General features: G+C 42.0%; 9 protein-coding genes and 8 non-coding genes across 23 annotated transcripts; 8 read left to right on the top strand and 9 right to left on the bottom strand.

Moving 5' to 3' along the window:
• Nucleotides 1-8,420: 8,420 nt before the first annotated feature.
• Nucleotides 8,421-12,243, top strand: LOC139213953 (glutamine synthetase). The gene is made up of 7 exons (XM_070844675.1): nucleotides 8,421-8,529; nucleotides 9,278-9,465; nucleotides 9,560-9,721; nucleotides 10,476-10,622; nucleotides 10,713-10,840; nucleotides 10,928-11,127; nucleotides 11,237-12,243. The coding sequence occupies exons 2-7, from the start codon at nucleotides 9,300-9,302 to the stop codon at nucleotides 11,547-11,549; spliced, it is 1,116 nt and encodes a 371-aa protein (XP_070700776.1). The 5' UTR covers nucleotides 8,421-8,529; nucleotides 9,278-9,299; the 3' UTR covers nucleotides 11,550-12,243.
• A 29,771-nt stretch (nucleotides 12,244-42,014) lies between these two features.
• On the bottom strand, nucleotides 42,015-42,635 carry tmem275a (transmembrane protein 275a). Its single transcript, XM_070845809.1, has one exon. It carries the CDS (start codon nucleotides 42,633-42,635, stop codon nucleotides 42,015-42,017), a length of 621 nt encoding a protein of 206 aa, XP_070701910.1.
• A 4,427-nt stretch (nucleotides 42,636-47,062) lies between these two features.
• On the bottom strand, nucleotides 47,063-52,975 carry kncn (kinocilin). The gene is made up of 5 exons (XM_070845818.1): nucleotides 52,828-52,975; nucleotides 50,964-51,032; nucleotides 50,730-50,801; nucleotides 49,453-49,546; nucleotides 47,063-47,204 (listed from the first exon to the last, which is right to left on the bottom strand). Exons 1-5 carry the CDS (start codon nucleotides 52,973-52,975, stop codon nucleotides 47,129-47,131), a joined length of 459 nt encoding a protein of 152 aa, XP_070701919.1. The 3' UTR covers nucleotides 47,063-47,128.
• Nucleotides 52,976-54,599: 1,624 nt separating this feature from the next.
• LOC139214912 (5S ribosomal RNA) lies at nucleotides 54,600-54,718 on the bottom strand. The gene has a single exon (XR_011585501.1). It is a non-coding gene; the product is annotated as a 5S ribosomal RNA (ribosomal RNA).
• A 408-nt stretch (nucleotides 54,719-55,126) lies between these two features.
• Nucleotides 55,127-55,245, top strand: LOC139214908 (5S ribosomal RNA). Its single transcript, XR_011585498.1, has one exon. It is a non-coding gene; the product is annotated as a 5S ribosomal RNA (ribosomal RNA).
• Nucleotides 55,246-56,045: 800 nt separating this feature from the next.
• On the bottom strand, nucleotides 56,046-56,164 carry LOC139214897 (5S ribosomal RNA). The gene has a single exon (XR_011585487.1). It is a non-coding gene; the product is annotated as a 5S ribosomal RNA (ribosomal RNA).
• Nucleotides 56,165-56,572: 408 nt separating this feature from the next.
• LOC139214911 (5S ribosomal RNA) lies at nucleotides 56,573-56,691 on the top strand. The gene has a single exon (XR_011585500.1). It is a non-coding gene; the product is annotated as a 5S ribosomal RNA (ribosomal RNA).
• Nucleotides 56,692-57,036: 345 nt separating this feature from the next.
• On the bottom strand, nucleotides 57,037-57,108 carry trnag-ucc (transfer RNA glycine (anticodon UCC)). The gene has a single exon. It is a non-coding gene; the product is annotated as a tRNA-Gly (tRNA).
• Nucleotides 57,109-57,487: 379 nt separating this feature from the next.
• trnai-aau (transfer RNA isoleucine (anticodon AAU)) lies at nucleotides 57,488-57,561 on the bottom strand. Its single transcript has one exon. It is a non-coding gene; the product is annotated as a tRNA-Ile (tRNA).
• A 364-nt stretch (nucleotides 57,562-57,925) lies between these two features.
• Nucleotides 57,926-57,997, top strand: trnaw-cca (transfer RNA tryptophan (anticodon CCA)). Its single transcript has one exon. It is a non-coding gene; the product is annotated as a tRNA-Trp (tRNA).
• Nucleotides 57,998-59,134: 1,137 nt separating this feature from the next.
• On the bottom strand, nucleotides 59,135-59,206 carry trnap-agg (transfer RNA proline (anticodon AGG)). The gene has a single exon. It is a non-coding gene; the product is annotated as a tRNA-Pro (tRNA).
• A 1,182-nt stretch (nucleotides 59,207-60,388) lies between these two features.
• Nucleotides 60,389-75,503, top strand: gigyf2 (GRB10 interacting GYF protein 2). Of its 3 annotated transcripts, none has more exons than XM_070844621.1 (29): nucleotides 60,389-60,472; nucleotides 62,599-62,650; nucleotides 62,833-63,007; nucleotides 63,189-63,284; nucleotides 63,525-63,633; nucleotides 64,644-64,749; nucleotides 64,863-64,903; nucleotides 65,005-65,037; nucleotides 65,223-65,324; nucleotides 65,829-66,025; nucleotides 66,148-66,283; nucleotides 66,683-66,925; nucleotides 67,030-67,202; nucleotides 67,565-67,721; nucleotides 67,828-67,994; nucleotides 68,681-68,775; nucleotides 68,928-69,056; nucleotides 69,175-69,305; nucleotides 69,416-69,516; nucleotides 69,798-69,938; nucleotides 70,054-70,212; nucleotides 70,787-71,035; nucleotides 71,119-71,241; nucleotides 71,846-72,094; nucleotides 72,683-72,885; nucleotides 73,037-73,188; nucleotides 73,295-73,491; nucleotides 74,440-74,581; nucleotides 74,679-75,503. In XM_070844621.1, the coding sequence occupies exons 2-29, from the start codon at nucleotides 62,613-62,615 to the stop codon at nucleotides 74,744-74,746; spliced, it is 3,912 nt and encodes a 1,303-aa protein (XP_070700722.1). In that variant the 5' UTR covers nucleotides 60,389-60,472; nucleotides 62,599-62,612; the 3' UTR covers nucleotides 74,747-75,503. The 3 variants fall into 3 exon arrangements, with proteins under 3 accessions (XP_070700722.1, XP_070700721.1, XP_070700720.1); XM_070844620.1 differs by having other exon boundaries at nucleotides 65,814-66,025; XM_070844619.1 differs by having other exon boundaries at nucleotides 65,223-65,399; nucleotides 65,814-66,025.
• Nucleotides 75,504-77,573: 2,070 nt separating this feature from the next.
• On the top strand, nucleotides 77,574-82,319 carry snorc (secondary ossification center associated regulator of chondrocyte maturation). The gene is made up of 3 exons (XM_070844317.1): nucleotides 77,574-77,649; nucleotides 81,868-82,035; nucleotides 82,210-82,319. The coding sequence occupies exons 1-3, from the start codon at nucleotides 77,574-77,576 to the stop codon at nucleotides 82,317-82,319; spliced, it is 354 nt and encodes a 117-aa protein (XP_070700418.1).
• Nucleotides 82,320-85,869: 3,550 nt separating this feature from the next.
• LOC139214876 (G-protein coupled receptor 55) lies at nucleotides 85,870-87,735 on the top strand. The gene is made up of 2 exons (XM_070845817.1): nucleotides 85,870-86,604; nucleotides 87,529-87,735. The coding sequence occupies exons 1-2, from the start codon at nucleotides 85,876-85,878 to the stop codon at nucleotides 87,733-87,735; spliced, it is 936 nt and encodes a 311-aa protein (XP_070701918.1). The 5' UTR covers nucleotides 85,870-85,875.
• A 2,971-nt stretch (nucleotides 87,736-90,706) lies between these two features.
• itm2cb (integral membrane protein 2Cb) lies at nucleotides 90,707-95,475 on the bottom strand. Of its 2 annotated transcripts, none has more exons than XM_070844821.1 (6): nucleotides 95,234-95,475; nucleotides 92,933-93,070; nucleotides 92,613-92,804; nucleotides 92,399-92,509; nucleotides 92,092-92,242; nucleotides 90,707-91,398 (listed from the first exon to the last, which is right to left on the bottom strand). In XM_070844821.1, the coding sequence occupies exons 1-6, from the start codon at nucleotides 95,318-95,320 to the stop codon at nucleotides 91,307-91,309; spliced, it is 771 nt and encodes a 256-aa protein (XP_070700922.1). In that variant the 5' UTR covers nucleotides 95,321-95,475; the 3' UTR covers nucleotides 90,707-91,306. The 2 variants fall into 2 exon arrangements, with proteins under 2 accessions (XP_070700922.1, XP_070700923.1); XM_070844822.1 differs by having other exon boundaries at nucleotides 92,613-92,801.
• A 1,627-nt stretch (nucleotides 95,476-97,102) lies between these two features.
• hes6 (hes family bHLH transcription factor 6) lies at nucleotides 97,103-99,033 on the top strand. Its single transcript, XM_070845234.1, has 4 exons — nucleotides 97,103-97,384; nucleotides 97,475-97,561; nucleotides 97,717-97,798; nucleotides 98,125-99,033. Exons 1-4 carry the CDS (start codon nucleotides 97,148-97,150, stop codon nucleotides 98,541-98,543), a joined length of 825 nt encoding a protein of 274 aa, XP_070701335.1. The 5' UTR covers nucleotides 97,103-97,147; the 3' UTR covers nucleotides 98,544-99,033.
• Nucleotides 99,034-101,146: 2,113 nt separating this feature from the next.
• per2 (period circadian clock 2) lies at nucleotides 101,147-122,704 on the bottom strand. 4 transcript variants are annotated; one of them, XM_070845708.1, is made up of 23 exons: nucleotides 122,143-122,704; nucleotides 115,494-115,586; nucleotides 115,178-115,332; nucleotides 114,508-114,629; nucleotides 114,155-114,356; nucleotides 113,501-113,552; nucleotides 112,594-112,736; nucleotides 112,070-112,148; nucleotides 111,840-111,946; nucleotides 111,585-111,738; nucleotides 111,022-111,136; nucleotides 110,642-110,791; nucleotides 110,278-110,368; nucleotides 110,009-110,189; nucleotides 109,379-109,503; nucleotides 108,999-109,205; nucleotides 107,959-108,231; nucleotides 106,825-107,729; nucleotides 106,333-106,449; nucleotides 105,319-105,556; nucleotides 104,685-104,895; nucleotides 103,425-103,575; nucleotides 101,147-103,297 (listed from the first exon to the last, which is right to left on the bottom strand). In XM_070845708.1, exons 1-23 carry the CDS (start codon nucleotides 122,589-122,591, stop codon nucleotides 103,097-103,099), a joined length of 4,521 nt encoding a protein of 1,506 aa, XP_070701809.1. In that variant the 5' UTR covers nucleotides 122,592-122,704; the 3' UTR covers nucleotides 101,147-103,096. The 4 variants fall into 4 exon arrangements, with proteins under 4 accessions (XP_070701809.1, XP_070701810.1, XP_070701811.1 ...); XM_070845709.1 differs by having other exon boundaries at nucleotides 110,009-110,186; XM_070845710.1 differs by lacking the exon at nucleotides 106,333-106,449.
• Between the last annotated feature and the right edge of the window lie 1,434 nt (nucleotides 122,705-124,138).

The raw sequence follows: 124,138 nt of genomic DNA, 5'->3' as shown, positions 1-124,138 counted from the left end.
CGGCACACACATCCGTGGGCAAGCTCTCCATATGGAGGCCCCTGTGGGCGTTAGCAGGGCAATTACTGGAGAAGAATAAATACACGACAAAACATTCCTGTCTCTTGATTTCATTGTTGTCCAAAACAGACTAAAGGAAAATTGCGCAATAACATCTGTGAACAAATTCTTTTTTTTTTTTTTTAGTTCAACCAGCTTTTGTTGTTGATGAGTTGCTCTGTGTAACAAACAAACGGCGTCTTTTGATTTTGAATTTCACGACTATGGGAGAACACGGTCGGGTCCACAAAAGAGAAAACAGGTGAACAAAGGATTTCATTGCGAAGCCGATATGTGGCCACAATACAAATAAAACTCACAAAAGTCTTAGTCAACAGCAAGTACACGTACGAGTGCTACTAGTTTAGGTGTTACAAAAACAAACAGGACATTAGCCAACAGCCAACACAATACAACCAACTTCCTAATGTCCATTACGAATGACTCGCCAGCAAAAGAATAGAGGAAAACCACAGAGACAAATGTTAAGGGAACTGACATTTAGGTGCTTTATGTGCTTATTTGCTTTTTTTGCAAAGAATTAGGTGAGAAGACTGACACCATTCTCATATTTCTCTGTTCAATGTGAGGTTGGAGCCAGGTGATGGTTAGCTTAGCTTAGCATAAAGACTGAAAACAACCTGTTAGAAACATCCTGTAAGTTCCTGCTTCCAGCCAGAGGAACAATCCAGCACATAACCCCGATAACAACTGCTACGTGTCATTTTCACACTTTGGTTTTTATACAAACTGTAACATAATGAGCTGTATTGGTGCTGATATGGTGCTAACAGTTACCAGTAATATACAGCGTAATAGCTACCTTTTCACTTCAAATTGTGATTTGAGGGAGCACGAGTTCTGTGTTCACTGTTCTCTGTTTTGATACGAATATTAATTTAAAAAGTAAAAATGAAATAAAGGAAGCAAATTTCATCTGCTGTAGACAAATCCCATATGAATTTAAGAGACCAAGATGACAAACACAAAAATTCATGCAAAGAAAATGGAGCAAAAATCATTTTATATAGTCTGCCACTTACAATATTCACTTATTTTTCACCAGAAACGTTGTTGTCTCTGTCACGATTCAATCTGCAGCACACTCCCCACACGCTGTATAATACCTAGTTAAAGCCAGCAGGGTGTGAAATGGTATTTGGAAGTAAATGAAACTGACTATGAAACAGTGGAGTTGGGAGATATTGCCATGTCAAGATGACAGACAAGTCCTGGAATGGAGCAAAAAAGTTATTATCCCAAAGAAGAGCAAGGCTGGATTAAGTATAACCCATGATGCCTCACGCTGCTCTGCCTTCATCCTCGCTGATACCGGAGAGAGAATATAGACAAAAATCACACAGAGGCAACAATCCCAGCAGCAGCCAGTGCTCCTGCTGATTTTCATTTGAACAATCAATAGTATTTCATGCTGCCGTGCCAATAAGTGTTATTACAAAGTGTTTGGTTATTGATGCTCCATATAAAGTGTTTTGAAGGAGCTTTAGAGGAACACAATCCCTCGAGGCTCCTCCTGGCCTGATTTAAAGCTGAACCGATGAGTCACAAAGGACATGCTGGGCATTGAAATAGCGACAAGTACGTTGTCAGCCTTATTAATTTTTAAGGTGGAGTGTTGTCCTGTGGTTTGTAGAGGACATGGTGATATACAGCAGCTGAGCGGTTAGGGCCTAATTGTTAAAAGGTTGAGTGGGGTGAAAGTGTAAGACATTCGGAGGGCTATTCATCACCTCCGTGCTGAGTGACGGAGCTGCAAACCAGCGAGTTTTAAAGTCGGGAGAGAAAGTTTGTGGTGCGTTTTACTGAAAATCATTTTCTGAGCGTATTCCAATGGAGCAGTTACACAAAACAGCTCCATTGGAACAGTCACATGGTCAAAAACAAGCTTCATTTGCACCTCTGAAATCAAAAATCTCTCCTCAATACATTATATTGATATCATTTCTAAAACTAGCACCACTGTACCCTGCAATGTCACTTCTGTTTACTCTACAGAGTTTTAATACTTCTTTTAAATGCATGTTGTGTCCAATACAAGAAAATGTGTAGGTTTAAGGGGAAAATGCCACTTATGCTGCTCAGTGGCTCAAAATAGAAACCATGGACCCTCATGGTCCCAGACGAAGTCCTGTGCTGGTAGCTGCTGCCCTCTGCTGGAGAATCAGGTGACTCTCCAGAACAAAGAACTCCCTATTTCATCACAATAAGCTGCATTCCTGCTAACAAATATATTTCATCATTTGTCACCTGTATCTCTGATGATGATGAGGTTAAAGCTAAAGAATTTTGAAGCCGTTTCCTGCACTTCTGCTTAACCTGCAGCTGTGGGAAACCCAACGAAGGTGGAAGTTTCAACATCTGCAAAAAACAACAACAACAACAACAACAGCTGCTGCACACATTAAAAGGAACAAACTGGTGTTTTTACTTTAACCATTTAGCCATTTAACTACAAATTTTGCATTCTTTACTGCAGTGGAGGCTCTCAATCCTCCACTGCAGTAACATAGAGGTGCACCTATCCATCTTTTTCTATCTGCTATAGCAAAGGGATTGCTATGGCCGTAAAGATTGAATCAGCAACGTGCTATTAATTAATTAAATATAACTAGTCTAGTAAACACTGAATTTTATGATGACACTGAATAAGAAAGTGTATTATGGTGAACTGATCCATTTCAGAATGTCACCGGCAAAGAGACGTCTTTTAAATGGTGCGCAGGATGTGACTGTAGCCAAAATGGAGAGGGTGATTTTGAGACGGAATCAGACGACACTGATGCGAGTGACAAAGAGGCAGATGTGGACGTCAAGCCCCAACCAAGGAAAAAAGATTTCATAAGTCCCAGCACAGATTTTTTCTGGTTTGGATATCACAGGTGAAGTCATTCCCCTCCACACACCACTGAGGTACTTCCAGATGTTTGTGTCAGAAGACATCTGACAAAAAAACAAGTGAGTACAGCTTTCAAAGTACAGCTTAATGTAAATGTCTGGAGTCCGTATGTACAGACACACAGTAGGCGTACAACTTCTGTTGTGATTCCACACAACAGATTGCAATCTCTGTTAATGTCATTACATTTTGTAAACAACTTGACAGTCTGAGACAGAAAAACAAAGCCAGACTTTGGAAAGTCAGACCGTGTCTTGATTCATTCAGTGAGAAATGCCTGCAGGTGGCACTGTGAGAGACACTGAGATGATGATTCCTCTCCAAATTCAGCAGCATTAAGCCATACATGCGAGGCGAGCCACACCCTCGGTGGTTCAAAGCTTTGTTAAGATCTGGAATCTCTGGCATGACCTTTGACCTCAATGTGCTATAATAAAAAATGTAATATCAATCTAATATTTCTCTGTTTATAGTAATTTCCGACTAATATCTTCATGCTTTTTTGACATATATCTTAATTGATTCTGTTCTGATCCAATTCAGGTGAACACAACTCTCAAGACCATCTTCAGGCAACGGACATGGCCCCCGATTGGATGTACACAAAGACCTAATCACATGTGAGGACGAAGAAAGGACGCTGCAGACAGTGCTGTAAATGAAAACACCAACACACTATGCAGCAAGTGTAATGTTTGTCTTCGCTTTTCAGCAGCAAATTACTGGGATTGGGACCATCTAACACCTAAGATGAAATTCAGTTTTGTAAATACAATTTCTTCCTGTTTCTTTTAACAATAGGTAACTATTCATTAAAAAAAATAGTATTATGTGATTATTGCTCATGATATATACAATTATGGGGCTAAATAATCAACTAACCCTGCAAACAAACCCTTTGTTGCTCTGCATATTTTCTCAGACGATGTGGCAGGCAAATATGGAAATTCTGCTCCCTGTGCCGAAGTTGCAACATTACATCATTCTCTAAAAACTTACTAAAATGTTTGAAAACCCTTTAATTTCTGCATCAGAAGCCTCCTACAACAACATTGTTCCTTATTCTTTTCTGTGTTTGGGCTTTATGGGGGTCTTAAACGGGCCACAGAGGGTGTCACACTAAAAATAAATCCCACCTACAAAGATGCAGCAGGAGTTCCTTCCCTGTCCAGTAGTCCTTTTTAGTGCATCATTCCTGGCATCAAAGTAGAGTCCTTTGTGGGAGAGAAGCTTTTGTGAAGTCACTCGTTTGCTTTGATATGTTTATCAGGATAATCAGTAAGATAAGGTGAGATGGGGACACGTTCATCAGATGTAAAAGCGGGAAAACTCCCTCTATTATGAAATGAGTGTCATCATACTGATAAGACTTGAACCGACAGTCACATCAGATTCCCACAGTATCAGCAAGTCTGCACTCTGATGCAATGACGTATTCTGGTTGAAATGCCGACAGCACAGCACATTTCCCTGAGTTTGACAGGGGTTTCAGCTTTTTTTTTTTTTTAAATATAGTGATAAATATCTCAGCTTTATGATGAACAGCACGGCCACATGATGTAAATAGCCACTCACGCCATTCAAACACCAAATTGTCTCATCATTAAATAAAATCAGTTAAATAAGGCACAAGAAATAATCATACTAAATGATGTGAATCCACAAACCCTCTTTATAATTTTAATAACTACATGTTGGATAAATTCTTCTACCCTATCTGGGTTTTTTTATGCTCACGGGTAGCTCAATTGGACATATTTAATTTTACTGTCGTTCTGCATTCTGTTATGATGCAGATAAAGCGATGATTTAAGCCTAATGAAAAATAATACCACTCAGTAGCGATAACATTTGATCATAAAGATATGTCCGTCTGACAGAACAGTGCACATCAGACGAGCTGGGAATGAGAACGAGCTGAGAGATGAACATTTACTCCTGAAGGAAAATAAAGCCCTGATACAAAGACATTATATTTGGCTTCTATGGCAAAAAACTAAAATGGAAATGTGATTATTTGATACTATAACAAATCTCACAAGAGCAGGGAAAATAATATATACATCTAGGGAAAGTATTAAAAGACCCTTCTGTACTCTTCTAAAATGTTTAACTTCTTAACTTAATTTCAACTTTTCATACATGCTCTTACTTTTTGTTTTCCAGGGACAATGATGGTCTATAAGTCCATAAATGAGTCTTATATCTTGTATTTTAAAATGGCGGACCTATGATCTTGGGCCGGTCATTGATTAGAAATTCAAATGTTGTCATTTTGTTGTCTCCAAAATACTTTTGGAGGAACCAGTCTGGTAGCGCATGACGCGGGAGTCACGTCCCTTTGGTTACTAGCGGTGTCCTCTCTCTATATTGGGCACCGATTCACAGAAAACCATCGACAGACTGTGGGAGCAGCTTGCCTCTTGCTCTCAGGCAAATGTGACAAAGATTGAGCTGTGAAATCTGTGAAACATGTTTTGTTTGAGCACAAGGAGTCACTTGACGCTGGCTTCATCATCCTCTGGGAACAGACAGGAGACTTATTAGAGTAGTTTTAGAGTAGTTTGTATGTATTTGATAGTTTGTGCTTTAGTTTCAAATGGGAATGACACTAAATAATAGTGAATATATTCTATATATACATTCTTAATATACTATTAAGGCTCAGGGGATGTGTTCATTTGTTGACTCGTACGATGATTTTAGTGGTTGATTTTACAATTATATGATGGATGTTTACAGTTGGTCCATCGCCACGACAACTGAGCAAACTCCAACCACTGATGAAGACTCAGAGACGCAGTTAAAAGCTCGGAAAAATACTAAGCAGCCTTTGAGTTAAGATAATTTTGTGAAACTTCTATCTATTTATATTATGATGGAGAATAAAAGTTCATATTCATTACATTTGATAATTTTATATGGGCATTTATTCGCTACATCGTGATGTTTATAGATACTGGAAAATATTCTTGCCACTTTCGTGATATTGATTTCAAACAGCTTTATGAAAACTTACTATTAACATCATTCAACAATATATATATATAATTCCAGCTAAAAATGGTCTTACTTGTCTTAGTAACGAGCAGGTAAAGGGGATCTCGTCTTCTGAGCCCCTCCAGAGGTAATAGGTCTTTCAATGGTTCAGTGTTAGAGCTGCCACGCTAAGGCTGAAACAGAGCCTTCCTCCTCCTCCTCTTCATCTGCTGCTGTGGAGCTCTGAGTCCATCAGGTGGTGCTGTACGTCCACTGAAGCGAAAAAAAAAAAAAAAAAACAGCAGAAAGTTGCTCATGTTTCCAGTGTATCATGGATTCAGGTTTAATTATAGATTACAAGTAAAGGGCACATCAATGGATGCATTCTCCAAGCACACCAAAGTAATGAAATGCAATTCTGCATCAAGGTTTTTTCATACACAGCAGAGTCTGTTGATGTTAATACCAATATTTTGTCACTTAATTCACTGGCCGCACCTCTTGCTCATCAGTTTGAATCCAGGGCTACATGCCATGCCAAGATACACATTGATCATTTCTGTCTGATGATTCACAATAACATCGAGATACACCGCTGCAGCATTACTGGGTAGAACCTGCTGCAGAGCTTTAGTGGAGACATCCTCTGTCTTTAGTAACAGATTCAAAGACGAGTCCAGCTCCAGAAACAGTCCCAGATGGTGCAGCCTGGTATTTTACCCCAGGGCCCAAAGGTCATCATGAGAACACCAGATGATCCTGTATAGATGTGTTCATCATGTACCAGACAAAGTTTGATATGGGAAGAAAATGAACAAGAGACTGACAGTGATGGACAGAGGATGACATAACAGTGTGCATGCAAACAGGAGAGGGGAACCCTGTTGCTTCGCTGAAGCTTGTTGGATATAAAAGCGGGTTGCAGGGTTGCTCAGCCCCCTTTAATGCCTCTGTGAAAGAAGCATTTCATGAATGAGCTGGAATCAATTTTCTTTCTCATCAGTGGTGAATGTCTGTATCTTTCTGGACAAAAGCTGCTCCTGGTGTGCACTTTGTTTCTACACTGCCTCCTCATTCATGTTGACGATACCATATTATTAGACCTTCTCATTCATGCCTCCCTGCAGCACCACCCTCACTTATAATAGCCTCAGAAGGTATCCAACAAGCCTCCTTTCCATCTGATACCATCAAACTCGTGGGAAAAAGTGCATAAAAAATGCATGCATGCATACGAGAGCAGGGGAAACTGAAACCTACTCGAGCCCTACGACCATCTTTAATCTATGATGAAACATTTCTATCCTGGTGGAAGCGGCCTCCTCCAGGACGACACCGTCCCCGTGCACAGGCCACACAGGGTCACTTCAGGATTCAGTATGAAAGCACTGTGAATCATATGCCATGTCCTTCACAATCACTCAGATCTCCATGTGGACCAGTGTGCTAGACAGCACTCTCCAAAACACCACATGAGGGAATAAAAAATTATGTTCAACCCTCTAGTAGAGTGAGAGAATGTTTTCCAAAGAGCACTTGAGCCGTTAAGGGGGTTTGGAGTGTTCCTTTAACATACACACACGCATAGTTATTATTGAGTGGGGCTGGCTTTAGCAGGACAGCTAGCTGCCATTTTAGGCCCTGACCCCCTCCAGGTTTGAGCTCTCCTACATCTTGAGGATTGTGTGGCGGTTAGAGGATCTAATCTTACAATTTATATTCCTGTCACACAATTTGACCAACCACTTTAAGAAATGTGAACCTATCTTGCCTCAAACGCATCCTCTCTTTAGTCCTTACTGCTGATCCTGTGGGTGGAGGCCTACATATGCACACTTCATTTGATATTAGACCAATAAAATGTGGTGATTATGCGATTGCTCGCCAGTAAACATCCTCAGAGAAGATGTCAAACGGTCTGTGCGCTGTTTTGGATTGTTTTAATAATGATTATTATGGATGCATGATACACCTCATTTGCTCAAGTGGCCATCCAATGCTTCTTAATGGGATTACATAACCTCTCCCATTGAAACCAGCACTCCGTGGCAGTGGCCGACCTCGACCACATGGTGACGTCTTGGACCGAGAAGTACCTGGTGGATTTTACGCTGAGGCACAGGATGGTGTACGCCGTGTCCCACGCGGTCGAGTCCAACAAAGAGGCACGTTTCCGAGGAAGTGGTCACAGCCACATCACCTCAGCCTCGTTGGTGCGTTTTTCGATTTGCGGGATTTTGCTTTAGTTTGCAATTTCCTCGTGTCTGCATGTGAGGATATGGCCACGCACACACACACACGCACACATGCACGAGTGGAGGGTAACGCATAGTAACACGCGGCTAAGCTCCTGCTAGAGGGCGTCGCAGCCCGTCCAATGATCGGCCTGCATGTGTCTTCAATCGCCTCGGAGTAAACGCGCTCCGCCTCTCAACCAATCACAGGCCAGACATCCCAGTTCCTGCTCTTATAAATGCGGCCGGATCCAGCGCTTCGGTACCGGAGAATGAGAGAGACACTAGCGAGGCATCCAAAGACAAGACACTGGACCCGTCTGTCCTTTAGTTTTTATTTCAATTTCCTCGTTTCTCCAGGTAATATTTTCTTTTCTTACCCCCCCCCTCCTCCTCCTCCTCTCTTTCTGCTTTTGTTCCGTCTCTAACTTCAGGACAGGAGCGCGCCTTGTGCTCTTGTGACTTTTTTTTTTTTTTTTTTAGACAATGAACTCCGACTTGACTTGAGCATTTATGTCTCTTCAGCACGAGATTCAGTCGGTTTCCCTGTGTGAGTCCTGTGTTTGATGGTGGTTTATAGTCGTGTGCAGTGGGTGTTGGAGCCCAATGAGGAAGACCGTGATGTAATATTGCTTCACTCTGTTCTGACGGGCTGCTGTAACCATGACTACAACAACAGGCAACAGGATGTACAGTGTAGCTGCGTTTTGATGATAAAGTTTATAGTCAGTCACCGTGTGTGTGTGTGTGTTTCTTTGTTAATCTCATTCTGATGTTTTCCATTAACCCTCTGTGTGGAGCTGGAAACGTTGTCTGGATGAATGTAACCACAATAATGACGCACAGGCGGTGCCAAGAGGCTTTTCTTTGTTTCTAAAGTAGAGTAGGGAAGGAAAAAACTCGAAATGTGCCTTATTTTTTTTACGTCCTCAACATGTTTTCACCCCTTCTCCTTTCTGGAAGAAGAGACAATGGTACTGTTTTTGTGTGTGGGGGTGTTTTTTTTTTTTTTTTTCTCCTTTGCGCCCCCAAAGCTCGGTTACGCAACATACGATCCGGAGCGCCTCGTGGTCTCATACCTGCTCTGCTTTGCTCTTCTTATCCTCAGGTGTGTTATAGTAGGAAATACGATGGCAACGTCCGCCAGCGCCACGTTGAGTAAAGCTGTCAAGCAGCAGTACATGGATCTCCCTCAGGGGGATAAAGTCCAGGCCATGTATATCTGGATTGATGGAACCGGAGAGGGACTCCGCTGCAAAACCAGGACGCTGGATTATGAGCCTAAAAGCATCGAAGGTAAGCAGCCCTCCGAATCCTCCTCAAACTGCCTTGTAAGGATGCCCCAAGTCTCGCTGTGTGTAACGCATCTGCCCTCCTCTTCCTCTTGAAGATCTGCCTGAGTGGAACTTCGATGGCTCCAGCACCTACCAGGCTGAGGGCTCCAACAGCGACATGTATCTGATTCCCGCTGCCATGTTCCGGGATCCATTCCGCAAAGACCCCAACAAGCTGGTGCTGTGCGAAGTGCAGAAGTACAACGGCAAACCTTCAGGTAACAGAATGAAGTTTATAGCTGGAATGGATGGGATGATTTGCAGCAATGTAATGCAAATGGTGGCGTTTCAGACTCTGTTGCACTGTACAAAATTCAGTACTGACTGTAAAATATAGTGCTAAAGATGCTGTAACTGGGGGGGGCATCACTTTATAACACAGGATAAAAACACACTTGGATCTAGAAATGTGTCGTGCTTAAGAAACCAACCATGATTATTTTTATTTATTCATTTTATCTTATTCTGTTGGGGGGGGCAAGCATGTAATCTAACCTGGTTCCCCTCAAACTGTTCAGGTCTTGAAAGGTTTGCTCATGGCTGTGTTGCATGCACACATTAACAGACGTGTATACGCCAGTACTCGTTTGCACTCGATGGCTTCATTCATTTTAATGTTCATGCACACTGATGTAGGTATTAGAAGCTCAGGCATGCACATGTAGATGTGTTGGTAAAGTGGCCCTTAATCTGGCAAAGGATCACAATGAAGTGAACTTCAGACTGAAGCTGATTATATTAGTTTCACTGGCTGGTCCTTTTTTTTTTTTTTTTTTTTTTATCAGCTCTAGTACTTTAAAGCAACTCTTAAATTATTCCATAATGAAGATTAAAGCACTTTGAACGTTCTGAGAAGAAGGCTCTGTATAATTTGACTTGCTATTGAGATAACATAAGTGGTTAAACTGGATTTGACTGTGTTGGTGTCAGTCTTCTAATCTGAGGGGTTTTTTTGTTTTTTTTTCTCTGCAGAAACCAACCTTCGCATCACATGTAAGAAGGTGATGGACATGGTGAAGGACCAGCACCCGTGGTTTGGCATGGAGCAGGAGTATACCATCCTGGGAACAGACGGGCACCCTTTTGGCTGGCCATCTAATGGTTTCCCTGGACCACAGGGTAAGCAGCTATTAAAGTTTATGTAACTGAGTTTCCTGCATGATAACCTGACTTGGTGTCTGGATGGTTTAATAATGAATGTATTTACAGGTCCATACTACTGTGGTGTGGGAGCTGACAAAGCCTATGGAAGAGATATTGTGGAAGCTCATTACAGAGCTTGTCTCTATGCTGGAGTCCAGATTTGTGGCACAAATGCAGAAGTGATGCCTGCTCAGGTGATGATGAAGAGATGATGATGATGATGATGATGCATGTTTTAAATGTAACCTTTAAATGTAACATATTATTTACTCTGTGTTCAGTGGGAGTTCCAGGTTGGACCTTGCGAAGGGATCAACATGGGTGACCATCTGTGGGTCGCCCGCTTCCTCCTGCACCGTGTCTGTGAAGATTTTGGCGTTGTCGCCTCATTTGACCCCAAGCCGATTCCTGGAAACTGGAACGGTGCTGGTTGCCATACAAACTTCAGCACAAAGGAGATGAGGGAAGAAGGGGGATTGAAGTGAGTGTCAAAAGCGGCATGGGTTTGACTTGACAGCCCTGTTTTATGTAGTGGTTTCTGTGACTGATTTCACATTTCTGATGGGGAATCTTGTCATTTCTGCTTTCAGAGCCATTGAGGATTCCATTGAGAAGCTTGGGAAGAGGCACAGCTATCACATCCGTGCCTATGATCCCAAAGGGGGGCTCGACAACGCCCGCCGTCTCACCGGCCACCATGAAACCTCAAACATCAACGAATTCTCAGCAGGTGTGGCTAACCGTGGTGCAAGCATCCGCATTCCTCGTAGCGTTGGCCAGGAGAAGAGGGGCTACTTCGAGGACCGCCGCCCATCCGCCAACTGCGACCCGTACGGTGTGACCGAGGCCCTGATCCGCACCTGTTTGCTGAGCGAGGAGGGAGAGGAACCTGCGGATTACTAAATCCACAACTCACGGACTGACTCCTACTGCCCTCCTGACTTATTTTTTCTTTACACTAGTACTGTATCTTGCCCCCCCCCCCCTCCCACTGAGATGATTTTAACATGCATTTTAATGGTTTAAAGTTGGCTGGTCAACTTAAAACTTGACACGGTAATGAGATTCTTGGTAGTTATGAGCTGGTAATGGCAGGGTACGTCCTTCCCCTCTTCTTTAGAAGGGATTGGCTTTTGTAACGATGTTTTATAGCCCATGTCATAGCTTTCCCTTTGTCTGACTAAAACTAAAGCACAGAGACACTGAGGAGTAGAGCTGCTAAGGCTGGGTAGCATGTGTAACTTAATAAATCTGACTAGTTCATGTACTGTTAATATGTTGACCTGCCTTTTCAACTTTCCAGTCTTCAATGTTACTAATTCTTTGATTTTACGAAGTGTCTATTTTTAAATGGCAATGTTTGTCTTCAGATTTTGACACACTGGGTCAACTTGTATGGTACACTTTGTAGATGTCTGTACCCAGACTATGTTGTTCAAATGTGGTTGATCTGTCCATAATGCCATTTGTAGATTTCCTCAAGGAGTTTTATCCTTTTGTTAACTGATATTGTAATGCACCTGATTTGGTAAAACATCACGTTTACTGAACCTGGTGTTTTTTATTGATACATTTAAAACTTTTATTTTTATCACAACATGGCTGTATGACTCTTGACTTCAAGACCTTAAAGGAATAGTTTGACATTTTGGGGAAATGTGTTCACTTCCGTTCCGGCTGAGAGTTGGAGATGATGAATGCCACTCTTTTGGAAATGTAAGGCTGCTTGGCTTGCCATTCAGACGGAGGAGGGGCGGAAGCAGCTATCCTTTCTGTCTGATGGTCACCAAATCTGCTGACCAGCATCTCTAAAGCTTACTGATTAACATGTTGGGAGACACCTTGAGACAGCCAGGCTAGCTGTTTCCAGTTTTAATGCCAAGCTAACAGCTGCTGGCTGCACCTTTAGTTACTGCACATAAGTGTTATTGATGTTGGCTAACTCTGCAAGAACAAACAGGCAGATTTCCCCAAATATCAAACTTTACCATTTAACAAGGTACCGGCATGGGATGTCACTTTACTTTTCCAGCTGCTAAGTAAAAGCACAGCTTGTCATTGGTTTAGCCATGTGTAGACTGAACACTAGTGTGCAACACTCAGGAGTCTGGAGCTCAGTGCTTCTTAAAACCTGAATTAATTGGACAGACATCCCATAAAACCCTGGTGCTAAATGCACATGACTTGGTCTGAAGAAGCGGTCATCTTGCGAATGCCATAATTAATTCATTAACCGAACCTAAAATATAAATTCCTACTTTTCTAAAAGCTGCTCGAACAGCTTCTGAAACAGCAATTTACTTTAGGAGCAGTGAACACTAAACCACAGTAAAGCAAAGTGCACCAAAAGGTACTACTAGTAAAGGCTGTCTGGCTGCGGCGCCTTTTGCCAAATGTTCTGATGTTTCACCCTGGCTGCCATCTTGGCAGAGGCTCAACAGCAGCTTTGTTCTGGCTGGTTTTTGGAACCCGGTGGGAAGTAACTGGAAACTGGTGTACTCACGAGACAGTTATTATACTCCTTCACTGCAACAGCTAGAGGCAAACATTCCCAGAAGTGCTGTGTCACAAACTGCACAGCCACAGCTGAGAACTGTATTTGCCTCGTCTGGCCTGTTAAGAAAAACAAACCAGACAAGTAGGTTGACACATCAGAAAAATCTTTTTGGTGTACAGTTTAGTCTGTAAACATCTGTATGGCACCACTGGATCAAGGGTCAGTTTCTGCAGAAAGTACATCATGACAGATTCTTTTTTTAACAGCGTTTTTGACATTTATCATCCAAATACAGGCAAACCATAAATGTATAGATTTCCTAAATGCCTCAGCATTTAATTATTCATAAAGCCTTGACATGTTCGTGACCAGACTGCAGCTTGTTCAGAACATATGTGCCAGTTCAGCAGTGTTAAAGTCAAATCTGTCTGTAGGAAAGAGTTTGGAGTCAGAACAAAGAGACATTTCAACCACATTTTACATGAAGCACACACATTTTATGCGACGTAAACATTTTACTTCTAGTGAACTCTCTCCACTTGGGGGAAGGGCAACAAAGTTTGCTTTGAGACCTTTCCCCTACATCCCGAGTGCCCCCACAACAGAACGTTAGCTCAGCTCGCTGATTGGCTTTGCCAGGAACAGTTTAACCAATCGTGAAGTTGAAGGCAGGTTCAGTCCTGTTTCAGAGGATGTTGGCTGGCTTAAAGCCAACACATGTACTCTAACTCTGTTTTGGTGTTTTTTTTGTTTTTTTTTGTCAAACTCTTCAACCTCGTTGCCCTTTAAACTTTGCTTAGTGCATACCTTTGTGGGTTTGTTCGAGTTTGTGTTACAGTTACTTGTAAACAAAACTGTGGTGCAGAATGCAGCTTAAGAACAGTTTAAAAAGTATCATGAAACAACTATGGGGCTAATCTGGCCCAAACATATTCCTTATCCACACTTCTATTTCTGCCTACACTCATACAGCAGCTGTGGGGCAACACAGCTAGAAAATAGTGAAGAAAATGTTAAGTTAAACTCCCTCCCACTCACCAAAAACAGCCAAAACGGAGACCCAAACAAAGATGACACAGACCAACATCCAAAATCACCATTCACTGACTGCTGCATACAGTTACAGGGGAATTAGATTGAACACACAAACTCCAGTGCAGAGCATTAGTCCCAGTGAAGCATTCTCAGAAGTAAACAGGGACACCATGTTCTTTTCCCATTCTTTTCCCTAACCACCTGTGTCAGTATGTTTTCGATCTCATTGGACCTGTGCACAATCAAAACATTACCAAAGGCAACATTGTGGAAGTGCTTTTGATAACAGAAAGCTGCATGACTTGATTCTCTTCCTCTTCGTGTTGTAATGCTTTTGCAGTATGTGGAGAGTTTATCACCTCGCTATGATCTGTGAAAAGCACCTAATGACATTCAGTCACCATTTAAAATCCCCTACACTTCCTCGCTTCGAAGCTCAATTAGGGGGTTCGATTTGCATGCAGAATCCAAACCGCCTTCCGCCTGGGAAGCTCAAACGACAGGGAGACACTGGACAAAGGATGGAGAGGGATGCTGCCCTGTTGCTATGACGACCACCGGAATGTACAGGCTGGATCGTGGTGGTTCTTGTGTGAAGTGGGAGAAAAAAAAGCTCATGTTATGTAAGGGGGGGAAAAAAACATGAAATGGGGTCTCATAAATGGAGCTGCACAATAGCCCCCTGGCCAAAACACAATGTTAAGACGGTGGTCAGTTTGCGTGCACATCAGGCAGTGCAAATGCTCTCCAACTTTGCGCAATTTTTGCTTATAATTGAAAATAATGGTGCTAAATTAGCACAGAAGAAAAGCATCACGTGCGCTCAGCATCCATCATTTTTAAAAGTTGTGGCTTTGCTGTCAGTTCGTGTACAGTATGACTCTCCTCAGACGTGCTGTTGTTGTGTAACACATCATACTAGTTCAAACCAGTACTGGCTCTTCTTTCTACATGGCGCAACAGACGAAGGGAACTCTGCATTAAAGCTGCGTCTCAGGAAGGATGAGGGAATGATGACATTTGTACAGCGCCTTAAAAAGGAAAACTGTGGCAGGTTGTTTTGTGCAAAATTCAGTATTAGAAGAGATGGTCAGTGGAGGACAAAATTGTCTCTTGGCTCATTTCTTGCCAAGAAGCATGTATAATCCCATTAAAGAGAAAAGGGGAGGACAGGCTGAGTTTGGCTTTTTCATTTTCATATAACAATAGAGACAAAAATGCGGCTTATCTGAATCTGGTCTAATCAATAACCACAACTTTAACCTTTCTTGCAGATCCCTCTCCCACGCATGCACACTGTTGTCACTCTCACATGTATTTACACACCGGAGGAGGCTTATCACACATGTTCACATTAGCTCTCGGAAACACATGTGCTAGCACAGCTCTGTCGGCAGGGGCTGAGAATAACAAGCTTCTGCATGTTTACATCCACTGCACGGCCACACATTCAGACGGTTTGGTATTTTCACACAGACAGATGCTGTGCTCTAACTAGAAACCTCCTGATTGGCTAAGCACGCTGGTGTGATTGGGTTGCTGCTAGATCCCCTTCAGCCACTCATGCTTACCTGCGCTGTGATTGGTCACGCCATTACATATGACACAGTGACACAGTTTCAACTATACTGCTACAGCAGTGGGTTGTTTTTTACAGACAGCAGATAGATAGTTAAGACAGATTGTGTGTTGTTTTTTGTAGTGCAGTGTGGTGAATAGTGGCAAAATGAACTGAAAAAAGGGAAGGAAAGTTTATAAAAATGACACATCACATTCGCATCTGAAATGTGTTTAAAGCCTGTTTATGCAAGTAACAATGCTGTAAAGGTGGAATCTAGTGCAGACATCGGCTCAGTTATTTGTTAAATAAAGTGATTTCTACATTTAAAGCATTAAGGCAGGAATGTTCTTGTTCTTTCACAATCTTGACCTACTTGGATTTCTGGCCAGAATTTGCATTAAAATTCTTTACACTTGAGTAAAGACTTATTTTGCACAAGCATCCAACAACGCTTTCTTTGATGTAAATTCTTGCTTGAAGGATTGTTTATCTGCTCATGCACGTTACTCCTGGGAGGCAAGCAAGCAAGATTTTACATTGTAATATATAAAATGTAACTCTGACATTTTAGCTTGCAGACTGTTCCAGTCACCAACAGTTCTGCTCAGTTTCACCAAAGTCCCAACAGTCTTCCAGAACTTGAATAGTTGACACAGTGAGTGGCCAGATGCCAGTCAGTCTCCTTCAACTTCAAATTAACAAGAAGTGCTCCCCTCCCCCCAGATGCCTCCTGCTGATGTATCTGCATGTGTCATCCCTGCTTTAACAACACATTACAATGAATGACACACACTTCCACTTTCTGTGTGATTTTCCATTTAAAAAAACACACATGTACTAACAGGAATTTTAGGACGGTGACACTTTGTCCTTCTGTTTGTCCAGTAAGATTGTGTCAAGTCAGATTTAAAAATATGAAATAACTTGAAACTTTATTGCTTTGTGGGAGGACACTGGACCACTGCAGCGGCAGATAGTGTATAAATAACATTTAAATGATCAAAAATACAAATGTATATGTGATTACTGATCAAATCTAGAGAAAGGTGTATATACTTTATGAATCAAGCTGATTAAACTTAAGTAATATATTATAGTATCCATTATGAGCATGAGATGAATTGATGCTGACAGCTGCCTCTCATATGGCAGCCATTATACTGAGCCTGTTTGTGTGAAGGACTGACCAACAAACAGGTCAACAGCTTGGCTCGACTTCAGCAGTGAATGGATACTTTTGCCAAACAGACACTTAATGAACAACGTCACCATAACATGAGTCAGGCATAAATTCCTTGCACCCTCCCTCGCACTCCCTCTCAGCGTTAGTCACAGCTGTACACACCTTTTCTAAATCAAAAATTGAGCGGCATCACATTCACATGCAACGTACCCTGCACTTTGTGAGTAATGTAGAAATTACCCAACCTCATCTAGCAAACAGGACTAACTAAACTAAATTAATGCTCCAGTAACAGGGAGGGGTTATTTTTTATAACTGCTTTGGTAACAGAAGTGAACAATGAACAAATCATTTGATGCATAAACTTTTGTATTTGTCACGGGACAGATTTCTAGACTTTGGGCACATGTGGCTTCTCATCTCAGCTCTTTCAGATGCAGCCTGATGTTAAGTTGACCTGGATCCTGCCTTCATCTGTTTACACACAGCTGTCTGTTACTGCCCTCGGTGGACACACGAGATGTCTCTCGTTTAAATACATTGACTCCATAATGAGACCCTTCAGCAAATGATGGAAATGACTTATGTGACCCTGGCATTTGCTTTCCTTGTTTGGTCCTTGCTTGCTGAGAATCAAGGACAACTGATAACTTGCACAGGGGAATACCTTCCATTTCAAAGACAGTCTGGTGCACTGGATCCTCAGCTGCAACCTCCAACAAGAGAATAGATTTTCGAAGGGGATGAATTTGGTTGATTAATTTGATGTGACAACAGAACAGCATCGCTATTTACACACTCCCTCAGTGGATCTGCCTCCATTTGTTTTTGTCCATCAAAACCAAGAATTTGAAGAGAAGCATGAAGCTTCACGAGCAAAATACAAATAAGAAAAAACATACACACTCAAAACAAAATCATAACTCTAGATTGTGTGATATGAGAGTAAATATTAGAATACTGAGCCCCTTTGCTCTTAAGCTTGGATCGAGGAACAACCAACAAACCCCGATCAGAGGATCTCAGACACCCGCTGGTGACATAGGACAGCGTTACATGGTGGTGTCACATGAGACCTTCAAAAAGCTCAAAAGCTTAGCAGCAGCATTTTGAGCCACTTGTAAACAATCCAGGGATGTTTTGCTGAGGCCAGTGAAAAGAGAGTTACAGCAGTTGACGATATTTGAAATGTGTCTCTACTGGAAAAAACAGGTTTGACTCTTGACATGTTGACATGCTGTTTAACTGCATAACCAACTCACTACTGTAATACTGAACATTTTACTCTGTAGTGATTTGTACATGGTGTACACTGACAGGTATTGCTTTTCTTTAAAACAACTGTAATTGTAAAAGTGCAAAATGCGAAATATTGCATTGTGGGATTGTTCGCAAAAACTAGTTACCATGCTGTAGTAAATAAGGAGCGAGACAGTGTTTGTGGATAGTGGATAGTTGTGGTGTGTTGAAATATGTGTAGACCTAACTAGTCAGAAAATGACTAAGCTGCCTCTACTTCCTGATTTCTGAATGGTCTGTACTTTGTCAATGCTTAATGAGGAAAGAAAAGCAAAAATGAAATTAAAAAAATAAAATTTTAAAAAGTTACTGTTGCAACAAGGACACCAGGGAACCAACAAACACCAACACTCTGGTAGCAGATGTATGTTATTTATAGTTAAAACAAGGTACATGGTTGTTAAAAAATTACTGTTACTATATACAGTTTGAGAAAATCATCCAGGGTTCAGACAATAAATTCAAACGGGTTACTTTCTTATATGCAAATGATCAGCGGCATCATTTCCTTGGTACAGCTTAACTCCAATCCTGCCACCGGCTGGCCTGTCTGTTGCTGCGCCACAAACCACACAAACAACATACTGCATGTCCTGAGGATATTAAGACAGAGCTGAACTCTGCATAAGACAGGCAATCTGGACAAAGTCCATTGGTGGGTATGGTGAACAGGCACTGGGACAGTGAGTAAAAACACAACTGCTTTGTCTTTCTTTGTTCATCCATCCATGTGATTCTAGTCCTGACCAGTTAAGACAGGAGTTACCCGTTGGTCTTTTCTCTATTGAATACCTCTCACTATTGTTTATAGGTCTAACAAAGGGAATGCTTATTCCTCCAGGATTCACGGTGACCTGATTTTCACCTCCCTTTAAGCATACACACATATGCACACAGGGATGCTACAATGCATGCACATGTCTCTGGCAACTTAAAGCCTGGCCTTACTGGGGTGTTTATAAAGTAAGCTCATTTAGAGGTACACAAAACTAAAGGGACGAACCACAATGTCGAAGTGTTTCTTCATTATTAAATAACTTGGTTCTTGATAAGGCACATTGCAGTTAGATTGTATGCCCCATCCAGTTAATCTTGATTCTGTTTGTTTTGGCTCTACGAGGCAGATATGGCAGCTAAATGTTGCATAAGACCACTGGGTTGACTGGGTGAGGCAGAGGCATGACGTGACTTTGTAATGTTAATGGGATTAAATCTTAATCAAAGTCATATGATTAATGTCTGCATTTTGATTCTCTTGTAATTCTTGTCTTGTAATTAAATTCTGTTTTTAAAGATATTTGTTTCAACTGAATTATTTTGTCCCCGTTTTCCTTACCGACACTAACTTATGCTGCATTGTTGTTATGTGTTTTTGATTTGCATGTTATGGAGAATTCTGGTAATTTTTTTAAAATAAAAACAGTCAATTCTTTGCAATTACGTTTTTTATCGAGGTAAATTTATATTAACAGCACAATGTGGCAGCAGGATATTGATGTTGTTGCTGGAGTTTTAGTCACTTTGTATGTTTTCAGTCATGCTAGTTGCAAGGCTCTGCGGATGGCACTGTCAGTCAATCAGTCCACCACTTTGGTCTGGATTAAACTTTTCGATTGGATCGCCATGAAATTAAGTAGATTCATTGTCCCCCAGAGGATGAATGAAATTACTGATGGATTCAATCAATCAATCAATCAATCTTTATTTATATAGCACCAATTCACAACAGCGTTATCTCAAGACGCTTTACATAAAGAGCAGGTCTAGACCAAACTCTTTAATTAGAGAGAGACCCAACAATTCATGAATTCAAAATTAAGGATTCAAGTATTCACAGGAACCTGAGAGATGAGAAAGCACAGAAAGGCTCCGGGGAAGATAGCAAGTCAGAGGCAGACATTTGGCTGACATGAGACATAATGATGGAGAGGAAGAGGAGGAGAGAGAATAGAGGAGCTCAGTGCACCATAGGAGTCCCCCGGCAGTCTGAGCCTATAGCAGCATAACTAGGGGCTGGTCTAAGGCCTGAGCCAGCCCTTAAATATATGCCTTGTCAAAAAGGAAGGTTTTTAGTCTACTCTTAAATGTAGAGAGGGTGTCTGCCCCCCCGAACCCAAACTGGAAGGAGATTCCACAGGAGAGGAGCCTGATAGCTGAAGGCTCTGCCTCCTGCACTACTTTTGGAGACTTTAGGCCTGCATTCTGGGAGCGCAGTGCTCTAGTGGGGTAGTACGGTACTATGAGCTCTTTAAGATATGATGGGGCCTGACCCTTAAGAGCCTTGTAAGTGACTAGAAGGATTTTAAACTCTATTCTAGATTTTACTGGAAGCCAATGAAGAGAAGCCAGTACAGGAAAAATGTGGTCTCTTCTTTTAGTTCTCGTCAGAACACTCGTCTGGACCAGCTGGAGAGTCTTTAAGGACTTATTGGGGCAGCCTGATAATAATGAGTTACAATAGTCCAACCTAGAAGTGACAAATGCGTGTACTAATTTTTCTGCATCATCTGTGGATATGATGGGCCTGATTTTAGCAATATTACGTAGATGGAAAAAGGCAGTTCTAGAAATCTGTTTAATGTGGGAGTTAAAGTACAAATCTTGATCAAATAAGACTCCCAGATTCCTCACAGTGGAGCTGGAGGCCAGAGTAATGTCATCCAGAGCAGTTATGTTGGTGGGAAAGCTGTCTCTGAGGTGTCTGGGGCCAAGCAAAATAACTTCAGTTTTATCTGAATTTAGCAGCAGAAAGTTGCTGCTCATCCAGGATTGGCATTGAATGATCATGATTCACTTCTCTAGCATCATCATTTGTCCAATAATTTGGTTTATGACCAAAAGTAATTCCCATCATCCTCTGCTGTTTTTTTTTGTGTGTGTTTGTGCTCATTAATAGATGTTAACAGGCTAAACTAAGAGATTACAATAATTCCTTGTAAAATGTAGTGAGGTTGAAGTGTAAAGTAGTAATAGTACTTATTTGCAAGTACCTCAAAGTGCAGCGGTAACATGAATGTACTTGTGTTTCACTATCGATAACCAGAGACACACCCTTGAATCAGAGATCAGCTTTGGTCTATGTAACATAAAGTTTCTGTCTTTGATAATCATAGAGTGGAGCAGCTGAGCAGTAGAGAAATGATAGTCATGACACCGGACTTAAAGGGCTACTCCCTGATTCGTCATGGTGTACACCAGCCCAACAAGGTGGACAAGCACAGGCAAAATAAGGGCAGTGTCAACACTTGAAAGACAGAGTGTCTAAACCTCAGATGACCCTGTGGTGTAAACAGGTGATAAAATGAAATCTGTATTGCAGAAATAAACATATGTTGCATCCTGTTGTGCTCTGCACCTGCGTTCACTGAATGTCTTCCGCTGGTGATGCTGACGTACACTTATGTAATCTCCAGTATGTTTGACCTCTGTGCATGTGCATGTGTGTGTGCGTCTGCTGCAGCTCATGAGCAGATTTTACACACATGATTCGGTACGTAAAATACACTAACCCTCTGTGTAAAGCTGCTGGATTTTGTACCCATTCACATCATTGTCATGCCCTCTGCCACTCATGTTTACATAATGCAAACAACTGCTCTATAATTACTCATGTGTGAGACGACATTAAAGATAACGCTCGCATGATGGTTATAATTTGATGATTATATAATGATTGCATTGTGAAGGCAGAATGCTCTGGCAATTAGTTTCTCAATCGCCGTCCGTGTATTTGTCTGAGGTTTTCTAAGCTTAGCTTCTCAAGATGTTCATTTTCACTCCGATTGTACCAGTACACTCATATGAAATTCTTTGGTTGATCTTCCTGATGTGTTGGCGCGTTTCTCTGTGGTAGGTGATCCATTGTTTGTTTCCATTCAAAACTAAGCTGTACAAGGAACAGAACTACTAAACTACTCATGTAGCTTAAGCGCTTGTACTAACTACCAAAAAAAGCACTACTACTACTTCGCAGCGAGTCGGCCTCCTTCTACTGCACCATCTGGCTTGTCTACGTGTGTTAATGTCTAAATTCACTCAAAAATTCAACTTAAAAGGGCACTCCACCAATTTTACATATAAAGCTGAGTGTACTGGTCACAGTCTGAGAATATAGCAACAGTTTAGGCTTAGAGGCCGCAGGCTCTAGCAGTCCATCAGTCATTTTGGACCGCTTTGGTCCAGAGTGTGAAGCAACGTAAATATCATACCTGATTAACATCAGCATTTCAGCATTGTTGTTGTGAGCATGTTTGCTTATAATTTGCATCTGAAATTTACATTTTCTGCGCCAAAGTACAGCCTCAGAGAGCCCCTAGTGTGTCTGTAGGTTCGTTGAAAATCTGTCTGTTGTAAGTGCTCCAGATGTCCTAATCTCATCCAAAGTCCTTGAAGTATCAAACTTAGTGCACATAAAGAATTGCAATATTTTTGTTAAAACAACATCTTTTTCTCCTCAAATTGCAGCGTGCATCCTCTGGTCTGCATATTTGTACACATTGCCACATTTGAGTGTTTGCAGTGTATTTGTCAGTTTCAAACATTGTTACGGTTTAAAAGAATATTTTACACTTGCACAATTTACACTCACTTTTTGATCATTTTTATTTTCTTATTCTTATTCCAGAGGTGACAATTTGTGTTGTTGTGAGAATAAACCAGGCTCAGTCTCTAATCTTTGTTCCCATCAAGTGCAGATTCAAATCTCAGAAACAGACTGGTCGCTGTTGTTACATAATTGCCAACATTGTGCCAGAGTTAGTGAGCCGTCTGACACAGACAAAAGCTGAGTCTGCACACACACACACACACACATTGGTATGCCGATTCACTCATGCAACTTTCTACACCAGAGTCTTGCACTTTGCACTAACAACATGAGTGGAAGAAACACTCGCTGAACACTCTAGGCCTCCCTCTAACCCAGAGATTTAAAAATGATTACACGAAAGCAGTGCCCTTTCCAACCCCCCACACCCACTTGAGCTTCTGTAAGATTAAGGGCTGATCATGTATCTGATGGTGCCAGAGCAAGTTTCCTTCTGCCTTTAGTCTGTTGCAAGGGCCTAATCCCAGCAAATCCTTTATTTTCCTCAGTACAACGCACACGCACACTGCTGCCAGCCTTAACGGCGACACAACAACAAGTAGGGTAAATGAGCGAAGTAGGAGTGAAGAATAAAAACTGCTGTGGCGCTTCTCAAAGGATTGTCATCGTGGTGAATCAATTTTCCTCTAATCCACGGCCAGTAATCAAAACAGAATGATGCACAGCAGACAGGAATGACGCATTTTCCCATAAGGCTGTGTTCTTGATGTCCGTCTGCGACATGTTCAGAGTAATAGGATCACTGCATTGGAGGCAAGAGGTTTTAGGGAGGTCATGAAGCAGCGGGGGTGCAGCGGGCCGCTGAGAGACCAGCGATTGGACAGATGCATGTCTAGTCCTCTTTGAAGCCGAAAAACATGCGTTGAAGCATGTGTGAAGACAGCGGTGTGTGGAAAGGACGCTCTGAAGCCGCATCATGAGTGTGAGTTGCACTAACGAGGGTGTTTGCCATCAAAATTTTCAGAACAGTTTGAATGCTATAAAGTCCCATTAATGTTACAATGTGCAATTCATATTTCATGTAATAATCATGTATACCTTACTTATATTACTTTTTATTCATATGTAACTATTGTTTTTGACAATATGTGTAAAGTGCAGTATGTATGTGACATACAGTATAAAAACAAAACAACCACCAATAAGGTAGGATGCAATAAATTCAATAAATTAACATTTGCAATATGTTTCTTATAAGTTATAAGTTCCAACTATTGATGCAAATAAAAATGTAGTCCACATTTATTACCAAAGCCCTCTTGAACATATTGATATGTTTTCCAACCATCAGTAATATTTTTTTAGCTTAATTCTAATCAGTGATGATAACTAACAATTGTAGAGTGACCCTGAGAGCTCGGTGCACTGTAACATAATGAGAAAATAACAAATTTGACAACACATATGTGGCCTAAACAAGCTGCAAACAGGAAAAACACAGCCAAATACAGAAACACTGCAACTCACATAGAACAATGGAACTAAAGCCCTGTAGATGCTTGTAGATGAAATGTCACATCTGAAGGCAGAACTATAACTGGTCCAAACAACCACACTCATTGGTGGAACTAAAAGCCAGCCATCACAGAGGGGCAAGATACGATAATCCTGCAAATGGGGATAAAACCTCGGCCTCTTTCTGCTGCATTTCTTTGGCTGAATATCCAAGTCAGCCAAGACAAACAAATGCATTCTCATCCATAATGTCCTCTGCAATCATGTTTTGGCATGACATTTTCGCTGCTGGAAACATAGCTACTTTACAACACAGGCAAAGAGAACAAGGAAGTTTTGTTTTTGAGCGGTATCTAGAGCACTATATCCCTAACTTGGACAGATAAAGATGAGGTTGAAAATCAGCTAAATAGTCCTAAAGTTGTAGTGTGTTAAGGTCACTTGTTAATTGAGAAATTGGTTAAAAATCTGTTCATATTTGGATAACAACTGTGGTATGCTTGTGGCAAACAACAATAAAGAATCATCATTGTCACAATCCTCCTCTTCCTCATCATTATCACATATCAGGCAGGCTTCAACCCTTAAAAGAATAAGGACTGTCTTGACACCACTCAGTGTGCATTCGAGTAAAGCACTAACCTTGAACGTGTCTCTGAACGTGCTGTACAGATTCAGAGCTTTTCTTTATAAAGTAAATAAAGAGCATATCACATTGATAATCACTCCTGTGAAAAGCCAGGCAAGAGCAGCTGTCTCCGCAAGACAACCTACGTCAGCAGCAAGGTGAAAAAACTGAGATTACAGGGGCGAGAGGCAGACCATAATCTTTCCCACAGATGTTTGACTTTTACCAGGCAATGCAACTCTACCCTTCAGATAAAAAAACTTATCAGTTTAGCGGTTTTATAATGCAAACATTAGCATGTTTTCATGTCTGATATCATTTATAGTTATAACTCGGTAAAGGTTGATGCACACATGAAAGTGCAGCAGTCCACTGATGCCTTAGTCGCGTTCACTATTAAATTTGTTCATGCTGATTTCATTGGAACAAAAACTTTATTCACTGTGAGAACCCTTCAGATGCTCACGACTGATAAAAAGGAAGAGTGAAGGCTTGTTGAATATTTTATGTTCTACCCCAGAGGCGGTCATGTTTTTGCACCTGTTAGTTTGTTGATCTGTCACCAGGACGTTTCAGAAAGTTTCCATTACAGTTACCCTTTGTACTGAGAAAGAAGGGCTCATAGTGATTTGCATTACTGACGTTCGTTTTTTAATTTTTTTCCACACACTGCCATGAAATATATTCAGGTGGACATACTGAGGCAATATTCAAACTTAAGCTCAAACTTTTGCTTCATGAGTGTCCACCATAAGTACTTATATTAGGTCATGAATGACTTCATTCTCAATGCTCATCTAAGGATCTGTGCCAATAACTTGAATGATATTCTGAATAAGATGATAGATTTGGTCTTTGAGGTGGATATTTCAGTGTTTTTTTGAAACATTCAACACACTCACAAGCTCAGTTTCACATGAGAACTGAAACAGAAGTAGTGTGTTCAGCCATACTTGGGCAAAAACTGACCGCTTGGAACAAAATGGAAACAAATGAGCAATGAAGGAGTACATAATGTATCAAGGTGTTGTTTTTTGGGACATTTTGTCATTTGTCACCGCTGGGATCTACAGCTTCTTCTTTCCATGACACAGAAAACTACAAACCATGAACCACTTGTGTCACTTGTTACAGCTACAGCAAACCACAGGCTCATGACCTCCACCAGTAAATATCTAAATCAAAGGTAGGAATGGATCCACAGTAAATGTTATGGTGAGTTTGTTCATCTTACCAACTGACCCAAACGAGGCTGTGGCATCACTACACAACATAATCGTTTCAATAATAAATCTCTGTGTAGTGTGCATCTATCAGCAGACAGAAGAGGAAATTCCTCCATTTTTGGCACATTTAAACAGCTTAGAGGCACCACTTCTTCTCCTTTTCAGACTTAACCATCCTGCCAATTTCTCCAGAGCTTGGTAGGGTAACACACGTACTCGCGCTGTTGGCTACTGATCAGTTATTGTGCTGTCTGGCTGCATGCTGTAGAGACGACCAGCCAAAATACTCCAAATCTGTCTTGATCCATTTCCGCCACAGACAAGGTATTGATGAGAAATAAGTTAGTTGTGGGGCAGGGAAGAAACCGCGAAGCTTTAGTGAAAATCTAACTTGTGGAACTGATATAAATGACATTACACTTTACTAAATGTCATGTAGTTTACTGAGCAGAGCTGTTTGTCATGATATGTGCACATCCTGGCATGTTTTCCTAATCAAAGTTAGCTGATGGTGCATTGAAAATACAAATTAAATCTGACATTTACAAAAAGTACCAAGAGGTCAGGTAATAGAACAGTTTTTCATTAACCTTAAACTATTCATCTTGCTCAGTTCTTTCCTCTGAAGGGCACCATTTGAAATCTTGAAACCCAGTGTAACTCCTGTGAACTCTGAAGCCAGGGATTGCCCTCCAGTGGCCAACAGAGAAGGGATTTAGCAGAGAGAGGGGACAACCTCAAGGAAACATTTCTCACAAAATAACATAAGCACTACATAATGAGCCCAGCATCCACTACATCATTGTATAAAAGCAAACGATGCAAGAGATAAAACAAGAAAAACTGCAAATATCTGTAATTTTAAAACGAAGAAAGAAAAGAGAGAACATCAACTCAGATGGGAACATTTGATTAAATCTAATGCTAACATAACTTTTGGAGTTCTTGCAAACTCTTGACAAGCTTAAATATGCTCAGGTTTGTTTTAAAAAAGATGTGAAGAAAGAGACCGAAGGAGTTTTCAAATCCACCCTAAATAAAGTTGCTTAAATGTCTAGAAAAACACACAGCTTGAGACAGATGCACTTTTTCTCTCCTTTTCTGTGTCTGGGGTAACTTCCTCTGCAGCATTTTCACATCTTCTTTGTCATTTTGGGTTCACAAAGAAAGTTTTCACAATAGCACGCCAAAAGAATCATTCATGTCTGCTTATAAAAGCTTCATTACTCCATTGAACTCTTGTAGTGGCATTTTTAAAAAGATGTTATTGTCTGCTTTTTTTTTTTCTCCTTAAAGTTCCTCTGCCCTCTTCTCTGACCGTCATTTAATCAGTTCCCTTGCATGCTCGGCTGCTAAACAGACACTCAGGTAAGTACACACTGGTGCTCCCTTACACCATTAACCACACAGAGTGTCCCAGGTTGCCCACTGCACCGTGGGAACCGTATCTGTGGAGAGCAGAGCATTGTGGCACATGAGCTGTCAAAAGGGACAGTGGGATAAAACAGGAATTGTCCTTCAGCATGGACCCAATTCATTTGGCTGGCACGCAGCAGTCTGTTCGTGTAACATCACCCGACTCGACCCAAACCAAGTCAGGCTAGAGGCATCTGATTGTTCCTCTCTGGGGTGCATCACTGATTACAGACTGAAGGCACTATTATTCAGCCTTCCCTGCTACAGTGCAGCACATGCACACACCGACATTTAGCTGAGCCATCTTAATTAAAACTCAAACACAAAGACAACAAGTGGCCTCTTTATGGGTACAAGCGCTGTGGATGAAAACCTCTTGAACAGGAGCCACGACCAGGTTAAAGTTTGCTCTCTGAAACCTGTTTTTTGTGGCAGTGAGTTGAACGTTGGTCACAAATATAGATTAAAAACATTTCTGTACTAGAAATTTAACAGGAGTTTCCACTGAAGAAAACATTTTATTGACTTGACCAGTATTGTTTCAGTTTCCTTTTATTATCACTTTACCATTCTCAGCACATTGTGACGAAGATTAACTTTATGGCAAATGACTTTGAACTGTATGACCAGTTACAAAATGATGGTTTATTGACTCTCTGTATGAGGAGACGTATCTGTACATGTCATACAAATTTTATACCGTGATGACCCAAAGTGATCTCTTTAAACTGGTTGTTTTGTCCGAACACCAGACCTCCAAAAATATTCAGTCTATGATCGCAAAGACTGAAAGACTGAAATCGTCACATTGAAAGAGGTGAAACCAGAGAACAGTCAGCATTTTTGCTTGAAAAATCAATTAAAAGAATTATTTGATTATGAAAATTGCAGATGAATCAACTAGTCTATTAATCGACCAATCATTTTAGCCCTAATCACATATCTTTAACCAAAAAAATTTTTTAACTACTGGGTTAAAACATAAAATATTGTTGCTTTTGTTTGATTCTGGAGCTACAAGTTGACTTGTCAAGAGGTCAGGGAGAGGTGAACATCATGAAAAAGACAACGATAGCTGTACAAGTAACCTAATCAGTCTTGGACTATGATATACAAAGCATTACAAGTGCAGGATGAATAAAGACTTTGTGGTCGCTGTACTGTACAAAGTGTGCAGAGAGGTACGTGTATGTGCCTAAAAATCCCTTGAAATTAGAAATGCTTTGAAATCGGGTCGATACCTTTTAATCCTATTAGTGCTTTTTAACACCAGATGTAAAGTATATGTACTTCCTAGCAGAGAGATTTTATGACTGTATCACGTTGCAGGGAAAGGCAGGGTAATGTCCACTGTCCAAACCCATCATAAGACTAAGTCCAAACCATTCTGACAGCATGAAATTCAACTTGGAAACCCATTGTTTGTGGCTGTATGATAATTAGAGTTGGCCTGCTAGGCGTTTATGTAAGAAGAACTTGTTTATTCATAGTGAGTTCAGTTTGTGCAAAAGCCCCATCAGATCTCAATGGCTCCATTATTGGTCGAGTAGTTAAAGCCTCTTTCAAACTTCAAACGTAAGAAGCCTCCTACTCAGGCACACTGGCCTGGTGATCTGCACACTAAATGTAATCACTCTGCATATGCAGTAATGCACAGCAGAATGAGAAAATCTGAGTACGTGAGGTCTGTGTCCCAAAACGTTATGTTCTCTACCTTTGATGAACAGTCTGGGAAACACCTGAGCACACCGTGTTACAGCAGTCTGTGCAATAAATAACATGCAGCCATGTTTCATCTGTGGCCTTTACACCACAGCAATATACAGACAAACGCCTGAGGACTCATTACATCTCCACTGACCCACTAACAGAGCTTTCCGTATGTTCCACGACACCAAAGAGAGAAGGGCCGCACACAGCTGGGCCATTGTTCTCGACAGGGGGCCCGGAGTGTGCAAAGCCTCATTAGGAGCAGGCAGCTATAAGCCTCTTTGACTGTACTCTCTGCACCGGCAGACACTGAACCAGGTAAAGCACAGCGAGCACAGGGTGCACAGCAAAACCAGAAAAATGCGTGTTCAAATCCTGGTTTAAGGAAGAAATAGGAACGGATACGACTTTAGCACTAAACATTCCAACTGCGGATCAATATATTAGCTTTATTGTTAGGCCGTGTATGGAGAGGGCAATACCTGTCACCCATTCATCGTAGTGGAGGCCGGTGGAGGATTAGCTCATTGAGGAAACTTGAAAACAGAACAAGTGCTGTTCATCTAATAAAACTCCTTGTGCACACTCCTCATCTCTATGAGCCACTTCCATCCTAGTTTGCTGTTTCCTGCTGGTGCATTAACCAACTGTGCCAATTGTAATGTTGAATTAGTTGCCACAGCAGCCACAGATCTGAAGATGAAATGACAGGAGCCATTCATTGCCCGGTTGTGTGAAACCAGTGTCTCTTTAGGGCCTCTTGATTACGCTGATCTCACCATCATGCTGGCTGCTGTCACATGGCTTGCCATATGCCAGCGACACTTACACTGGGTGCAGTTATCCCGGTGTATCGCAAAGCCTTTGAGCTCAATTGATGGGTAAAATTCTCTAAGCTAAAGGACAAATGTATATGAAATAGGCAAATATGTATATATATGCAAATAGCACTATAATTAAATGAATTTGCATAGACTGCCATTCAAGGCATGTCTCTTGGCAGCACAGGTGTTGAAAATTGAAGTGTGAAATAGTCACATTCTGCATTTTCAATCCTGAAATTTGAAAAAAATCTTTGTGCTTGAAAAAGTTGGTGCATCAAGAAAAATAAAGTGCAATGCAAGCAGACTTGGCAAATTAATCCTGATGTATGTGAAGCATGTGACTTGAAGGTCACTCAAGCTCCTGCTCCACTGGAGAGACGAAAATCTGCAGCAGACCAAAACATCAGATTTGTGTGGAGCGATTAACGTTCCCACACAAACATAAATGCCAAATTCATATCACATTTTGCACGCCATCATTTGAGTTTTGACTGGCACTCCTTTGTTTCCTTTTCCTGAAATGGTTTAAAAGCACCTGACTGGTTTAGAAAATCTGCATCTTATTTCTGATTCTATAATGTGAACATTTGTTGAGAGAATTATTGAAAACTATCACCCATCTCTGCAGCTTTTTAGCCTCTTTTTTCCACCACACTGACCGTACAAGTCTTGCTGTTCTCAGGCTCCTCTTTGCTCCTCAGCCAAGAGTAAAAACTTTTTTTTTCATTCGGCACATTTGTCAGTTTGTTATCGAGTTTTTCTGCTAGCTAGATTCGAAACAATTCAGCATATCTTTTCATTAAAGGGTATGCAGCGAGTGTATCACAATAAAACTATAATGCCCAAACTCACATCACTAAAATTGGTAGATGTTGAATACTGAATTTTACTGCCGTGTGAACCCAAATAAACTTTTACTATTGTATGGCACATTTGCTGCCACGTCTTTACACGAAAGAGAGACATTAACAGTGTTGATGAAATGAAAGTTTATTCAAACCCACAATGATGGCATAGAAGTTTTGATCAGCACTTTTCTTTCGCGAAAGTTACATTTTTTAAGGCTTCCCCTTTTTAAGTCTATGCTTGTACAGTAATGACATCTACAAACACGTAAGGGGAAAAACCACCAACTCCCGTGTCTTCACAGTGTCAGACAAAGTAAGCAGTATGTGAGCATGATGCAAGGGAGGTGACTTTGTTCTTCATGAGTCAGCTGTGTCAATGCCATGAGTCTGCAAAAGTCAGGGAAACACCTGCTTCCTTGTGTCGCCTTTTTTTATTTCCACTGTCGACCTGTAACCCTGACGGCCTTTTAAACACGTTGTAAAGCTATATTTGTAACTGCTCAATAGCCCTTCCAATATAGGCCTATAGGATATGGTCAGTGACTCAGATATATTATGCATGATGCTGTGTCTTAGATTAGATGTGATCAAATCTCCGAAAAAGAAAAAAAAAACAGTGAGGAATTAGCTCTGACCTCTGAATGACCAGGTGTTAAAACAATAATCTGTTGGGCTGTCTGTCTGAACCTTGACTTATTTTGTTTTGCCCTCTCAGTTACACATCCTAATGTCAGGTTTCCAGTTTCATGCAGTTCTTTCTTTGCTTCTTTTTCTCACTCCTTCTTCAGCTCAGTCACCAACCCGATGAATACATGTAATCAGATCGGGAAGAGAGGAGGGGTTGAGTTTTGTTCAGTTTCAGGTGGGTGACTACCTGCTGCTAATGCCTATTCAAAACAAATTTGAACATGAACAGCACAGTAACTTGTGATTTCACATCCTGTTCTTTGGAGATAAACTTATGAACTCTCTCAGTCATGTCTTCTGTTCGTCTATGTTATTTGTGTTTCTGGTAATGAGAATTAGATAATTGCTGCTGTCATAGCAAAAATAACTTACCAACCATCCAGGAATTAATGAAATGCTATTCTGTGTGGTTTAAGACATATTTCTTGGCAGTAAAGGGACAAACAGTTGCCCTATTGCTGTTATTCAGTACCCCACGCTATCTTTTTCATTAGTCGACATCAAAAAATACAGCTTTTCAGACGGTGGCAGCCATTGCTGGAGTATGTAACATACATGTAACGTACATTTTTAAGCACACAATGTCAAGTTGTGGTAGTGTGTTATATAGCTAGCTGATGCTATGCTAGCTCATGTTAGCTTCTGTGTATTGCTACCTAATCATGTTTACTAGCTATTAAAAATAACCACAAATAGGTTCATAAGCCAATGACGACAAGCTAGCAAACACTTGCGCAACATTTCGAAGGCGCCTCAAGTCGATGTAGCCGACCGCACTCGTTTTTTAGCTTTGTTGCTCATAATGTGAACACAGGATAAGAGTTTACAACCAACATGCACAGATATGCTGAGGTTTAGCTGGTATAATGTCTGCCATGTTCACCATCTTAGTTTAGCATGTTAGCATGCTAACTTTTACTAATTAGCACTAATTACAAAGAAGGCCGATGGGAATGATAAAGATATTTGGTCACAAACTAAAGTACATTACATTGGCATTTCAACTTGATGATGGCACTAGAGGAAAGGTTAAGGCATTACAAAAGTTATTAGAATTGATCCTGAGGGGAACATAATTCAGAACCAAATTTCATGTTAATCCGTTCAATAGTTGTGGAAACATTTCGCCCAAAGCCATAAATGTGAACCTCATGATGGTTCTACAGGAAAAGTCAGAGATCACCAAAGTCATGTTTCATCGTCTGTGGAGCACAAAGTTTAATATCTGTGCCACAATTGTGGATAAAAATGTTGAAACATACATAACATTGATCAGTTGAATATACAAGCATATTGGTTTTCATTTTATTTTATTCATTATAGTGTACTTAGTAAATTATGCACTGTTATTTCTTTTCCTTCTTATTCTGGGTGAGAGCAGGTCCTGTGGAATTTCCCAGAATGCATTGGGCAGATAACAGGGCCACGTCCAAGACAGGTCACTTGTCCATCACAGGTTTTAAGATAAAAGATTTAAAAGAGCATCAGAAGATTAAATTACCTACTTTCTGAAGTGGCAGAAGTGAGGAGACATTTTATTTGTAAGTTGTTAGCATTACTTTAAATACTGCATATTATATGACACACTTTTAACGATGACAATGCTGACAATGTCTCAAAAGAAAGCTTACATACACAGAATACATATCTAACCACATTATTGGTTATAATATATACAGACACACACTCATCAGGCTCAGTGAGGATTTACAACTGCAATGGAGATTATATTTTATTACACATGTCATCACTGGCTGTAATCCACTTTAACAGGGACTTGTTTGCTGAGATCTTGCAGACAGAGCATGCAGCTTAAAGTCATGGTTAAAATTAGCATTGTAAACTTATGAAACGCAGTCTGTTTGACCCTTGCATCAGTTTTGATGACACATCAATGACAAGAATGTAGATTTTGGTGCTGACTCAACACCTGTGACAACAACTCCCACTTGCATGTGATCTGATGATCACAGGTAGCTTTGGTGGATTTGTTTGCAATTGTTTTCTTATTTTTACTATCTCATACTTTCTTTTCCAACACTGATGAATCAATAACTGATCTTACTGAGAACACACAGAGTCAACATATTCTAACACTTTAACAATACCTATTTATGGCAGCAGCGTGGTAATCTATTTTCATAACATTTCAGGAGATTAAAGTTCTCTGCACAGTACTTCATACATCTCAGTGGTTACGTAACTGTCTTTGAAATCAGCATTTATCTTGAGGAGCTGACATGTGGATAGTGTGTTTAATGTTAAGTTTGGAGCCGTTACTGTTGACATTTCTTTCCTGTCCCATTTAGTAGAAATGTGTACATCAATCAATTTGCAATATTGCACTGGCAGTGTCACACTTTGGTGACCGTTTGTTCTGCTGTCAACAGTCAAATCCAACAAAACAGCACAGATTTTTTGGAAGGAGACAGTGGCCATGTGATCATAGTAAGCCACTTAGATCACCGCTCAGGATATTGACTTTCATAAAGCTGCCAACAGAAGACCTAAACAAGAGCAAGTACCTGGAAAAAGATTGTTATTAAATCAAATGGGAGAGAACATATTGCATCATCTGTTTGCTTTAAACTGGATGTCCACTGGCTGATGGGTCAGGGTTTGCTGGAGGAAGTAGATACACAAACCCTAGTTTGGGTTGTGGAGGTTTTTCAATGTGACTATGTGTTGGATCCAGAGGAACAATCAAACCGGGATAAGGGAGGGGGCCATGGGGACAATACTGAGGCTGTCCCCTGTAGGCCCCATGCCACATAAAGACCTGATTATCCCCCCCCACCTCCCCTGTTGGCTGGCCTTGCAGAGTGGACAGACAGTGGACTCAGTATTTCCCTTCCTCTGTTGAGCAGTGGGGACTCTCCTTCTCCTCTCAGCCAGGGCACAGCAATTTAAGGGGTGCTGTTGTTTTGGAGAGCCACTGTGGGAAAGTCATTAAAGTGTAAAGCATCTCTCTTTTATTTGTTTCTAAAGGACTCCTGGAAGAGGCATCCCTTAAGGCGGTGGATGGTAATGAGTGCTGTCACAGACCGGCCACCCCCACAGTGCCATGTGTGCCGATTGTTGCTGCCATGGCAAACCGATTCTCTGCTATAAAACCGGCCTGACGCACAGCAAGAAGGGCTTCCTCTCTTCCACAGGTGGCCAGTGTCCACCAGCAAACTACTAAATCAGACCTTTTAATCCCAAAGGGAAAGGCACTTGGAGGACTGTGGAGGGTATTTTCTCATGTGCGCCAAAGATCAGCTCAGATGAGACTTAGTGACTACCTGATACGCAACACATGGATCTTAGGGATGCTGAGATGAGGCCTTTAATTTCATCAAAGGTCGTTCCTCAACAGTCACTTAACATTTCATTATTATTCCATGCAATATATATTTAAGTGGTGAACTGGACAGTGCACAGGTAAGTACAAAACTACCTGTCATCCTTTCTCCAGTGAAATGACCCACATGGAAGGCTATTATCACAGCATTACAAAACCACAAAAGGAGACGTAAAAGCATGGTGGGACAAAGGCACAATAAGTAGCTATTTGCACTGCATTGTAATGACAGAAGATTGCCTCCACTGCAAAAACATATGGGAGATCATACGGAGAGGTGATTCACTTGCCAATTAATGAATGTTCTGCAGGTAAACTGTGTCAAGATCACTGTGTTTCAATAAAATACTGGCTCACAAAGAGCTGACAGTTGAGTCCAATGTTGAATTTCAAACCATGCCAACCTTCCTTAAATGTGGAGCACAGGAACCGGTCTGAAGCAGTCTGTTGTGGAAAAGAGTTGTTCCTTCATTGTCCCTGTGCTTCTTGGAAAACTGGGGGCCTCTGCTGGAAACAAGTGGTACCACATGTTGTTTACCAAACCTTTCACACCGCAGGACATCCCGATACACTATTCAGTTGGCTCATTTTGTTCTGTGTCCATGCAACTGTCAAAACACAATTCATATAAATGCATAAACACTGTGCTGTCCACCTGACACCAGGGATGTGCTGTTCACAATGCTTTATGAATCATGTACAACTCCCCTCATTAAGATTTACTGCCCATTCAACACAAAACGTGATTTTGGTTGACTTGGACTGTTGAGTTTTATATTTAACTACCAGCCATCCTTAAATATTGGCACACCACCGTTCTATTTTCAGTCTGTCTATTGATTTGCTTGGTTACACAGTGGGCCACATTGAAAAGCATAACATTTACAGACCAGGTCAAAGACACCCAGTCGAGGTGAGCAGAAACAGGCCTAACTGTTCACGCAGTGTGCATGTTGGCCAGGCATTACTGGCGCAGCATTGATCTGCTTTGTTAATGGCTGGATATAGGAAAGAGTGATTGATCTGATGGCCCCTGCATTAAAGCTATTCACATCAAGTCCTAGTGGCCACACTGTTATTTCTTTTCTTGTGCTTTTAAGTTTTTCCGGATCCTCTCTCTGTAGACTACTGTGTATGTTTCCTTCTCCCAGGGCCCACATATAGACTTGTGAAAAGCGAGGTTATGCAACAGTCTGGCCACTTGAATAAACTGCCATTTACTGTGGGTGAATGGAAGATTTAAGAATGGCGAGGGACCCATTGCCAGCTGTCATTAGTATGCAGAGCACTGCAGCAATACTATAAGGACCCTCGTTGGTTTCCATCAGAAGCTGGTGTATCTTTACCCCCTAATCGGCAGGGAGCTTTCTTCACCATGTCACCATCAAAAAGTGCTGCTGTTATTGAAATCAACAGCTCAGTCACGAGGCCGTCTCACACACTTGCACATGGGGAACCAAAACACTCCTATGTACACACCAAACCAGCCAATCAAGTCAACTTTGTCTGACATGTTTTTCTGGTCAAATCATGTGTTCAAAGGTACTTGAACCAAGAGACCAATCTTGAGTAAGCACTTCACTTCCAGGGTTGCAGGGAGGGCCTGAAAATGTTATTGTACTCACCAGTGCAATGAAGCAATAACCAAAGATGGACACATGTACCCAGTAACAACTAAATCATTAACATTTTCCCCTGCACTAATTAAGGCGATGCTTTTATTCTGACAAAGCATTCTTGACCTGTTTGAATAAGAATTCGACACCCATTGTCACCTGAACTGACAGTGCATGCCCATCACCAATAACTGCATTCATTTTAGTCTCAATGTAAGGATTCACCCCAGTTCAGTAAATCCTCCTCGTCCTCCCCCCCAGTCGCTCTGTGGAAGCGGAGTGAACTGGGTTAGGGTTATATAACCACTGTCTGCTCTCATAGATCCTCAGCAGCTCGTCTTCCCCTAATCTTTTCAGCTTGATTACACCCTCCATCCCCCTCCTCTGCCGACTCATTCAACTGAGAGTGTTCTCACACACAAGTACATCCACACAGGAGCACATGAACAGAGCGTAGGGATCCGCCACGCTCCGGTTTAGAGCGGATGGGATGCTTGTGTTTGCAGGTGCGTGTGTGTGTGTGTGTGTGGCTGCAGCAGTGTTTTGTCATTGTGCAGCATCTCATCATGAGAGACAAGAAGACAAGCAGCGGCTGCATCTGAGCTGTGCACGATCACCAACTTTGCACCTCTGATTTCCAGACCTTTCCAGTTCTGTAAACTGCATGTCAGCATCACACACAATCAGTCTCAGTCATTACTGCAGCTTGGTATCTGTGTGAACAGGAGCAATATTACAATCTGCTCAAAGATATCAACAAAGAGAGACTTTACACTGAAAATATTTGATGTACCTTGTCAGTGGCTGATACTGGAAGTGTCCCTGCCCCTAACCTGGATTCAATATGCAAATAGATTATTGTCAGATCAGTGGTCAAGTCAACATTTATTAATGCTTGTTTACAGCATGTCTGTGTCCCTTTTAATGGGTTTCTCTTTGTCTTTGATTTTCTGACAGAAATAGCCGTATTGTTCTGGTGTAATTGTTTACTGACCAGTAAAAGTCAACATTTTGCGGTCACAGAGTGCATTTGATAGCTGCTGTGATAAAGGGGAATCCAGGTTAATGACTTGGACAGCATGTCTGCTGAGAGCGTTTATCATTACCCATCATTCAGCATGACATAGCCCTGTCAAACGAGCTATCCAAGATATACAACTTAATTACACCAATAAGGAAGTCTGAATTCTTACACTGTGGAACTGCCGTTTGGCCATTGCTTAAAGGGATGGACAGGCTGAGGGAAAGTGGCAGCTGAAGCAGTGTGCAGACTTTGCTTTTAAAGAGTGCTCATAAAAATTGGTTTTAAATGAGGTCTGGGGACAGACGGAGGCATGGTGGTTCAAAGGGTGACTTCCATTTGGTTTTTGTGACATGTGAGCTTAACTCCAGTGGTAAACCCTGTCCCACTCTGTCTGACCTTTGCTCATCAAGAGCATGAATATGTAAATATTTTCCCCAGGTCACAGCTTACCTACAAACCCCTGCACCTCTAAAAGGCAGTAAACCTTCCAGCCTCCAGCTGGCTAAACATATGATATGTTTTATGGGCTTCTTCAGTGAAGGCCATCAAGCAAAAGATACAGGAAGTAGGTATGTTTGACAGCGGCCCCATGGGAAATGCTTTGTGTAACGTAACATAGGAAGGAGTTGAAAGGTGGAGGAGGTTTGAGTGGAATAACTGTATGTTCTCCCAAAATGTTAACTCTTCTAGTGCAGGCCTAATCACAGAAAATCCTGTTATATGCTGACAGCCTCAGTGTCTTGGCTGAGTTCCCTGCCTGGCTGATACAGTGATCAGCCGCAACCCACCATCTGCTACTTCAAACTCTTACTGACAGTTTGTACCTCGTCGTTACTGTAAACTTATGTAAAAACGCACCAGGCAGAATTAGGCCAGAATAGACAAATGTGTCTCACACAATCTTGGTGTATACCCACACACACACACACACACACACACACACACACACACACACACACACACACACACACATACACATATATATACATATTCATATTTTGTTATATCCCTTGTTTTTGCACAGATTCTGTTACTGACACTTTATTTCCGCACCTTTCAGTTTCCTCTGTTGCTGTAACAAGTACATTTCCACTCTCTTATGTTATCTTATATCACAGCACCCCTTCATACCCCATCAGTTTCTCTAAATCCCTATAGCCTTTTTTGTGCCGCCAACCAAGACTCAGTGAATGTACAACTAATACTGCAACTCTAAATTTAAACTTAATCAGAAATCCGACTGTGAAATCGGACATTAGTAGTTTTTGGAGCCTCTCTGACAGAAAAAAAGATCCTCATCCCATTTTGTCATCTGTGAGCTGCCTCAGAAAGTAGGGCATCCCAGATCTGTTCCTTCATCATCATCCCATAAGCACAAAGCAGCTTTATCAGCATCATGGACACTCAAAATGATAATGTCATGACTTTGATGTAATTAGTTGTTTCAACAGTTACAGATTTCCCAACAAGTCATGTTTTCACAGTAATAAGAAGTCTTGTAGAAATATGATATAGACCGTTGACACTTATCTTGCAAATGTCCAAACACGATGCTCCGTGAAAAGTGCAAACAATTTCTTATAATTTTGTGCTCCAGTAAACAATTTGCAGCTTTCAATGTCACCAAACCCACTTAAATGTAATATACTCCACCAATAGCTCTCTGACAGCCTCAACAATAGCCAACAGAGGCTTGTTATGCTCTGCTGACATCTATCGGCTTGATGTAAAATGCCATGTTTTATATAACAGCACTGAAATTCATAGACGTGGCTCTAACGCCCTCAAATGGCAACAACTGTAAACACGCATGAACACCTGTAGAGGAGCCAGATGGAGCTCATATTGAGTTCTTTAGTCAAGGCCATCTTGATGTGATGTGTTAAGGGATGAGAGGGCGAATCTTGTTTGCTTCTTCAGACCAGATTTATTACTTGGCTTTCACAGTAGAGCAGTAAAGCTGAAATAATGAGTTGATTATTCAACCAACAGAAAATTAATCAGTTTTATATTGCTGTAAATTGAATATCTTTTGCTTCTGGGCTGTTTTCTGACATTTTAAAAACCGAATGACAAGTCTATTATTTAAGAAAATAATCAGCAGATTAATCACTAATGGAAATAATCCATCAACATGCAAAAAATTAACATCCCACTCATTTTTGATTCATTTCTGATTCTTTTGAATAGCCGAGTCTTGCCTCAGGTGTTCAGGAGGCTGGTTTGGTGTGGAAAGATGTACTGAAACATGAAGTCACCGATAGTTTTTTGGTTCTCTAGGTTCTCTCTGACAAAACTGCAGAAACATTCATTGTTCTTTTGTGTGTCGTTTTCCTTCAAACGACTGTGAAACAGGGTTTATAGTCCTTTTAACTGTCATCCTTTTAAATGACTGTTACCCCACAAGATCGCACTGAACCTGTTCAAAGTGTAAATATATAACAAATCCAGTTGGACATTTGCATTCATTTCACTTCGTGATGACACAAAATGCAGTTTAGCGAGAACATGGTGTCACACCACACACATAATGAGCAACCTCATGTTCTACTGAAAGAGCCTTTTTATTTATATCTTTTGAAGGACTCACATTTGGATTGGTTACTTTTAAAATAAACAAATTAAAATCTTCACAAAAATATTCTATCTTTTACATTTTCCAGATGTTTGTATAAGTGCTACACAAATTAGAATACATAGATAACACCAATACTTCACAACAGGGTGTTTGCATTTCCTTGATTCAGTTCTCTGAACATGCAAAAATAAGCTCAGCACTCTAATTTGGCACGAGAGAGAGCTTTGACAGAAAAACTGGTCCCTTTGAGGAGCTGGGTGACAAATAATGAAGTTTAATAGTGGATAAGAGGACACTGTGGTCACTGCACTGTGTGCCCGTACGCAGGTCATCACTCTCCTGCTAATCATTTCTGAGATGGAACATTTAAACCATTTACATGCATTTGTTACATCCACGAGAACAAAAGCTGGGTGAGGCTTTCCTAACAATATGGAACAGAAATCCAGAGCCAAACAAAGGCTTTCTGAAGATAATGCCGTTGTGCACTTTTATTATAGCCCTCATTAGTTTGATCCTGATATCTCAGTCTAAGGCAACTTTCCTTTCAAAGGAAATTAGGGTTTGAATGTCCGTTTGACCAGTCAAGTTCATAACTGACAAGAAGACATCACAGTGATGGGGAACAGGTACTTTTATGCAATCTAAATATCTAAACTCTGTCTGACTTCTTGGCTTGCCCATATATTGAATGCTATGTCCAGTGAAGGTTGACTTACGCTGAATATAAAGTTTATCATATCAGACAATACTAAAGAATACTGTGAAATTCACATGTTCACATTTGAAAGACTCTTCTGCTTTTTCTGTGTGGAGTCCCGATATAAATTTAAATTCACTATGACAAAATAATCATTATGACACATTGTTATGCCTTACAGTGAGTTATGTCTCTATTCCACCTGGATCATGGCCTAAACTGCATTAGACTGTATACAAATTACCGAAAATATCCTGACGATCGTGACCTTAACAACTTGATTTGATTCACAACTACCTTCAGTGAAAATGTGGAATCAGAAACTGTGAAGAATGTGGTTAGAAATGTAATATTCACAGTCTTAATGTTGTTGTGATGGCAAGAGTTTGTCAAACTACAGGAATAATGTATCCACGATCCAACTTTGTGCACACAGTTACATGTAAATATGTACAACTGCATTGGCTGTAGACAAGTAGTGTGTAATCACTTACTGAAAGAACTGTAAATGCCAAGAATTCAGTCTCAGGTGAGAGAATATTGCTTTGGGACCCCTGCGACCTATAATATTTTATGCCCCCAAAACAAGGTCAGCACTGAGAATGGCACGCCAAATGCCAAATGTCACCACAAACGTACCTGTACAGTTCGACTCTGGGTTTCACTAATGACCTTTCACATCTAATCTTTAAGTTAAAAGAACAAATCAACAGTCACATTTTTCAGGTGAGCCCTCTCAAATCACTGCTGACAGGTGAGGTTTCCACAATCCGGAGTAACGGTGAGAGATAAATGCTTTCGCTTTCAGACACTTAGTTTGATTTCTACATGAAAACTCCTCATAATGCCCCACGTTAAAAACATAGACCTGGAGGAAAACAGCACAAGAGAGGTAGGAATTTGAATTCCAAAACCTATGATCCACAGATACATGGATTTTTTTCATTAACTTTGCATGCTAATTACCAGTTGGCTGCACAGCAAGAAAATCAAAAGCATACTGTTGACAACTTGTCACAACCAGAAATATGGCACTACGTAAACTAGAGGACACAATCACACTCAGCAAGCCCTCAGCCCAGAAGGATATTTACACTGCCAGCACTCCGGCCTTGGATGAGTTTTTGTGCTGCTAGGTGACCACTTCTTCACGTGGCAGGTTGAGCCTCACCTCCCCTCCTGCTGCTGTGGAGGCTGAGTAGACCGCGGTGGCGGAAACAGAAGAAGGGCCGTTGGTCTCCATGGTGAAGAGCTTGCAGGGCCCCCGTAGGGCCGCATCAGGAGCCTCCTTTTCTGGACTGGACACCTGGGATGATCCAGCGGAGGATGTGGGGCTGAGCTGCACAGCTGTAGTGTCCTGCAGTGTGTGCTCACTGGTCTCTATTTCAAACGTTGCCCCACCAGCCAGCCCGCCGTGTCCCATCAGCCCCGCGCCCCGGCCGCCCACCTTGGACCTCCGTGAGCTGTGGGGGGGTGGGAGGCGGCTGCACACGCAACAGGCCCCGAAAAAGGAAAAGGCCACCAGCAGTAGGATAGGTCCGATGATGATTGGGGGATTGGCAGAAGGCACCAGTGTGCTGAAGGCGAACGCTCCCACCAGAGTGATGTTGAGCCCAGCCAGCATGATGCATAGGCCACAGGCACAGCAGAGTGCCGGAGAGGGCAGGCCATGAGGGCGAGACTTCCTCCTCGTCTTCTTCTGGGGCTCCTTTTTAGGTACAGGGGTGCCGGTGTTTCTATCAGTGATAACCATGGCTTCACCTCCCGGCTGTCTCTCTCTCTCTTCCACTGTGTTGTCAAATCTCCCCGAGCTTCAGTCCAAACTCTTCCCCATGGCAACGTTTGAATAAATTCACAGCCAAGAATTCATCTTTGTCTGTAAATGACGAAACATGACAGCTGTCAGAGAGATAGACACAAAGAACAAAAATAAACTCTGCCTCTGATAAGTGCGCCCATTACACTGCTCTTGTTCTGTGCACTAGTACAGCTGGGCAGCTATCTAATGATCACTGCGGGCATAGTGAAGTGCCCCCCCCCCCAAACACACACACAGAGGCTGTGAGATCCATCACTGAGTGCTGAACATTCATCACTTTGACCTGCTACTCCTAGAGATTACAAACATCAGGAGAGGTTGGGGACCGACATCTTGTGATAAAATAAACATGTGATAACCAGAATACACTGGCCACCGCTAGATTTGGGTAAGTGGTACAATTAAAGTTGGCATTTGACTGTTTACTTACACTATGGCTGTGGTCCATAATATTGATGATACCAGAAGCTTGTTCCACATGTGTTTATACTGTACACTGAGATCATCGACTAAACTATGCTGTTCAATATAGTTTTGTCTGTTTTGCTCAATAATGACTTTAAGGAAATGTACATAACCTGTAATGTAACTCAAGTAAAGAAAAACCATAAAAACCAAAAGCAAAATATCACCAACAGGAACAATAGTAGTTGAGAGACAACAGTGGGCCCGTTAATGGGCACTTGGACTATTCACATTGTTGCATAATTACAGTATAAATTAGAGGAATGCAACCTGTGACTCATGCATCACCATTTTTAAATAGTCCTAAATAATTCAACGTGATTCACTGGAATCTCTACTTACTCTGTTTTTTTTGTTTTGTGAAGTGAAGTGAAATGTGTGCATTCACACTGCAGCTGCTTCTTCTGTGCCACCAAAGAAAAGCATTTCAGTATGTAGTTGCAATCAAATCAGCCCTTTCATTCCAGCAGGCTCCCATTCAGGAGCACACAGCTCCAACAAAGAGAAGGGACGTGGGGGAAAGGATCATTTTCTCATATCAGTAAATCACTAAATGACTGTGAACGTGTCACAGACAGTGTGTTTAAACGTGAGCTCGGCTTTGCTAAGAACATATTTAAACGCATGCCTAGCTCACTGCACTGGTGTGTTGCATTCCTGTAAAAATGAACCCGTGAAAATGATCTTACCCTTTATGTCGATATAATGAAGGTGCTGCCATTGTTTCACCAGTAGATTTTCACCGAGATTCCCAGTCTAATCACTGGGTGTAATTACTGAGAGGTTGAAAGGACGCGCGCGCACAAAACGAGGGATTTTCATGCTGCTGTCGTAGCTTCACGGTCCTGAGGGCACAAGTCATGACAGCCATTCAATCAGTGGAGACACAAAGCGGGGCGATCCGACCTGCTGAGGAACATTAAATCCGTGGGGAGAGGGGAGATCACTGAGGTGAGATGGCATTTCCTCTGAGTTGACACACAGACGCAACACCGCGCGCTGCTCCTGCTGTGGACCGAGGCGCACGCAGCACCTGACAGGTCATCGGGCATCGGAAACGGAGGGAAGCCGCCGATATGTGCGAGGCATCCGTCCGGTGGTCGGTGTGAAGTCGTCATATATTTCATACTTGATCTGCCGCGCTGAGCATCGTCCCTCCTCCGTGGACCTCTGGATGCGCCTCTGCTGCCTCCTCCTCACCAACCCATCCTTTAGTCCTCAACCTGGTGTGTGTGTGTGTGTGTGTGTGTGTGTGTGTGTGTGTGTGTTGCCTGTAGCTCAACAACTCATCATTATTTACTTGTTGCTGATTTTCCAAGAGGAACAGCCCTAATTGTGATAATTCCACCATTTCTTTTGAAATTTAGATTTCAAAGTATGATGATGACTGATGTTAACCTCTAATTGTTAATAAATGGTTAATACGTATAAATGTGTATTTAATCACAGCAACCTAATGGGTGCCAGGTTGTGAAAACTCTCATAATACTCATAATAAATGGTCATATGTTTCTAACTTTCTAAGAAATCCAATAAGTGTGCTGTTATAAATGTCATTAAGTCATTAATAAACAGTAAAGAGTCACCAAATAAGCCTAGAAACGAAGTTGGTAAGATGTCTTTAATCAAATGGTAATAAACCATTAGTGAAGCGTTCAGAGGGTCAGAGGTCAAACTGTCCATTTGAGGGACATTTCTTGTGATTTGAAGAGATAAAGTGACATTGTAAATGTTAAGGAGGAGGATAGTTCCTGTTCTTATTAAGGGCTCAGCAAATGTATTAACCATTAATAAGTTGTAACTGAAATTTGTTACAGCTTCTAAACTTCAGAGAGGTCAGTGTATTAGAATATGGCACCAATAATGGTTCAAACCTGAGAGTTAGTTCTTGAACTTGGAAACAGTGGATAAAATAATCTTAACTGAAGGAGCGCTTACTTTTTACTTTTAACAGCCTTTTCATGCTTAAAATGTCACCAGCTATGCTGCCCAAACAATCCCAACACAAGGTCTCCTTTATGACCATAAACATCAATGCTTTGCATCCCAGTATGTTGTATGTCCCAGTATGCTGCTAGTGGCATCTTGACCACTATTCAACAGAGAAGAAAATATTTTTTTCCCAGGGAAGTCTGTGGATCGTCCGGAGTGAACGGGACATAGTTTCTGGGGAAACGTGTTGATTTTAAGTTTTTGAAAAATGGAATTTTTGGATGCTTTGAGAATCCCAATTGAAAGTCCACTCATGTCCATGGTGTTTGGTAGTGAAAGAATTCTCAATGATGGAGACATCAAAATCTCTGTTAAAGTCCCGAGCAGCAGCACACACCGCACTCCTCTGGACCTGACCTAGAATGTACTTTTTTTGTTATTTGGGTTATTTAAATGTTTCCAGCTCTGGTCTCAAGGTGTAGTCCAGGGTTTTCACTGGTTGTTGACTACATGTGGCTAGATAGTTCGCATAAGATTGTTTTCACCTTCTAGCTTGAATCCATGTGTTTTTTGTAAAAATGTCCAATCACGTGTTTTTGCTATTATCCCTTTAATCCATTCAGAATGATGTTTAACTTCATACAGACGCAGAGGGATTGTGGAGAGGCGTCCTGTGATTTATGGCCTGACAATCAAACTGCTGGTTGTCATCAGGGCGCTGCAGACTCCACGGGCTCCTGTTGCCTGCATGATTCAGCCTTACAGTACAACACTGTTTTTGTCAGAGCACAGCGCTCTGCCCCACGCCACTTTCCATGCAGCAGCCATTCTGCCTGTGCTGTCCTGAATATCAATGTATTATGTTTCACTGCGGGGGGGCTGCTCACTGTATGCAGGCACTGGAGGTAGCTAGTATTCCAATTTGTTTGGCCCATGACAAATACAAGCAGGGGATCTTGAGCTGAACCATGCACGCAGTCCCATCACCACATAACGACCGTAATAATTTTTTAATTTGCTGGCTGAGAACATTGCAGTGATGAGATGAGCTGCACACAAGTGGGACCGCTGGGCTTAATTTGCTTCACTCGTTGTCAGGAAGTATGGAAAATACTTCACTAATAATCACAAATGGATCTTTGGAGTGGCTAAACATATGAAGACAATCTACCACTTCATGGAGGAATATTATCAGGTTTTTATTACTCCAAGAAGAAACTATATACAAAATGGTAGACCTAAAACTGAGCACTGCTGGACATGATGTGTCAATTTAATAGCTGATCATTTTCACATAGTTTGGAATTGTTCATGAATCCATTTTTACTGGCTAGAGATAGTAACATACATAAAATCAAAACGTTAAATGTTAAAGTATCTTAAAGTATCACATGCAGCTTGCAAAAAAAGCAACAACTAAGAAATGGCTGCAAAAGGAACCTGCAACAGAAGGAGAGTGAATAACAACTGTAAAGGGCACATGTGATGATTGTTTCAATAATCTCTTTAAGTATTGGTCCAAATGGGTTTCACATATGAAGATGGATGTCACATAGACAGAAAGGAAGTATTTGGTATTGTCACATCTATAATTCCACTCTAATTTCTGCTCTGTGATTTGTTTCCTCAGTGGGTTTATACTGGGTGTGAATGTGTGTTTGCTATCCATAATGGTCATTCTGGTTTCCTTCGAGGACTAGATGGACTGACCCTGATACGGACTTGTGATAATCCTCACTTGATGCTCTGTTGGTGCTTACTTTTGATGCCTCACTTTCTCCAGGGGACTATTGTGAATGTAACCAATAACAAAACGCTAATTAGTGTATTACTCCTGGTGACATGTCTGTTCAGTTTTCTTGTGCATCTGTGTTCCACTAAAACAAAACTACAAAGATTAAGTATTAAAAAACAATTGAATCTTTGGAAATATTTATTATTCAAATCAGCATATTTTATCCCACATTTGAAAGAATCCTAATGAAGAAAATTAGTTGAACAGCATTCGTCAGTCAGGTCGTGTGATGACGTCATGGCAGTTCTTGATCTGAAGGTGACTGCTTAAGTTTCCGTCGTGATAAGACGTCTGGCATGTCTGAAGATGTCCTGCAACGCACCACAGAGAAAATGCATAGTTGGTGTATAAGTATGTGCATAATGCATTAAAATCAGCCGCAGTGAATGATTCTCTGATTTATTCTTTATTCTTTAAAGAGTGAGGTTTCCAGTATTGTCCAGTTACCCTGCTAAGACATGAAGAATAACTGCACTATTCTTAAACCATAGCCTTACTTTTACGTATTTTAGTACGATATTAAGTAGATCACCTCAGCCAGATAAAACGGCTGCAACGTAATCAAAGTGTGTCCTCTAAAAGTTCTTTTTTCCAGTTACAGGCTCACATTCTTATTTGTGTCTTATTTGTGAGAACATTACGGAAAAGGATCCCTACAGAGATCGACCTCTAAGATCCCTGTTGTTCAATCAGAAACAGGTGAACATTGCTCACCCCAAAGCCACCAGACTCCACAGAAACAGCAATTAGAATAGATAACAGGAGCTACGGGTCTATCCCTGCCTCAATTGGTTAGTTTGTTCGTGTTATGGAATGACTTTGGTATTTTAAAACGTTAGTTCGGATCCAAACTAACATGTTAAAACATTAAAGTCACAGCAACTAGACTAGCAACTCCTGTGTTCTGCAAGGTAAAAGTACTGTTTTTGTCAATCTAGCATAATGGAAATCCATCCAGTACCTGTGTTACATCAGAATTAACTGGTTGAAAAGGAGGAGATACCAGGTCATATTCACTTTTGAAAGTCCCATTTTCTCCTCTGAATGCCTCGGACAGTCAAAAAAAACCCAGAAAAAACACATGTTCTTGTGTAAGGTGTTTTGCTGGCTGTTCTGTTTACACCTTTCCATCCTACCTGCGCTCATATCAACAATAAACCAGCAAAGTGCAGCACGTACAGAAACGTTGAGACGAGATTCACTTCCTCATATAGAATGACTTAATCAACGACATGCCCTTTAAATGAGGTGATTAATCATTTTGTCCATAAATCAGTTAAACAGCTTAATCTCCTCAAAGTTTTTGGCCCCTCATCATATTTCATGTCACAGAATCACATTCTCCTTAAACCGTGACATAAATAATGGCTACAGAAAGAGCAACAGAATAAGGTTAGAAGAAAATCAATCCACATCAACTCATGCCTTGTAGTGACAGCCACAAACCTGAAATGAACTCTGTGAGAAGAGAGCAGACACACATTTAAACAGTGTGGGTCAAATCATTGCAGGGCATCATAACCTTATGACAGAGACCTTATTACTAGAATATTTCTGCTACTACAGGAAGTAAAAGTGACTGTTCCACTTAATGAAGGTGGTCCACAGCTCTGTGAACTAGAAAATGTGACACTGAAAGTCTTTGAATTTTAAGGTATAATTAATCATTTATGTGTGTTGAAGGCTGTGCGATAAAATAGCATAACATTACAAAAAATCAAGGCCAAATCGAGAGGTGTTGAGAATCCGGGTCAACTCTCAGATTTTTTCTTCTTTTGCTGGAATGGACACTGTTATTCATCACTGCGGTGACTCAAATTTGGTACTACTACTACTACTGAGCTGCAGTGAGGCAAAGATCACTGTCAAACAATGTTGGTTGTCGAAAACAGAAACAGTTCCTGACAGACAACGCTCACGCGTCACAAGGACGATACAAGTCCTTGTCAGTTAAACTTTAAACAGGAAACAAACAACTGAATGCAGATCTGATCATTGATCTATTTTTGGATCACAGCTCAAGTTAATGTGTATTCTGCATAAACTGGGAACTGATACTGTGAGAAAGCGATTGATTTTTCTAAGAGGCGACATGTAAATTTACTCTCACAGAAACTTCTAAACTAATCCTGCAGGATCTACCCAGTGATTAAGTTGATTATTCAGATCTTCATACACTTTTCATGATCTAGGCGGATTGGGCATGTTTTCTTTTAGAGATTTGACTGTGTGTCTCATATTTTTCTAAAAAGACTAATTCATATTGAATATATCTGTAAAATTGTCAATATTTTTTATACAACCTGTGTGTAGCAAAACTTGAAGTATAGTTAGGTTTAGGTACATTAGGGGAACATTATGATACTTAAGATTAGAAAATGACGTGTGATTGAGACGTTGAAGTCAGCTGTATCACACACACACACACACCCACCTGCTCATCCTTACCTTTCTTGCACTACATGAACATCACACCACTTCTTGCTCTTGTGTGAAAATCTCTAATCCACATTAAGTGCATAAGAACACAATTCACAGGATATAATACTGGTCTCATACCCCTCATCCGGGTTGGTCTCAGCCGTTGGGCCGCCCTCCACAAAGGTTCCCATTCGACTCTTAGAACGTTCCAGGTTTAGTTGACTCTGAGTCCCTGAGCAGATAAACAAGTGTTACGTGTTTCACCGGTCTGTGGAAATCTGACAGTTGTATCATGAGGGCTGGCAGGAGAGGGGGGAACAAGATCTCAGGGAAAAAAATGCACCCACATGTTTGGATTGTCCATTATGCAGCCACCCGTGTTCACCTGACTATCTCTCTTCAAAACTTAGAAGCTGAAACACTGATTCGGGCACTGTTACAAGCAGTTGCAGCTCCTGAATGAGTGTATGGGTGCAGTTAAATAGACACAACAGAGGGAATGATGCAGGATTATCTCAGCCAAAGTCATGATAACATTTCTCTGAATAACAAGGAAATGAAAGGAGAACTTTCTCTTATTGTTCTTTGCTCCTATAATACTATAATACTATAATACTCACATATCATACAGGCATCCCTGACCAACGGTATATTTGTTTATGACATGTTCAATAAACAGCAAAGTAATTTCAAGAGTAAGTGCTGGATTATATATGTTACATTATCCCTAAATAATAAAATAAAATACTACTACACTTCCCTCTCTTTTAGAAATTGTCATGGACACTTATAGATGCTCTCAATGTAACATGAATGGATAAAATATCATTAAGTTTCAGTGTGTGATTTGAATATGCATTTATCTTATATTTTTATTGCAGTTATTTTCATTGTAGCACAAACATGTAGGTCTTCTTTTCAAATTGCTTGAATCTACTTTCATAATGCTCAAAACTAAATTAGTGTCTTATGATTTGTAAAGACAGTACATTGCTGTGTGATGCTAGCATACAATATACTTTGTATCGAAGTAGCATTTATATGTTTATGTCAGTTTGTAAACTTTTAGTGTGCCTCTCTCAGCCCTGTGGCTCTTCTCTTTCTTACATCCCTTCTTGATCTCATAATGTTTTCCATCTAGGTCAAGAAAAAGTGTTTACTATTCAGCTGCACCTCCTGCGATATTAAAGAGATGTCTGATGCTGTGCAATAACCGCGAAGACACAACACCTCTCTCACTGGTGTTCGCTCTGGTGTCAGATTTTTTATCAACAGATAACGGACATGTACTTGATGGCTCACTATCAAGTAGCAAACTGAACACAATATCTTTGAATGTCACATGATACCTGCATGTGCTCGGCTGCCTTTCTGTTGAAACATTAAGGAAAAGGACGGCTCACACACTCACTCACCTTCTCTTCTCAGTGTCTCCGCAGGTTGTTCAGGAGGGGGGTTGGCTGGTGCGGGGTGCACTCTGAAGTTTCCTGGGAAAGAGCCAAAACATTTGTCTGCATTTTTTTGTCTTTAAGTGAACAAATTTAGGCATTTTATCACAGCACGGCATACGTGGAAGTGTAGGTAAATTTAAAAGTAGTTGAATTTTCCAATAAAATATTGAAATCTGAAAATATTAATGTATAACTTACCAAAGGATGGAAGAATATTGTTGATGTTCAGCCAGGCTTTTATGAACGGGTAGACCGATATGAGCAGGCCTGAAAAGCAGATAGCATAATTCAGTTGATGAGTGATATAAAACAACTTGGCTTTTACTATATTGCTCTAATCACTGTGGGTTTAATAAGTAATAACAGATTAATGAATATTTGTCACTTCATTGGAAACGAATGAATCAATCATATCTATTCTCTGCCTTGAGTTTGTACAATAGTGGGCTGAAACAAAACCTTGGCTGGAGGAAAATGTTGTGTTCTGCAGGCTCCGACAAAAATCTCATTATGAAGGGACATGAAATATAAATCTAATCACTTGCACATTCTCAGTTATTGCAATTTGCTAATTCAATTTGCTCAAGTGAAATACAAACCCTAAGTCCTATAGATTGAGTCACACCAGAAGGTAGAAAAACACTTGTAGAAGTTGGCACCAACAATTTTTGATTACAGTCTTCGGTTCATTTGTAATGTAGCAGATACAGTGTGTGATGTCTCCTCCTGTTTGACTCAAAGTAAAAAAGCAATATCTGAACGGCGCAGGGCTTGTGTGCCTCTCAGTGGCACTCCGCTCCAATTCAACACAGTTACTGATTTCCCTTACAAGCCAGAAGAGCTGGCATTAAACCCTGGCAGGTGCTGAGGGTGGCTGTGATGCATGTATGTGCTTAAAATGTCATGAAACTGCAGAAGGAGTGAAAAGGATCTGCCGAGAACACTCTGTTCATACTCATTAGTCAGCCTATGTGTTGGAGGAGGCATCAAGGCACATAAGGCCCAAAACACATAATTAGATGCTACTTAGCTGCAAGTGCTGCCAGGGTGAATGTTTCTGTCAAGCTACTGCGCACAGTTCTGATTCGCCAAATTATTGGGCACATTACGAAGACAAGTTAATTATTGGAAGCTGATCAAATCATTAGTGAGAATGCATTTCACATTAACAATGCATGCTGATGCTCTCTTCCTCAGATCAAGAGCCCCGGCCTTTGCTCTTTCTCTCGAGGAAAGCAGTTCAGACACTCCTTTATCTTGGCAGTGCAGCTCGTCAGTTGGTTCCTGTTACACTGTTGTATCAAATGATCACATGGCGTGTTTTTCAACGACGGTGGATGGAAAATGTCACAGGCCACAGATCTTTTATCTGGAATTTTTTTTTTTTTTTTTGCTTAAACAAATATCCATCACTTTGCCCGTTGGTTATGTCTCTTTCTGTCTAGAGAAAGAAGGGAGAGAGAGAGAAAAGGAAAGATTTTTCTTCTAATCTTCTTAAAACCCATTCATACAGAGATGCTTTTCTTTTGTCACAACCTACGCTTGCACGCTGATGAAGGTGGCAAAATATGGAAATGAGCATTGTTTCACCAAACAGCCTCAAGAAATATTTCATGTTTTATGAGCTACAAATGAAAAATAACGCATTGCTTTTGTTTTCCAGTAACTCGTTCGCAAAGCAATGTGGAGTGTGTTATATTACAAAGTGACTTAATGATTGCGCTCAAGCAATGCCAACACCAATCACAGACACAGAGCATATGCAAATCCATTGTGTTTAACCTTGTTTTACAGCTGAGGTCTCTGAGACTAACAGACGCTGAGGTAATGTGACATTTCTAAAGAAAATTCTCGTAGATTAGGAAAAGTCATGAAGCATTAAGGGAATAAAAACAATGAGCATAAAAGTGTATGTTTTTACGATGTTTGATAGTAGCCCAGCAGACCAATCAGAATGCATTCAGTGCAGGTTCAGCGGTTAAAAAGCAAATCCAATTACTTTTAACAATCACTAAATACCTCTCCCACAGCTGGGTCAGTAAAAAAGTTCACACACACTCACCGAGGCCTCCCGCTCCCAGGAAGATACCTCCTACAGCATCAGCGTCACACTCCCTGGACACCCCAATGATGATGCAGCCCGCCACAATGCTGACCAGGGCAGAGCCCACCCGTAGCCCATGGTACTGCCCGATGCTGACGGGGTTCATTCAATAGGTGGAGGCCCTCCACCTGACTTTCACACACACACACACACACCCACACACACCCTCACACACACTCACAGTAAACAGCCCTGACAGTGCTCTCTGCTTCAGCTTGGGCCCTCACTGCCACTGGCAACTTCACTGTCATCTGCACGAGCCTCGCCCCTCCTTTTCCTTCACTCTCTCTGACACAGAAACACTTTCTCTGGGAGGGCCTCTGTCTCTGTTCTACGTTGCTCAAGACGTCTCATGCATCTTTAAAGATGGAGCTCTGGTTTCCTTTGCCACCGAAAATTAGAAAGCTTGGGGCGCAGACTCTTATGACAGCGATACGTGTGCTACAAATCTGATCACAGCCCCTCTTCCTACCAGCACTGGCATCTCATATGACGCAGGCCTACGCAGTCAATGGCTTGAGTGTAAAAGAGGGAAAAAGAGGAAAGGCACTAACGGGACAGACAGCTGCGTGGCTATCTTGGACATGTGCAGTGCACCACAGACTTAAAAGTAAGACACAGGGGTGTGAGTACAGAGGCAGAGCAGCAGAGAGACAGACGGGAGGCCAGTTAGACAGAGTTAGAGTATGTGCCACTTGTGTGATTTGTCTGTGAGCTTGAAGGGAATGTGTAATGAAAGGTTCAGAGAGTCCTCTACGGTGGGGGCCCGAGGCCATCCATAAAGGCCTGCAGTTGCCATAGGAATAGCATATCCATGGCAACAGAGGGAAAAAGAGGGTAAGCAGGATAATAGGATAACAAATGAACTTGGGTTATGGGTGGAGGAGAAACAGTGACACATTTCCCATTCAGCAGGTAAACTCTGGCTTTCTTTCCTTAGAGCCAAATGTCTACATCTATTATTAATCAGTGCTGGTGGTGTGTGTGTGTGTGTGTGTGTGTGTGTGTGTGTGTGTGTGGTGTGAAGCTATAACCACAAATGTTGGTTAATGACACAACATAACTCATCTCTCTATGATTGCTGAGGGCTCTAAAGCAAAGTGACCTCTCAAGGAATATGGGAGATTCAAGAAAAATGATTTAGATTAACACATAACTATCCAAATAAATCAGCAAACAGCTCCAGTTCATTAAAGAATACATTCAAAAAACAGACCTGTTGTTATTGCTGCAGAATTTTATCCCAGTTGTTGACGTTTCTCTATAATACTAAAAAAATAATAAAACTATCAAGTGTCACTTGTTTCCCCACACTTAATAACTCTCACTAACTCTGTTACAAAAACAGACATTCATTTAAAAAAATCAAGATGGATAACTGGAATTTGCACTAATAATTATCTAACTGTTAAAAAATATCAGCAATGACTCATTTCTGTCTTATATATTTCAAACATATTTCCTTTTGATTGCGCATTTCTCTAAATTTAATTAATGATTAAAGTTATTTTCACAATATTAGAAGATCAAGAAATAATTACATGATTGTATACATAGCAACCATTTAACTGTTCCTGTATTCCTGTATGTATTTAAAGATTTGTTTATATGCAGTTATTGAATCGTTCGTCCTCCATAAGTGTATTTTTCAGAGCTGCGTCTGCACAGAAAAAGGAGCAGCAGCAGCAGCAGCGGCCTCTGCTGGGTGTCAAGAGGACGACGAGGATAAAAGCTTACAGCACCTGGTATTCCCAGGCGGTCTCCCATCCAAGTACTAACCAGGCCCGACCCTGCTTAGCTTCCGAGATCAGACGAGATCGGGCGTGTTCAGCGTGGTATGGCCGTAAGCAATTGTAGCAAGAACTAAAAGCCATCTTATACGTGTGCATGGGCGGACTTGCTCATTTCTCTGCGGTGTGGTCTGCCCAACATCACGAACGCTGTCTCTGGCATGCCTGCCATCTAGCGAAGTCCTGTGCTCACGGCAGCTTTCAGCCGGCCCTACACGTGCTTCCACTCAACACTTCAATTTCATACTACTGCATTTGACATTCAAGGCGCTTTGATCAAATGTGACAGCGCTAAAATGATGCTTGCACACTCATGTATCTATCAGTCATAGTAAATGGTGGCTTTTTAAAGATTTTTTCCATTACAGTGACAAGACTCGTGTTGCTTCCTCAGTAAGTGCAGCTGGTACCTGAAAAGACGGGACGGGTCAGCGTCTTTAAAGAGGATTTTTCCTACTACTTCTCTCGCTTACGGCCATACCACCCTGAACACGCCCGATCTCGTCTGATCTCGGAAGCTAAGCAGGGTCGGGCCTGGTTAGTACTTGGATGGGAGACCGCCTGGGAATACCAGGTGCTGTAAGCTTTTATCCTCGTCCTCCTCTTGACACCCAGCAGAGGCCGCTGCTGCTGCTGCTGCTTTTTCTGTGCAGACACAGCTCTGAAAAACACACTTATGGAGGACGAACGATTCAACAACTGTATATAAACAAATCTTTAGATACATACAGGAATACAGGAAGAAGTTATATATATATATATAACAAAAATATAGCAATAGACTAAAGACAATTATTTAGTCAAGTCCTCTTTCATGACCAACTTTTATGTATCAATTTGTCTATTTTCACAGCACTGAAATAGCACTGCTAAAAATCACAAATGATCTCCTTCTGGAAGCTGATTCTGGTCTCCTATCCATCTTCATCCTGCTTGATCTGAGTGTGGCCTTCAACACCATTTCACACACCATCCACCTAGACAGACTCCTTGCCATTGGTATTACTCACATACCCCTTAACTGGTTTAAATCGTACCTCTCTGGCTGCACTCAGTTCATTCAACTCAAATCATTCATGTCACACCCGTTCCCAGTCACCACCCTGTTATTCATTATCTCCATTCTCCCCCCTAATTATATACTGGCTATTGTCTGTTATTTTAATGTATTTTATTGTTGAGTCATTGCTGATATTTTTAAACAGTTAGATAATTGTAAGATAATGTATTTATCTTTTCACTTGTGCCATACTTTTTGTATTTATCTGTACCGTTGTTGAATCGTTCGTCCTCTATAAGTGTGTTTTTCAGAGCTGTGTCTGCACAGAAAAAGCAGCAGCAGCAGCAGCGGCCTCTGGCGGGTGTCAAGAGGACGACGAGGATAAAAGCTTACAGCACCTGGTATTCCCAGGCGGTCTCCCATCCAAGTACTAACCAGGCCCGACCCTGCTTAGCTTCCGAGATCAGACGAGATCGGGCGTGTTCAGGGTGGTATGGCCGTAAGCGAGAGAAGCAGTAGGAAAAATCCTCTTTAAAGACGCTGACCCGTCCCGTCTCTTCAGGTACCAGCTGCACTTACTGAGGAAGCAACACGAGTCTTGTCACTGTAATGGAAAAAATCTTTAAAAAGCCACCATTTACTATGACTGATAGATACATGAGTGTGCAAGCATCATTTTAGCGCTGTCACATTTGATCAAAGCGCCTTGAATGTCAAATGCAGTAGTATGAAATTGAAGTGTTGAGTGGAAGCACGTGTAGGGCCGGCTGAAAGCTGCCGTGAGCACAGGACTTAGCTAGATGGCAGGCATGCCAGGGACAGCGTTCGTGATGTTGGGCAGACCGCACCGCAGAGAAATGAGCAAGTCCGCCCATGCACACGTATAAGATGGCTTTTAGTTCTTGCTACAATTGCTTACGGCCATACCACTCTGAACACGCCCGATCTCGTCTGATCTCGGAAGCTAAGCAGGGTCGGGCCTGGTTAGTACTTGGATGGGAGACCGCCTGGGAATACCAGGTGCTGTAAGCTTTTATCCTCGTCGTCCTCTTGACACCCGCCAGAGGCCGCTGCTGCTGCTGCTGCTCCTTTTTCTGTGCAGACACAGCTCTGAAAAATACACTTAATATACCAATAAATGCATAAAGTTTTGCATCAATGACAAGATAAATACATGCTCAAATAATACAAACATAAATTAATTATGTATTTATTTTGCAGTGTACTTTTTGAGTATTTGTTGTGTATTTTATTAATTATTTATGTAATAATGTATCGATTTATGCATTTATTTATTGAAGTCATTTTTCATCTTCCACAATCAGCTGCTACAGTTCGTACGCAAATCACCATTCTTAATTTCAGGCAAAAAGGAATTGCGTTGGCCGGGAATCGAACCCGGGTCAACTGCTTGGAAGGCAGCTATGCTAACCACTATACCACCAACGCCATATGTATGAATCCCGGAAGACTGATAATGGACCTGCTCTCTGTAGTGTGGTTGATCTGGGTGTGGCAGCATGAATATGATCTGTAGCGCATGCCAGAGGGGCAAAACTGGAACAGGTTGTGTCCTGGGAGTGCAGTGACGTATCAAGTCAAGTACTTGTGCTTAACTTGAGTATTGCCATTTTATAACACTTTATTCTTCTATTTCAGGGAAGTATTGTACTTATTACTCTCTGCATTTCACAGTTGTAGTTACTAGATACTTTGCAGAGTTTGATCATTAATACAAATTAAGGTTTAAGCTACCAAACAGTATATAAAGTCATTTATAGTATAGCGACATGATAAAAAGTACAAGCTAAATATTCAAAATCTCTGTTGGCCCGTACGGGGATCGAACCCGCGACCTTGGCGTTATTAGCACCACGCTCTAACCAACTGAGCTAACCGGCCATGCTGTCATCAGCAGTCACATGTGGATATGACCGTACATGTGAGGACTCCTGCGTCTCTCGCTGTGTTTTATCAATAACCGGATATCAAAGGGATGTGCACATTTACAACCATACAACCATTTAGGATTAAACCCATGATATGAATAGACAAACTGGCCCGTTTGCGTTCATGTTTGACACCTTTATATTGTCAATAACTCATTTGTAGTTACATTATCCTTCCTTTCTAACGTGTTAATTGTGTTGTTTTGTTTTTCTTAAGTTACTGGCTCTCATATATTGAATGGGAAATCAATGAGTGAGATTTAGCACCAACATCGATGGTCAAGTTTATTAGCCATGTGTGCTTCCGTGTATTTTCAGACCTCGTGGCGCAACGGTAGCGCGTCTGACTCCAGATCAGAAGGTTGCGTGTTCAAATCACGTCGGGGTCATATCTTTAATTCCATTTTATTATGCCAATGTTATTAAACTTGGCTCATTATTATCATGGTTATGTTTTGACTAACTATCACGCTACAATATGCTTAACAAATTGCAAAGCTTGAAACAAACATTTACCTAAAATACATTTATAGCAAGATTTTGGCTTGTTTCTTAAGAACTAGATATTTCTAATAAAATTCTATCAAGTTGAAATTTACCCAAATGGAAATTTAGGCATCAAGTAGCTTAAACAATACAAACAAAAACACCAATACATACAAGAATATAGGAATAAAAAGCACAAGAATAAAAGCACAGCAGTGAAGTGATAATCTAGCCACCAGGGCTACTACAAAAACCTGGCAATTTGGCTGAGTATGTGCTAATGGCACAATCTGTGGCTAATGGATACAGCAAAAACAATGCAACATTAGGGATTACTGTGGATACTTATAATAAAATAGGACCTCAGGTTTAAGGTAAATATACAACTACGAATGCAGATTGTGCATAGACTAAGAGTCCAGCATACTTACAGGACGGAGGTGGGTATTTAGTTGCAGTTGATTTCATCCCGCCATCACAGGGAGAAGTTGTAAAGCCGTCTGGCCTGATGGACAAAGACCTCCTCAGTCTGTGCAGAAGGATTGAGACAGCTGTATGCCACTGAGAACACACATCTGCTTTGCAAATGTGCTGTGCAAAAAGTGGTGGGCATTGTCCATGATGGACAACATGGACAACAGTATACCTAAAGTCCTCTCTGTCACTGACAGCAGGAAATCCAGGTCCACGCGAACCACAAAGCCAGCATTAGCCAACAATTATGAACACATAAACAAACACTTTACATAAATAAACAGATGATGAACTTTCTGTGTGAAATACGTGCTCCTAAATTCTATAGTTTGACACCATTTCTATGTTCATTTTAGATATGTTTGCACCACTTTAATACTGTCTGTTGCTTTTACTTTCCTCCACAACAAATAAAGATAAACAGATCAGCGGGTAGAAGTATATGAAAAGGAATGTGTTAAATGACTGACTTGAAATATATCTGTAGACATTGAGATGCGGGACTCTCAATACTACAGGACAGACAGGACATTTAACGTACTACCGAAAAGAAAAAAAGAACACCAGGGCTCGTCCGGGATTTGAACCCGGGACCTCTCGCACCCTAAGCGAGAATCATACCCCTAGACCAACGAGCCAACCTGCAAGACTTCCTTCTGCTAGGCTTCAGAAAATTGCCTGAAAGTCTCGTGTAATTTCTTTTAATTTCTACGTTTCATGGGTTCCCAAACCACCTGTCAGGCATTGCATTATTACAAAAGTGGCGAACAAGTTCTTAAAAAAAAAAAAACTAGTACTGCTCCAACAAAGGGCCACGGATGTTTAAAAAGAGAACAGTTCTTTCCACAAATTAACCCACTAGTTACATCCATCAACTGTCTATGGTTGGTACTTTACATGCATACTCTGTTTTACAAATTACACATGAATTACTTTACTGTTGACTTCAGTTATATATTTTCCAGCTCATAAAGTAAATTATTTATGCTCATGAGAAGTTTTTACATGGTTATTAAACTGTTATACTGTCAAGTTTGTCAACATTAACAAGTCTCCAAACGAGCTAACGCTAACGGCTAAATTAGTGCAATAAGTAGTGAGAGCTAGCTAGCTAGCTAATCATTAGCAAGTTATGTTGACCAGCTAGAAACAGTTGGTAAACGTAAGTGTTTTCTGTTGTTCTCTAGCCTTACCTGTTCAGAAATTACTGTTTCCTGTTTAAAAAAAAAAAACATACCAAGATCCTTAATATTAGCTTGTACCGTAGGGCCGAGCTGCAGTGACTGAGGGCGCCCGTTTCCTGGCTGTCTGTTAGCATTAGCATTAGCATTAGCAGCAGCCTGTAAATATAGAGTTCAGCGGTCATCTCAGCTTGAATGACCATCCAAGGTAGGAGGCAACAAAGTATGACTAGGAATAATTCTTTGCTTTAAATGTAACTACCCTCGCTCACTTAAGGCAGCAGTATATATAGTTATTATTCTATGTAAAATTATTAATGCAAAATTAACACTAAATACTTCGGTCACATTTTACATTACTGTACTTGGGGTTGTCATGTCTCCTGAATACTTCTGATGTGTAAAAACAATGTAATTATCAAAGTAAACATCATTTCATGTGGCGTGGTTTAAAATGGCAGGGACACATACAGTAAAAATAATGTAATTATCAAAGTAAACATCATTTCATGTGACACGATTTTAAATGGCAGGGATAAGTACAGCAGGAGCGTCCAGCCCGTCATTAGAGAATACGCACTAGTCAGCAAATCTGTCCTCGGCATACGGGTTTTTATCTGGTGTCATGTGACCCACACTCAGCCATCTTGTGGAAAACGAAGAGAGAGAGAGAGAGAGCCACACAAGTCGCATACAAACCTTGTGCTGTCAGAACAAGCAGAGGTAAGACAGCCAAAGTTTAATACACTAGCAAAGAAAAAATCGTACATTTAAGTGAAGAGCCATGTCAGAGAGGCATATTCTGACGAGCTGTGGGGTGTGCTCGGGGCTGTTGGGAAACTACCATGTTTACTTGGCCTTGCAACAGCGGGCTCCAGTGTCTCTGTGTGCGGGTCTGGGCCGTGTGAAGTGCGGACGGGTTGACAAGGAAACGTTGTTGTGGATCCAGGCTGCACGAAGGCCGCGTGTAGCTAGTTAGCCAACCTGTTAGCGTGCTAGCTACAACTGTTGAGGACAGGGATTCATTTATGTCAGAGCACCGTTGCGTTTATTACATGGAATACAAGACGTCTTCTCGTTTGCTAAACTGTATTAGTGCCAATACACGTGTAGCTAACTATATCAGCACGCATGACAGGCAGACATTAGCAACGTTTGGATAAACGCTGCTAGCTAGCTAGTTGGACAACTGCAGCTAGCTAACGCGCTAGCATAACCAGCGTTGGCTAGCGTTAGCGAAAATACCATGGTGTGGCACCAGCATGCAGCAAGTGAAAGTATAACTACCTACAACTTCAGTTTCAATATAACTACAACTCTACTGTCAACTTTTCACCATTAGGAAAGGCGCTGGCTAATGTCAGTTACTAGTGTCTTGTAAATTTGCTAAATTATCCATGTTAACTGGCTGGTTAGCTCGCTACGTAGGCTAACGTAACGTATGGTTGGTTTAGCTCAACTTAACCTTCCCGAGTGACCATTACGGCTCATAGTGAGCATTACATGCCAACTTTAACATTATTAAAGTAATGTAGCTAAAGTTGGCTTCGGCCTAATCAACAACAACTTGATGGGTTGGTCTAGTTGTGTATTAGCTGCTTTCCTGATAGATTAGGGTTAACGGTGGACTCAACGCTTTAACGCTACACAGGGTAACTATCAGGACAACTTTGCCAGAGCATAATGGGCAGTCATTTTTTTCCGCTGACATAAGCCTTTTCCCTCTTATCAAAAAATCCAAGTGACATGATGCGATCAAACTGATAAAAGTTGTTGTGAACAGGTTGGACAGTTGGCGAATGTTGCCTCTTAAATCAGTTCAAACCAGTCACAGCGTTATGTAAACTCAGCTAAGTTTAAGTTTTTCTCTTTACGTTAACATTGATTAATGTGCGACGCGTGCAGGAGAATTGCCTCCAATGTCGCTAACCTCAGCTGAGTTGCTGTATTTATTGCTCTACCAACTTACACGTGGCTTATCCTGTCCTCCATATGGTCAGTGGTATTGTCAGTCTATTGTCGCCTGTATTTGAGGAAGCTTTGCTGGCTATTAAAACCTTTTTTTCAAGCCTAACTGTAAGAGAAGGTATTTGCAAAGGAGAAACGCGTGGAAACAAACACAACTGTCCTTGTTGGCTGAATATTGTTATTTTTAGTACTTTATTTGCTGAAGTAAAGGCATCGTCAGTTGTCAATTACAGGTGTCTGACATAACCTTCTTGCAGGCTGGGAGAGTTCTTAAAATAGCTTTAGCAGATTGAAATTGTACACTGCTTGTGGCATGGACTATATATCCTGAGGAGTTGGAAACCATCAAAGTGGGTGTCAAAACATTAATCATTTTTCCAAATTCTGTCAGGCAGAATTATGCTATGGTAAATTAATTGCCTGAGTTAAATAAAACATTTACTTAATCTGGTAAAGTAAAAGATAAAGTCATAATCTTTCTGTTGATACACTTATTTCTAAATTTGGGAAAAAAATTATTTAATTTCAGCTATCCTGATATCAAAGAATAGTAACTAATAATGAATGTTCAGCTTAATCTGATTTTCATAGTTAAAATATATACAACGTGTTCTAGAAATGTTACATTTAATACAGCTAATTGTTGCATGAACAAACCTAAAATCACAGACCAATAAAATATCAGTAAGTTATGAAAGTTTTTTTTTTTTTTTTAAACTACAGCAGTGTGGCATTGCGTGGATTTAATTTTGTTGCACTTGTTTTTCTAAGGTAGTACTGTTATACCATGACATACACTGAGTGTATAATGTTATGGTATAACAGTACTACCTTTAGTACCTAACAGTACTAATCCTTTTCCTCCCTCTTCATATTTGTAGAACTTCAAGGAAGAATGGCCGAAACCCAGACACTTAACTTTGGACCAGAATGGTAATTAACTGGCATGAATTCATGATTAGGCTAAGAGAAATGATTTATAGATTGTAGAACAGGTTTTCCTGTCACATGTTTTCCACCATTCATGTTCAGACATGCCATTTGCCACCTCAGCTTTAGTGTTGTCTCCCCCTCCTCTGTCCCCTCTGCTTTTACCTCTCTTTCTCTCTATGCAGGCTCCGTGCCCTGTCTGGAGGTGGTAGCAGCAGCAGCAGCAGCGGCGGTGGTGGTGGTGGAGGTGGCTGCGCGGTTGCCTCTCCACCCCTCTCACCTGCATTGCCAAAGTATAAACTTGCAGACTATCGCTACGGGAGAGAAGAAATGTTAGCACTTTATGTAAAGGATAACAAGGTTGGTAGGCGTTTAATGTTTGCATCATAGCTGTTGATGCAGTCAGTGTGATTTGTGTACAAATTATGTTACTGCTGAAATTTGATTTACATTTTCTTTATTTGGTGTATTATAACACATTCTTTCAAAGCGCCATGCAACTTAAATATGAAGTTTGTGATTGTTTATTTCTCTCCTACAGATCCCTATAGACCTACATGATAAGGAGTTCCTGCCCATATTGCAAGAGGAGCCATTGCCGCCTCTGGCGCTCGTGTCTTTTACAGAGGAGGAACAGGTACGATACTGGTCATCAGGTCTCTGTTCTGATGATAAATTGTAACACCAGAAACAAATTCTGACTTCAGTCAACCAGACTAGAATACAGGTCATATGGGCGTCTGGCCAGTTGGCTTCATACTATCATTTGTTGGATTATACAGCATTTTGTTCTCATTACGCTGCCAAATACACTGAAGGGAGCTAAAAGCTTGCTGATCGCCCCCTTCTTACCCCCCTCCCCCATTTGTGTTTGCAGAGAAATTTTTCCATGTCTGTAAACAGTGCAGCTGTACTTCGGCTGACCGGGCGAGGAGTCGGTCCGATAGCAGGGGCACCAAGAGGCCGAAGTACCTCAAGGGGTAGAGGTAAGATTTAAAATGTAGATCATATATGAATGAGTCATGTTTCCTCTCTCGTTTCAAGAATAAGTAGCTGCTGGGTGTCTGCACACTGGAAGCTATTCTGTCTATGCAGTTTCAGAGTTCTTAACAACTGTACATAGTTAAGATGCCTTTTAAAGAATGCTACCAATTTGGCCACAGCTTGAGACAAGGGGAGTAATATTAGGACTGAAGGTGTAGTGCTTACTCAGCATACTCCTCCCCAGCTGCTTGAACTCAATTGATGTGTCTCAAACAAGGAAAACCATGTTTATTATTGAAAATGTGCTTTGTCCAATCATCTAAAGCTGCATGCTGGGTTTTCCAGTGCTGTTTAGATTGATTAAGTAGTTGTTGGTCAGCCTTCATTTTTAAGAGAACTTAAGGATATAGAGACACAGACTTCCGTGTCCTAGAAATGAACTGTGTATGAACTGTCTGCACTTTTTGTGAACCACCTCAATTGAATGCTGGTTGAGTAATCTTGTGGTATAGAGGGTTTTTATCATTAACAGAAAGTAGTCTGATGTTGACAGTAGTGTATAATGTTGTTGTCACTGACCGACACAAAGACGATATGAGGAAAATAGAACAGCATCCTACGCACAAACTATATTATCACTATTAGAGGATATGAATCATGGAGAGAATGAATTAAAAACCACAAGCACTGGTTTATCTACATCTTCTGGTTGAAAAAGGAAAGGGGAAAAGTACAGGATCGTGATTCAGCAGATTTGTGCAATGAATTATGGTAGTGTGTGTTTGGTAAAGAACAGCTTAACCATTTGAAATGTATTCACCTGAGCAGCCGTGTCTTATAGCTGCAGAAATTATTTTGAGAATTTCTGATAATCTATTCTGGAAAATCTCCAGATTTGGGGCTGTGGTAACAATGTTAAATATCAATGTAATGTTTAGCAGTTGCACACAGTCATTAGCAACTCGACGAAATTTTGTCAAGTTAGGTAATTTCAACCTGTGATTGTTTTCAGGCCGGGGAAGAGGAGATGGAGGGTTTTACCAAAGAAGTTTTGATGATGTGGAAGGTTTCGGCCGTGGAGGGAGGGAGATGCATCGCTCCCAAAGCTGGGAAGAAAGGTATTACAATAACCATTTGTGGTGTCTGCCCCTGTACAGATGATGAGTTTGTGTTAGATGGCAAGTAAATTTTTTTTTACCTAACATAGTGCCTGATTTTGTTTTCTCACCAGGGGAGATAGAAGGTTTGAAAAGCCAGGTCGAAAAGACCCAGGTTGGTGTAAAATTTTGTAGCTCAAATTGTAATCAGTACATGATGCTGTCATTGGCAAGTGCACTGGCTTATCTACTTGTTGCTCTCTGTCAATATTGCAGATGCTGCTTCAGGACATTTTCAGTTGAATCACAGTAAGTCTGCCTTTGTACATGGTTAATAATTGAACTATAGGAAGGTCAGATTTCTTTAGTAGGTGTTAATGAAACACAAGTGTTTCAATTGATTGCCGACATGAAGTGACTTTGCAAAACTGGCTTATCAATATAATGATGATGGGTTCACCTTTAACCGCCCTCCTACCCACTATTCTTGGCAGTCCGAAGCAACTATGAGGATGTTGGAGCAGTCCTACCGAGGAAGCACGACTTTATACGCTCAGAGAGTGAGAACTGGCGTACCTCTCGTGATGATCAGAATGGTGAGGATGATGAGGGGGGATGGCGCCTGGCAGGTTCTCGACGTGACAGTGACCGGTGGTGCCCCCCGAGCCCAGGTGGGCACTGCGCTGACCACATTACCAATGCATTTATCTCTGATAAATTATCTTTGATAAATGTATTTTTGGTGTTCTGCCAAATTTGTTGTATGGCCTGTTTCAGAATAAGGTATGTGTGTAACAGCATATAAATTGCAGTGTGGTCTCTTATTTCATTGTACTGCACAGGAAAATATGCATTTTTACCGCACAAGCTGCTTGAATCAAGGGTTATTCTCCATTTTCACTTTCACTCTTTGACGTACAACAGGTACCAATTAAGGGCACGTGCTTAATTATGCTGATTTGTGTTATTTAATGCGGATGAAGTTTGTCCAGTAGCACTGGAGTTTACTGTCTTCCCTGATGAATTTAAGATAGATGAGCTTACAAATGGATGTATAGTGCTAACTGTTTCCCAATTTTCACCAGACGGGCCTCGGTCAGCAGGGTGGCGGGAACACCCAGATCAGCGCCGCCGGTTCCCATTTGATGCAAGAGAAGATGAGCGTGGCTACAGGAGGCCACGATCAGGCAGCGGCAGCCTGGAGGACGAGAGGGACAGCCTGCCAGAGTGGTGCCTGGAGGATGCAGACGAGGAGGCAGGCACGTTCGACTCATCAGGGGCCTTTCTCTCACTTAAGGTAAAACAAGGCCTGAAAAATTTTTCAATATGTCAATTAATTACTAAGACTGAAATTATTAATGTGCTACTTATTTGAATAAATGTATGTTACTGTGATCGTGTTCTCTGTTGTGTGTTCAGAAAGCCTCCAAGGAGCCAATCCTGGAGGAGGCAGAGCTCGACTTCAGACCCTTGGAAGAGTGTGAAGAGGGCCTGGAGGAGGAAGACAGTCTGCCCAGGGAGACCAAAGAAACAGAAACAGAGGCAGAACGAAAAGGTCAGTCACATCAGTAGATAATTTTTTATTTTTTTAATGCATTTTGTTAGATTTTGAATGGTATTTGACATCCATGAATATGAAGTCAAATGAACTTTGTCCAAGAATAAGGATTGTACTTATGTTTTTTCTTTTAATTTACTTGCTTGAATTTTCCGTAACCACTTTCTACATTGTGGTGACAATTTTTTTAAAGTTCAGCTACAGAAAAGCACCACTGAGGCTGCTTTTGAAGCTGCTTGCTCAGAATTGCCCAAACATACTGATGCTGGATTTTGAACCTGGGCCCTTTTGACCAAATTTGCAACATGCAAGCTGTGACTTGCAGCATGAGAGTTTCCTTACATGTTAATTTTGACACACTCTCATGTCTCTACCATTATTTTTATCTTTCTGTAGAGTTGGCCAGAGGGTCAGAGGAGGCCCCACCTGTTGCTTCACCTGTTGCTCCAGTGTCAGAGCCCCAGGCTCCTGCCCAGTCTCTGTCCCCAAGGCAGCAGACCAGAACAGACAGTCCTGAGAGACCAGCTGAACGACAGCCGCCCCTGGAGCTCCCACCAGAGCCCTGCAAAGTCCCCCTGCACGTCCCCTTGTCTAACAGCATGTCTCTACCCATGACCCATATTTCTACCACCCTTGCAGGTGGGATTTGGGGCTTCATTTTCACTGTTTTCACTGTTTTGCCAGTTGATTCCACCTACCTGGAAAGCCTAATATCTGCTTTTTCCTCACACTGTTCAATACAGAAGTATCTGCTCCATCACCCACTGTCCAGCTGCTGCAGCAAAAGCCTGTGGATGTACCTGTGGCGATGAACAATCCGTTGCCCTTCCCTTCAAGCATGTTGGCACCTATTGGCAGGCCCACCACTGTGCCACACGACACGGATGAAGATGAGGGACTGAAACACTTTGAGCAGGTGAGTTAATTCGCTTTTAATATGAAAGCCCTAAAGGTGGTAGGGCTATCCTCAACTACAATTCCACTAACGTATCTTTGACTGATTTTAAGGATCTCTTACAATCTTGTACTCATTGAAGAAGAAAGCATATTTTTTTAATGTTATGATACTAGAGATGTGACTACCCTTCAAATACACCTATAGGAAATTATTAATAGTTAATTTCCCATAAAAGACCAGAAAACGGCTTGCCATACAATTTCTGTCCACTGAAACCCCAACAGTTAGTTAGCTGACTAATCAGCCCTGTTTTGTGAGGTTGAATTGATTTTAAATTTGATTATGATCTTGTCTGTGTCTTGGCTCCCATTCTTTCTCAGGAGGCAGAAAAGATGGTAGCATACCTACAGGATGGTGTGGCGGATGATGACAGACTTGCAGCAAAGACTTCAGAGAAGCCCAAACCTGCTGGTCTGCCGCTCACCCACGAGGCAGCTCTCAAGTGGTTCTACAAAGACCCCCAAGGGGAAATACAGGGTGAGGGTTTATTATGCTCACAATGTGACTTAAATACTGTACTTTTATTTTCAAAGCTGTCCAGTGTAGACCATGAATCTACTCTGCTCTTGTTATGTGCTCTCAGGTCCATTCAGTAACCAGGAGATGACTGAGTGGTTCCAGGCTGGTTACTTCACAATGTCTCTCTTAGTCAAAAGAGGATGTGACGAAGTATTTCAGCCGCTGGGAGACATCATGAAGATATGGGGGAGGGTACCGTTCACTCCAGGCCCTGCACCGCCACCTCTACTGGTAAGTGTTTGCTAAATTTGGCCTTTTTTTTAACTCCTCATGTCCAAAGTTTGCTTTATCAGCAGTAGTTTCCATTCTAGTTGTGGCCTGTAGATGGTGCGATATTCCAGTCTTTTTATTGGTGAGCTGAATTTGAGGAACTGTTTATGTATCAGTTATGTTTTTTTTTTACTCTTCCTTTATATCGTCATCAAAAAATTATGTGATATTTTCTATCTTACCATGAAATTACCGCACTTAAGTCTGACCTGAAGCAACTATAACACCATTGCCACTTAGTGACGTGATGCGTCTTGGGTGGATTGGATAACAATTAGGTCTCAAAAACTTAGTGTAAATGCATCAAAAAAGCATTTCAAGACAGAGTGAAATCCGCATTCTAGCGAGATGTTGAAGTACTAACCTCTCCTGAAGCTAATATTTAGTAAAGGCACCTTTTAGTGCCACATTTTACCTCAGTCGTACATGGAAACGTCTGTATTTGTATTTGAACTAAATGCTGTTCACACTTTGTCAAATTGCTTATAGACTGTAAGTAAACAATTTTTTTTTCCCAGCCTCTTCCAGTTTGCTGCTAACCATCAGAATATCAACCCAGTCTTCTTCTTTGCTCAGAGTCATGTTTGTAGCTACATTGTGCTTGTTTGCTATGATTTACTTTGACTCTGTCATATTATGTATTTCAGGGTGATGGTGATCAGGAGAGGTTGAAGAGGCAGCAAGAGCTCACAGCTCTCAACCTTTACCAGTTACAACAGCTCCAGTATCAATACCTCCTCAGGTACGCCTGACTCACATATCTGACATATCTTTTGATTATTTTCAGTTGCAGCGTCATTGTTCATGTGTCACGATAAAAATATCCAAAAACACACATTTATAAACTCTCTAAACCTGAATTTACCAACCATCCATTTGCGTTCTGCTGTGCAGGCAGCAGTATGCTCAGGCCCTGGCCCAGCAGAAAGCTGCAGCTCTCAGCTCAGCTCCTCTACAACAGCAGCAGCAACACCAACAGCAGATCAACCTGCTTCTACAGCAATATCAGGCTCTCAAGATAAGGTTGATAACACACACTCATCTCCAAATACATCTGTACCTGTGGTTCAGTGTTCAGAAATCTTACCTACAGATTAAGGGAACATGAAAATTATTAATGTTTATTTCTTATGTTTTGTAGAGCGTCTGAGAGCCTCCTACCTCCTGTTACCCGGTCCTTGTCTGTACCAGACTCTGGTTCTGTGTGGGAAATGCAGAACCCGTCCTCTCAGGCTTCCTGCACACCAAACCTCCAACAACCTGCTCCAAGCAGTGAGTTTCAATCATAAATATTCTTTCTTTGATAACATAAAAGAAAATGTGGTGCTATAGCAGGTGTAATGCATAATTTCAACTAATAATTTAATGCACACTTTCAACAGCGTGGGATGGAAGCAGTGTGTGGGATTTACCTATAGACTCCATGGCACAGGCACCAACCATCGAGCAGATGCAACAGTTGGAGAAGTCAAAGTCTGCAAAGGTAAACAATGTTTCTATTATGTTTTTGTTGCAGCATCTTGCATCTGATTGTTTTCAAAGGTTGAAAATGTAAATCCTTGCTGACTAAAAGGAGTCCTGTAGAAAGTCTTCTAATGAGTTAACAGACTTGTAAGATTTATTCCATTAAAATGGTCTTAAACTGAAGAAGAATCTATGATTTTTAAGATACAGGATTAATAATAATAATATACCAATAACAATAATACACTCACCCCTCTGTCAATAATACCATGAGTGTATTTTTATTATGTTATCTTCTAGTTGGAGCTGGAGAGGCGTGAGGCAGAAATGAGGGCCAAAAGAGAGGAAGAGGAGAGGAAACGGCTGGAGGAGGCTTTGAGGGCACGACAGGAGGAGGAACGCAAACGCTTGGAGGAAGAGGAGCTGGCTCGGCAAAAACAGGTGGAGTATTATAGCAATGTTCCTCTGAAGCACTTTAAGCCTTTAAGATACTATTTCATTTTTGGTCATTTTTATCTGGTGGAGTTGAGACTGACCCAATGCTGTAAATCTTTAGGAGGAGGCATTGAGGCGGCTGCGAGAGCAGGAAGAGGCACAGCGCAGGATAAAAGAAGAAGAGGAGAGACAGGCACAAGAGGAAGCTCGCCGTAGATTAGAGGAGAGAAGGAGGGAAGAGGAGGAGAGGAAGAAACGGGAGGAGTTCCTTCGCAAGCAGGTAAGCTAACAAAACTGTGTGCTATACTGTATTTACCTTATGAGGCATCTGGATTCAAGAGATCATGATAAAGTCCCTCTTGCCAGGCTTCAAGTTATGTGCTTGTGGCCAAGTCACAGTGGTTCAGACCAGTCAGTGTTTTATGAAGAACTGCTGGCAGCTACAGGTGTGGTTTAGGTGTTTTGACAGCGAGAAACAACTGTTTGTTCAAAAATAACAAAGGTGGCTCCTTAAGACATTATATCTGAACCAGAGAGTATTTTCTCATAGCAAAGAACAGCACTGACGGCTTTTGTTGATGGGGAAAAATATGTTTTTGCTCGTCCCTTAACTGGCTTGTATCTACGTTATTTGGTTTGTTGGCCCGACTGGTGGAAATTGGCCTGTGATAGATGGATGCTTCATCCCATCACCTGCCAAGTATTTTTTGAAAGTGCCCGTCTTCATTTCCAAGGACAACTTCCCAGATGGTTCTGTGTAACAAACTATCTGGCACATCAGGTTAATACTTAATCTCCTCTCTGGACTTGTGAAATGTTTTTCCTAATTGTTGCAATGTTTTCTGCATCACCAGGAAGAGGAGCGCAGAAAGCAGGAGGAACTTGAACTGTTGAGAAGGCGCGAGGAGGAGAAGCGAGCGGAGGAAGAGGCAGCAGCTGCTGCAGTGGCAGCTGCTCTGGCCCAACAACAGGAGGAGGAGCTGAAGAGGAGAGAGCAGGAGGCCCAGAGACAGCAGGAGCTACAGAGACAGAGGCAGCAGCAGCAAGAGGCCCTCAGAAGACTCCAACAGCAGCAGCAGCAGCAGCAGCTTGCTCAGATGAAGGTTAGGGCACAAGGATTAGTCAGCAAAAACAGCCCATACAAAATATATCTTAAATTGACAAAACACCTTGTCCTGCTCCTCAGCTTCCATCCTCTTCAAAGTGGGGTCAGCAGTCGTCCAACGCCATAAACCAGAGTCAGAATGCCCTGTCACTGGCCGAGATCCAAAAGCTGGAAGAGGAGAGAGAACGACAGGCGCGGGAGGAGGTAAGGCCCAGCAATGTTATAGTACCTCTTGTGAGTTAAAACTAATGCTTGTTGACAAATTCTTGTGATTTATGGTGCTTTTCCACCAGCACCTACTCAGCACGACTCGACTCGGTCTTTATGGTTTTCCATTAGGTGATAGTTTTAGTACCTACTCGGCCGGGGTTCCAAGCGTGCTGAGTCGAGCCGAAAATGTGACGTCAACAGATTCACTGATCAGTTCACTGATTGGCCAGGGAGTGACATCACTGTATGAGTCATGAGAGCGACTCGTTCACAAGAATCAAACATTTTTAAAACCCTGGCAACAGCGACCGTGCTTTTTTCTTATTTCTGTGAACGAGATAAATGGCTGCACGCAAACCAAACACTCCATGTCCTTAGTTGTGTTGCGTTTGTGCCGCATACAAATTACGCCACTGGAGTTTCTGGCCGCCTTGCTATGACGATCCCACCCACGTTGAGGTGGTACGCAATTGTAATGGAAAACGACCTGAGGCGAGGCGAGTAGAGCTAAAACTGTGTAATGGAAAGGTGCCATTAGCCAAATGCCATTCTTATGTGTACTAATTCATGTCCTCCTTTTACCTCCTCATCCCTACAGCATCGACGTCAGCAACAAGAGCTCCTGAAGCTACAGCAGCAGCAGGCCTTGCAACAGGCCCAGCAGCCCCAGGCCAAGCTGTCTGGTTGGGGTAGTGTGGCCAAACAGCCAGCTATGACCAAATCTTTGTTGGAGATTCAGAAGGAAGAAGCCCAGCAGATGAAACAGCGAAAGGAGCAGCAGCAGCAGCAGCAGCAGCCGCAACAACACCCCAATGTCTCCCAACAGAACCGCACCCAAACCAGAACTGTACGTGATCTGTGTAATACTGCGTTTTATTGGCTAAAAGTTGCATAGAGCTGCAGAGTTGGGTGTGGATACAGTACTAAAGCAACATTTTGACAGTAGAATTTTAATGGTTAATACCCAAAATATTTCTTAAAGCAGATCCCTTTACATTTGGATTAGAAAGCTCACTTAGTCTGAGCAGTTCGTAAATCACAGCAATGGCTCCTCAAAGTTACGGCTGGCTTTACACAGCTTCACACTTATGTTCCAATAACCTCAAGTGTGTTCTTTTGTGAAAGAAGGAAGTTGTGCTGAAAAAATTAGTGGATCAATCAGTGGTTAACAGGCAAAATAATTAATCAGCAACTGTTTTCATCATTGATTCTCTGAATGTTATAAACACAAATGCAAAACATTCCCTAGTTCCAGTTTTTATATATTTTTATAGATTATATGCTTGTCTGTGAAAACTGCGGTGGGTATTTTTCACCATTCTGACATTTTATAGACTAAGCAAGTGATTAATCAGGAAATATGCAGATTAATCAGTAATGAAGTTAATTGCGACATGGAGCCCTCGTCAGTAACGGCATCTCCCTCTCGTCACAGACATCTCTGAGTAACTCGGTCTGGGGTTCTGTGAACACTAATTCCTGCACCAATTGGGGCTCAGACTCCAGCAGTATCTGGGGTGACACCCACAACTCTAACATGGGCTTCTGGGATGAGGCTGTGAAAGAGGCCGTGCAGCAACCTCCCCAACCCAAGAAAGGCAGCTCGCAGAAGAACAACAAAGGCAACGCCAACCTCAGGTATTTGCTAAGAAAGCCAGAATAGAAAAACATTTTAGTCACAACCTGTGCTGAAAGAAACACAAGACTTTCCATTAGAAGGATATGACTCACCCACAGATCTCAATGGCCTCTTTTTGTCTTCTTCCTGTGTTTGTATGTACATGTACAGTAACTCTATGAGTGGGCGAGCCAGTAAGAAGGTAGAAGAGGAGGAGAAGCTGCTAAAGTTGTTTCAAGGGGTCGGTAAGAGCCAGCAAGACACCTTCATGCAATGGTGTGAGCAAACCCTGCACACCCTCAACACGGCCAACAATCTGGATGGTAAGACATTAAAAATATGTTTTGCAAAAGCACTCCACCCACAATTATCAATGGACCATTTCTGGAAGCCAAACTCACAAATATTCTCCATCTGTTTCTCTGTTAGTTCCAACGTTTGCATCCTTCCTGAAAGAAGTGGACTCTCCGTACGAGGTGCACGACTACGTCAGGGCCTATCTGGGGGACACTCTCGAGGCCAAGGACTTTGCCAAGCAGTTCCTGGAACGTCGTGCCAAACAGAACGCTAACCAACAGAAACAGGCACCACAGAACCAACAGCAAGCCCTCAAGCAGCAGCAGCAGGTGAGTGGAGCTCAAGTGGTGTCAGTGACTTTTGCTTTGCAAAGTCATGCGTGCCGTGAAATGTGATCAGAAAGACAGACATCTGTGCCTTTCCCTCCACAAACATGGTATAAGCTCCAGGGCATTTCTGTCTGGCACGTTCAAGCCATCTGACGTACTGTCATACTCTATGGCCGCTACTGTTGTTTACATTTCTGGTGTGACACTCTCCTACATCGCCCCTATGGATCAGCCTCAAAAGACGTCATTGCACTGCTGATTCCTGGAATGAAGACCAAATATTTGATCCATATGATCCTCTTGCAAAAATTTATTGGCAAAATAGCTCCTCAGTAATGGATCCTGTGAAGTTGTACAAAGACACATGTACCGCTGTTGGGAACTATCTGGTTCAAAGTCATCGACTGTATACACTGTGACATCACCCACATGGTTTTTTTGGAGTCAGAAGTGATTCCACAAAGACGACCTCTGAGTTGTTAGTCCTGCTCTAAAGCAAGCCCAGCTTTATTGTGTATTTTACTGTAAATGGGATAATCTACTAAATGAACATTGTGCTGTGTTGAAGAAGACTTGAAGCTAGACCTCCATACAGTCAGACTTATTTCTACAACCACCAGAGTCGCCCCCTGCTGGCCATCAGAAAGAATGCAGGTTTGAGGCACTTCTGCATTGGCTTCACTTGGTAGTCCCAGAAGCTACGTCTTTATACAGTCAGTGTTTTAAGTACTGGCACCACATAAAGTCGAGCAGTAACAACAGTACTGGCATCATAGACCAGGGCTGTTCAGAATCAACTTTATTGGCCAAGTTTGTACAAGCAAACAAGGAATTTGACTCCAGTGAAACTTGTCTCTCTATGTACAGTAAGAATATTAGAAATGAACTACAACAATAAGAACAATAACAATATAAGTACTCAATTGTACATGTTGCTCTCTTTGCCAGGATTCTGTATGGGGCGGAACGGGGTCTTCGTCACTCTACCAGTCCAACCATACAAGTGGCCAGCAGCAGCGCTTTGAGACCGTCACCTCAGGGAAGAAGAAAAAGAAGCAGAAGATGGTGCGCGCAGACCCCAGCCTTCTAGGTGAGAGAAAACAGCCCCCTGCTAAATCTGGAAGAAAAAATGTGTTGCTGCTTTTAATATCTGATCTGCTAATTGGAGCCTTTTTTTTTTTTTTCAGGTTTTTCTGTGAATGCGTCATCTGAGAGATTGAATATGGGAGAAATTGAGACTTTGGAGGACTTTTAAGGGACTGCAGCCAAGCTAACCCCACTGACTGTATCCGATTTGAACAGCAGCTGTTTTACCCAAACCCCTGCTGCGGCCCCCGACTGCTTCCACAACTCATCTTTATTTTCAGTTTCCCTTTTTATGAGACCCACTCTGGTAATCCCTCATAAATTCCAAATTGTGAACAAACGGTGATCTCTGAGGCAGGGTGTGTTTTCCTATTGCTTACGGACCTATAATGTGATGAAAACCCTCGAGAGAAATGGAGTGGAGCAAATTGGCCAGTGAAACATCCGACCGGCTAAGAGAGCAATCGCCAAAAAACCTTGAGGAAGTCAGCAGAGGCGCTGATGTCTGTTCGGTATCAGCTGCTCGGTCCCAAATCTTGTCCTGGTGTAGAATCACACAGTGACGACAAATTTAACAATCAGGCCTCCATTGTATGGGATTTTTTTTTTTTTAAAGTGTGGATATATGGTTGGGCTGGTTGGGGTATTATGGGAAAGGTTAGAGAGATTATATCCATTGTTTTTTGTTTTATTTATTGAAGGTTTCTCCTCACACTTAAATTCCCCCCCTTCTCTTTTCCCTCCCTGTTTTCTGCTGGGTGTTCATGGATAAGGACGGCATAGTAGAGCCCAAGGATTTGTGCCCACTTATGTCCTGTTTTAAGGACATGTTCAAAAGTTCCAAGTAGTTATCTATTTCTTGTAAAATACTAGGCTGTTTAAAGAATAAACTTTCAATTCTGCATCTGTATTATAATATATGAAAATGATCTGCTGGAGTCATACTTTTTTATTGCAGTATGAAATAAAACAGTCTGATGTGTGGGCTGTTCACACCTGTGTCTGAACCATTCAGAAGAAAAAACAAATGTGTAGAATTAATTTGATTCACACGCATTCACCCGGTCACACTGCAATAAATAGTCTTTAAGAGATCCTACTAAGAGCTGGAAATGTATAGATGAAAATGAATCCTTGCCAGGAGCTAAAGAGAACCGGAGAGGGGAGCCAGGTATCTGCTTTCACAGTGTTAATGAACTAAAGAACATTTTAAATCCCTCGAAGCTTGACGATTTAGATTCAAAATATAAAATGAGTAATCCTATCACATGCCCTTTCCCTGGTAATCTTTTGCAAATATTTTGTTTTTCATGTGTGTAGATAGTTTGTGCCAAGCTGACGGAATGGGAGATGAAAGTGATGTTTGAAATGGGAACTAATGTTTGAATTTTAGCGCATAGAAACCCAACACTGACTGCTTTTCTGGAAGTAAAAGCTCATCCTCTCACCGCTCAGTTGTAGTTCACCTTTGACAATGGATTAGTCAAGTTTCTTAAATCCACAGAGAGGAAACGAATAATAGCTATTTAACTGACGGGACATGAAAAAGTTATTGTACTCCAGTAAGTCAGTCACTAATTCAGGTACTGTACTGCAGCACAGTTGGGGTGCTTTACGTCACTACATTAATTTGATGTTACTTAGTGCTTTTATAAAGGCAAACATCGTACTTTCACTCCACTATGTTTGACAGCTGCTGTTACTACTGACATAGAAGACCACTTTCGCTACAACCTGCTACGACGTTAGTGAGAATCTCCACCGAGTGTGTCAGATTACTGATGATGGAGATATAGTCTGTACATAACGGTCTATTCTTGTGTTCAGGAGGAGCCCTGTCAGGTCTGACCATGTAAACCTGGTGGTGTGGGCTTACAGCTCTGAATCACCACCCACATCTCAGATTAGTTCAGCCATTTTTGTAGGTCTGACGTAATGGCCCTTTTTAACTCAGGTAGAGAAACAATTAATGGAGACCTCATCTTCCTACATAGCAGGCTACATTCATTAAAAATAGCAACAGAAAGATGGTGACAAAGATGTGGATGAGACTGACAGAGCTGTAAAGGCTGCAAAGGTTTCTTTAGAGAAATTGACATTTGTTTGATTAGTGTGAAAACACTCCTGTCAAACACTGAAGCAGATTCGGTGTCGGCTAAAAACGATGTCAGCTAGACGGTTTGAAGCTGACTGGTGTGAGCTAAACAGCTTTCCTCTCAACAAGAAATCAGCCAACAAGAAAACACCGTCAGGCCGAATGAAGGATGTGAAACATAATGGCAAGTCAGACTGATTATCAGGCCAGCTGCATTATGGGAAATGTAGGACCCGACATTCCTGGAGTTTGACCCACATTGGGGACTAATAGTTGGGATGTCTCAGTGCCTACAGCTTCTGTTTTGACCATTCCTTTTCTAATCTGTTTCTTATGAGTCCCTCAACTTTTTGGAAGTGTGATTCTAAATTCCTGGAGTGTTTACTTACTGATGTATCAGTAATAATACAGTATAACAAGTCATTCTGTATGAGTACTTTTACATTTTGCTGCTCATACTAGTGTACTTTTACTTTGAGATATTGGTACCTTCAGATCTCATCACTCCCTCCACTGCTGCAATCTTTAGATTCGCATTTTGACGATTGGTGTCTTTGCTCCTTCAGGACTAAAGGGCATAAGGTATCCAGCAGAGACCTTTGTGACGTGACCTGGCCATGGCCGAATGTTTACCCCTCACACCCAGCTATGTGGCCGCAGGGGTTCGGAGTGGGTGTGCCCCGCGATGATGTGCTCACAAAGTCCACACTGTCCAGACAGTCCTGTGCACACCTAGTCCCACCCCTTCTCTCACCCCTCAGCTGCCTGCCTCTCCCCCTCCTGTGCTGCCCTGTACTCTTCTCCTGCTCCTCTCCCTGGGTCACTTACTCATTTGAAGTTACTGCATGAGGAGTTTTGGAGACGCTTTCCTCTGTCTGACGCTCATCCCTCCACGGCCGCCATGGTTCACAGCAGCAGTATCTGCAGATTCCTCCTCCTGGTGCTCCTAGGCCTCATGGTAGCCTTTGCACACACAGGTAAACCTTCTTCTGAGTGCGATTGATATTTTCATGTGCTTTCTGTGATTGGGTGTCAAGTATGCAACTTCACCTGCGCGTGCCGCAGCTCACTATGTTGGAAAAGCCCCACTGTGCAAGACCACAGTCGGAGTAGTAGAAAACATCTGGCGGTCATCCTTGAAATGGAAGGTGTGATGTCAGGAAAATCGTTCTTTAACAAATCAGGTGACAGCAAATTGCATCCAGAGTGTTTTTCCTAATGAAGCTGCTGGCCTCTTGTTAAAGAAAAGGAAGGTAATTTTAAACACCAACGTTATGTTCTTAATCTTAAAATGGGCAGATTTAAGGTTTTATAGGCTCTGTAAATATAGGATTGTTTATCACTGTATGTTACTCATGGGCTGATGTTTGGTCCTCTGTACGTATAAAATCAAAGATGTGTGTAGACGTGTTATTTTTGCCCTCTTTTCCACACACACACACACACACACACATTCACAGGCCTGCAGCCTGATGTAAATGATGCAGTTGTTGAGGCTCTGAGAGCTGTGAAAGACGCTCTTTGACAAACAGGATGACTCAGTTGCTTTCATGATGTTCATATGAAACTGAATACCTGCTGACTTGAGCTTGAGTCAGGGGCGTGCAGTGTGGAGGTGTGTAGTATTGGTCTGAGGTATCAAAATCGGCGTGGAGTTTGTATCTTTGAGAGATTTTGGATGAAATAGTAAGAATTCTTCTGCCTTAACCCTTGATTTTTCTCAGCAGGAGCGCTATTTTTAACACTCACTCGTCTTTCTTTCACTTTCACTTACTTCTGTCTGTTCCCTGTTACTCTTTGTGACATCTCTCAAATCTGCTTGAAAAACGCTCTTGACACGGTAGAGCAGCTCCCAGGCCCAGAGGTCACAGTAGAGGTCAAGGGGGCAATGGGACGACGGGGATATGGCAAGTCAACGATGTCCTCCCCATCCTGTGAAAAAAAAAAAAAAAAACGTGGACTGTGACTGAACTGTCACCGACTGTGGCAGAAAAAAGCACTATGTCAGGGTTTTTAACACTCAGACGCTATGACTTGCCCACAGCTTTCTAAAAATATGGTGCGGTCTGTTCTAGCTCTTGTCTGAACAATTTTTAAGGTGGAAACCATGTTTAACTATGTGGATGAACCACAGAGGAGATTTTTTTTTTTTTTAGCTCATCGAAGCAAACAAGATTCACTTGAGAGATGTTAAGGAGGACTGTGCTCTGGTGGTCCTCCACTCTGCTGCCCGCCCCTTATCTGTCTATTGTGAGTGACACGGTTGCTATGTACTGTATGTGATGACTTCAAGTAGTGCCACCAATCTTGACCACAACACGGTTGACTCAGCATGGGAATAACTGGAAGGTGTCAAATAAGAAGCGTCAGCAGCACATTGTGACAAATTACTCATACTCTCTCGACCTCATCTTCCTCAAAATGGCTGATTTGATAAAGTGACTGAGACCAGTTCTAGCAGCCTCACGCCTTCCCTACTCTCGCTGTTACAGAATAAAATCCAAAAGCACACAGGTCATTTGTCAAGTATTTTATTATGGCAAACATGGCCACCACCTGTGGAAGTTACAGAGGGTGAAGCGAGGACACAAAACACCACCTATGTCACGTTTATGCTGTTGCTCACAGGTTCGATGCTCGGTCGGGCTGCTTTTCACACTCACCCGTCTGCGCGCTTTGTCATCTCTCTGGCTGGTGTGAAATCCTGACCGCAGAGGGCCGAGGTACCAACAAATGGCCTTCTGTGTTTTTAGTGTTTGAAATCAGCCTTCGCCACAGTCTGCCAGGCTTTTATGAGTCTGGACTTGTGTACTAAGAAGGAGGGATCCTGATTGACGTGTGGAGTCATGTCTTTAAAAAGTATGACTTTGGGCAGTGATTCCCTGTCAGGCCACGTTTAACCAAGAGGGTACGTCTGTAGATACATGTCCAGGTGATACATGTAAAGATTAACGAAAACAAAGTAACTCAACCAATCTCAACTAACTCAACTAAAAGAAAACTAAATTGTGATTTAAACTAATTTTGTTTGCACATATTAAACAGCTAAATAGGATTATAAATAACTACACTGGGTCAGTTTCAACACATTAACAGGGTTCATACAAAGTCACATAAGTTTGGAAAATGACTAATTTTAACTATTGTGTTCTCAAGGAGGATCTGAATGTACTCCTTGAAAATTGCTTAATTTTCAACATAATCTGGTGTTTCATCTACATAATCATTCATGTAAGCCAAAAATCTTTGAATATTCGAAATGAAACGATCCTGTTGTCTCCTGGCATCTCACACCAGATAAAAACCATGATCAAAACCTGCACATTCATATGAACAGCTCGTATAATAAACACGGAGACATCATGCGCTGCTCAGTGTACATTCATTCAGTAACTTGTGTGATGATAAAGGCTTCACGAGTCTGGGCATTTTTGGCCAGGTACCCTGACAGTGCTTGAATCTTACTCTGACGAAGCTGTACGAACGCTGTAGTAAGTAAAAGGTGATGAATAGTTGAGCCAATAGCCAAAAGTAATTGATAAACAGCTAAAAAATAATGATGGAATAGTGTAAACTGATTCAGCTACTTGATGAAGAGGCTGGAAGGCGGTTGATGGTGTCGATGAAGGGGAAAAACTTGGGCTCCTCTGATGGGCTGTGGGTGCGTCAGACAGCAGAAGCTGGGAACCACCGATGTGGTGGCGAACTGTCAGCTGAGAATTATGTTTATGAGACTTCACTTATGTTAATTCCATTAAAAAGAAATTTCAAGCTCGAGTAAACCCCTCCTCATGGAAACAAACACCAACGGAAAACATCATGTTATTATTTTTTGCCCTCTTATTAAATCAAGCTGTCCAGAAGGCACGGCCTGTTACACACAGGGACTATTTCATAAACAAGTTTGTTTGACATCCAGTGCCCGGCCGGTGCCTGGTTTGGGCCTGGCCGGTTGTTACTGGTTGCAGCCCGCCGCCCTCCGTGACCGCACAAGCTGCCTTTTGTGCCCTCGGCTGAAGGCCTCATTGATGGCTGAGCTGGCTAGCGGCCCGCGCCTCCAAACCTGCAGCCAGCCACGGCACAGGAAGCTGCACACGACTCAGAGTCAACACAACAGCATCAAAAAACTCACATCAGAAGTGCAAATTGGAGGTTATAAGATGCCGCAGTGCAAACGCTGATCTTAAAGACTTGAGATTAAATCATATACACTAGTTTCTAAGTAACTGTGTCACGGTTTCCGCTCTGTTAGAGAGAAGTCTTTGATAATGACAGAGAAAAGATGTAAACCAGGGTGAAGGAGTTTACTAAGGGCGTCAGAGGCTACAAAGTAAATATGTAGCGTTAAATAAGATGAGTGTAAATATGTTTGGATTATGGTTTTGTTGGTATGCGTAGAGTTGAGGATGGGATAAGTGAATCAGTGAGTGGGTGGGCTTGTGTGTGAATAGTTTATTTTTTCAGGAGGAGATGAAGATCAGATTTTCCTCCTGGTCCTTTGGATTTTGTAAAACAATAAAGCTTTACAGCCGTTTGAATTGCCATCAAGGCGGCAGCACGCAAGATCACAGGCGTTTTGGTGAAACAGAAATGTGGCCTAGAAAGAGACTTTGTTTCTCTGGCTGACGCAGAGGTGTGAAAAGTCTCAGGGTAACTCAGATGGGAGGAATGTCTGAGGACAATTTGGGATGGAAGGAGAACAGACGATTGATTGGCAGAGAGTCTTACAGAACCTCAGCTTCACGTCTGCAAATCGCTGCCTCTCCTACAAGCTGTTTGTGCTAAAGCATGAAATATCCAAGCTACTCCAATTAAATAATTAAGCAAACGTAGGTGGCAGCAGTGTTTTAGACAACAAACAGGCTCGGTTGAGCCCCTGTGCAATAGAGAAACATGTCAAGAGGCGACCTGTAGCTCAAACGGACAAAATGTCCATCCTCCACAAAGACATCCTTATGCCCAGGCCTGAGCCGTTAGCCCAGTGAGACAAAGAGAGGCTGTTGGAGTCATTACAGACGGGGCCACGTATGCAGCTATGCATCTCCAAGGCCTCAACATCCAGAGAAAAGTCAAACAGAACCATTAGCAAAGCCTCGTCAGCGAACAGGGGTCACGTGTCTGCATCTAGATTAGCTGTTCAACACAAGCTCAAGAGGTAAGAAGATTTTTTTTTTTTTTTTTTTCTTGGTCTGCAGAGACAGTTGCTGACCCCGCCTCAACAACCAGGGACAACCAGGACACCTTGTCTGGAGAGCCACCCAGCGACGTCACCACCAAAGACCCTTTCCAGGACATGACGGGGCAGCCCTTCACCTTCGACTACGAGGACACCACGCACTCACACGCCATGGACGAGGAGGAGGGTAAAACTGACACTTGATCTCCATAGATAAAAACTAGAGAATCAAAAATACAGGGTAGATATAATCTAGATCAGATCTAGCAGTAAGAGCTACCAAATGTGTGTATTCAACTGCCTGAAACTGCATCTCTTTCTGTGTGTGTGTGTGTGTGTGTGTGTGTGTGTGTGTGTGCAGGGGTGCTGGGGCCAGGGGCCATAACAGCCATCGTTATAGCGGTCTTCCTGGGAGCATCCGTCCTCCTCGCCCTCATCGTCATCACACTCAGGAAGTTCACTGCCTCCTAGAGTGAATGCATGCCATCTGTGTGTGTGTGTGTGTGTGTGTGTGTGTGTTCGTGTGTGTGTTTGCGCGCCATGAGCGTTTGTGTGCCGGTGTTTCTCCGTGGCCTCTCATCTCTGAACTCGCTCCTTGTCTCTCTGTCCAACATGAGCTGCGTCTTTTTCTTCGCTGCAGATTGTGGCAGGTCCCTGACTGACTCCTGTAAACACACTCTGATTGTTGCTCATCACGTCCTCTCGTCACTGAAGGTGTAATGTTAGAAACTGGCTGGCTCTTCCAGTGGAAATGCATGTCCAAGTCGTTTTAATGATGTTTGGCAATTTTCTTCTTTCTTTTTCCAGATCTTGCATGCAGGTTTTTAATGTTTGTGGACTGTTTGTTCCCTCCTAGTTTGTTTTTTTTTGTCTTGGTGTGAAGCATCCTGCATGTGTTTGCTTTTATTTGTACATTAAGTGTGTGTGTGTGTGTTTGTGTGTCTTTTCCTTCATTAAGAAAGATATTTGAGATCCATGTGCCTACACGGGAGGTTTTCATTAGTCTGTCACAATGATTTGTGCCAAAATAATTCTAAAATGTTCCCCGGGTGTCACTACAGTACAAGTTTTGAAGTTTGCATTGCGCCATTTACAAACATTTGTAGAGTCAAAATAGGAAGACAACATTTTTAAAAAGGCTTCTTCGATGAATGTAAACAGGGTAGTTTGGTTTGTTTTACCTGCAGAGCAAATAGAAAGTTACAGCGTGGATGAACGCGTGTTTGCACTCAAGTGAGTGTTTGTAGTTTTTTCGTTGTTGTTTTATTTGCAGGCGGGTGGACTTATTTTAGAAAAACTTTACTTGTCTTTTTCTATACGCCTCCGAGTCCTCAGTACGCAGTCGTACAGCTGGATGTTGCCATGGTAATGTCACTGCCCAGTTATTTTGTTCAAGATTTAAGTTGAATAAATAAATCCAATAATGCCAAACGTGTGTGACTACATGTGGCTTTTTTTAAACACGTGACCAGTGGAGGATTTTTAATATGTCTTTTTTGTCAGTTAGCATTGAGTTGCTGTATGAATTATAGTTTGTAATAAATATACACAAAATGAATAAACCATATTTTCACTAAAGATAACAAAGTGTCTGAACAACATACATTTTTCATTTCCTGCAATCTATACCTGTAGTTACTTCAGACATAACCACGTTATTAGTCTATTATAATAACCCCTTATGGTCCCAAAACACAGAGGATAATTTAAGTTTAAGTGAGAAGAGCTTTGTGTTCTTTGACCTCACTTCAGTCACAACAGTAGGTGGCAGTGTGGCTGGCAGTTTCATTTTCATTTACAGAAAAAGAAATGTTCTTTCTAAAAATGAAAGCGACGTGTTACACTGACGTGCGTTAAAGCTTTCTGATTTATTCCAGTTCCAAAACATTACTCTGCTGACCGATGAGCACTGAGATTCATTTACGAGTCTTGCATTTTTCTTCTAATGAAAGGGGAAATATGAAATGTTTTTACACTTGCGCATTAGTCATCTCAGCACCTGAAACCAGGAAACCCTCAAAGATAATCACAGTCTGAAAATCTGCTTCTGCAGCTTCGCACAGAGCCAACAACACTTTGAATTTTTCAGGTTTCAGTCAGTCTCTCAGAGATAGGAAGACAGACTTCCACTGACACAGACTGACACCAACTGACACCAACACTACTAACTGTCTCAGTGTAGAAATCACAGTTTGTTATCATGCTTCGTCACCACCAGTTTCATACTTCGATGAAGGGAAGGAAACAATCTAAAAACACATTAGTCTTTGACTCAAAAAGTCGACACATAGAAGAAGATAAAGTCCCCTGGTTTCAGCATCTGTGTGTACACATACACATATATGATAAAAAACAATAGTCCAATGCAGATCTTAGTAAACACCAACAGCCACATGACACGGTGAACAATCAGCCTTTATGACCTAATTTTTATATAGAAATGGAAATTCCAGTCTGAGAAAATACAAAACCACACTCTCACAGAAAAACTCGTGAGAGAGCTGTGGTGCTGGCCAATATTACAGCTTCCTCAATATTATTTAATTTTGTCCTGTTTGTGTCTGTTTTCAGTCTTTCAGCTAATCTTGAGCCACGTTAGAGGCGCGTTCCAGATTTTGCAACTTTGGCCCGTCCTTCAGTCTACAGCTTTGGTCCAGACCAAAATATCTCATCAACTATTGGATGGTTTCAGATAAATGTTTGTACAGACATTCGCAGGCCCCAGAGGACAAATCGTCCTGTCTTAAGTGGAATTTCTAGCACCGTTATCAGGAAGACATTTTAATTTATTTAGTACTTTGATACCTGCAAAATCACTGACATTCCCTTCAGCACAGCACGAACAACACATTTATCATCATGAATATTACTCACATAGCGTTCACTTCTTTACATATTACCAATACAAGTGAAATCTTCTGTGCTGGCAGTTTACGGAGGCTGTGCACGTGTGTATCTTCAAAAAGTGTAAGAGCTGCTGGACAACTTCACCTCTGCTTTGAACTTAAATGGCTGTAATGCACTTTTGAACACATGCAACGTATGCATGTCAATGTGGCATGACTCAGGAAGTGGTGATGAAACAACAAAGGTGGAGAAAGCAGAAGTGTCTGGCACAGTGCAGACAGCCAGACACACACACACACTGCACAACACCCGACTGACAGACTGGCACCCATGAGGTAAGGGCACAACTAAGATTTCACATTTTCCACTGCACAACATACGATTAAATGTTAATGATGAACCAAACCTGTGCAGCACTTTTAAATGTTTGAATAACAACCCAGACTTATATTGTAAATACATTAAAATTAGTAGATATAAGTCAGTACTGTATACATACCTACATTCCTGCTCAGACATATGTTTTTGTCTTTCCTCTAAAACCATTTTTCACTCCTCAGAGTGATGGCGGCTCTGGTTTTCTCTGTCACAAGCTGACACTTCGCTGTAGTGACGACTGTAGGAAGGTTCCACAAAGGACCTGATTCCTTGTATTCAAATGTGTTTAAATCATTCTTTGGTCCTTATGGGACTTTTTATTAGTGGTTCTGTAAAGACAGGTGCATTGGAAAGGTCAAACGGTCATGTATGTTAAAACATGCACACAGTCAAACCTGTGATCCCGCTGCAGCAGCCAAGAGTTTCAAGACGTTTCCTTTCAAACGTATGATATTTCAGTTAAATTAAATCATACCCTTATTACTACTAATTCAAACTCACATTGAACATATTGCGCATGTGATTTAAACTAAGATGATACAGATGTTCTTTATGTATTTGACCTTTACATCAAAAAGCAGATACAAAAATGAAGCTCACAGCCTGTGAACCCACACAGCGGAGAGGTTTCAAGTGGTTGGCACAGAGGCACACGTTACTTATGTTTTCTAGTGGGAACAAAGAATAATGTCATAAAGAGCTGATTTAATCCCACAAGCAATTCAAACCTTGCTTTGAAATTGTGTCCGAGTGTTGAAAGTGACTCACGTCAAACTGTTTTCCCTGCAGCAGCAACGACACCATGGCAAACAACTGTTCGTTTGAAAGGGTGGACCACCTGATGACATATTTGGAGCTTGTCATCTACGTCCCCATATTCGTCATTGGTCTGATACTCAATGTTGCGGCGCTGTTTGTGTTCTGCATCATTCTGCGAAAATGGACCGAGTCAACTATCTACATGACCAGCTTGGCTCTGATGGACATGCTCCTCCTCTTCCCTCTTCCCTTCAAAATGCACGCCACCAATCACCTCTGGCCTGCCACCTTCCAGCCTCTCTGTTCGGTGTTGGAAAGCCTCTATTTTGTCGGGATATATGGCAGCATCTACATCATCATGTGTATAGCTGTGGACAGATGGGTGGCCATCTGTCACCCGTTCAAAGCCAAGCAACTGCGTTCACCCAAGGCAGCTCTGGGGACCTGCATGGGGGTCTGGGTGCTGGTGCTGTTGGCCATCTCTCCGACCATCTATCGCTTCAGGGAGGCCGGCGCGACAGACTTCCACTGCTTCCACAGGTTTTCAAAGAAAGGCTGGAGCCCAAAGGTGATCATCTGTCTGCAGGTGTTTGGGTTCCTGCTGCCTGCGCTGGTGGTGGTTTACTGCTCGATGCAGACCATCTGGGCGCTTCAGCTGTCTGGCCAGCGGAGCCCGCAGAGCCGGGCCTGTGTGAAGATCATCTATAGCAGTCTGAGTGCCTTCCTGTTCCCTTTCACCCCCAGCCACCTCGGCATCCTCCTGCAGTTCCTGGTGAGATCAAATGCAAATTCTTTTTGAGTAAACTAGTGATGATGGTTACAGTTGATAGCTAAAGGTGACAAACCAAGGTCCACTTTTGGAGCTTTTGGTCACATCACATGATCTTCACCAGCAGATGAAGTTGCCATGAAAATGTAAATGTTAACATTTTTTTCCATCCATGTTGGCTTAAAGATTTAATTCCAAAATACATATAGATAAAATCTAAATGACTTTAGATAACCTGTCTTATAGTAATTCAGGTCCGTGAAAAGGGGAATGGATTCCATAATTCTGAATCACTTTACTGGAACAGAGTGCTTTGATTTTCTATAAACTGCGCTGTGTGCGCTAACCTGTGCATCAGTGTGTTACATTACTGACAGATGTAGTGCTTCCTGTCTTGTTTTTTTACAGAAATACTGACATATTTGTGAACACAGATAAATGGCAAACCAAAACCAAGACACATTTTCTAAGTGAATCAAGGTTTTTCACTTGATTTTATTAATGTTACAAAAATATGTGCATGGAAGCAAAGAAAGCAGCCAATTTAACCAGTAGATGATGAAGCACATTATGCATATATATATATATATATACACATACGGCTATGTAGAATTATGACCGATCATGACAACATGATCATGACAACATGATCATGAGTGTTGTGTCAGACTGCTCGTCATCAAAGTTTCGTAACAACAGACTGTTTAAAGCAGAAGATGACCGGTAGTAATAGGTTAACAAATACAACAAATGTAAAAAAAAAAAAGGTAGAGCAGAAGTATGAAGAGATCATTTTCAAAAAAGCCTTATAAGAACACACAAAATGTGAGGGTTTCCTGCAGTGTTTTATGGTTTGAAGAAGATTTTCAGGTTTTCTTGCACGTAGGCAGGATGGGCGGACATGTGTAACCCCTCACATAATTCCAGGTGCACCAAGGAGTGATTGAGGACTGTGGCACCAAGACCAGGATCAGCCTGTTCATACAGATAGCCATGTGTCTGTCCAACATCACCTGCTGCCTGGACGCTCTGTGCTACTACTTCATCGCTCATGAGGTGAGGAGCACCAAAAACACCTTCAGGCTGTCAGTGATGAGCCAGAGAAGAGCCACCTTCAGCACTTCAGAGGTCTGAACACGGGGGGAAGTTAAAATGTGATTTGTCCTCAGAGGGCTGCTGGTAGTAAACGCACAGACTGGCCTCCTAGGCTTTAGGGCAGTGAAACTGAAAAAGAGCCAGTATTGTTTCCAGTAGCTGACAGGCAGGTGCGAGATGCACTAAGAGAAATTAAGCAGGCCAAAGTGCAATGTTAATTAACCACAGTATTGAGGGTACAGCTAAAATGTAGCATAGAGCAGATCTGATGCGCGATTTGATCCACCGGCAGGAAGCCGACAGGCATCTCTGCAACCTTAGAGATCTTAGATACCCCAATGTCACAATGCAATGTGACTTATTTCTAAAGTGATTTGAGGGTGAGTTTGTGAGATGGCTCAAAGCACTCTCAGGTCCTTCAGTCCTACACAGTGACAAAGAAACTGATGTGGGGCACCATTAATTTTAGAACCATAAAGCGGACTCCAGCAGCGCAGTGGAGAGCTTTGTCAACGAGTGTGTGCGCCACATGAGCGACCGTCGTACTGGTCTCATTAAAGATCCGTCATTTAAGATCGGGCTGATTCATTTCAGGCATATATTTGGTTCAACATTTAGCAAACTTCTCATAAAGACACATGTTTTATTTAAAAGGAATCTCATATATATATACACAGACTTACGTAAAGAGTCAACTTAAAACAAGTGAATAAATTAACTGAAGCGAGTATGTGAATCAAACTTGAATATTAATTCAAATATTAATTTCCATATTCACTTTACAATTATAGGAATAAATCATGAAAAGAGAATCAAACAACCAGTTGTGTTCCTAAAACACGTGAATGTATTTCACTGTTATTTATTAATGGTTATTCTAATTAGCTTAATGATAACAGATTTTTTAAAAACTTCATATTATAATTTCGATTTACATTTTATTAATAGCTGGCCTTCTTAGTTTGGTTCTTTGGCACATTGTGACTATTTTAAGAAATAGTGCAACAAGTCACTATGTCTATCACTGATATAAAAAATGACCATAATGACTATAAATATAAAGAATATAAATAAATATAGAAAATCAGAAATATATAGAATCAGAAATATATTTAACCAATAAACTGTGGGTTTTCAAACATGTTCACTTTTTATAATTAGATGCAGAGAGAAGTTAACTCAATGTCTCCATCCTGTAACTTATTGCATTAATAAATCCTGAAGCTGAGTGGCAAAAATATGATTCTTGTGTAAATCTTAAATTTATCTCTGACTTTAACAATGCAAACTCGCATAATACTCAGGGGGTTTATACTTATTCATTCGCCCTAATACAAATGAGGACACAAATGAGTGGAAAGGGTGGCTGAAAGTTCCTTAACTACAAACCTACTGAGTGCGTTTTTATTTGTTCTTAGTTATAAATTCCTTTATCACTCACCAAAATGTAGGTGTGACGTCTGTGGTCATGACATAATATAAATATGATTGTATATGTACTTTTCATTCGATTTTTTTTAACAATGCCGCTTCCAACGTGTGCAATAGCATTATTAAGACAGCTGATGAGACTCTTTTGATATTAAGGAGGACATTTGATTCATGTGAACGCAGTCGAAGCTAAACCCAAATGGAAAGTTGTACATTAAGCTGCTCCGTCTCATTTTGCTCTGCTTGACCAGAGTCACCTTGTGTTCACAGTGGAAGGTGTTTATGAGTCGGCACAGCACTCACTTAGTAGATTTTCTGTACATTGATGACGTCTTTATTGTATAAATGAATCAGCGTGAAACAGGACATGAAACTGTCATGTTTCAGGTTATATGCATTACTTGTCTTGTTGCTTTCATTTTGCACCAGCCTCCTATTTGTTAGGTTTCACTGTTGTTTGTGCTCATTTTCACTTTGTTTTCAGTTTTCTTAATTTCTGTTTCTGTCATTTTTTCCTCAAGTGAAATTTGTGTATTTCTGGAGCCATGGTGCTTCTTGATCTGACCTACAGGTTGCAAGTCTGGTCTTTTTCTGTTCTTCTGTGCAACTAGTCTGTAGAATAAAGTCCAGACAAAAACACAATTAAACACAAGTAAAATGAATATTCGTCAGATTATGTCGTGTAGATTTTGTTGACCCACAAATGTGTTTGTGTTATTGTGCCATTCTATGGCTGTCTGTCAACAGATTGCATGATGTCCGTTTTGAAGCCAAATTTTCCGTTTCCATTTTAAAGCGAAGTCTCGCTAACCACGAATGATTCATCTTGTGGTGTGTTACAGTCGCCACGGTGAGGCTGTAGTTTTATCGTCCACAGAACCTTTGAAATACTTTAAAATATCAGCTGCATGTCCCACATGACCTGAACTGATCAGGGCTGTGTGTTTGTCCCAGTTACATTGTGTCTGTAATGATTCCCTTTATGACGACTAGCTGTCTTTTAACATGTTGGAATATTGTTAATTAATGATGTGTATGCTTTACTGACACTGTGCACACATGTACAGACGAGCATTAATAAGTCAAAGAAAAGTTTGATCATTTATTCTTAAAGCAGCAAAATCGACTGTACAGCGAAAAAGATACCCAAGACAATGAAATATGAGCACAAATCATGGATCTGTCTCAACTGAGACACCAAATTAGAAAGACACCCCAATTTTTTTCTAAGTTGGGACAAATCAACATTGTAGAGATTATAATGCCAAAATAGGAAGGATTGGGAACTGGCAAGAGCTAAAAACAACAGGCAAATCCAAGTGAAAAAGAGGAGGAGCAAGACAAAATGAGTTTCAGCCTTTGATATCATCTACAGTAAAAAGCATTCTTTCTAAATATTTCATATATCTTGAATACTAAGCATAGCGTTGCTGACTGCAGACTTTGGTTCCTTCTGTCCCTCTAAAGCACTGCTACTGACTACAGTCTAAAGCTTTTATATCCAAAGGAGTAGGAAAGTGTGATACCAAAGGAAATAAAGAGACAAACCATAAAAAGAAATGATCATTCACAAAACAAGTCGATTTCAGATAAAAATCTATGCATGTAACAATATGTTCAAAATCAATTTACAGTATATATTGCTTAGGAACAATCAAAGTTATGTACACCATTGATTAATGATATAAACCAGCAAAGAAACGTCTAAACTACATGAGGTATGTTTTGCCATTTTCTGACATTTAAAACAAAACAAAAATAACAAGAAACAGTGCAAGCAGCTTCCAAGTATCCTTACCACCACTCACAGTGCACTGGGTTACTAAATAACAACAAGGACAGGTCTAAAATAAAATCAAAAAAATAAAATCAAGTCTTCTGATGAAAATGATGACAAACTGACACACACTAACATCTTATGCACAAACTGACAAGCTACAGATACATCCAGACACACGTATTACATCATCCGAATATACAGACTATCGGAATAAAAAAAGACATTAACATTGTACATGAAGAATAAAAGAGCATTTCCAACTAGAGACAAAAAAAAAAACATTAAAACTGAAACTGTTGGACAAAAACTTGCTCTTAAAGTGCAGTTAAAAGCCTAAAGAATTCAAGAGGTATGGTTTGGAATTGGCTTCAGTGTTGGATGGCTGTGATTCTCTCAGACTTAGGGCCTGTCGCAGATGACGGTCTCAACCACAAAAGTGTTCTCAAAATGACGAATGCTGTGACACTTCTTTGTCTCACGCCTCTCGATACCTGGAAGAGAAGAGAAGATGCATTTAGAAAATCTGTTCAGTACCGAAAGTGGGGGCTTGCATTGTTCATAACACGTCCACCGCCACCGTGCCTACGGGCGTCCATTTTGAATCAGCAGTGGTGATCCCCGCAAATCACATCCATATATGTACTCAGGGGAAGTTTGTTGCATAATTTCTGAGAGTTCTCACTCCAATCAAAGGCAGCAACGACAGAGATATCACTCATGTGCATCACTGCCTCCTCCAGAATGTGTGGATGTGTCCACTGCACTACGAGTGACTCACATAGCAGGAAGTTCCCAGGCTGCACCCACACACACACACACTGGCAAGATAATCAGGCTGCCAGGCTGTTAGAGGAGGATTTTACACCAAACACACACACACACACACACACACTGACCAACATGTTCACTAGGAAGCCCCTATTTGGTTCTGGTTGTATTTGTTTTCTGCATGATCGTTTGCTCCTACACACCAAAACAGAACACCGGGTTCCCTGTGACTCACCGGAGGAATACTTTCCTCCTCAAGTACAGAGAGATCACAGGGACCCAGCACACGTCACATGACTCAACATCTCACCAGAGCTGGTGTGACGGTGGGTGATAAAATAGCGGAAGTGACCCAGCACTCATCATTTAGCATCTCATATTGCTGGAGTCGACTGGAAAAAGATGTGTGCACTCACGTCGATGCTGGTTGCGGCGTCTGAGGCGGTAGGTTTCTTTGCCGTAGCAGAGCCTGTGGATGAACGGGCCCAGCTGCCTCATGTTCCTCACCCTCCCAGTCACCACCATCTCCTCCTGGATGATGTAAGTCTGAGGAAGGTACGTCCCTCTCTGTCGCAAAAAGAAACACAAATTAATCAGTCGACCTGTCTGAGGGAGGATAAGAACATGCTGCCCTTGGGTCTCCCCGACAGCCATTCACCTCCAACAATGCTTTTACAGCTGCTTCGCCAATGACATCAACAGCAAATGCAGAGAGCGCCTCACCTTGACATTGACGAGCAGCTCCCACAGGTTGCGTGGAGGCATCACCAGGGTTGTGTTCAGCTCAGTGATGTAGCATTTGTCCAAAGCAATGTCGTGATAAGCTGTGAGGCCCTGGAATAGATTAAAAGAGGTTAAACCCTCATCCATAATAAAACACTTTAACATGAAAATGTAATGAGAGCAAACCAGGGAACCTGTGGGTGTCTTAACCTACCCTCTGAAAGTCATGGATGATATCAGCAGGGTCACTGCCACCAAAGTGCGGCACAGGTACACTGATCTGTTCATAGTTGTCGTCAAGGTAGATGCCAACATTCTCCTCAAGCTCTTGCCGACCCCTCAGAGGAGCGTACACAGAGTCCTCATAGACAACCCGGCAGTGGAAGAGGCTGTCCTCTGGGATCTGCTGATGGGACGCAACAGAGCTGAGTTAGCATGAGACAGTTGCTTTAGGTTGATTTCTAAAAAAAAAATTGTCAATTAATGTTCAGCGGCGCTGGGTTCAGGATTTAATGTAAGAAATGTGAGGCTCACCTGAGGTATGAAGTAGTAGCGATAGACATAGATAGAGGCCAGCACCAGTCCTGACATGAAGACCACCAGGCCGAAGGTGAGGCAGCAGAGGCCAGTTGGAAAAGGCTTCTTGGGCCTGACAGGAAGAACCAGCTGCTCCTGTAAAGAAGAAAAAATTGTTTGCTTAGCAGACAAGTAAGGAAACACTGAAGGAAAAGTCAGATAATTGACAAGGAGATTGTGAACTGCATCATTTGACACAGTATTTTATCAAAAACAATCAATTTTATTAAAGATCGCTGGTTTTCCAATAATACAAAACAAGTGTAAAATACTAGAAATATTTGTCGTCAATAGTGCAAAAGTTTTTAATCTAACTTTGAACCTACTACAGACTCCATTTTGGAGAAATACTGGTACCACAGCATAGTAGTTAACTTGAAATTAACCATATCCAGGTCTATGATGGGTATCAGTGGTTGTAATGTCCTCTCACACTGCCATGCTGTAAAATATAGAGTCCAAATTGTAATTTTGATGAGAGGTGGTTGCCAAGTTTTTAGTCAGGCAAGGAGATCTGGTAGACGTAGGACGTCATGCCAGATGCCCACCCACAGTCTCTCAGTCAATCTGCTGTCCTCTCCCTACTACTGTTGCTATGGAGAGCGGAAGCAGGGAGAACAGATTGTGCCAGGCACTGACGAAGATGCTGGCACGTGGCCGTCTGGGTCTATTCTTAGAGGTCTACTTCCACGCTCCATATTTGCAGTTAGCGAGCGCCCTCAGTGGGAGTCGAAACGAGAACAATTGCGTGGCGCAGGAGTCCCTCAGCAGAGGCAGACATATTAATAGATCTACACACATTGGCTCTGACGCCTAGACGACCATCATAGCCAATCTGAATCCACACAGCCTTTGAGATCATGTCTTAATCTTCTGTTGACGTAACAAACAGGAGAAAATATGTGTTTGCATCAGTGATGGATGCGTAATCAAGTGGTATTCATTGCATACAGCATGTTGGGGAATAAAAAGATGAGGTTTAGACAGGCGTCCATGTGACAGATATCTAATTATGTTAAACTCCAGGGAGGTAGCCCAGAGAGGAGGCCAAGAAACAGACAAGCCTGACTGCCTATACATTCAATTAAGCCCTGCTACAATCCCAAATCGTCATGATCAGGCTAATTTAAAACTTGCTGAGACAGTCAAGATACAGCAATGTGCACGTTAAACTTCTCTGTCTCTTTCTATCAACACAGTTTAATTCTGTTGTTACACCGGCTGATCCCTATGTTTGAGAACTGGAGCCTGAAACCTAAAGACCTGCAATCTGTAATGTTGCTGATTAGTTTCAGATTATTTCAAATCCTTTCTGAACCTCTTGATCCTTCAGATGAACTCAAATCTACTGAGTAGTGCCTCAAAACCTCCTCAGAGGATACAGGAAGAGCTAAAACTGTAGTAAAGCTGGAATTTTTGTCCATCTACTTTTACTCATTTTAACCGACTGATTTTTTTATTATGCCAATTCTGAGAGAGAATAAAAAGACAAGTTGCCTTTACACTGCACCCACTGTTTACACACAACACACTGTTATCCCGGATCACCCATTCAGGCGCTACCTGCAGGATCCACATGGCATAACACCTCGTGAGGTCACTGACTGGTGCAGTGAGCGCATTTGACAGCCCCGCTGTTCTCTCATTTCAACAGTGAGGCTATCTGCACGTCCATACTGAGATAAAGGGGAGGCTTCATTTTTGTTTTTACTATCAAATATCAATTCTTCATGAACCAGTGAGAGTAATAGTGCCATATTCTGCTGGAGACACACACACAGAGGACACACATCTGCAGTGTGTCCTCACGGTGGCCAAACAAGGTGACGTAATGTGAACATCCCCAGGCTGCAGTGTTGGGTCTATTCCCTTGTTATTATTACAACATTATTGCATAACAAGCTTTTTCCTGTCTCCACCAGCAATAGCTATACAATAAACTGCAGTGGGCAGTGTGGTTTCAACTTCTCAGTTGCAGGTTATCCACAAAAACAAAACAAAAATGCCATACCTTATTGAAAGCATACACTGGCTTTTGCTCAAGCTTGCATGTTAAACAGACCAAGGATTACCAGTTTAAAATTAAATCCTATCAAGTGACACGGTGGTGCATGGACAAATCTAATATTGCAGCTAAGAGTAAGCATATTAAGGTTAATCTACTTAGCTTTACCTTTAGCAAAACGAGTATACACTATTCTGAGACACAAGACACATGCCACAGCACGAAACAAAGAAAAATAAAGTGTGCAAACTCACTTGAGCCTGAGGTATAATGATCTTCTCTCCATCGGTCTCTTTTTCGGGCTTCTGCGCCGAAACTGGCTGGAAGGTGATCTTCACCATGATTGTTTTGTTCAGTGTGTGTGTTCTTTATCTGGTATCGGATTTAGTGCGGTGGTTTCATCCACTGAGCCGCGAGGATTATATAGCGGAGGACCAGTCTCGCCCCCGGGACTCAGTGACATCAGAAAAGCGTCTTCTCTGACGAACAAGCGTTGTGTGGGTCTGGAGGAAAAGCCGCCTCGCCGCTATCAAAATAAAAGTCCGTGTCCGATTTAAACGTTTAAATTTAACAAGAAATACACAGTTAGAGAACCATTTGGTGTATCGATAAATATATTCGCTTGTTTCAATCTGTTAAAGATTAAAATAAGCGATTTTATCCCCAGTTTGTTGATATTGGAGTACCCTGTGCCCTTATTCTGAAGGCCTGTGCCTGATATGGTAGTGCTTTCCGTATTTTATTTAAAGCTGAATCTCCTCTTCTCAACTATGTTTCTTAACAGTATCATCCGGAAATGTAGGGATGTTTAAAACTCTCAGCCAGCTACTACTGCAATAAAGTTAGCACTGGGTCACTACTACTGATAGTAAGAATATTAATAACCCTCTCCACCTATTTGTGGGCTCGTCAAGGCACGTAATACACACTTTATTGCACAGTACATTGTGTACTGTGAACTGTATGTGCCTTGGTGTAAGTGTTAGATGTACAATATCATTTTATGACATGTAATTTGAGCATTTTGTATGGTATGAACCTGTAAGTAGAGCTTAAAGCAAATTTTACATTTCTAAAACTGTCATGGCATGTGGTTAGAAAAGTGGGGAGTAGCTGATATAGATCATTTAAATATTTAAGAATTATTGTACATAAGTACAGTCACATTTCACACGTCTGATCAGATGTGTTTTTTTCTCTTTAAGTAAACTAACTAAAACCAAACATCCAGCAGCCAGACGATCAGCATCACTGCTCCCCTCGAAATGCAAATCTCCCAACACATGCAAATTTGCACACACATGCACACAACTCTCCCCACCATATGTGAATAGTCATTTCAGTGTGTCCTTTTGACTCACTACAGACATAAGCCACACAGCATGTTAGATATTAACAAAATAGGAAGCAAGTGCCGATGATACAAGAGTGACACTTTCTGAAAAGCACTACTTACAAATTACAGAAGAATAGGCAATGAGAAAATGTCATGAAACCCTCAGAATAAAGGGACGATCTCTCTTTTCTGTCTGTCAGTACAATAGAGCCAGCACTGTTCGACGCTGCCTGTTCATTTCAAGAGGCTCTTTACTCTCTTTACGCACAAGTAATGTACTTGACAAATGGCTCATACAGTCCCATTCACATTAGTTTTTTTTACAGGGTGAATGGAGTACTAAGCCTAGTCCTCATAACTATGGACTGATGGCTAACAATCAGGCCCGAAATAGGCCCAGCTGACTAATGATGCAATGTGAGAATTGGCAGATATATGGCCCATAATGGTGACACAGATTAACAGAGTGCTTAAGAAAGATAACATGAAAAGCTTAAATGTTCAAGTGCTTTTTAGCAAGAGTAGCTTCATATACTGAAATAACCTATCTGAGTGTATTTGGTTTTTAGATGCATTAGTATTTCCACTGATTAAACAGGTTGTGTTTTGGCTGTTGAAGTTGTTGAGCCTATTTTGGACCCCCTTCTGGCAGATCATGTTTTTAATCAGTATTTAGGTTCAGACCACACAGCCTGTGGCTCAGGCTGAAGTTGGGAGACAAAAGCTAACATGACCACTGATGACTGGCGGGTACGAGCATTGCGCGCCCTCGGTGCTCCCGTAGCCATTTCACCCATTCACATGCAAATGAGCCGTCATATATACCAAGTGCATGCCCCCTCGCAGCAGCATTAAGGAGCCCAGCCTCTCTGCGAGTTTCGCTGGGATCGTCCGGCCATCTGTCCCACTGACGAGCTGTAACGGCTCTTTGAGGTTTACTCACCGACCTGCAGTCTGGTGGCTCCTGGCAGCGCCTGGGTTAAACTTCACCAACATGGCCCCCATCCGCAGCAACACAAACGGAATGGACAGAGGTGATAACAGCAGTGGACTCCAATCTGACAGAAAGGTACGGGCCCGTGTGAGCACTTAATGCGTTTTAATCACGTTTTAACACAACTGGGGGGGAGTAACTTCATTGTTCTTGCTGTTCTGGCAGATGAGGAAACCCCTGGTCGAGAAGAAAAGGAGGGCTCGCATCAATGAAAGTTTACAAGAACTCAGAGTTCTCATCGCCGATGCAGACGTGAGATATTATAACGAATGTTTTAGGCCCCTGCTTTGTGTAGCTTGTGTTGTTTCTCCACACGAAGCAAATAGATGTATTGTGCTAGCTAGCATGTGTCGCTGGCGCTTGTTACTCACGTTTTTTTTTTCTTGTTTTCTTGTCACCCGCTGCAGTTACAATCAAAGATGGAGAATGCCGAAGTGCTGGAGATGACAGTGAAACGTGTGGAGAGTATCTTGCAAAACCAGGCTCAAGGTAAACATTATACATTTACCCGAGAGTTGCCCATTAAGCAACTATTTGTTAAATATTCCACTTTTCCACCCAAAAAAACATTAACCTAAACTAGTTTATAATTTACCTGTCATTCTTCCGCAGAACAATATAGTTCTTTAAAATCTACCTATAAATTTATTCATAACGGCCAGCGGATTAATATTCTAATCAACTGTGATGCGGTCACAGGTGCCTGAGTGCAGCTTCGAACGCGTGTCAGCCAATCAGAGGCCGACTTTAGTGACCGACCGTTGCAGTGCTAACTTGTGAGCTAACGGCTGTCTCTGTGGTTTCTGTCCGCCCAGTGGACGCCGTCAACCGTGAGGCCTGTGAGCGGTTCGCCGCAGGCTACATCCAGTGTATGCACGACGTCCACACCTTCGTGTCCAGCTGCCCGGGGATTGACCCCACGGTAGCCGCGGAGCTGCTGAACCACCTCCTGGAGAGCATGCCCCTGAACGACGAGGAGCGCCTCCGGGTGATGCTGCCGGAAACGGCGGCCGAGTACCCCGGCAGCAGCGGCTCATGGTCCGTGTCTGAGAGCATGTACACGGCTCTGGTGTCCCCGGCCCCCTCCACCACCTCCAGCGACGACCTCTGCTCTGACCTGGATGAGACCGACTCGGAGCAAAGTCATGTCTCGTCCTCAGAGGAGGCCGACAGCCAGGATGTGCTGAGCTTACCCTGCTTAACTTACCCCAAATCAGTGTGGAGGCCGTGGTAGTTCCTTAATAAGGACCAGCATGTTTAAACCACAGTAGAAGAGGAGTTAATGCTTTGTGTTAGGGTGTTTTTGTGGCTAGGCCTCAGTACATGACAGGAACACTGCTGAGATGACAACTTTGAAACGTGTTGAAAGGCATCTGAGAAGCTCTTTGTGTAATTATTGGAACTACAATTAAACTAAAGTGTATTTAATAAATAAAATATGTAATTAAATCTGTTTTGCAGAGGTCAGAGACCTGTGGGCTCTTCATGTGGAAGTGTATGGGCCTGCCTTCAGTGAAGGGGTGAATGCACATGTAAATATGTACTTGTTGAAAATGACTGGGCTGTATAGAAGATGGCTGTCCCACTAGAAGTGCATTGTCGGCAGTGTGTAAATTATTTTTTATTTAGGATGTCTTTAACTTTGTATTTATACGTGATAAATGTTAGTAGACTACCTCACCTGATAAGTTTGAACTTTTCAATAAATATCTTTTTTTTTTTTTGACAAACGACCTGCTTTAAATTCTATTTGTGCTGCAGCTTCCAAAAAAGCCACATTTCACACACAAGGATCCCACTATCCGCCCACCCACGGCTGTTTCCAAGATATTAGTTATTACTCTGCAATTGTGGGCCATTTGTGTGCTCTCCCTCTCTCTCTCTTTCTCTCTCTCTCTCTCTGTCTTTCCAAGATCCCTTAGCACATCGTAGGCATTTGTGAGGTGTGAAATGAGTAATCCACTAACTCCTTATATAGGCCTTTAGGGCTTGACAAATGGGTTTTATAACTCTGCTCCACTTCAGCTTTTTTTTAAAAAAAATGTTACTGTTCTAAAATAACAGGAACAAATAACTTGCTTGGTCATTGAACTAAAGTCCCAACAAAGCCACCGTGATCATTCTTGTATCAAATAGTGAGTTTATAAGTGCATAGTTCATCAGTTTTTTATTAAAATATACTATTTATGGGACTTTTAATGCAGGGCAATCTAAAAAGTGTTTTTTGCCAAATAGTTCAGTGAAGACGACTAATAAATAAGCTCAGGAGAGTCATGTTAATTCACAGAGACGCTCCGACATGACCTCTGTGATCCTGGTGAGAGCCACAGACACTGTTCTGCCTCTCCACCATCAGCTCCCACAACGACAAATGAATAAGAAAAGACGTCAGTCATGAACCAGGTCTTAATCCATCTCCAGTCAGATGCCCCCTCCGGTGTTCCTGTGATGTCCACGCCAAGGTGTCACTTCTTACACTATCCACAGCTGTAAAACATCCACACTGACTGGGATCTTTGGTGAAATGACAAGAAAAAGATTAATACAGAGCCAGCAGGCTTATAGCTGAGCATTTCTCCTTTCTAGTTGTACACATCTCCAGTGTTGGAAAGCTACCAACTACTCAAGAGCTGTAATTACACAACAGAAAGTACAAATAGTACGAATCTGAGGCACAGCATTCTACATTTTATGCCTCCGCATCGCATTACAAAGACAAAAATGTTATCATTAACTACAGCTACCAGTTGCTTTGCAGGTTGAAAGTGTTCAAACAAAACGTGATAAGTTCCTAAAAAAGATGAATTATTATGGATGAAACTGTGTGTAAAGTAGTAGATGGTGCTTCTATTGTGTGCTACTATTAACTACATGTTGACTTTTTACTCCATGTAAAATGTCACATGTTAGGGCATCCATAATGATAGTTATCATAATGATCCAATAATGTCATCAAAGCCCTGTAAAGGGACATTCTGCATAATGATTGAGTATTTTTACATTGTGGGAGTACCAGCTGTACTTGAGTAGGTGAGCTGAGTCCAACGGTGTAGGATATCATCTTTGTAACTGCTATAAGACAGAAAGAAAGAAAGAAATTGATAGAGTCCGCTCAGATCTGTGCGTCTGTGTGGTGACCAGACCGGATTTGCGGATCCCCAGAGGTGCAAATGTCCGCTGCAGGAGGGCCCTTTGTGGCTGTGGGGAAGGTGTGAACGGCGGAGGGAGGGAGGGGGTCTCTTTGATCAGCCTGCTGAGCAGTGGACTGCAGGATCCGACTGTCTGCGGAGAAATCCCCATCCCAGCTATTGTCTCTGAGCTGGGCCAGACATCCGTTTGCACCGGGAAGGTGAATGTCATGACTGCAGGACGGAGGGCAGCTTTTTCTGAACAGCAGGCCCTTATTTCTCATTTTAGATCATTTGTAGGAGTTTGTTATTATCGGCACATTTAGTCATCTGCAACCACTGAAACGAGAAAGTATCGACTTTTAGTCCGGTTTTTATAGCCTGTCCTCTCAAGAGTGCAAAAAGATAATAGGTAATAAATACATGTTTTATTTTTTTTTTTGGACAATTCATCGATCTAAACCCTTCTGAAGGCACAGTTTACATGCCTGAATCAATTGGTCCCTCTTTAGCATTTGTCAAACATCGATCTGCAGCAAACAGCCAATTGAAGTCTTCAGTCCTTAATACTCATTAATTGGTCATCGGCCCATTAACAGCTGCGATCTTACAGAGTCCAACGTCCACTTTCTAAACTGTTTAAACTAATATGCGCTGCTGACCGCTCTTAGACGACAGTTAGGAAGAAATGTCACAAAACACTTCACCGTAAATTAGGCAATATTTTATTTAGAGAAAATCTGACAAACATAACAGAATATCCGCCATAGAAAAAAAAAATGTTGTCAGTGTCCGTTCAAATAACAGAAAGACAAATGACAAAATTCAGGAAATATTCAAGTTGCCAATAAGAGCACTCAAATTACAGCATAAGCTTCAAAGTGGAGGAAACCTCTCCACAGTCTGACATCTGTCCGAGCTGCTTTACACCCGTGCAATAACCCTAAACTCTGACATCGGAGGTGACCACGTTTGTTCTGCACAGTAACTGAGCTTCAATCACTCCCACAGGATGCTCAGGGTCCTCTTTTCCATATTTATGAGGGCAAACATCAGACCATTTCAAGTGTTATGTGGCACACTTTTAAACAGGGGAAAACATCAATATTCTCCTGGCTTTGTATTTCTCACCCCCCCCTATAAACAACATAATACTCTAGTACTGTCCTGTCCATGGTGGGAACTGTCTCACTCACATTTTTGAGATGGCATTTACAGTAAATGTTTAAAATCTTGGTCCTGCCTGCTTTTTAAGATGGATTTTCCATCATAGTTTAAAAGCGCAAATTATATATATAGAAACAATCATTGTATGTAAAAATATATATGTGTATGTATATATATATATATAAGCTCAGAATCAAAGACAAACATTCACACAAGCATTGAAACGCATTAAAGAAAATGTTTCTTTAAATGAGAAGCATCTGCTACTGAAATTCCACATTTAGTAAGAAATTGATGAATGAAAACAGGCATAAAGAAAACAAACTGCATTACGTAACGTGCAAAGTTTTAGATTAGAAACTCTCAGAGATAAAATACGACGATGGGCTGGTGAGTAAATGTAACTCAGTGCAGCCTCAGAGGTTTTCACCACCTCCATCGCGTCTGTGGATCAGTAATGTTTGTACCTTAAGATGTGCACATTTACCCGACAGCTGTAGTTAATATTTACTTGAAACCAGACTATAAAATATGATACATTGTCACAGGTTGAACTGTCCAAAAGTTTACAGTACAGGAAAAAATAGCTTGGCCGTCGCCTGTCACTTGTAACGCAGTGTATATTGTCTTTTCACTATCCGAGTACGTCTTCCAGGAGGAGGTGGTGAGAAGCGTGAGCCCGTGCCTGCTGCCTGCTGTATACAGGAGCACCGTTATATTTCATGTTTTAACCCCCCCCATGACTATATGCATTACCAGAAATTAATTTGGGCAATTAGAGCAGAAGCACCAGATTCTCATTCATGTTCTTCCTCCAATGCAGCCCATTAAGTGCTCTTATTCCGTCGGTGTTTGATGGGTATGAATGACAGGAGTGTTGACTGAACTCCACCTGTTTTCTCCACACGCTGACGTAACACAGTGTTGTTGTAACTGAGGAAATCACGTCACAGAGTGCTGAATTCATTCATTGACCGCAGCAGAGCAGTTAGAACACCGCAGAGCCGCTTCCTGCTGCGTGAACAGAGCAGCCGCCAGCTGATTTATGTTTGTTTTTCCTCCACTGTGCTGCCTGGTGTATGAGAGCATATTGTGTTTCCCTTATTTGGCTCTGCATCTTATCGCCAGTGCATAGAAACACCTCCCTGCTTCTCCAAAGGTGCTGCTCGTCAAGTGCTACATAAAAACAAACAAATGCACATACGTAGTTGTAGAGCTCAGCACCCCCCTCCCCCATGCAGTTTTTTAAGAATATTTAAATAAAATAAAATGTAATTTTCAACAACTACATATATTCACATTATACACACCGTCTGGACTGTTTGAGCCACTCTGGTGCAGCTCAAAATCCAGCAAGACGGAGACTGACATGGAGAACTCGATGTGTGTCGATTAAAAGACCTGTGTGACGCTTCATGTAAAGTAAGTCCTTCACTGGTGCAGGCCAAGAGGCTGATGGGTGCTGAGTGTCGCTCTGAACGTGTTGAGCAGTTTATTGTCGGGCTGGTTGTGTCTGAGAGATGGAGCCAGGAGAGGGGCCGTGGCAGGAAATGACGACAGTATTTAAAGTGTCCTCTCTGGGCTTCCGCTGGCAGCCGACCTCTCCCGTCTCTGCATCACCGATGTCCAGGTCTGGTTGGTCCTCAGCAGCCGCCGCCGCCGCCTCTGAGGTGGTCTCACAGCAGGAGCACACCTGGGCAATTCAAATTAAACAGAGCACACCAAAATGAACTTTTCCCGAATTTCTTCCTGTTGCACAGCATCCATTTTAAAGCCTAAGTAAAATGAAACGAATTGAACAGCCAAAACCGTCCTTGTACCTTGACGTCTATCGCCTTGGGCAGACCTCCCTTCTTTATCCAGGGGTGGACCTCGATCAGCTCCTTCTTCTGCTCCTCTGAAAAGCGCGGCTGGCTCTTCTGCAGCAGCCTCAGCTTCTCTCTGTCCTCTCTGAGCACTCTCTGGATGTCACTGCAGATACAACACACACACAAACACGGCCACATTCAGCTCTCTACCCAACAGTCACGGTCGGATGATATATTTTCATTGTTGGAAATGCATTGATCTTTGTAATCATCTCCAGTTATTAAAGTGTTTGTCACTGATACTTCTTGCTTTCCCACTTAAAAAAAACAAACCCACAGTGCTGGCAACCATCTACAGTCAGTCCAATGGGCTGTGCTAGCTTTAAGGCGCCATCTAGTGGTCAAAACTGTCATTGCGTCCATCCAGAGTGAAACATGCAAGGATTCTTGTTTCTATGTAGAGAATTTGACCACAACTAAAAAATCATGTTGATCCTTGTTTGGCAGCTTGTTGTATAGCTGCAGTGAAAGTCATCATCATCTCAAGGAGAAGGCTCAATATTCTGAGGAAACATCCCTTCCAGCACAGAGTTACATACTGTATATGTAGTGACGTGAGTGATATGTTGTACTCAGGCTGATATACTTGCTTTTAACTGGCCTGTAAATTATGCTAAACAATGGCATCATAACTAGCTACTGATCTGCCTCTAATCGTATGTATCATCTTACAATTTAGGCCGTACAGTGTAAAGAATAAACAACTGAGTGACTATTTAGGATATAGATATAATAGGTCTGTGGATGATTTGTGGACTGTAAGTTAACGTCACACTGTGGTTTTCGGTGCATTGTTATAGCTGCTAAAAGCTGCCGTTTTTCAGTGGACCTCGTTGTGTCATGTTTGCTACCACAAGTTCGTTTTTAATGTGTGGCATGCTGTAAAAAAGTTGGGGGAGTGACAAAGAGATATTTTTCCATTGTCCTCGAGGAAGTCGTGGTATTTCTAATCTCAGACAATGTGCACAGATAAGCTATCATGACACCTTTCTGATATTTTCTGCCTACTGGCTACACCCACATCCTCCATTGTTCATAAACAGAAAAACCTGCCCATTAGTGAGGAGTACAGGACTGCGTGCCTGGATGCTTATCCTTTAGCCTCCCATAACAAACAGAACGTTTAGCATTTCACTATTAAAAACAGTCTTTTCTACAGAGCCACTATCCTACTCCTCACTGGCTATGAGCTTCTTCCGTCTTTCAACTCACCGTGAGGGCAGCTGATATGTCATCATGACCTTCTCATCTGTGTTGGCCATGAGCAGCCACAGCGGGTCCTGCAGTGCATACTTGAAGTGTTCGTTCTGCTCCATCTCCATCTCCATCGGCCTTCCCTCGCTGCTGCTCAGGTGGCCGTTGACTTTCTGGCTGTTCTGGGATGAGTCCACGCTGCCGAAGTATTTACTGCTGTTGTTGCTTCCTGAGAGCACCCACAGAGAACAGTGTTTTTACCTTTGAAACAAAGATTTTATTCTACTACAAAAGACAGTAACATTAAAGGGCCAAAATCACGTGCAAGCAGTTGCCGCTTCGCTTTTTTCATACTGCACTACAGATTATTAATGTAAATAGTCTGCCAGTATGATCATGTTCATTTCTAAACACATTTCTGTGCTGATATGTGATGCACATTGGTAAAAACCTGTGACGATAAACATCAGCTAAATGTCAGAGACAACACTTACCACTAGGAACTGAATATTAAAATGAGAACAAAGCTGATAACGTTCACATGTGTTTTCTACTTTCCGTACTACTGCATTTATTCATGTTTCTCCTGCTCATGTATTACTGAGGAAGCGTGGGGCTCATCTCGTCGTTTCCATAAGATGTTCAAACTGACCTGTTCCACTGCCGGAGGTCCCACTAGCTGAGGCCCCACTGCCTGACGTCCTGCTCTTAGATGTCCCGCTGTTAGACGTCCCACTGGCTGAAGTTCCACAGCCGTTGGACCCTGAGCCCATGGACCCTGACGTGGCCGAGCCGGTGCCTGAGCAGGAGTCCTCGTGTAGAATAATGTCCAACATGTCACTGGATGAAGAGTTGACGTCACTGTTGTTTCCGTCGCCACGTGAACTTGCCTGCAAACACATTAAAGGTGAACCATTAAAGAGGAGCTTGGCTTCGTAGCATTGGCCAACAGACTGTAGTGCCTCCTCCATCTCCTGCATCTTTATGTTATGCAGAAATATACTCCCAGTTGAGGCTAAAAATGCAGTGTGGAAGATTGTGCATCTTGCCAATCACCTGGCACACAACACCATCTGATTATCACAGCTACACTATAAGGCTGTGCGTAGTTAGGAACACTACAATGATCCTGATCCTTCTGCAGCTGATTTAAAGTGGAGCAAATGATTAACTAGGACCACAAAGAATATGGGGAAATGGGAGTTTGGGGAAGGCATCATAGCTGTAAACATCTTGTCATACTCCTGGTCACATCTCAGCATTGTACAATACAGAGAAAACAATAACGTTTCACCACAGTTTTCTTTTGATGCTAAAATTGCTTTCCCTGCTAATATTCATTGTATAGTTCTTGCATGCAAAATCAAACAGTATGTTATGAGTGCATTCAGCCATACATACAGTACGACTTCCTTTAACTCAGTAGACATTTCTAAGTAACTCAAACATCATTTTTTACGCCTTCGTAAAGTTTCTCAGTCTGATGCTTTAGTTATGATCAGTGTCACTCTGGGCAGTGTGTTTTACTGGACAAACAAGGAACATTGCAAGAATCAAAATGCTGATCATGAAAAGGAAGAAAGAGAAACGGTTACAGTTGTATTTGGCATAATGGGTTGGGGAGGTATGGGATTGAAGTGTGGAGGTTTTCTGATGATTCGCCTACCTCTTTGCTGTAAGCCCTCAGTCTAGAGCACACTTTATCCCAAGACAAGCGCCTACAGACACAGGGCGTGCCTTCGCAATACAAGGGTCCAGGTGGACCAAGGAGACTGAGAGATGGCTAAAGGGTGTAAGGGATAATATCATGTGTTAACACCCTGGGCCACATTTCAGCTGAGGAGTCTAGACTGACTTGATTTTACACATGGCATAGCAATACAATGGCAAAAAACGGCCACACGTTAATATGGAGGGGATTCACTGTGACGATGGCATTAAATTGTGAAAAGGTTGAGAGACGTGGATAAATGTCTCAGGGGGAACATGCCCACCTATGGGAGTTCAGAAACAACCCAAAATGAGTTCAGTGAGGTATTGACATTTTATCCTGACAATTTAAGAAGGTTACGAATGAAGAATATCAGTTACAGACACTGGGAGACTTAAGGAGGAAAAGGAAAGACGAAAACAAAACACGGGTTGCTTCCTTGTTTACCTGCTTCAGCTCCCTCTCCTTGGTCTGGTTGCCACTTGCTACTTTTTCCCTTTCAGATGCATTATTCCCTTGTGCTCCAGAGGAGAGCGCTGTGCTGTCCTGCCTGTCCACAGACAGCTCCAGCTCCAGCAGGTTGAGAGGGGAGCTGCAGCGAGACTGGAACAGGGGTGGGGATGCCGGGCCGCCAACTCCTCCAGACTGAGGAGTCGAAGAGCGAGACTGGCCCTCCACGGGGGCTTTAGGAGTTTCTACAGATGGAGGGAAGCAGAACGATGGGGCCAAGTAGCCCGGTTGAGGAGCAAAGTGGTTCAGAGGGTTGAACTGGTTTGGAACGCTGAAGGAGGGTGGAGCAACGAAGGGGATCTGACCCGGAAAGGCAGCCTGACAAAAAGGCTGCGTTTGAGTGGGGAAGCCACCAGTCTGTGCGTGGAACATTGGCTGTGGAGGTGGGGGCCCAGGAGCCATTGGAGGGTAGATGTAGTTAGGCAGCACTAGAGCCACAATGGGGGTGACCATGGGGGCGGTGTAGGGTGGAGGATGGATGGATGACGGGCAGGGAGGGGCCTGTGTGCCCTGGTTGTCCCTAAAGCCTGGTAAGGTGGCGTCTGTGTGGGGAGCCACGGAATTGGCTCTGGGGTAAACTTGGAGGGGGTAGCCTGGCATCACGGAGGGGTAGGCCATGGGAAAAGTTGACTGGGAGGTGTCAGAGCGAGACCAAGAGGTCGGGTTAAGTCCGTGGTTTAGGAGAGGCGGCCGCAGCTGCTGTCTGTGATGGGACACTGTGCTGTCTGAGGACTCCGTCTTCTTTGCTCTCTTCGACTTTGTCTTCTTATTCCGTGTCCCCCGCCGTGTGTTGGGCTCTGCACCCGCTCCACCGTGCTTGCAGTATCGAGCAGCAGGTTGAGCTAAAAGGTTAGAGGGGAAAAAAAGAATTTGTAGTGAAAAGTGATTATTACTAAAATAATTGACAACAAAGGGGACGGTGACGATGACTATTCATGATAACACTGTGGAGACGCATGTGTACCATATGCTTTGGTTTTCTTTTACAACTGACAACAAAATTAATTACAAAAGATGTAATGTTATCTGTTAGAGACTTTTGACGTGACATTTGAGCCTGGTGATCAGTACCATCGCTGGTTGCTGGAGCCGTCTGTTCTCTCCGGCGCTCCAGGTACTGAGAGCAGCTTGCTTTGAGCGCTGTGTGTCCACGAAGCTCTTTGAAGCGATACAGAAAGGCCTGCTCCTCCTTCTGCGTATGGGCTGCCAAAACCTGCTTGGTCAGCCCCAGTTTCTTGTAAGACTCCCTCTCCTGACTGGGAGGTGAAACAGCAGAAGGAGGAGCCCCGCAGTTCTGGCTGGATTCTGGCATCTCTACCGTTCCCGGGACGTCCTCTATGATCTCTGTATGGATGACAGCCGGGAAAGGAGTTTAACATGATGTATCAATCAGAGGTGTAGTTTTATGTAACAACGGTTTAGCATTAGCAGTAGCGATGACAAAAGCAATGTTGATCAAGCATTGTAGGGGCTTGACTCGGGACATTTCATAATAAAACAAAATTAAAAAAGATTACACGAGTCAGAAGCCCCTTTCAGGCTATCAAGGCCTGTGGTCGAACAACAGGTCAGTAAAACAACTGCAGTTAGATACTGTAGTATGTTCACATCCATATGAATGGGCAGCTGAATATTTAACAGTTAATGCAGTTATTGTTGCTGATTAAGCAACCTGTTATTGTGTTTCAGTGGCCAATACCTTTTCAAATGGGTGATAATGGTTTTTTGAACTAACAATAAATGAAACAATACAATAATCACTACGCTACCCATAATCCTTTTTTTCTAATGGCACATTTTGTCTGAAGATCTGACATCTTTATACACTGTTGCTCATAAAGTTGGAATAAAATGTTTTTTTTACCTCTTCTCATGAAATGATTGTGACAATGTGATTTATTCTTGATAAATAAAGTGTATATCTTCTCAACTTTATTGATCAAACTCTTTCAAACATACCACAATTAACCTTTGCAAACTGTGTATTCAGGCTTTAACAAAATTGGGGATATTGAACAATTATTCCAACTTTGTGGGCAACGGTGTATAATAAACATGCAACAATAGGAGGAAATCAAATTGGAGGTAAATACTTTTTCACTGCACTGTACCTGACTCTGGTTGAGGTTTCTTGTCCCCAACATGCACTATGGTGCTACTGTAGCTACACTGGCTGGTTATGGACACCACACTCTCTGGTTTGTTAGGTACAGGCAGGGGCAGTGAGGTGCCCACTACTGCTGTGGCTGCGTCACTGGACTTTTTATCTTGACCATCTAAAGCGGTGAGACCAGACTGATCCTTCAACAAGGCTGGTTCTGCCAAAGAGAACAGAGAACAAGACATACTGACAAAGAAGTGGCAATGTAGAGTCTAAAAGAGAAGTTTAAAGGGTATGAAGGCCTTAAAATGGCCATAACTTTACATGATGAGGTGACAGTAAGAGATGTCTGTTATCCTTTCGCTGTAGGAGATGAAGTGGTGAAAATACCTTCAGACACCTGCACGCTGTTAGAGCCTTTCTGTTTGCCATCATCCGAGTTGGAGGATGTGGTGTTAGAGGAAGACTGGCACTTCCTTTTCATGGTGATGGGAACATTACAGCTCTCCAAGTACCTACACAAATCATAACACAGTGATCAGCTGTTTTCCCCATTAATCATTATCGACAAAATGTAGGAAAAAAACAAATCACAAAATAAGTGGTGAAGCATTTTAGGGTGGAGTTTTCTTTCAGACTTGAGACGAAAATCAAAAGCTTCAAGTTACAAGGTGCATAATATATGTAAAGAGCACAAAGTCTGGTGTTGAAATACCCATTTCACAGCAGGCAGTTTGACATATCAAAGCAGGAAAAGCACAGATGTAAATGATTACGTTAACAGTGGCTCCATTCCATCGAGTGTACCCGCAAGAGGTGTTAATGAGTGAGTGAGCATAATACCAGAGTCCTGGAATGTCTCACCACAATGGAATTCAGACATCATTAATGTTATTAATTCCACCTGTGTTTTTCCTGTACTGACAAGTCAAAATGTGTGGCGTGAATTTGTCTCTATTGTCTCCTACACAGGATAACGGCTACCACTCTTCACCATCCTGTCAGCCCGTCTGTCTGTACCTGACAACGCTGTCCAGACAGCTGATCTGTTGGTACGAGTAGACGGTCTGATCATTGAAAGCCATCTCCTCCTGGAAAAGGGACCTGCTCTCCTCCATTGTGACCCCGGTCTCCTTCCAGTTGAGAGGAGCTGCCGAGTCTTTGGGGCGCACCACCGCTGGGGTCTTTTGTGCAGACTCTACTGGAGACAGGCCAGGAGTGAGGATGGGGTCACAACAAATATGACTCCCCATCTCAACAACTCAATCAGCATGCAGAAGGTTACTTACTGCTATTGGATTTCTTGCTGTCTGGTTTTGCTGTCTGTTGCTCCTGGCTCTTCTGAAGATGAATACCCTTACAGATTTCCTGAAAGGTCCGCTGTGAAATAGAGACACAAGACTCATGAGTCAGTACAGCGCCTGTTAAAGAAATTAATACTGCAAAGTCTGTTGTATCTGATTTCAAATATATTGGCAGCACATTTTATTAAGCCCCCAAAATATAGTAATAAACAATAAGTGGATAAAATTCAACTGTGTTCCATTGCATTTCAGTCTGAGAACAATCAAGTCAAAGTTGTTGTGTCCTGCACAAGCAGGACCATGTGGGCTGGAACACACTGTACTTAAATAAGTATTTAGGTGTACTCACCGGTCTGGCTTTGCCGCTCACTTCCTCCTCCTCTTGTTGCATCTTGCTCCCGCTGCCGTTGTCAAGGCTCTCACTAGAGGAGGTCAAGCTCAAAAGGTGGTCGTTCCTGTTCAGACTACCGTAGCCACTGGACCCACTGTTATGAACCGGCTGATCATACACATAGAGAAGGAAGAAAGAGATAAAAAATTTTTAAAAAGAATTAAAAAGCATTGGGGACATAGCACTGCCTAAAATAATCCACTTGTTGCTCATTAGCAGTTTTGTCTCTACTTGATTTTGATTTGATTTCTTTGCTGCTAGTTTCCATCATGGCTTAAATAAACTACTCATTCTTTTATAATCCGTATCACGTGTCCTTGATTTCTATCTTCCCTCACCTGTAGAAGGAGCCGATGGATTTGCTCAGTAACTTCCTGGATGTCAGAGTCCATGGTCTTCATCTCGCCAACGGAGGAGACTGGGGGCTGGAAGACGTCTTCATTTACAGGGCCCCTGATGAACAAAAAACATCAATCATTGGATCAAGATATATGAAACTATTAGTTCATAATTTGCCTTTCTAATAAAGAGTGTGTAATTCATATCTATTCAAAGAGTGACTTGAGTTACAGCCACTGTAAGAGACTGCGGACCTGTAACATCTCATGTGTTTAACTAAAATGTTTAACTTGGTTCAAAGCCACCAGACTCCACTGACAAAAACTGTGTTTTAAGGGGTTAGTTCAAATCTGGTTAAACAACAAGGTCCCACAGGTCTATCTCTGTAGGGATCCTTTCTGTAATATTGTCAGGCACTCAGTGGCAAAAACAAGCACTTTTAGTTGACATACTTTGATTGGGCGAAATTGCCCCCAAGGATCGCTGAGGCGATCTACTGGACTAATTCAAAAAGATTTTTAACCTACCAGTCATTTTGGATACAAAATATGTAAATACTCACATGCGCACTTTGTGTCTCCCAATAACGAAGGAGACCTTGCGGCTCCAGGGGTTGACGAAACTAGACCAGCTGGTGTCAAGAATTATGTATTCTCCATTTCGTGCACAGAATCGGATGGACGAGTGGTCAAATGGTTGCCCTGCGTACTGAAGAACTACAGAGAGAAAGCCACAATAATATAGTCAGATTATGACTGGGACAGAGTTTCTGTGCAGACAAATTCAACCTTTTATCTATCTAAATCTGTGGACTCACTCTTTCTGTGAATGGCCAACATAATCGGTCGGTCACTGGGATGCAGGTGGAGGAGGACTGGGGTACCAATCAGGTCCTGGGGGAGGTATCCAAGCAGAGGAACTGCCCTGATGCACACAAAACATGACAAGGCACTTTATTAACATTATTATCCCCTGATGGGTGGGTGATTTGTGTACAAATACTCAGAATTTATAGCTCAGCACTAAAAACATCCTGCCATGGCTTACCTCTCATCCACATCCTGAAACACACAACTCGGAGTGTGCGTGGTGGTGAAGATGCGTTTGTCTGTTGGAATTCTGGGTGCTTTGAGGTAGACAAAAGGTTTGAATGATTAAGTTTGATGTAATCTCAAATAGACGTAGGACTCATTTACACACTTTCAAAAGCCCCAATAACCCCAATTTTGCACCTTGAAGAAAAACAGATGCAATTTGTGATTGTGGAATATAAATAAAATGGACTTGACTTGACTATATATTATGTACTGCAAAGCAACAATAAATTCCCAAGATCCTTTCCTGAATCTGACCTTTTTTGCAAGTTTAGTAAAAATATAATATAAAGTAGAGTGACTGACCAGTATGACACAAAGATCAACTCCAACAGCAAATTCACAAAGTGTCATACTGACTGAGGACCTCCATCAAACAAGCAGCCGTGAGATATTGAACAATACTTTTTTTCCTGAATGTTTTTTTTTCATTTGGAGCCATGAATTGGCTTCTCAAACCTGCAGTCGGGTTCTTACCATCATAACCAGAGTGAACTCTCTCGGCCAGCAGGAGGCAGCAGAACTGGTCTTCAGCATGTACCGTGTCTTGGACCTTCATCAGGTAAGGCGTCATGCGGAACGGGTAGTACTGCAGATCTCCCTCACACTCCTTACCACCACTGGTAGTCAGTGAGAAGAAAAGTTAAATTAAACCAAACCAAATAAGATTTGCCTGTTACATTTAAATGCACACCAATAATCAATGTCAAAGTTTGTGGGTTTTAGATTTCAAGTTACTGAACACAGGGGGGCAGTGTTTGGCTATTTCTTAATTCCATATTTCAGTAGAATTAGTAAGAGCTAGTAAATGTTTGTGTGAAATGAGAATTAGATTTAAGGTTTGTCATATGGGAGGGTTTGGAATGAGAGAAAAATAACGTCACTGGAAAGTCAAAACAAGTACTGTAATGTGTGTGTATCTCTGTGTACTTGTGCTGCTATCTTTGTGAGAACCAATTAGAGTTTTAGACCTTGAGAGTGAGGACATTTTTGGAAAGTGAGGATATTTTGGGCGGCCTTCACAACTTTAAAAGGCTCTTTGAGGGTTAAAACGTAAGGTTTTAAGTTTCAGGTCAGAATTAGGTTTAGTTAACGGTTACGGTAAGGTTTGGAGAATACATTATGTCAATGAAGGTCTTCACAAGTGTAGAAGTAAAGGGTTGTGCGTGTGTGTGTGTGTGTGTATATGTATGTCTGTCTGCCTGCCTGCCTGCCTAAATGCATAACAATGGCCTGGAAAAAGCATGTGATTATAGTTTACAAGCATATGATGTCACAGTCTAATTGAAAAACATCTAGAGTGGAATGACAGCATGAATAAAAACCACAAACAGGGACGAGCAGCAGATGGCCCGACACCTTTTCTGAACCAACACACACCCACCTGATACGACAGAAGAAGGACTTCTCCTGCATGCAGTCGGATGGGGATGATTCTGAAATGGGAAAAGAAATGTTTTAATTCAAAAGCAACATGATCCAGCCGAGTGTTAGTCGCCGGCTCCTGCAGCCGCTCAGAATTTGATTAATTCCATCAAAAAACAGCACCTTAACAAGCGCTTTAATGCAATGAATTTAAACAGAGTCATGTCTTGATTTGGTAGGCTAGCCAAAATATTACCAGGCATATGGAGAACGGATCACAACAGATAAAGTGCAGCTCTGGGTCTGATGTGTAAAAAAGGATTCAGATGACAGCCCAACGTGTCGATCTGGGCTGCACCAATTAAACCTAAGAGGATGTAATGAGCTCTCTTCCATTCCTTTTTCCAGTTTATTTGCCTATTTTTCAGCTCAGTCTATTCTGAATGACTAAGGTCGGGTCAACTTAAACTTGATGCACCACGTTGAAGGCAGCGTGCGTGCACAGTCTTGTTGCCAAGCTATCCAGAGATCTCATTCAGCCACTTATTTCTCTAATACACTTTCTTATGTAGTGCTTTGAAGAATATATACAGACAGTGTGACTGGTCTCCTCATATAACAGTCATCATCATTAACTACTGCTACTACATCCGTGTAGCTGTACTACATGTACCTGCTCCAGTGCACATGCTCCAGGAGGGCAGGCGGTAAGGCGTTGTGAAGCTGTAGAACACGCTAACATCCTGCGGCGTCAGGAACTCCACAAACTTGGAGTTTTTGAACACTTCTCGTTTGCAGTTGAGGATGGAGGCAGCCTGATCAGAAATGTAGACTATCCTTCCTGTGTTGAGAGACACTGCTACTGCAAAAATGTCCTGTTGAAGAGACAAAATCCAAATTGTGGGACAAATGTGAAAAACATTGACAGCAACAGTGCAGTTACTGAAGGTATACTGAACACCAGTAGGTGCAGCCACAAAGATTTAAATATCTCATGTCATCTTAAAAGATGGTTAAATGACTCACGTTGTTTTTGAGGGTGTATTCGGAAGTAATGCTGTCTATCTCCTCTATTGTATAAGAGGATACATCCAGACCTGAAGGCTGACTGTCATTGATCATCAGCAGTTGATAATACTCCTCATTGGCTGCAAGACACACAGTGATTTCATCAGTCCGGTAACAACACAATATACAATACAGGTTAAAAAGTATGTAGAAACCAAAGTATGTTAATCAAAATAGCAATGATGAACCAAGTTAAGGATGACGTATTCATAGTGACGTTACATGTTTTCATCATGAAAAATGTCTCTCACTGGTACACTAAAAACATCATTCTGTGGCAACCAGCCTCTACTGTTGAACCTCTACTCGCACATTTCCATCTGCAAACATTTCGACAGGGTAGAATTAAACCTCTGCAGGGACCATTTACCACAGGCCACAGAACAAAATGTTCCCGTCTGCACATAGTTATGCCTTCATTTATTTTTAGGATCTCGTTTAGCTACTGTGTTTCATCCAAAGAAAAGTCATTGGCACAAATAAACGTACCACAAGAATGACAAATTAATGTGGACTGTGAAAGTACAGCCAGCTTAAACAAAGAAAAAACAGCTTCTAAACTATGGATAGGAAACACAAGAAAGCAATGTGCAGAGGCTGTGAGAGGAGTGATGAGAATCCACTTTACCTTCCACCTGTTTGACACAGCGCAGCGCATACTTTAGGGTGTTCAGCGTGGTGGACTTGTTATTGTGTCTTTTCTCAGCAGGCAGGTGTAGCTTCAGCTCTTTTAGAGTTTTAATCACTTCCTTCTGGGTCTTGGCTTTGGCGGACTCCTGACTACTGCAAGTTGCACAATCACACGCACATGCACAGTGGCAAGTCAGGTGTTGTTTGAGGGGAACAATCCCTCAAAAATAGTTTAAAAGAGGAAATAGATGGCTTATAATGCACAGCATATTTTAGGTGCGTCTGGTGTTGCACACTCTGGTCGATGCACTAACCTGCAGCCGCTGGTTGATGGGTTGTCCTGCTCTGAACTCAGCAGACTGAAGGCGTTGGAGCTGCTGGGAGGAGATGGACTGTGGGAGTTCGAGCTGTGGAGAGGAGACGGACAATTGTACACTTTGCAACAAAATAGAGCAAAAAAAATGACTTGAATTACCACAAAGGCAGACACAAAGAGAGAGGAACAGATAGAGGAGACCGACAGACTGATTTCAACTCCTTCCTCTCTCAATCGAACAAAACTACATAATCACGGTAGACGGTAGACTGATGGGCACAAAATGTTTCCGATATTTCTGGAGCCAAAATTTCACACATCCATCTCCTTCTCACCCAGCTGAGACACCTGACTGCTAAAGCACTCAAGCTACCTAATAATAAAAACACAGGTTCTCAAGGTGCTATTTGGAGTGTTTTTAAGGTGAGCGTAGAGGCTAAGCCAAGTCATGCGCTGATTACCGTGTCTGATGAATCAAACTTTTCAGCTGAATACTCAGTCCTTTTATTTTTCCTGTTATACTGGACACTAAGTCCATTAAACTTCAATGGATAATAAACAAACAAACAGTAACATCCAGAACCACGAGTAACTGCAGCAGCAACAAGCTGCCAAAAACGGTTTACCTGTTTTACTTTCAGGCAGAACATGTGACCAGGTGAAGATTGGTTACCATTTATAGAACTGAACGCTAATGAACCCAATGAGACCTGAAGCACCATCCATATATTTCTGGTATTTGATCAGTTATATTATGGCTCCAACAGTGAGCCTAAAAAAGATCAGCTGATTTCTGCCTTGAATGGGGAACTGTCCACATGCTGTTTCAACTCTCATTTACCACCCAGGCTACAAAAGAAAACGCACTCCGTCTGAGGTCAGTCTCACCTCCTTGAGAACCGGGCCGGCTGCAGCTGAAAGGGTGCACAGCTAGAAAGCACCAATACAACAAGAATGGTGGGGCTAAATACAACTAGCAGCAGGGGCACAGCTAGAGGTTCTGGGGCTGCTGAAAACAGCTCTCTTGGTACCTTGAAGCAGCAAATATGTGAGATCCCGGCTTGTTCCAGGCCAGCTGTCTGTCTCTGAGCCACTACATTATTCAACCCTGCAGTACCCCTTATCCGGCGTATTTATGGTAAAAAAAACTCACTCTCTCAAATGGCAAGCTAGGCATCTTTATTTCAGTCACTTTCTTGACATGTCCTAAATGCATATGTTGCTATATGAACAAGCAGAGCACAGCAAACTGAGTCCTCTTGGTTAAAGCTCAGTGTTTGTGCAGATTATTTTTGAAGAAATATGAAGCACAGTTTGATGGTGTCATTTTCTCCAGTCATTACACTTAACTATACACTAAATCTGAAAATTAAGAAACATTTACATCTACGTCTATTCTAGATCTCGGAAAGCATGGAAGCCAAATGTAGCTTTCTTTTTCCAGAGCTTTAAGCACCACTAATGGTCACAGTTTGCTCATGATAACGACCCCTTATGTAATAATGCAGAAAAGACTGTGGGGATGACTTTAAAAGGTTAAAAGTGAGTTAATACATTTTTTCAAACTTTCATTTGCATGAGTAATTTTAATTTGACATATTTTTCAGGCATAAATGTAAGACTTATGTAGAAGGCCTGCATGCAGAGTGTGTGAATGTGTGTGTGTGTAATCCACAGCATTAACCTACAAGCTTATCACTACACTAATACATGGAAATCAACTGCACTCACACACTGAGTCACAACTCAGGTTACTATGTATAACCTGCTTAGCTGGACAGAAATAGAAAACACCTTTACAAATAGCCTCTCCAAGCACAAGAAGGTATCTAATGCTGGCAAATATAGCCTTCAGTGCTCAAAAATACAACAGTTTTAGGCTGGACTGTCTGCACTGTCTACATCACAGTCGGCTAATTAGCAGTGTAGTAGTTAGTCTGTGTGTCAGCCTCTGTGTTACTAAAACAGAGGGCTCACAGAGGCAGGGGAGGGAGGTTCCCCAGCCCAAGGTGAAGACGAGGTCAAGGTGGCTCTGTTAATAGACCTTTATCATGAAGAAGACTCATCGTTATTATCATTCCATTCTGTATGCTAATTCAGAGCAGAGTGTGGTTGGTGTGTACTATTGACCCGCAGTGTAATACACAGAGGAAATCAAGAAGGGAGCTACTCACAGCTGCAAAAAATGTAAACAAATTGCAGATGGCCTCAAGACAGCTCCAGACGCATCTTAGAAGACACCAAAAAGTATTAAATCTTTTCATTGGGAACACATTTTGCTTTCTCTGTGTGAAGTTTAACTGGCAGCAACGAGACGTGAGCTCACATGCGGGATAATTTCCTGTTAGCGCAGTAAAGTACACTGACAGATAATTAGCAGTACTATAGTGTCAGTGTGTTGTTTGGAACTGGGACACAGTACAGGTTTGATAACAGTGATAATGACTGCGCTCAAACTGTTCAAAGGCACATCATTTGGGGCACATCATTTGTTTTTAAGGAAGGGAGTCAATTCAGTTGAACAAAATTACATCTTTACTTTTATCATCTTGCTTTTCTGAACGGAATTAATGTTTTAAGTGTTGTATAGTACTAAATGCAGCATCAGTTCAGCTTGCACAGGTGGACTAGGCACCAGGTGAAAGGGAGCATCTGAATTTGTTAGTAGAGCAATTCAGTGGCTTTAGGGTATCAGTAAGTGTATTAGTTGTTAGTAATACAACAAAGCAGATTCAAGCAGAAGATAGGCACTGAGCTGAGTGTGTGTGTGTGTGTGGAGTCCACTGTATTAGCTGACAAGCTTAAGTGAAGGCTGTTAACAGCTGGTAGATACTGATTCACCTGAGCCACATCTCAGGTTACTATGTATAACCCGTTTACCTTGCTAAGAAGGCAAAACCTTTACAAATAGCCTCTCCGAGCACAAGAAGGCATCTAATGCTGTCAAATATAGCCTTCAGTGCTCAAGAACGCAACAGCTGGTTTTAGACTGGTTTTAGACCGTCTGCACATGTATTTGTGTTCAGTGGGCTAATTCGTAGCGTTGTAGTAAGTCTATGAGCAATGGAGACTTGTTCCCAAAAACAGAGCTCCCAAAGAGGCAAAGGAGTTTCTGTTCCAGCCTCTACTCTGTGCTGGATGCCTCTCTGCTCAAGGTGAAGATCAGGGCAAGGTGGCCTTGTTTAACTAGAAACCGTCCACTGACGGGCTGCGTAAAAACCTAACCTGTAGCCTCACCAGCTGCATGTGTGGCTATCACATTACATTTAAGAGACATGCATAACACAGGTAATTAACTGGATATGAGTGAGGCAAAGAGTAGTTGCCGTGGGCTTTAAATCTGGTGGTTTTTCCATTCTGTATAAAAAAAACTTTACTGAAAAATACATTGTTTTGGTCCCTAAACCTTCAACATTTCTCCTACAAAACTGTCTACAAGAAACTGCACTGGTTGAGTCTATAAAATAAATTGTATGTCGACAGTGTGTATGCTAATCGTTTTGACTTGGAAGAAATATACTCCAATTAATATTTTCTTTATCTGAAACTTTGCCAGATAGCCTTGCAGAATCTGGTGGAGTTTGTATACTTATATGCAGCTAAGGTTTGTGTGAACTTCCCGTGGTCCAATGTACTAACCTACAAGCTTATTAGTGCACAAATACACTAAAATCAGCAACTCAGTAACATGTTGCTATAAATAACGGGCTTAAATGACTTAGTATGGACACAACCTCCACTAATAGCTTCTTCAAGTTCAACCGTGGGAACCTAATTCGAACAAACACACTGAGTTATCAATTTATGAGCTGCACCTGTACGACGTCATGTTCAGAGATTGAAACTGTTCAAGCTCTGTCAAGTTGCGGAGAAATTGTGCCCGCGACTTTCATGAGCCTTCCAGCGTCTCAGCATGATGCCACAACCAGCCTGCTCCATGTTGTGTTTCTGGCACCACGCAAATGTTTGGCTTTCACCAAGTATAGCATTTAGTATGACGGCCAAACAGCTCACTTCAGGCACAGAACCGTCCTCTCTCCCATATGCCTTCTGACAAATGCTAGCCCGGACGTCATCTATGTTTTTCTGGCATAAATCTTCAATGCATCAAATGGCAGCATTTATTTTCAATATTGTACATGGTTCCTTGAATGTAAGATAAAACGAAAAATTAAAAAAAGTGACTTTTTTTGTGGATGCGTTAGCAATTAACCTCATTGTCCAAGATGTGGGACTGTTTCTTTAGCAGTGCCTTAGCCTACATTGTTTAAGCACTAAAGACAACCACTTTTTCCTCTCTCTCTCTCCTACAAATGAGCAACTGAGGGCAACAGATGGGCGAAGCGGGATCTTTGTGACAAGAGAAAATGGTATTTATGGCAGATGCTATGTTTTTTTCCCCACAGAGGGCAACACAGTCTCCATCTACACTTGCTGTCTAAATAAACTAAAATGTGCTAATTCCATGGAAAACTGTCAGTTGAGGCTTTAGAAAAAGCCAGTATCTATTTATTTGGAAATAGTTTGGCTGTAAAATATCATGTTTTTCATTTAGTAACCTGAATAATTTGCTTTTTTAAACAGGTCACTTTGGGTGAATAAGATTGAGCAACAGAGAGAAACAGCAGAGAAAGCAAGCTGGAGATGGAGATGGAGATGGAAATAGTAAAAAAACAACAGGGACTGGAGTTGAGGGAGTGGTTGAAAAAAAAAAAAAATGGGTACAAAAGGTTAGAAGTTCAACCGAAGAGAGGGAGGGGTGTCACGTACAAAGGCGGAAATAAAGGAACAAACTGAGAGATGGTGAAGCAGTTAAAGCCGCCCCGCCAGCAGACGAGGGAAATGGTGCATGTGAGATCATTGTGCGATACAGATATGAAGAGGGAGTGGTTTAGAAAAAAAAAAAAGGGGGCTGGATTCACAAGGTCAAGTAAGTTAAGAGAGGCGGAGCTGAAAGTGGAAGACAAAGATCAAGAAAGTACGCAACTCTGCTTGCTCCACCCAGTGATAAACACAGACAAACACTGTGTTGCTATAGCAATAACAAGGATTTTTGGAGAGCGTGACACAACCCATCTGGCATTAAAACAGCGCCAGCCCCCAGCCTCCTGGATGACATCAATCCCGTCTTCCTACAGTCATTTATTTTTTCCACTGCCGTTGCCTGGGAAGACTATATTGTGTCTCAACCTATTTTTGATCAAGCTGTGGTCACGTTCACGCAGTTTTGGGTAATTTTGAAGATGTTCTATCATTATGATTCAACCTAATGCCGTTTGCTGTACACTTAGACACTGAGAGCAAAGGAGCTGGATGACACATGGTTAATGCTTCAGCGCTGTACAGTTTATTTTAGCATTACTCTGTCGCCAACAAGTCTTCAAACAAGTGGGCTCAACAGGCTCAGTCAGGTTTGTTACAAGCTCAGTTAACCCTTAAATGCAGAAGCTATGCAAACCCCTTCTAAAGTACAACATGGCTTGTATTAATTTCCTTTGCAATTTCATTCATGCTTCTTGCTTATATCTTTTGAAATGAATTACTTTCAACTTTTGATTGATCACATATCATTTCGTTTTCATTTTTCTCTTATCTTATTCAAAACAACTATTGTCAAGTTGGACATTTTGTACCAAGCACACCTGAAACAAAAACAAAAGCCACCAGGAACTACTGACTGACTTGCATGTGACGTGAGCTGGCATGAGATCTGATTTAGTGTTTGATGACACAAGATGGAATCATGTGACCGCGAATTGACATGTTATGACAAACAATATGTCTGTTGGACACATTTACTTTAATGTCACTCGAGGGAAGCGCTCAGCTGGCAGGAAGAATGTCACTGAAAGCAAAACAAATTAAAAGCTATTATTCAAACCACTCTCTGTTCATTTTTGTAGTTGCGCAGGAAAACTCACATGGTCAGAGAAAACCGATGGAGCGAGTTTGCTTATGTTTCAAACAGGGTGGCCATCGCTGCAGCCTTGGCTCACTCATCAACTGGCATTAGTCAGCACTGACAAACACATTTGATGCTGATGGCTGTATTCATTATGACCAGACTGTGGTGGTGGAAGGAAAAGCGGAGATGAGTTTTCAGCTTTCATGCCAGAGAGACGTCACTCTGTATGAATATGTATTGGTTAACAATGAGGGGAAATGGGAAGAGAACTGATGTTTAGCATAAAAGTCTAGTCCAGTCATAGTCACAGTCGTTTAAATTATACAAAACACTGCTATTTTTTCACCATCAGGGCTTGGATACACATTAATCATTAATTTGACCCATTTTTGTGAGCCATGACTGCTGTGATTTGATTTGTTTGTCGTTTCCATTATTTCTGATGACCTAATCGTGGATGTCTGGCTTTAAAAATGCATGGGCACTGCACTGCAATCAATGCATTTATCCCTGGATATTTAATGCTTTGCACTATGTGCTTATGGGTGTTTATGATTGTGTGGCTGAATCAGGAATCCTTGTTTTGCATGCAGCTGTTTGACCACTGCCTTCCCAGTTTGAACATGATCTCCCCCTCTCTACTCCTCTTTTGTTGACACTTACATTCAGAGTAAGCATGCCTTAAAAAAAAAAAAAAAACAGGCGTACTAAAGGCTTCACCATTCCCACAACCACCACTGACCTCTTGTTGCTCTCTGAAGATTCCAGCAGTGCTGAATCTTTACTGTTGCCATTGGAGCTGCCCACTGACTCATGGCCGTGGCTCTCGTTGCCATGGCTTTCATTGCCGTGGCTTTCATTGCCATGCGATTCGGTTCCACTCCCGCTGGACCCACTGCTCTTCATCTCGACATCTTCCTCGGGGAGCGATCGGGAGCGGGCGTTCTTGCGGTGGTTGTGCGGTGAGGTGGGAGGGTCCTGACTGCTGCTGTCGCTGCCCTCTGAGGGGAGGCCCAAGTCAGGCCCACCTTGGCTGTAGCTACCTAACCTGTGCAGCTGTGCCATGGAGCTGCACACTGAGGCCCCCCTTGGCATGGCGCTGCATGAGGTGGATGCTCTGCACCCTGTGGCTCCCTCCTCGTCCTCCAGCACTGGGAAGTGGTAGGGTTTGGAGTCTGAATCTTCTGACATCAGGAGCGGTGCTGCCCTGGACGTGTTCCAGGTTAGTTAAATGGGTGATGAAAGAACACAATCACCCCATTCTCATCAGGGTGTTGCCAGAGTGAATTAAAGGAGGAGCGGATTGATCTGTTGAGAGAGGAAGATTATACATGTTAGTCAAGAAGTAATGCCTGGCCATTGCAAGTCTTGCTAAATATCAAGAAACGATGATTGAGAGACATGAATCAATGCTTCACCAATCCACCTTCAAAAAGACGTCTATTTGTCTTTTGTCTGGTGTGACATCAGAGCACAGAGCTGGATTTAACCCCTGACCTCTGAAGAGCTCTGCAGGTGCTTCTCTGATGTGCAGTGAAAATGCTCCCTTGTACAGACAGTGTGGCCTTTGAGAACTGTGAGTCTGTCCCCATCTGAGCCCTCCAACCCCTTCAAAGGACCAACCACCCTGGGACACATTAAACACTAGACGTTGTTTCTCTGAATGTCACCATAGGTTACTAGCCAACTGTGGCACAGCTTTCTGAGACTTTAAGTAGACATGTGATGCAGCAAGCCAGGTTTTTAACTCTGCTCTGTATAAATCCAGTGTTATCTCAGACAATAATGCTATAAAATACCACAATTCAGCAGAATGAGAAAAAGGCATATATACAATTTTTCCAATGGTTTACAGACAGAGACTCATTACATTTTTGGCGTGTTTGGAATAAACACAAGGAAAACTGGGAAGCAGCAATGATCAGAGGAAAAAACTCAAACTTTTTCAACAGATCTTCCATGGAAAAAGGCATTACCGCAGTGGAAGAACTGTATGTGATTAGTGATTAGAGGGGAACAACAATGGAAGCAACCGAGAGACCGACTAAGAATTTCTGAGAGAATTTATTACATAAAATCAAATCTGGCAAGAGTTACATGTACTAAAGCTCAAGACAGAACTGATGAGACGGAATAGGCAATACGTGCTGCTTCAGCCTATAATGATGTAGAATTATGTTAATTATATCATAGTGATGTACTGTAACCCATGCTTCGTATGATTGTCTCAGTGTGAAGTTCTTTGTGCTTTAGTCCTGACATCTTCGTAGTGAAGTCACCAAACTGAAATCTTCAGCATTTAATTCTAAAGCTACTGATACAAACGTTAGTCTGACCTGTTAATTGTGGTCAAACTTGAGATTTAGAGCATGAGGGCGGGGGGGGGGAGCTTTATCTGTCTCATAATCCTGTTTCCGGGCAACAAGTTAGGGGTCACATTAAAGCCACAAACCCAACTGTCCGTGTGTAACCTCCAGCCAGGCTAACCTTACTAAGCGGTGGCATGCCTTCCTCTCTGACCTGCAATGGAAAAATGTCTATTTTCTCCTCTGACTTAAGATGCACACCTCTATGCCGCCCTTAATTCACCTGAGCTCTACGGGAATGTGAGCGTGTTTATTTAGTCTAACCAACTTAGTCTTAAGGCTGTGTAAGCACAGGCATTTTTCACATAGACTTTTCCTACTGTGACGCTCACGTCAGGTTGATCTGCTAATCATCTGCTGAAAGCTGTAAGT

The sequence above is a fragment of the Pempheris klunzingeri genome, chromosome 15 (genome assembly GCF_042242105.1).
Source record: "Pempheris klunzingeri isolate RE-2024b chromosome 15, fPemKlu1.hap1, whole genome shotgun sequence".
Taxonomy (NCBI): Eukaryota; Metazoa; Chordata; class Actinopteri; order Acropomatiformes; family Pempheridae; genus Pempheris; species Pempheris klunzingeri.
Note: the sequence above shows the minus strand (reverse complement) of the source record. Positions and strands in the feature narration are given on the sequence as shown.

Bases quoted from the DNA above. Each gene is read 5' to 3' on its own strand.
- snorc (XM_070844317.1), top strand. From the start codon at position 77,574: ATGGTTCACAGCAGCAGTATCTGCAGATTCCTCCTCCTGGTGCTCCTA. The intron at 77,650-81,867 runs GTAAACCTTCTT...CTTGGTCTGCAG, and splicing joins GGTAGCCTTTGCACACACAG to AGACAGTTGCTGACCCCGCC. The intron at 82,036-82,209 runs GTAAAACTGACA...GTGTGTGTGCAG, and splicing joins CGCCATGGACGAGGAGGAGG to GGGTGCTGGGGCCAGGGGCC.
- kncn (XM_070845818.1), bottom strand. From the start codon at position 52,975: ATGAACCCCGTCAGCATCGGGCAGTACCATGGGCTACGGGTGGGCTCT. The intron at 49,547-50,729 runs GTGAGTGAGTGT...TTATCTGCTCAG, and splicing joins GGAGACACTGAGAAGAGAAG to GGACTCAGAGTCAACTAAAC. The intron at 47,205-49,452 runs GTATGAGACCAG...GGTGCGTTGCAG, and splicing joins GAGACCAACCCGGATGAGGG to GACATCTTCAGACATGCCAG.
- gigyf2 (XM_070844619.1), top strand. From the start codon at position 62,613: ATGGCCGAAACCCAGACACTTAACTTTGGACCAGAATG. The intron at 69,517-69,797 runs GTAAACAATGTT...GTTATCTTCTAG, and splicing joins AGAAGTCAAAGTCTGCAAAG to TTGGAGCTGGAGAGGCGTGA. The intron at 70,213-70,786 runs GTAAGCTAACAA...CTGCATCACCAG, and splicing joins AGGAGTTCCTTCGCAAGCAG to GAAGAGGAGCGCAGAAAGCA.
- per2 (XM_070845708.1), bottom strand. From the start codon at position 122,591: ATGTCAGAAGATTCAGACTCCAAACCCTACCACTTCCCAGTGCTGGAG. The intron at 115,333-115,493 runs GTTAGTGCATCG...TGCAACTTGCAG, and splicing joins CCATCAACCAGCGGCTGCAG to TAGTCAGGAGTCCGCCAAAG. The intron at 111,947-112,069 runs GTAAGCCATGGC...TGTGTGCATCAG, and splicing joins TTTCAGGATGTGGATGAGAG to GGCAGTTCCTCTGCTTGGAT.
- LOC139214876 (XM_070845817.1), top strand. From the start codon at position 85,876: ATGGCAAACAACTGTTCGTTTGAAAGGGTGGACCACCTGATGACATAT. The intron at 86,605-87,528 runs GTGAGATCAAAT...ACATAATTCCAG, and splicing joins GCATCCTCCTGCAGTTCCTG to GTGCACCAAGGAGTGATTGA.
- LOC139213953 (XM_070844675.1), top strand. From the start codon at position 9,300: ATGGCAACGTCCGCCAGCGCCACGTTGAGTAAAGCTGTCAAGCAGCAG. The intron at 9,466-9,559 runs GTAAGCAGCCCT...TTCCTCTTGAAG, and splicing joins TGAGCCTAAAAGCATCGAAG to ATCTGCCTGAGTGGAACTTC. The intron at 10,623-10,712 runs GTAAGCAGCTAT...ATGTATTTACAG, and splicing joins TGGTTTCCCTGGACCACAGG to GTCCATACTACTGTGGTGTG.
- itm2cb (XM_070844821.1), bottom strand. From the start codon at position 95,320: ATGGTGAAGATCACCTTCCAGCCAGTTTCGGCGCAGAAGCCCGAAAAA. The intron at 92,805-92,932 runs GTGAGCCTCACA...GCGTCCCATCAG, and splicing joins GCTACTACTTCATACCTCAG to CAGATCCCAGAGGACAGCCT. The intron at 91,399-92,091 runs GTGAGTGCACAC...CTTCTCTTCCAG, and splicing joins ACGCCGCAACCAGCATCGAC to GTATCGAGAGGCGTGAGACA.
- hes6 (XM_070845234.1), top strand. From the start codon at position 97,148: ATGCCCCCTCGCAGCAGCATTAAGGAGCCCAGCCTCTCTGCGAGTTTC. The intron at 97,562-97,716 runs GTGAGATATTAT...CACCCGCTGCAG, and splicing joins TTCTCATCGCCGATGCAGAC to TTACAATCAAAGATGGAGAA. The intron at 97,799-98,124 runs GTAAACATTATA...CTGTCCGCCCAG, and splicing joins CTTGCAAAACCAGGCTCAAG to TGGACGCCGTCAACCGTGAG.
- tmem275a (XM_070845809.1), bottom strand. From the start codon at position 42,635: ATGGTTATCACTGATAGAAACACCGGCACCCCTGTACCTAAAAAGGAG.